This window comes from Carcharodon carcharias, chromosome 4, assembly GCF_017639515.1.
Source record: "Carcharodon carcharias isolate sCarCar2 chromosome 4, sCarCar2.pri, whole genome shotgun sequence".
Lineage (NCBI taxonomy): Eukaryota > Metazoa > Chordata > Chondrichthyes > Lamniformes > Lamnidae > Carcharodon > Carcharodon carcharias.
In genome coordinates, this window is record NC_054470.1 from 140,293,360 (window position 1) to 140,431,910 (window position 138,551).

The window sequence follows — 138,551 nt, forward strand, 5'->3', positions numbered from 1 at the left end:
TGAACAAGTTCACAGGAGTTTACTGATGAACTTTTAACGTAAAGAATAAAACATTTATTAAACAAAGAAATATGAACTACATGACAACAGACAAAAAAAGTTGGAAAGATCTCAATACAGAAAATGATTCCTTTTATCACAGCAATACCATTACAGACACACAAACCCATTGAAGATGTACCTGGGCTGGCCCAGTTGCAAACGGTTTTCTCCCAGCAGATTTCTGAGCATTTACTAGATGCTTTTTCCCCAGCTGGTATCTCTCCCTTAGACGCCCAAAACTGTCCTCTAAACTCACCATTATTTCAACTGTAGAGCAAGCACATGAATTCCCTAAATTCAGTTCCCCAGCAGCCTTGCAGTATTTCTTATCAGAGAGCTGAGAACACCCAACTTCATTTTCTGACATACACACTCTGAACTTCTTTTTTGTCTTTCCCTGTGTCTCTAAGTGTTATTGGACCTCTGTCACTAGGCAACAGCACAGTTTTCTCTACTTCATAGTTTTTTTTCCTAAAATCGCGGAACTACTAACCCCTTTGTAAACCATCTTTCATTTCAAGGATTGTAAAACCTCATTAAAAACGCATGTATACAAACAAATCCAGAAAACCTGATCTTTTTGCTAGGATCCAGACTTCCAAACTCATTAAAAAAAACTAAATGAAACTGAAACCATGTTCCACCTTTCATAATACACAAATATAAATATAAAGTAAACTTAAAGTTATACATTGTTCCTAACAGCTTTACTAAAAGGAAATCCTGTTTGACAAATTTATTATAGTTTTTTGAAAGAAGGACATCTAGAGAAGGACTGGTCTGGCCTACATGTGACTCCTGACCTGCAGCAATGTGGTTGACTCTTAAAAATGGCTTCTGAACAGGTCAGGATGGTGATTGGCTTGGAGGGGAACATCTAGGTGATGGTGTTCCCACCTATCTGCTGCCCCTGTCCTTCTAGATGGTAGTGGTTATGGGTTTGGAAGGTGCTGTCTAAGGAGCCTTGGGTGAATTCCTGCAGTGTATCATGTAGATGGTACACTGCTGTTACTGTGTATTGGTGGTGGAGGGAGTGAATGTTGGCTGCTTTGTCCTGGATAGTGTCAAGCTTCTTGAGTGTTCTGGAAGCTGCACTCATCCAGGGTGTATTCCACCACACTTCTGACTTGTGCCTTGTAGATGGTGGACAGGCTTTGGGGAGTCAGGAGGTGAGTTACTCGTCACAGGATTCCTAACTTCTGACCTGCTCTTGTAGCCACAATGTTTATATGGCTAGTCCAGTTCAGTTTCTGGTCAATGGGAACCCCCAGGATGTTGATAGCGATGGTAATGCCATTGAACGTCAAGGAGCGATGGTTAGATGATGGTTGGAGACAGTCCTTGCATGGCACATGTGTGGTGCAATTGTTACTTGCCACTGGTTAGCCCAAGCCTGCATATTGTCCAGGTCTTGTTGCAGTTGGACATGGACTGCTTTGGTATTTGAGGAGCCATGAATGGTGCTGAACCTTGTGCAATCATCGGAGAACATCCCCACTTCTGACCTTATGATGGAAGGAAGGTCATTGATGAAGCAGCTGAAGATGGTTGGGCCCAGGACATCTACCCTGAGGAACTCCTGCAGTGATATCCTGGAGCTGAGGTGACTGACCTCCAACAATCACAACCATCTTCCTTTGTGCTAGGTATGACTCCAACCAGTGGAGATTTTTCCCCCCGATTCCCATTGACTCCAGTTTTGCTAGGGCTCCTTGATGCCACACTCGGTCAAATACAGCCTTGATGTCAAGGGCAGTCACTCTCACCTGTACTCTTCAGCTGTAATAATGTCTCCCGATTTAAACCATCTGACCAATCAAAAGAGACACGGAAGAGATACCCGCCAATTACCTACCTGTTTTTCTGTGACATCACACTTTGGCTCTGACAGGTAGAATCAGGTTGAAAGGGCTCTCTGCTGCCGTTTTTTTTTATCTCACACTGTCACTGCCCTTGTCATGCAGGTCCACTCTCCTTGCATTCTTTTATCCTGTGTCTCCACTCTCCTATCCTGTGTGTCTGCTCTCCTCAAGTTCTTTTATCCTGTGTTTCCACTGCTCTCCTTAGCCTGTGTCCATTCTCCTTGCAATCTTTTACTGTATCTCCGCCACTCTGCTCGCGCTCTTTTACCCTGTCTCTTTACCACTCTTTTATGCTGTCTCTCCACATGTTCTTTTATCCTGCCTCTCCACACTCCCATGCTCTTTTACCCTGTGGCTCCACCACTCTCTTATTCCATCTCTCCACTCTCCTCACACTCTTTTATCCTATGTCTCTGCTGCTCTCCTTGTGTTCATTTATCCTGCATCCAAGCCAGGTAAGGAAGGCAGATTTTTTTCTCTAAAGGTGATTAGTGAACCAGGTAGGTTTTTTACAACAATCAACAATGGTTCAGGATCATCATTAGACTTTTAATTCCAGATTTTTATTGAATTCAAATTCCCCCATCTGCCATGGCAGGATTCAAACCCAGGTTCCCAGAGCATTACCCTGGGTCTCTGCATTACTAGTCCAGCAACAATACCACTACACCATCATCTCCATAAACACAGCTCTGCGTCGCTCCACTCTAATGCAGCGCCCCCGCGGCACCCTGATCCGTCCCTGCAGCCGCTCCACTATCTCTGGCCTCAATTAAATCTGCCTAGAGAAATCTAACAGCTTCAATGTTGTGGATTTAGCCTTTCTAGACATTAATTTCCTTCTGGCGCCAGCTATAGGGAATCTCTGACATCCAGCAACAATGATGTCATTAGTCTGGCTAAGCAGTCATTCACATTGAAGAATTCTCAGAGCTAGTAAACCAAGAAATAACAAACATGTTTTACTTATCTTTTGTACAATTTTATGGAAAATGAAATAAAGATTAAGGTATATATATATGGAATTAAGGTACAAATTAGAATATCATAAACTTTAAAAGAAATAGTTTTAATAATTTTTAAATGCATGTAATTTTGGTCATGAAATGGAAACTATTTGCTTCTTTCTGGACCAGAGAGAAGTAATTATAACTTAGCATACTGTTAAAAGCCTAGTTATACCTTAATTAACACTACCTAACTTATTCAAAGGTTTTTAAAGTGTGAAAAAATTGTAAAAAGTGGAAGCTTATGTCAATTTAGTGATTTCTAATTAATTTCCATGTGCAAGGACTTCAACAGTGCATCCTGCAGAATAGCTGGGGTTATTGACTGCAGCTTTTAGTTTTTCATGTTTTACTGTGCTTGTGCAGGTGTTTGAAATTAATATCAGTTTCACAGGGTAATAACAGTGAATGCTAACAGTTTCAACATCATTACCATCATTACAGAACTACAGTATGCTGATGATGCTCAAGTTAGTGCTCGCTCCAAAGAAGAAGAAAAAACAGAAAGTTAACGCATTTACCAAAACTTATGAGATCATGGGGCCTGCCCTGAACACTAGGAAGAAAACCCACACCAAATGTATCAGATCCAACACTTACGACTGAGATTCACAATGAAATGTTGGAAGATGCCCCTCACTTACCATATCTTGGAAGCTATCTATCCCAAAAAGGTGACATTGATGAAAAGGCACTCCACAGAATCCAATATGCTGGCTCAGCCTATGGTACATTACAGACCTGAGTTTTCAATGCAGTGATTCTCCCCATGCTTCACCATGGTGCGGGACCTTCAATAATTCATAGGCTCCATATTAAGGCCCTAGGATAACATCATCAATGCTGTCTTAGAAAGATATTGTGAATCATGTGGGAGGGCAGTAGAACAAATATCCTCAAAAACACCCTCCAAGAGACAGACATGAGGCCATGATAATCTGATATCAGCTGAGATGGATGGGACATGTCAGAATGCCTCACTCAGGATTGCCCAAGCAGCTGTTCTGCTCGTTAAGTTCTTGGGAAGGAACAATAAGATTTAGTAAAAAGCATTTAGGAGCAGGTCTGCTTAATGTGCTGTTAAAACAATGGATTCCTTTATTTTCTTTCTAGGTTCCCTCTACTGGTACATGTGCATGGTAGCCTTAAGTGGACAAAGTGCACAATGCAATTCTCAATAAACTAAATTCCTCCCCTTCTTTGTAAAGTAGTGTTCTGATAACTCAATTGGCTAGATGATTAGAGTGTAGCAGAACTCCCATACCAGCTGTGGTAGTTCATAGAGGCCTGTCCCCTTGGCTTGCCCCATTCTTGATGTGAAGTGGTGCTACTCAAGCTATATAACCACTCTCAGAGAGAGATGTCTATGGTCCCTTGTAGACTATGACTAATTACCTTACCTTAGTAAATGAGAGGAATGTACTTTAATAATTGTTTCCAAAAGTGTAAACAATAAACTTAAACATAACTTGAATATTCAAATGCACCGGTAACATTATTACATATTTCAACTTTTGTATTAATTTAACAATACACTCAGTCATGTACAATGAGATGAAAGATTTGTTCGCCAACTGAAAATAATTTGTTTTGTAACATAATGGTTGATATTTTGTATCAAAAGCAGGATATAGTCTGAGATCAGATGTAGTCTCATTTAACTCATATTCTTCATTGGAGATGTTGGTGTTGTGAAGAAAGCAATATTCTCTTGCTTCCACAACTTGCTCTGTTGTTGCTGTCCATATCCCATTTTCCAAGGTACACTTAAATCTTGAGTGCTTCATTAGATCTTGGCTAATGGTGTGTGATTGTTCAATGAGTGAAGCACAGGTAATCTGTCAACTTACTGACCTCATAGCTTGGCCTAAATAGCCAAGTGGTTATGGTACTGGGTTTGTAACCCCATGATCAAGAGTTCAAATCTCACAATGGCAAACTATGAAACAATGTAACTTCATCTGAAACAGATGGAAACGGGTTTGTACTCGAAAGAGTTACTGACCTCATCGCTGTTACATGGGGGTCCATTGTCACTTCCTTTTGAGGGATTCTAAACAAAGCAAAAATCTGGTCAAGCTTTGGGATGACTTCTTTTGCTGGGGTTGACATAACTATTTCCATGATTAGGAATCTGCTGTAGTCCTCGATGACAACAAGCAGGTGTTCGCCAGTTTGCAAATCAACAAAATCAACACTAACTTCAAGCCATTGTCCTGGAGGTAGCTCAGACATCGAGAGGATCATGAAGATTTGACTTTGTGCATTCTTGACATGGCAAGCACTGATTAATTTTTTGCTCCACCATGCGGTCAATTCCTGAGAATCGTACCTTTCCCTGAAGGAGTTGTTTGGTTTTGACAATTCCCTGGTGACCTTCATGTGCTTGATCTACAACATATTCCCTCAATGATTGCAAAATGACATGCAATGCCATGAAACATAATATCTGATGTGGTTGTAATGGTGAGCTCATTTTGAAGACCTCGTAGTGTGTGACCTATTTTGTTTGTAGGTGATCTTTCAAACCTGTATTTCCAGTTTCAGGATTCCACAGCCATCATATGAGAATAAGTACATTCCTACTATAAAGAAAAATTCTGATGGGAGGACCCACCATCTGTGATTAACTAGAGATGTTAAGGAAAACATCAAACTTAAGGAAAAAGCATACAACTCCACAAAGATGAGTGGCAGGACAGATGATTGGACAGAATATTAAGAATGGCAGAGAATGACTAAAAGGTTAATCAGGAGAAAGAAAGAGTATGAGAGGAAGCTAGCTAGAAATGTAAAAACGGATAGCAAGAGTTTCAACAGGTACTTAAAAAGGCAAAGATTTGGTTCTTTAGAGAGTGAAAATGGGGAGTTAATAGTAGATAATAAGAAAATGACAGAAGAAATGAACAAATATTTTGCTTCTGTGTTCACTATAGAGGATACAAAAAAATTCCAGTAATAGGTACAAATCAAGAGGTGAACGGGAGAAAGGAACTTGGTGAAATTGAAATCACTAGGGAAATGGTACTGAGCAAATTGATGGAGCTGCAGGCAGGCGAGTTTCTGGGTCCCGATGGACCACATCCTAGGGTCTTAAAAGAGGTGGCTAATGAGGTAGTCGATGCACTGATGTTAATTTTCTAAAATTCGCTAGATTCTGGAAAGGTTCCATCAAATTGGAAAGTAGCAAATATAACCCCTCTATTCAAGAAGGGAGGGAGGCAGAAAAGAGGAAACTATAGGCCAGTTAGCTTAATGTCTGTCATGGGGAAATTATTAGAATCAATCATCAAGGAGGTTATAGCTGGACATTTAGAACAGCTCAAGGCAATTGGGAAGGATCAGCATGGTTTTGTGAAAGGAAACTCATGTTTAACTAATTTATTGGAGTTTTTTTGAAGGAGTAACATGCGCAGTAGATAAAGGGGAGCCGGTAGACATACTATACTTGGATTTCCAGAAGGCATTTGATTAGGTGCCACATCAAAGCTTATTACAGAAAATAACAGTGCATGGTATAATGGGTAACTATTAGTATGGATAGAAAATTGGCTGGCTGGCAGAAAGCAGAGAGTATGCATAAATGGGTCCTTTTTGATTGGCAGGATGTGACGAGTGGTGTCCCACAGGGGTCTGTACTGGGGCCTCAACTTTTTATGATTTATATTGATAACTTATATTAAGGGAGTGTAGGCATGGTAGCTAAATTTGCAGATGACACAAAGATAGGTAGGAAAGTATGTTGTGAAGAGAACATAAGGGGGTTGCAGATGGATATAGATAGGTTGAGTGAGTGGGCAAAGATCTGGCAAATGGAGTTTAATGTGGGAAAATGTGAAGTTGTTCACTTTGGCAGGAAGAACAAAAAATGCAGAGAATCACTTAAATGGAGAACGACTGCATAATTCTGAAATGCAAAGGGATCTAGGTATTCTCGTACATGAGCCACAAGAAGTTAGTATGCAGGTACAGCAAGTAATTAAGAAGACTAATGGAATGCTATCCTTTATTATGAGAGGGATTGAACATAAAAGTAAGGATGTCATGCTTCAGTTATACAGGGCATTGGTGAGACCACATCCCGAATACTGTGTGCAGTTTTGGCCTCCTTACTTAAGGAAGGAGGTAAATGCATCGGAGACGGTTCAAAGGAGATTTACTAGATTGATATCTGGAATGAGTGGATTGTCTTATGAGGAAAGGTTGGACAGACTGGGCTTGTTTCCACTGGAGTTTAGAAGAGTGAGAAGTGATTTGATTCAAATGTACAAGATCCTGAATGGCCTTGACGAGGTGGAAGTCATAAGGATGTTTCCTCTTGTGGGTGAGTCCAGAACTAGGGGGCACTGTTTTAAAATTAGGAGTCACCCTTCTAGGACAGAGATAAGGAAAAAGAAGGTTATGACTTTGGAATTCTCTGCCTCAGACAGAGGTGGAGATGGGGTCATTGAATATTTTTAAGGCAGAGGTAGATATATTCTTGTTAGGCAAGGGAATCAAAGGTTATTGGGATTAGATGGAAATGTGGAAATCGAAACACAACAAGATCAACTATGATCTTATTGAATGGTGGAGTAGGCTCAAGGGGCCGAATGGTCTACTCCTTTTTCTTATGTTCTTACATAGTTGCTTTGTTTCATCTTGTTTTGTTGCCGTTTTGATATCAGTGAATTTGGTGACTTTGGCAATGCCTTTAGACTTACGTAGTTGAGATGTTGTGCAGCAAGCTTTACTTCACCAATAGTAAGACTGACTGTCAACAAAGGATATCATAAAAGGTAGTCCGCTGGATTCAGCTTGCCTGACTGATACTCAACAACGGAACTTGTACTTTTTTTGTACTTTTGTATGAGTTTTTCGAGAAAGTGACAAAGATGATCAATGATGGAAGGGCAGTGGATGTTATATACATGGATTTCAGTAAGGCCTTTGACAAGGTCCCTCATGGCAGACTGGTACAGAAGGTAAAGTCGCACAGGATCAGAGGTGAGCTGGCAGGATGGATACAGAATTGGCTTGGTCATAGAAGACAGAGGGTAGCAGTGGAAGGGTGCTTTTCTGAATGGAGAGCTGTGACTAGTGGAGTTCCGCAGGGATCAGTGTTGGGACCTTTGCTGTTTGTGGTATACATAAATGATTTGGAGGAAAATGTAACTGGACTAATTAGTAAGTCTGCAGACGACACTAAGGTTGGAGGAGTTGCAGATAGTGAAGAGGATTGTCAAAGGATACAACAGGATATAGATCGGTTGGAGACTTGGGCAGAGAAATGGCAGATGGAGTTTAATCCGGACAAATGCGAGGTAATGCATTTTGGAAGGTCTAATACAGGCAGGCATTATACAGTAAATGGCAGAAGTGCATCGATGGGCAGAGGGATCTGGGTGTACAAGTCCACAGGTCACTGAAAGTGGCAACGCAGGTGGATAAGGTAGTCAGGAAGGCATATGGCATGCTTGCCTTCATTGGCAGAGGTATTGAGTATAAAAGCTGGGAAGTCATGCTGCAGCTGTATAGAACATTGGTTAGGCCACACTTGGAATATTGCATGCAATTCTGGTCACCACATTACCAGAAGGATATGGAGACATTGGAGAGGGTGCAGAGGAGGTTTACCAGGATGCTGCCTGGTCTGGAGGTTATTAGCTATGAGGAGAGGCTGGAGAAACTCGGATTGTTCTCACTACAGCGACGGAGATTGAGGGTGACTTGATAGAAGTTTACAAAATTATGAGTGGCATGGACAGATAGAAACTTTTTCCCAGGGTGGAAGAGTCAATGACTAGGGGACAGATTTAAGATGAAAGGAGAAAATTATAAAGGTGATGTGCGGGGCAAGTTTTTTACGCAGAGGGTAGTGAGTGTCTGGAATTTGCTGCCAGAGGAGGTGGTGGAAGCAGGTACAATAGTGGTGTTTAAGAGGCAGCTTGACAAATACATGAATAGGATGGGAATAGACGGATATGGACCCCGGAAGTGCAAAATGTTTTAGTTGACGGGCAATATGATTGGCACAGGCTTGGAGGACCGAAGGGCCTGTTCCTGTGCTGTACTTTTCTTTGTTCTTTGTACTGTTGTAGTTTGAGTATCCAAGCTCTATTCGAGTAGCTGGTTTGGTATGTGGTTTGTTGAACAATCTTACTAGTTGTCTTTGGTTGGTTATTACTTCAAACTCACTTCTATACAAGTAGAGATGAAAGTGTAAGATATGCCATGTAATTAAGGATGTTTCTCTCTGTTTGTGAATAACGTTGCTCTGCAATTGTTAATGATCTGCTTGCCATTGCAAAGATTGATGAGTTACCTGCCTTATCTTTCTGCACAAGAACTTCACCTAAGCCAACCGAGCTTACATCCGTGACTTGCTAACAATTGTTTGATCTGGTGTATGTAGTCCACTCCCACTCAGGATGCATAGTAGGGAGATAACATAGTGAGGTCAGGAATTAAGCGATTACATTCCGTGATGATCCCTTGCAGATTCTGGATTTCCTGCACGTTTGTGGGATCTGCAGAATTTACAACGGCTTCAACTTTCAATGGATCAGGTGATACTCCTTCACCACTGAACACATGACCAAAGAATGCAATTCTGCTTTCAATGAAGAGGCACTTGTCTTTGTTCAAGGTGGGGTTCCATCCTCTAAGGCATTGGTAGCATGCACGTTGACATATCTCGAGTTCACTTTCAGTGCGACGGTAGATGAGAAGGTCATCACTAATGTTCAGTGTGCCTTGCAGACTGAATCATGTGCTGAAATTCCTCAGCTGCTGAATTGACTCCAAAGGTGAGCCTCTTGGATCGAAAAAGTTCAATGTGAGTGGTGAATTCTGTAAGCAGCCTTGATTCTTTTGCAAGCTTGATTTGACAGTAGCCTGCATAGAGGTCAAGATCAACACTTTATGATATCAGTGATTGTTTGTACCAAGTGTCCATGCAGATTCTAATCTGGCTCTCACTCTTGGGTTTCTTGACAACTTATACAGGTGAGACCCAAAGGATAGGCTCACCTCCAACTTTCTCAGTAATGTCAAGATCACGTAAATGCTGAAGTTCCTTCTCCATTTTCTGACATGAAACAGTATTCACCCACATTGAGGGATGACTGGTGACTCGTTAGAGTCTACATGGAGACTGCAGGTAATAGTTTGTCATTACAAGTGAAGCGATCAGCATACAATTTGTGAATATTGTTGACAAGTGCAGCAACTGCTTATAAAACTTCAACCATGTGCAGATCTGTTGCTCTGTGGAAACTGATAGGTGTGTCACATTCTCCAGATATAACTAAGAATACAGCATTCATTCTACTGTCTTTACATGAGACTACCGAGAAGGACTTTCAGTGGTTTGTCACTGTTGTAAGGGAATATTTTCATCTTCCCTTGTTTGCAGAGAATGGGGCAACTCTGAAGTCCGTTGAACATTTTGTCTCTCACAATGTTGATAGGTGCTCCTGAGCAACCAATGGTCACTTGTCACATGTGGCTCGGTTTCTGTGTCCAAAAGAGAGCATATAGGTATATGCAGGGTCATCCGCCTCTACATTGGCTACATTCTCTTGTCCTATTGTGGTATGTGTATGTGGCACCCTTCTGGTGGTATTGATCTTTGTAGTTGAGTTTGCTGATGAGCGACAAACACTAGCAAAGTGGTTGAGTTTTTACCACAAGCTTTACCAGTAGCAAAACATTCTGTCTAGTGTGGGTAAGCACAGCCACAGTGGAAACATTGAACAAGTCACAACTCTGTGAAACCGCTGTTGTTTCTTTGCAGGTGATTTCCTGGATTTCAACAATGATGAACAGAGTTCACAGGAGTTGAACTTGGAGTGCAGTAGTTATTATTGGCGGCCTCAACTTCTGTAGCTCTGGACTATGAAAGTGATAGCAATCTAGCTAACTCCAGCAGCTCTGACAGCTTTCTGTCTTTCTCCAGTAGTACTTGGCAGAGATGACTAGAGAAACAACTTTTGATTATTTGTGTTTTAATTTCCTGTTTGATGTGTTCAATATCACTGAAGTAACATTTGGTTGCTAGTTGCCTCAATCACCTGCAATATTGATCAATTGACTTGTTCGCTTCTTGTTCAGCACATCAGAAGATAATTGTTTCATATATGGTATTTTTCTTGAGCATGAAACAGGTTGTTGGCGTATTTTATTTTGCTGACTGGTAGTCATTTTCACCTTGCACAGCTGGAAGTCTTTCAAATATATCTTCCAAATTCTTCAGCTACATAGTGGAGAAGTAAGGCGCCTTTTTCTTTTGTCATGTGTGATTGAAAAACCTACCATTGCACCCTCAAAATGCTGCAGCCACTTTTTCCAATTATGGGAATATAGATGATGGCTCCAAGTGCACGTCAAAATATGATAGATTGGGCACAAACAACACCATCTTGATCAATAGTGCAGTGTTGGTGTAATCAAGGATCCAGGATCATGTTCCTTGCAAAGAGAAACTTCTCTGTAATGATCAAAGATTTTGTTTTTCTCCATTGGATGTTATTGTGCCAAGATCAATGTTTGTGCATGCTGTGCAGGTCTCCCTGTTGCTAATCTCAAGCTGGAGTGCCTCATGTGCACGTGTCTATCAATAGGCTACAGCTGCAACATGTTTCCTCGATCCCCAACTTAAAATGCTATTTCCAGAAAGAAGGTGAACACCTTCCAAAAGCTGAATACAATTCACCATCTTTGTCGCCATTATGATGTTCTTGGGAAAGAATAGTAAGATTCAGTAAGAAGCATTCAAGAGCAATCAACTGCACGTGTTAAAACAATGGAATCCATTTTTCTCTTTCTAGGCTCCCTCTACTGGAAGAGGTGCATGGTAGTCTTAATTGGACAAAGTGCACAATGCAATTCTCAATACACTACTCGGAGCTACACCAATAAGCCAGTTCATATGGGGACCAAAGGAAATGTTTCAAAGACAATCTCAAAGCTTCCATGAAGGTCTACTCCATCAACACCAACAAATGGAAAGTAGATGCCCAATCGTGACCAAAATGATGATCCATCAGCGAAAATGGTGCCAAACAGCAAGTGAGAGAGCTATGCAATCCCACAGTCAATGGATCAGATCTAAGCTCTATAGTCCTGCTGCATCCAGTCATGAATGCTAGTGGACAGTTAAACAACTCACTGGAGGAGGCGGCTTCACAAATATCCCCATCCTCAATGATGGGGAAGCCCAGCACATCAGTGCAAAAGGTAAAGCTGAAGCATTTGCAACAATCTTCAAACAGAAGTACTGAATGGATGATCCATCTAGGCCTCCTCCGAAAGTCACCAGCATCACAGATGCCAGTCTTCATCCAATTCGATTCATTCCACCACGTGATATCAAGAAATGGCTGAAGGCACTGAATAGTGCAAAGGCTATAGGCTCTAACAATATTCCAGCAAGACTTGTGAAGACTTGTGCTCCAGAACTTGCTGCACCCCTAGCCAAGCTATTCCAGTGCAGCTAGAACACTGGCATCTACCCCACTTTGTGGAAAATTGACCAGGTATGTCCTGTATATCCAAAAAGCAGGACAAATCCAACCCAGCTAATTACTGCCCCATCAGTCTACTCTTGATCCTCAGTAAAGTAATGGAAGGGGTCATCAACAGTGCTATCAAACAGCATTTGCTTAGCAATAACTTGTTCACTGACACCCAGTTTGGATTCAGCCACTCAGCTCCTGGCCTCATTACAGCCATGGTTCAAACATGGACAAAAGAGCTGAACTCCCGAGGTGAGGAGAGAGTGACTGCCCTTGACATCAAGGCCGCATTTGACTGAGTGTGGCATCAAGGAGTCCTAGCAAAACTGGTGTCAATGGGAATCAAGGGGAAAACTCTCCACTACCTGGAGTCATAACTAGCATAAAAGGAAGATGGTTGTGGTTGCTGGAGGTCAGTCATCTCAATTCCAGGACATCACTGCAGGAGTTCCTCAGGGTAGTGTCCTCGGCCCAACCATCTTCAGCTGCTTCATCAATGACCTTCCCTCCATCATAAGGTCAGAAGTGGGGATGTTCCCTGATTGCACAATGTTCAACACCATTCGTGACTCCATAGATACCAAAACAGTCCATGTCCAAATGCAGCAAGACCTGGACAATATCCAGGCTTGGGTTGACAAGTGGCAAGTAATATTTGCGGCACACAAGTGCCAGGCAATGACCATCTCCAACAAGGCAGAATCCCCCACTATCAACATCCTGGGGCTTACCATTGACCAGAAACTGAACTGAGCTAGCCATATAAATACTGTGGCTGCAAGAGCAGGTCAGATGCTAGGAATCGTGCAACAAGTAACTCACCTCCTGAGTCCCCAAAGCCTGCCCATCATCTACAAGGCACAAGTCAGGAGTGTGATGGAACCCTCCCCACTTGCCTGGATGAGTACAGCTCCTACAACACTCAAGAAGCTTGACACCATCCAGGACAAAGCAATCCACTTGGTTGGCACCACACACGCTACCTCTTGTATACTGTGGCTTGCCATAGTCATTTGACCACTGGGGTCATCTTGGGTAAAACAAAGGCTTTGTGCAGAAACGATTTTAACCACCACATGAAGCAAGAGGGTAGCAGTGGACCGACCACCTTCTTGAACCATTGCAATCCATGTTAAGGTCCTGTCACAATACTGTAAATTTTGTACTGCTGAGTATCTTGTTAGACCAATTCAGACAGTAAGTAATCTTCAACAGAAGCAAAAATTCTGCTAGTTTCTCTTCTGCCACTGACATTAAGCTAACTACTCCCTAGTTAACCACATTGCTGTGGGCCATGTTGGCAGATTTCCTGTTCTAAAAAACATTAGTGAACCAGATGGGTTTTCACAATAGTCCAGTAATTAATTGAATTTAAATTCTCCCAGCTGCAGTAGTGGGATTTGAACTCATGACTCTGGTGCATTGCTACAGGCCTCTGGATTAGATCTATCTTGTTTTTTTGAAGACACAAACTGAATTTGTTGTTTGCTGGTTCTCTGGCAGTATTCCTTTTGCTTTTGAATTTTAATATACTGGTACTAGTGCCTCTGCAACCTACTACCTAGTTTCTTTTAATACAGAATACCTAGTTCTGAATTGAATGGGTGAGGTCAATTTGCATTCCAAATTATGTGAACATAGAACACAGCAATAACCAGTTCAGCCAGTTTTCCAGTAACAATTTCCAGCAATAACCTTTGTAGGCAAGTAAACACTTGCCCTGTTTTTAACATCAGTCTGAAAGAATACTATAAGCATGCAGGCATATGAAAAGATAGATTGGAAAAGACCAGTTTATTCATTGAGCCTGTTCCAAACAGTCATTATACATTTGACCCTGAATATTCCCTCCACACCTGCTGGGAGAGGAGAAAGAAAATAAACAAACACTTGTGCAATTCAGAGAAAGCAAATCTAGGAAAATGAGTTCAGGAGATTGCTGTGAGCATGTGGAAGCGGTAGTATTGTTACCAGACTAGTAATGGACAGTATGGTATCAGACCACAGGCATTCCCACCAATGTTTACCCTTCAATCAACATCACAAAGCAGATTATCTGACCATTGTCACATTGTTGTTTGTGAAAGCTAACAGTGCAAAATTGGCTGCCATCTTTCCTACAATATAACGTTGACTGCAATTCAAAAGTAGATCATTGGCTATAAAGTGCTTTAGGACATTCGGCCATGAAAGGGGCTTATCTTTCTACTTATCTTTAACCAAAAGCTACACTATTCTGTGACATTGACTTTTCTCTTTAGATTTCTAAATTTCTCCTCCCTTAAACCCTCTTCTCTCTTTTTTAGTTTAAATCCCTACCTACAACCCCAGTTATATGATTCAAGACACTGGAACCAGCCTGGTTTAAGTGGAAAAACAAAACAAAAATAGAATTACCTGGAAAAACTCAGCAGGTCTGGCAGCATCGGTGGAGAGGAAAAGAGTTGATGTTTTGAGTCCTCATGACCCTTCAACAGAACTGACTTTTCTTTACAAGAAGAGGCTTCCCTCTCCTTGTAAAGAAAAATCAGTTCTGTTGAAGGGTCATGAGGACTCGAAATGTCAACTCTTTTCTTCTCTGCCGATGCTGCCAGACCTGCTGAGTTTTTTCAGGTAATTCTGTTTTTGTTTTGGATTTCCAGCATCCGCAGTTTTTTGTTTTTATCTCTGGTTTAAGTGGAGCCTATTCCAACAGAACAGCTCCTTCTTTCTCAGAACTGATGCAAATGCCACATGAATCAAAACCTTGTCTCCCAGATCACTCTTTCAAGCATGTAACTCTCTGATCTGTTTAATCCTATACCAATATGCTCATCTCGCTCATTGTTGCCCTTTGTAGTTCTGCTTTTTAACTTGAATTTTAGCTCCTTAAATCCCTCAGTGGAACTTCATTCCATATCTATTGATGTTGTTGTTCCTACATCAACCACAACAACTGGATCCTTCCCCTCTTATTCCACGTTCATCTCCAGTCCCAATGATTTATAATTATTATTAGTAATAATAATAATTCCTGAGATGTGAACATCACTGGCAAGACCAGCATTTGTTGCCCATACCTAATTATTCTTCAGAAGGTGGTAGTGAGCTGCCCTCTTGACTACTGCAGTCCTGCGTCCATTTTATTGTAGGAGTTTGATACAACTGAACGGCTTGCTGGGCTATTTCATAGGACATTTAAGTGTCAACCATAGTGCTATGGGTCTGGAGTCACATGTAGGCCTGATCCAGTAAAGATAGCAAATTTCCTTCCCTGAAGGGAATTAGTGAACCAGATGGGTTTTATGACAGTCCGGTAGTTTCATGGTCACTGTCACTGAGAATAGCTTTTAATTCCCAATTTTATTAATTAATTGATTTTAACTTCCACCAGCTGCCATGGTGCAATTTGAACTTGTGCCTCTGGAGCAATAGTTCAGGCCTCTGGATTATTAGTCCGGTAACATTGCTACTATGCTGCCATTCCTCTAAGATGATTTTAACCCTAGCATCAACCAGGCAACACAATCTTCGGAACTCCCAATCATGGTTACAGAGAACAGCATCTATTTTCCTGACTATACTGTCCGTATCTCTACCACGTTTCTTTTCACTCCCCCCACTTCAGTACATTAAGAGCAAGAGAAAGGGTAGGACCTATCAAAGATATACATGGTACATGTCCGTTGATGCTGAAGATGTGGGCAGGGTTCTCAATGACCACTTTGTCTCTGCCTTCACTAAGGAGAGGGATGATGCAGACATTTTAGTTAAAGAGGAGTGTGAAATATTAGATACAATAAGCATAATGAGAGAAGTACCCGGGGGGCTGGCATCCTTGAAGGTGGATAACTCACCAGGGTTGGATGGATTATATCCCAGACTGTAAACGAAAGCCAGGGGGGAAATAGCAGATGCTCTGGTGATCATTTTCTAATCCTCACCAGATACAAGTGAGGTACCAGAGGATTGGAGGTCTGCAAACTTATGTTGTACCATTATTTAAAAAGGGGGCAAGGGATAGGCCAGAAAATTATAGGCCAATCAGTCTACTTCGGTGGTGGGAAAATTATTGGAAACAATTCTGAGAGACAGGGTAAACTGTCACTTAGGCACGGATTATTAGGGATAGTCAGCATGGCTTTGTTAGGGGAAGATCATGTCTTACTAACTTAATTGAATTTTTTGAAGAAGGAACAAGGAGGATTGATGAGGGTAGTGCAGTGGATGTTGTCTACATGGATTTTAGTAAGGCCTTTGACAAGGTCCCACACGGCAGACTGGTCAGAAAAGTGAGATCCCATGGGATACATGGGAGGGTGAAAAGAGTTGGATCCAAAATTGGCTCAGCAACAGGAAACAAAGAGTAATGATCGATAGATGTTTTTGCAAATGAAAAGTGGTTTCCAGTGGCATTCCACAAGGCTGAGTTTTGGGGCCCTTGCTGTTTGTCGTACACATTAGTGATTTGGACTTAAATGTGGGAGGCATGATTGGGAAGTTTGCAGATGACACAAAAATTGGCCGTGCACTTGAAAGTGAAGGGGATAGCTGTTATCTCCAGAACCATATCAATGGTTTGGTTGAATGGGTGGAAAAGTGGCAAATTGAATTCAATCTGGAAATGTGTGAGGTAATGCATTTGGGGAGGGCAAACAAAGCAAGGGAATACTTAATAAACAGGAGGATATTGAGAGGCTGAGGAACTGAGAGACATTGGAGTGTGTGTTCACAGGTCCCTGAAGGTGGCAGGACAGATGTATAAGGTGGTAAAGAAAGCAAAACAAAAACAGAATTACCTGGAAAAACTCAGCAGGTCTGGCAGCATCGGCAGAGAAGAAAAGAGTTGACGTTTCGAGTCCTCATGACCTTTCAACAGAACAGGACAGCATATGGAATGCTTTCCTTTATTGGACAAGGTATTGAATTACAAAGCACGGATGTAATGATGGAACTGTATAAAATGCTGGTTAGACCACATCTGGAATTTGTGTACAGTGCTGGTCACCACATTACAGGAAGGACATAATTGCTCTGGAGAGAGTACAAAGGAGATTTACAAACATGTTGCCAGGGCTTGAAAATTGTAGCTATGGAGAAAGATTGGATAGGCTAGGGTTGTTTTTCTTAGAACAGAGGAGGCTGAGGGATGACCTAACTAAGGTGTACAAGATTATGAGGGGCGTGGATAGGGTAGACAGGAAAGAACTGTTTCCACTAGCTAAGAGGTCAATTACCAGGGGGCATTGATTTAAGGTGATTGGTAGAAATATTAGAGGGGACATGAGGAAAAACTTTTCACCCAGACGGTGGTGGTTGTCTGGAATTCACTGCCTAAGTTGGTGGTTGAAATGCTCAACATTTTTAAAAGGTAGCTGGATCTGCACCTGAAGTGCTGTAACCTGCAAGGCTATGGACAAGGTGCTGGAAAGTGAGATTAAAATGAGTGGCTAGTTTGTGTTTCTCTCTTTCTTTTGGCCAATGCAGGCATGATGGGTTGAATGACCTTTCTATGCCAGACTTTTCTATAGTTGTTTGGCCCCTGAACCATAATGTCACGATCAATTTGCTCATCCACCTCCAGCTCTGCCCTCATCCACATGGGCAAGCAGAACCTTGTACCAGTTGTATAAGGGCAAAAGCGAAAACTCCTTTAACACAGCATCTCGGTTCTCTTTCTTGCCTGACTCACAATCATACCCTCCTGTCCATTATCACTAACCAGATCTGTACCACCTCCTAAAATAAAAGGTGCAACTGCCTCCTGGATCAGTGTCCAGGTAAATCACCCTGATGCCCTGCAATGTATGCAATGTTGAACTTAGCTCAACAAATCAGAGCTATGCTCCTTGAGATGTAATGTGCTTGTCTAGGATGGTAATACTCTCCACAAACCCCCACATGCTGCAGCTGTGGCACGCCACCTGTACTGCTATCTCTATTTAACTTTGCTTCATTTATTTAATTAGTGTATGTATTTAGTCAAATTAGCCTATAATCTTCAATCTTAAACTAAGTGCTTGATCTTATTTACGTTATAGGTGGATTAAATTCATCTCTCAGCAAAGTTCCAAAAATAATAGTGAAATGAATGGAATATAAGCAATTGGAGTAGGCCATTCAGCCCTTCAAGCCTGTTTCGCCACTTAAGATCATGGCTGATCTTCTGCCTGAATTCCATTCTCCTGTACTATCCTTGATTCCCTTAGTAGCCAAAAATCTATTGATTTCTGGCTTAAATATACTCAACGACTGAGCATCCACAGCCCTCTGGGTGAAAGAATTCCAAAGATTCACAAGCATTTGCTTGAATTTGAGTCCTAAATTACTGAGTCCTTATTTGGACACTGTGACCCCCCAATTCCTGGTTTCTCAGCCAGGGGAAAGATGCTTCCAGCATCAACCCTAGCAGATACTTTAAGAATTTTACATGTTCTGATGGGGGAGTGCTTCTCATTCTTCTAAATACTAGGGAATATATGCCTAGTCTACTCAAGTTTACCTCATTGGATGATCCCCTCAACCCAGAAATTACCCTGGTAAACCTTCTTTGGATTCTATCTAAGGCAACTACCTCCTTCCCTCTGTAAGGAGACCAAAATTGTACACAATATTCCATATGTAGTCTCACCAAGGCTCTACATAATTGTAGAAAGACTCTACTCTTGGCCTTTATTGCAAAGGGATTAGCGTCTACATGCCACTTGCTTTCCTAATTGCTTGCTGTACCTGCATGTTAACTCTGTGACTCATGTACAAGAACACTCAGGTCACTTGGAATACCTTAAATTTCCAATCTCTCACCATTAAGAATTATGTTTTTCTAGTTTTATTACCAAAGTGGATAACTTCACACTTGTAATCTGTACAAATACATTACCTCCAATCCTATGAACCCTAATTTTTTGTAATAACCTCTTACATGGCACTTATTAAATATGTTTTGAAAATCCACTGCTTTCCCTTGGTTACCTGCTTACCCTGCTGGTTACAAGATTAAAAAGCTCTTAACAGGTTTGTCAAACACAACTTCCCTTACATAAATCCACATTGACTCTAGCTAATCTGTTACCATGTCCCTCATCATATATTCTGGCATTGTCCTTATGACTAACTTCAAACTAACTGGTTCTGTTTTCTCACTTTCTCTTTCCTTGAATAGTGGGATTACATTTGCTATGTTCGTAAAGTTTCCCAAACTCCAGAGCACTTCTTCAATCTGGATTCACAAGCCTGGCTGCCTTCTGCAAGCATGAGCTCACTGCATTTACACTCAGGATACATAGACATTTTAAAACAGCTACTGCCAAAAGAAATTTGTATGAAGTGGTCCACTGGAGGAACCCATGAATACAATGTGTTTGAGAAGAGAGATTCCAGTTCTTGGGTACAAAAATGCCAAGGATTAGGTTGTGGTGAAGTGCCTGCTACAGCAGTTATAGCTTGAGTGAGAAGAGATTATGGGATGAGGGAGAATTGGGAAAGAGAGGGAGGATACAGATTCCCTCATCTTCGACACCTCCAGCATTCCAATAACCCTGCAGCATTGCCCCTTCACATATGGCCAACATTACTTCCTCCAGGGTGTTAAAACATGCAGGGGGATTTGTCCACCCCCAATCCTTCCCTCCTGTTATGCAACACATTTCTCCTGCAAGAAAAAGGTAAGTGTGTCAGTGAGTGCCCTGCAATCATGTTTGCGTGATAAATGGCTTTCTTATTGAATGACACGTTCAGCCATTCCTCAATGGAACACAGCAATAACAAAGAAAACACTTTACAAAGAGCCCGCAGCACTTTTAAGAAGTGCAAGACACAGCCTTTTAGTAGTACCGGTTATACGCACATGCAAGCGTGAGCAGCACTGGCTGCACACAGCACTAATTTAAAACGGAAAGCAGCACCAATTTAATATGCTAATTATAATACAATGAATGGACAATTTAACCTTCCCCCTTGAAACAGAAGGGGTGTCATAAAATTAAACAGCATGCAAATATATCGCTGTTTTGATTTCCTTTCAGTGAGTTTGAATCACTATGAATCAAAGTGCGTGTGTTTTGTGAAACCACACAATAAATCTGTCTTGCCAGTTTCTCAGAACTGAAGCAGTGAGCTCACGCCCCACGAACCCGTGGGTTGTTCATTATATACAATTCCAAACAGGATGATGGGTGTGTCTTCCGCTCGATCAAAACAAAAATGGATCTCTGATTATCCCAAGCCCGCCTGATATTTTACCGAGGGCAGAGAAAATGGTCTCAATTTAAATCTCAGCACATCGGCCGCAGCGATGGGGAAAGTGGAGAGTTTTACAATACTCTATGACCGCGCTGTTGACAACACAGTCCCTACCTACACCGGCGGGGAATGGGTCTCTGGCCGAATTGTTGTGCAGGTTAATGCTCAGATCGAGGTGAAAGCTCTTAAAATTCACGCCAAAGGACAAGCTTATGTTCACTGGACGGAGAGACACACATCGGGTTCCAATTCCAATACTCGACGCTACTCTCAGCAGATCAGATACTTCGAGCACAAGTACCTACTAATCGGAGTCGGTAAGTGTGGCTCCTTTCCAAACAATTTTTTGTGACATTGCATGTAGTCCCGCCTGCCATTACTGCGATGAACCTGGGAAACACGAAGTCTGGAAGTACTCTCGGCAACAACGCATTTTTACTATAAAAAAATAAGCAGTGCTGGAAATACCCAGCGTTTCAGCAATGCTGACGTATTTCCAACGCTTTTTTGCTTCGACTGCGTTTTTTAAAGTTTTTGCAAATGCGAAACAGATTGAGATAATACTTAAGTATTTAGATTGGCACTTGAAACGCTATAGCATTCAGGGCTACGGGCTAAATGCTGGAAAATCGGATTAGAATAGATAGATGCTTGATGGCTGGCATGGGCACGATGGGCCGAAGGGCCTGTTTCCACCCGAAAGGGTGTATAACTCCTATGGCTCCATGTTGACAACATTTAACCAGCTCCAACTTTACACATGTTCCGGATATTCCTTCTGCATATTCCCATTATAACAACTAAAGTTGCAAAATCTGGTTGAAGCTTAATCATGTTAGGTGAGTGGGTGAGTGTCGGGGGGGATGACTGGGAGATCAGTCGGGTCGGGAGAGGGGGGTCCGAGATTATGTCGGGGTGGTGTGTCCTGGGTGGGGGGGCATTCTGAGGTTGGGTCAGTTTGGGCAGGGGTGTTCAGAGGTTGGCTTGGGTCGGGGAGGGGGGGGAGACTGGAGGTTGGTGGGGGGAAGTGAGGGCGTTCTGAGGTCGGGGTGCGGGGCGTTCCAAAATTGGGTTCAGTCAGGGTGGGGGGTTTGGTTTGGGGGGTGGGGGGGGGGGTGAGTCCAGAGTTGAGGGCGATCAGAGGTCGGGGTGTCCAAGGCTGGAGGGCGTCTGGGTCCGAGGTTGGAGGGGATGGGGATCCGAGGTCAGGGGCGGGGCCATAGTCCAGTGTCGGAGCGGGTGGCGTCTGAAGTCGGAGGGGAGGAGGGTAGGGAGGTGGGATTGTCGGAGGTCGGGTGGGGGGGGTAGGGAGGTGGGGAGGTCAGGTTGGAGGGTAGGGAAGTGGGGTTGTCGGAGGTCGGGTGGGTGGGGGGGGGGGGGTGGCGAGCGTGTGGGAGAGACCTGTGGGGTCGGTCTGGGTCTTTACAATAGTTACCGAGAAGTTAGAAGAGGTTTTAATTCTTCTAACTTTTTCTGGGTAACCATTGAGATAACCCCGGCAGAACCTTCAAAGTTTCCGTTTAAATCGCATTTTTGGATGGTTCCTAGTGCAGGACAGTCGTCCGGAGGAAGTTAGCACTGGCAGCTTGCCAAAGGGATTCCGCAGCGCGTTTTTGGGGTACCCCCCCAAATCTGATGCTGGGGAGTGCAGAAGTTATGGGCCCACACATCTGCAGTTAAATAGGAAAATTCACTGGCTGCTGCCAGTGAATCTCTGCTCTGTTACAGGGTCAAATGTCAAATGTTCTCCCAGATGAAAACTGAGACATCGGATGATGTCAACTTGCAATTTTACATTGATTTTGAAGGGCTTTTGCATGAAGATTACAGAGTAGTGCCTGGAAAAACTCAGGTCTGGCAGCATCGGCAGAGTAGAGCACAGTTGATGTTTTGAGTCCTCAACTGTGCTCTCCTCCGCCGATGCTGCCAGACCTGCTGAGTTTTTCCGGGTATTTCTGTTACTGTTTTTGTTTTGGATTTCCAGCATCTGCAGTTTTTTGCTTTTATAACAGAGTAGTGCCTTATTGAATGAGATATAACTGGGTTTAAAACAGTGCATTAAATCACAGTTGCTGCTGGGAAACTTCTTTGGCCATGAAAAACGTATTTTATATTTGTAGAATTTCAGATCTCTCCATTATGATCAAAAAAAAATTCCACAAATTTGTTTGATATCTCAACTTTGATCTTAGCCTCATATGTATGTCCCAATTTTGATTTCGATTTTTGTACAAGTATAAAAAATGGACGATAATCAGTACTTTGCTGTCTGTCACAATTCTGCAATGTGATTAGCTGTTTATCCTGCTTGATGACATCCCTGTTGTGGAACGCTGAAAATTCCCTATAGCTGGCAAATATGAAATCCAAACTACAGTTACTGCTAGATCTTTGTGTGCAGCTTTCTATAAGGTCAGCATTGAGTGCCATCACTTTGCACTCCTTGTATGCGCCACGTCCTGTTTAAGGGTTAAGTTTTCCCTTTGACACTGCTTTTGAGACTGGTCCTTTGTAGCTCGTGTGTTGCCCTTCACATCTGCAGTGTCATCGTACTCTGTTGTAAAACAGCAAATGATTGTGCTGAACCATTCATTCTCTTTTTTTCTTACTATACTCATCATTTCGCACAATAAAAAGCCACATACTTTATCAGTTTAATCACCTTGTCTGCTTTTTTTTTGGTCAACTCATCCTGGATAAAATTAGTTACCTTCTCAGAGTACTTTACTATGCCTTTGTTTTGTTTCTACTTATTCATGGGATGTGGGCATCACTGGCAAGGCTAGCATTTATTGCCCATTCTTAATTGCCGTTGAGAAGGTGGTGTGGTGCTAACCTCTTGAACTGGTGCAGTCCATGTGGTTTCGTACATCCACAGTGCTGTTAGGGAGGGAATCCAAGGGTTTTGACCCAGTGACAGTGAAAGAACGACAATATATTTCCAAGTCAGGATGTTGTGTGGCTTGGAGGGAAGCTTGCAGGTGTTATTGTTCCTATGCATCTGCTGCCCTTGTCCTACTTTGGTGATGGGGATCACAGGTTTAGAATGTGTTATTGCAGGAGCTGTGATGAGTTGCTGCAGTTCACCTTGTAGATGGTACGTACTGCTGTCACTATGTGTTAGTCGTGGAGGGCATGAATGTTGAAAATGGCGGATGGGATGGCAATCAAGCAGGCTGCTTTGTTCTGGATGACTTTAGCTTGGTAGATGGTAGCTTTAGGGGGTCAGGAAGTGGGGCGCTCTCTGCAGAATTCCCAGCCTGTGACCTGCTCTTGTAGCCACAGTATTTATATGGATGGCCCAGTTCTGTTTCTGGTCAGTGGTGACCCCCTCACCCCTGATGTTAATAGTGGGGGATTCAGCAATGGTAATGCCATTGAACATTAAGGGGAGATTGCTGGATTCTCTTGTTGCAGATGGTCATTGTCTGACACTTAAGTGTCAAGTAAGATTTATGCCACACATCAGCTCAAGCCTGAATGTTGTCCAGGTCTTGCTGCATTTGGGCGTGGACTTCTTCAGTATCTGAGAAGTCATGAATGGTGCTGAACATTTGGCAATCATCTGCGAACATCCCCACTTCTGATCTTATGGAGGGGAGGTCATTGATAAAACAGCTGAAGATGGTTGAGCCTATGACACTATCCTGAGGAACTCCTGTAGTAATACCCCAGAACTGAAATAATTGACCTCCAGCAACCACAGCCACCTCCTTTGTGCTCGGTATGACTCCAACCAGTGGAGAGTGTTCTCCTTGATTCCCATTAGCTACAGATTTTGCTAGGGGTCCTTAATGCTACTCTCGGTCAAATGCTGCCTTAATCTCAAGCTGACCTCGCTCTCATCTCACTTCTTGAGCTTAGCTCTTTTGTACATGTTTAGACCAAGAGTGTAATGAGGTCAGGAGCTGAGTGGGCCTTGCAGAACCCAAACTGAGGATCCGTGAGCAGTTTATTGCTGAGTAAAGCCGCTTGATAACACTGTTGATGACACTTCCATTTCTTTGCTGATCGAGAGTAGATTGATCCGGCGGTAATTGACTGGGTTGGATTTGTCTTGCTTTTTGTGAACAGGACATACCTGGGCAATTTTCCACATTGCTGGTTAGATGCCAGTTTTGCAGCTTGGCTAGGGGCGTGGCAAGTTCTGGGGCACAGGCCTTCAGTACTATTGCTGGAACGTTGTCATGGCCAATAGCCTTTGCAATATCCATCCAGTGTCTTCAGCTGTTTTTTGAAATGTAGAGATGTTTGAATTGGCTGAAGACCGACACCTGTGATGCTGGTGACTTTGGGAGGAGAGCGAGATGGATCGTCCACTCCACACTTCTGGCTGAATAGGGTTGCAACTGCTTCAGACTTGTCTTTTGCACTGGGCTCCCCCATCATTGAGGATGGGGATATTTGTGGAGCCTCTTCCTCCAGTAGGTTGGTTCATTGTCAACAGCCATTCATGACTGGGGGTGGCAGGACTGCAGAGCTTAAATCTGATCCATTGATTGTGGAATTACTAAACTCTGGCTATTACATGTTGCTTCTGCTGTTTGGCGTGCAATCATCTTGTGTTATAGCTTCACCAGGCTGACTCATTTTTTTGGTATGCCCTCCTGCACTCTTCATTGAAATAGGATTGATTCCCCCAGCTTGATTGTAATGGTGGTTTGGGGGATATGCTGGGCCATGAGGTTACAGATTGTGGTTGAATACAATTCTGCTGCTGCTGATGGCCCTCAGCACCTCATGAATGCCTAATTTTGAGTTGTTAAATCTATTCGAAATCTATAAGACCATAAGATGTAGGAGCAGAAGTAGGCTATTTGGCCCTTCGAGTCTGCTCTGCCCTTCAATGAGATCATGGCTGATTTGATAATTCTCAACTCCACTTTCCTGCCTTTTCCCCATAACCTTTGGTTCCTTTACTGATTAAAAATATGTCCATCTCAGCCTTGAATATACTTAACGACCCAGCCTCTACAGCCCTCTGTGGTAAGGAATTCCAAGGATTCACTACCCTCTGAAAGAAGAAATTCCTCCTCATCTGCCTTAAATGGGTGACCCCTTACTCTGAGATTATGCCCTCTGGCCCTAGACTCATCCACAATGGGAAACGACCTCTCAGCATCTACCCTGTCAAGTCCCGTAAGAATCTTATATGATTCAATAAGGTCGCTCTCATTTTTCTAAACTCCAGTGAATACAGGCCCAACTTACACAACCTCTCCTCATAAGAAACTTCAGTTCTGTTGAAGGGACATGAGGACTCGAAACGTCAACTCTTTTCTTCTCCGTCGATGCTGCAGACCCGCTGAGTTTTTCCAGGTAATCCTGTTTTTGTTTTGCATTTTCCTTCTTATAACCTGCTGAATTGTATACTAGCTTTTTGTGATTCACGCACAAAGACCCCCAAATCCCTCTGTGCTGTAGGTTCCTGCAGTCTTTCTCCATTTAAATAATATTCAGCTTCTCTATCCTTATTGCCAAAGTGCATAGCCTCACATTATTCCATACTATATTCCATCTGCCAAGTTTTTGCCCATTCACTTAAGCTATCTATATCCCTCTCCGTGTCACCCTCACCACTTGTGCTCCCAACTATTTTTGTATCATCTGCAAACTTGGTGATATTACATTCCCTTTCCTTACCCAAGTCATTAATATATATTGTAATTAATTATGGCTCCAGGCATGATTTCCCCTTCATGAAGCCATGCTGACACTGCTTGATTATATTATGTATTTCTAAATGTTCTACTATTACATCCTTTTATAATAGACTCTAACGTTTTCCCAATGACAGATGTTAAGCTAACTGGCCTATAGTTACCTGTTTTTTGTTACCCTCCCTTTTTGAATAAGGGTGTTACATTGGCAGTTTTCCAATCCTCTGGGTCTTTTCCAGAATCTAAGGATTCTTGGAAGATTACTACCAGTGCATCCACTGTCTCTGTAGCTACTTCCTTTAATATCCCAAGATGCAACTCATCAGGTCCAGGGGACTTATCGGCTTTTCGCCCCATTAGTTTCCCTGGTACTTTTTCTCTAATGATAGTTATTGTATTTATTTCCTCCGCACCCCCCCCTCCCCCCCTTGCCCCCCTTTGCCCCTTGATTATTTAGTATTTTTGGAATACTATTAGTGTCTTCGACCATGATGATGATGCAAAGTATTTATTCAACTCCTCTGCTATTTCCTGATTCCCCATTATTATTTCCCCAACCTCGTTTTCTAAGGGGCCTATGTTCCGTTTGGCCTCTCTCTTCCTTTTTATATATTTAAAGAAGCTCTTCCTGTCCATTTTTATATTACTTGCTAGTTTACCCTCAAAGTTTATTTTCTCCCTTTTTATTTTTGTAATCTTTTGTTGGTTTTTAAAACTTTCCCAATCCTCTGGTTTACCACTAATCTTTGCCATATTGTATGCTTTTTCTTTCAATTTTACTATCCTAACTTCATTGGTTAACCATGATTGGTTTATCCCCTTCCTAGAATCCTTCTTCGTCACTGGAATATATCTTTGTGCGTCATGAACTATTTTCTTAAACATCTGCCATTGTTCATCAACTGTCTTTTCTGCTAAACTCCTTTCCCAGTCCACACCAGCCAACTCTACGCTCATTGCTTTCTAATAACCCGTTTTTATGTTTAGCACAGTTGTTTCTAACCCAAGTTTCTCACTCTCAAAATGAATGCTAAATTCTACCACATTATGGTCACTGTTTCCTAGGGGATCTTTTACTATGAGATCATTTATTAAACTCGTGTCATTACACATTACCAGATCCAAAATAGCCTGATCCCTGGTAGGATCCACAACATATTGTTCTCAGAACCTGTTCTGTATACACACTACAAGTTTTTCCTGATGTCTATTTCTGCCACTTCGATTTTCCCAATGTACATGAAGATTAAAGTCACCCATGATAATGTACTGCCTTTTTTACATGCCCTTATTATCTCCTGATATATTCTCTATCCTACAGTATACTTACTATTAGGGGGCCTATAGACTACTCCCACCAGTGTCATCTTCCCCTTGTTATTTCTTACCTCCACTCATATGGATTTTACATCATCTGATCCAAGATCAGTTCTTGCTATCGTACTTATTCCATCTTGTATTAACAAAGCTACCCCACCACCCTTTCCTACCTGCCTGTCCTTTCAAAAAGTCACATACCCCTGAATATTTAGTTTCCAGCTTTGATCTCCTTGTAAGCATGTATCTGTAATGACTATAAGATCATACCAAGAGCTTCTATTTGTGCTGTTTAATTAATTTATTTTGTTCTAAACGTTACATGCATTTAAGTAAACAGCCATTCATTTTTGCCTTTTTACCATTTTTCCCCCTTGACCTTATTTGCTGCTTTTTTTTATGTTTGTGTACACTGTCCCTTCCTGTCCCACTCTGGGTAACATTACCTAATTAGCTGCCCAACAATGCTGCCATATGCTTTTTGCCTTGTATCCCCTCTCCAGAACCACCCCTCTGCCCACCCCCCACCACCACCACCACCACCTCCCATCTATTAAGTTTAAAGCTGCCCCTATAGCCCTAGATATTCGATTTGCTAGGACACTGGTCCCAGCATGGTTCAAGTGAAGCCTACCCCACCAGAACAGCTCCCCTCTATCCCAGTACTGGTGCCAGTGCTCCATGAACTGAAACCCATTCCTCCCACACCAATTATTGAGCCATGCATTTAACTCCTTGACTTTAACTCCTTGACCCTGATGCGGCACAATATCTGATGCTCAGACTCCAGCTCCACAACTTCGGTCCAAAGTTCCTCGAGCTGCAAACACTTACTACAGATGTGTTTGCTCTGGATTACCTTGGTGTCCAGCAGACCCCACATGCTGCAGTAGCAACAACACATCACCCGTCCAGCCATCACTATCGTATTTTATTTAATTTATTAATTAATTACTCTAATATCCCTGCTCTTTACAATTTATTGTAATTAATTTTTTACACCGGTATCAATCTTATACTTAACAAGCTATTTTTAAGAAAAAGACAGAAAAAAAGACTAGAATCCTAAACACAAACCAAAGACCTTACATCTACTTTTACTTTTAAAGACAAGAAATACTCTCAAATCTTACTCCCCAATCAGCTGTTTTCCCTGCACTCGTGTCACATTGTGGTTCGTGACATCTATCCCAGTTAGCATGGTGGTAATGCCACACAACACAATGGAGGGTACCCTCAATGTGAAGACGGGAATTCACCTCCACACGGACAGTGTGGTGGTCACTGTCATGGACAGAGGCATCTGTGACAGGTGGATTGGTGAGGATGAGGTAATGCCACACAACACAATGGAGGGTACCCTCAATGTGAAGACGGGAGTTCACCTCCACACGGACAGTGTGGTGGTCACTGTCATGGACAGATGCATCTGTGACAGGTGGATTGGTGAGGATGAGGTAATGTAGGTTTTTTCCCTCTTCGTTCCCTCACCAGCTGTCACAGACCCAGTTTAGCAGCTATGTCCTTTAGGGCTAGGTCTGTAATGGTGCTTCCGAACCATTCTTGGTGATGGACATTAAAGTCCCCCACCCAGATAATCTTCTGTGTCCTTGCCACCCTCAGTGCTTCCTCCAAGCGGTGTTCAATGTGAAGTATGGATTCATTAGCTGAGGGGGGACGGTGGGTGGTAACAATAGACCATAGAAAAGTTACGGTGCAGAAAGAGGCCATTCAGCCCATCATGCCTGTGCTAGCCAGAAAAAGAAACTAGCCGCTCATTTTAATCCCACTTTCCAGCACCTGGTCCGTAGCCTTGCAGATTACAGCGCTTCAGATGCAGATACAAGTACCTTTTTAAATGGGTTGAGCGTTTCAGCCTCAACCACCAATTTAGGCAGTGAATTCCAGACGCCCACCACCCACTGTGAGAAAAAGCTTTTCTTCATGTCCCCTCTAATCCTTCTATCAATCACCTTAAATCTATACCCCCTGGTAATTGACCCCTCAGCCAAGGGAAACAAGTCTTTACTGTCTACCCTATCTAGGCCCCTCATAATTTTGTACACCTCAATTATGTCATCCCTTAGCCTCTTCTGTTCTAAGGAAAACAACCCTAGCCTATCCAAACTTTCCTCATAGCAGTAGTTTTCAAGCCCTGGAAACATTCTTGTAAATTTTCTCTGCACTCTCTCCAGAGCAATTATGTCCTTCCTGTAATGTGGTGACCAGAACTGTACACAAAATTCCAGCTGTGGCCTAATCAGTTCCATCATTACATCCTTGCTTTTGTATTCGATACCATGTCGAATAAAAGAAAGTATTCCATATGCTTTCTTTACCACCTTGTCCACCTGTCCACAGTGCTTCCTCCAAGTGGTGTTCAACATGGAGGAGCACAAATTCAGCAGCTGAGGGAGGATGGTACGTGGTAATCAGAAGGAGGTTCCCTTGCCTGTGTTTTACCTCATGCCATTAGACTTTATGGTGTCCAGAGTGGATGTTGAAGACTCCCATGGCAACTCCTCCCTCCCAACTGTTACTACTGTGCCACCACTTCTGGTGAGTCTGTGCTGTCAGTGGAACAGAACATACCCAGTGATGGTGGTGCCTGGGACGTTGTCTGTAAGGTATGATTCCATGAGTATTATTATATCAGACTGTTGCTTGACTGATCTGTAGGACAGCTCTCCCAATTTTGGCACATCCCCAGATGTTAGTAGGGAGGACTTTGTGGTGGTTACAGGGCTGGGTCTGCTATTGTGATTTCAAGGGCCTAGGTCAAAGCCAAGTGGCTCTGTCCAATTTCATTCTTTTTTGCTTTGTAGTGATTTGGGTTTGATGCAACTGAATGGCTTGCTTGGCCATTTCAGAGGGCAGTTAACAGTCAATCACATTGCTGTGAGTCTGGAGTCACATGTAGGCCAGACCGGATAAAGATAGCAGATTTCCTTCCGTAAAGTACATTAGTGAACCCGATGGGTTTTTATGACAATGGTTTCATGGTCATCATTAGCAGAACCTAAACTTCCTCCATACAAGCGTAAAGGGGTGTCGGGAGAGCGCAGGAGTTTGGTGTTGAGATAAAGGATCAGCCATGATCATATTGAACGGAGGAGCAGGCTTGGAGGGCCGAATGACCTAGCCTTCAATTTGCTATGTATTTATGCCTCACCAATCTTACCTTTATATATCACACCTGTACTCTTAGCAGACAGGTTATTACTTTCTAGAGAACCTAAACATCAAGTATGTGTGCAAAATTATTTTGCTCTCCTCGTCTCCAGGTTTTCCCGCTGAGTGTGGATATTGATCAGACAGCCATCTCGAGGTCTAATAATTTGCCACAAGCCAAAGTTGATTTTAGCCTTGTGCCATCTAGGCCACCAAGTCCCCTGACTTTAATTGAGTTCTTGGGACATGACAAAAGGCAATAGACAATGATTTCCGTGCAGCAAGTTAACAGCATTTATTAAGTAAATGACTGGGCAGAAATACTTAACAATAGACGATAGTAGAGCAGCTGCTTTTGATCTTTACTGCTTGAAGCAGCCTGGACACAGGCGTTGTTGTTTTTGGTGTCTCCAGGGTCTTCACTTCTGTAACTCCACCGATATGCCGGAATCCTCAAGATCCCTACTTTTATATTCGCCCCAGGTCTGCCTGTGTAGAATTTTGTACATAAGACCCCAGCCCCCTTCCCCAAACAGCTATGTGGGACTTGACTACCTGATCCCTTGCGTATGTGACCTCGCCATTTTACGCCAGGCTCATCCCTACCTGTTTTTGTGCTGTTTGCTGTCCACGTGACACCAAGGTCCATTTTTGGTACCAGAACAGCAAGCAGCAGCTTTCTGTGGCAAGCGCTTAACCCTTTAGCTACAGTACAATCAAACATTCACATCATTCAGAACTTGCTCACAAAACAGAATCAACATATTAAAAGGAACGTCTTCCTAAATGAACTAAGCAACATTTTTACAACTTCCCAGAGCCCACCACAAAGATGTTCACGAATCTCCAGCTAATTTTCCACAATAATTTCTATTTAAGCAGTTTCTCAAGTGTCCCTTTGCAGCTCAAGATAGTCCATGGCAGGAGCTACCATAGTGTACCATGGCCAGGATTGTCTAGGTCAGTGTACGAAGGTGAATTTTCAAAAAAAAATTTTAAATGCGGTTGTCTTGAAACTGATCACCCTGGTCCAGAACTTTGGACCTCCAGATGGTCAAACCTCTCTTCCCGTCCCTCCCGCCCCCAAATGCGCTAGGGGACCCTTCTGAAGTCTGCACAAACTAACTATGTGGGAATTGCCTGGGAAGTTTGGACTTCCAAAGTGCAATTCTCCTGTATCCGGAACCCTCCGACACTCAGAATCAGAGACTTCGGATGGGTCCAAATTACTTACCAAAATTGTTACCCAGGAAATGTTAGGATTAAAACCAGTTCCAACTCCTGGGTAAGTATACTACTGACTCCATCCCCATCTCCACCCTTGACTACACCCCCTTTTACCTGACTACCCACCCCCACCAGCCCCTCACTCACCTGACACCCCAATCGCTCACCTATTCATTTGCCACCTTACCCACCTCTCCCACCCGTTCACCTGCCACTGTACCCCCTCACCTACTTACCTTCTCTCCATAGCTTCTCAAAGTGGCTTTGGGACCCCTTAAACTTACCAGAATACAGCACCTAGTGCCATAAAAAGAGGTTGGCGTCCCCCAGTGAACCTGCACTACGAGGAAGGACTTCCAGAACAGGTACGCTCTGCATTTCCAAAGTGGCCAGATCGGAGGTCCAGGCAAGAAATGCGGTGCTCTGATGCAAGCTAAGTAAATAGGAGCGGAGTGGCAATCCAATGGTGACTGCCTCTCCTCGGAAGATTCAGCCTCCAGTGATCAATTGCTTAGGCTCTCCAGCCATTCAACTTTAACCTCCTCCTGCAATTGCCTATAGCAACATTGATTGCAAATGACTTAAAACCATCCATTGTTCCCAGAGTCACAAAGGTGCAATATCTGAAAGGGACAGATTCTAATCATTTGCTTGTGATTATAATACTGTCTATATTTGGATACATTATATGCCACACCTCACTTATGGAAATGGTCAGAGAAACTGTTCCCTTTACACTGCGTTGATGTACCTTGGAGTGCTGGTGTAATTGAGCTGAAAATACTGGTCTAGTTTTTAGAATTGCAAGCCTTTCTAGTAACCTTTTAAGTTACATACTTTTGTTTGATTATTGCAATTTACCTCTAATATATATCACTTCTGTCATTAAAGTGAGGAAAAATTACTCATGCTCTGACATTAGTTTCGTGATCGAGAAAATGTGTTTTTGCTGGCAATAAACTGCTGTTTATGCAGAGTATAACCACAACTTAAAAGCAATGCCAACAGCTGAGCCCTTCCTATCCTATACTGCTTTCATTTCCTGAACTATTTAATTGAATTGTCTTGAACTTCTTTGCAGAAAAGAAGTTTTTGCATAATGTCTATTGTGATTGAAGAAAAAGTACTGAGGAACATCTATGTCCTGTTATAAAGTAATCATGTTATTTGGAACTGATGACTTGTTAGGAGCAATTTTCAACAGGCATCAGAATGTATGGATGTTAGGACCCTGACTATGGATCACGGTCTTTCCCAAATATGCCTGTTACCATTTAGATTGACGTTAATTATTAGGCATTCAGGATGCTTATTTAATATATGTAAATGAGGGTCTTTGGGCCAGCTGGAAGACACAAATGCTTTTTCTACCAGTGTGGATCTTTCTGTCAAATCACATTGCCTGGGCAACAAATAACCATTAAGCAAATTCCGTACACCAAAAAGTAAGTAATTTTTTAATATGTTAATACTCACACCCAAATCTGGAACGTAAGGAAGGAATTTAATTCCTTCCCCCATGGCAAGTTTGGTGGTGGAAGAGGCATTTAATCAGGCAAGAGGGTGGCCAGTGGGGCCTCCACTGCCTTCTGGTCTCCACCTGATTAAGTTGGTGGTAAGGCCTGTGGATGGTCCTCCCACCTTGCTGCAACTAATGGCCACTCAAGGGCCTCATCCTGCTGCCACTAGTATTAAACCAGTGGTGGGCGGGGAGGCTCATCATTTGGGGAATAAGCCAACCTATGTGGGTTGCTAGCAGGCTCGGGGGGGGGGAAGGAAGGAAGGAAGAAGGAGGTGGAGGGAGTCCCTTGTTTGAAGACATTCACTGCCTGATTGAGGGACTAGGCATTGGGAGGGGCGGAGCTGCTGAGAACTTCTACCTGCTACATTGTAATGACGGGGAGGAGAAAGGGGATGTATTACTGGCAGCAGCCATTGTCTTCCTGATGGTCCTGCCATCCAGTATAGCTGCTGGGCTCTGCTTATTCGGCAGCTCTTGGCAAGCGGGACTTACCCCGTGTCCTTAATCCTGGGGAAGGCCTGCCGCTGTCCAGTTATTGCCTGATTGGCACTTAATTCAGCAGGCCTTCCATAAAATATGCAACATGGACTCTTGCTGGCTAGCCAACTAACAGGCAAGACCCCCATTGCCTCTGTTAAATACCACCCCAAGCGTTACCCTTTTTCAGATTCCTAATGTTCTTCCTCATTCTGGTATTTCTGCACTGTGAAACCCCATTGGCTTCAACATGGGAGGTAAAAGGATGCTGTGTCTCCAATGAGATCACTTAAGATGCCCATGGTTGGTGACCCCGCAAAAGTTGGAAGTAGACAACTCCAAGTTGTCTGACCTGTTGTGGAAATTTCCTGGCTGGCCACCCATTGCACTGAACAATTGTTGGTGTGCACTGATCAATCTTTTAAAGCTTGAGTCCTGAAAGTTCTCACCTGTGCCTTCTATAGCAAAGCTAGGCCACTGTAAGCGGCAGAGATTTATCATATAGCAACAGCTGACCATTCACCAAAGAAGCCACCTCATCGAGCGGTGCAGGATGTCTTGCAATGGTGAGGGACCCCATGGGTTTCCCCCTTCCAGACCCCCACCATGGTCAAGCTGCCAATTACAAATGTGTGTAGCATTTACAACCCAGGATTACTATGACAACATGATAACATTACAAAATGGTATGCACTTAACATCATCGGGTTCAAGTGGGCATGAGGTATCAAGACTTGCAAACATCTGTCAGGCGAGAAGCAGGAGCATGAGGAGGGAGAAGTGAGGGACCAGGAAGAGGAAGCCCCTTTCTGTCTGTGCTCTAAATGATCAGATTATTAGTCAGTGATATCAGTAACCTCAACCACACTTCCCTTTCACCAACAGCCCCAGGGCTGTCTTGGTGGAAGTGACCACCTCTTCATTGTTGGCGCTAGACTCCACCATGATCCTAGTCATTGTGAGCAGTCTTTCTGGCAGGCTCTCCAGTGCATCAAGCATTTGGTTGTGTATGCCAATCAGCTTTCTTTAATTCAACAGCAAAATACTGTGCATGCTGAAAATCTGAAATAGAAACAGAAAATGCTACAAATACTCAGCAGGTCTTGCAACATCTGTAGGGAGGAAAGCAGAGTTAATGCTCAAGTCAATGATCTTTCATCTGTGATCTGGTCCAGTGAAGTTGTCATCTGACTCCTCTGCAGCAGAATTGGTGACTGATCTGGCCCTCCAGTAAGCTGGCACATGCATTATTCTTGCCATCCCATGCCTGCCCCCAGCCTAGTCCCTGTGCACTTGTGCCTGTCGTTTAACCATGTGCAGACCCTTGCCCTGTTCTAGGTTCTAAAGTGCATGTGGTGACCGGTGCTGAGCTGGTGACTGAGTGTAATATTAATTGATGACTGAGGGTATCTTCATCTACATTGTCTCTCCCTGCTGTAACTGGGAAGATTCCAGTTCTTCCGTACAAAAAGGCACAAGGATTGAGTTGTGCTGAGGGGAAGAGGAAGAACTGATCATTTACAGGCGGTTGAGGCAGAAGAGATTGGGGGGAGAAGGGCTTGGTATGCAGGCATCTTCATCATCAATCCCTCCAGTAACCACAGCTTCAGCACTGCCCCTGCACATGTGACCAGCATTGTCTCCTCCAGGGTGTCAACACTTGCTGACGGCCTTGTCCTCCATCCTTTCCTGCTGTTTCCTGTTATGTACCACCTTCTCCTGAAAAAAAGGGTGAAGTGTGTCAGTGAGTGCCCTGCAATCATGTTTGAGTGATGTGTGGCTCTCTTTTCAGCTATTCCTCAAAGGAACTCAGCACAGGTTCACTTTACGAAGGACTCCCACCACTGCGCAGCTACTGCCTTTAAAACATGAAGGTAGTCCATTGGTTACACCTAATATCGGATCTCCTGCTGTGTGCGGGCAATGCACAGATTGCACACAGCACCCATTTAACATGCTGACTGCACGCAATGAATGGCCAGAGGTTAATCGTCTACTGGGATGCGGTGATCTCCAAGCACCTTTTTTAGGAGCTCTTATTTCACCAGCACCTCACAGCCCAACCGTCGGGGGCAAGAAGGAGTAAGATGTCATAACACCAAAGAGTGTGAGAATAAAGCGGTGCTCCCTTTCTTTCGGTAAATTTGAATTGCAGTGGAGTGGTGTGTGTGTTTGGTGAAATGACTGAATAGTTATGTCATCCTAATTTCTCAAAACGGAAGCAGAGTGAGCTCACAGCCCAGATAGTGTTAACTCCAAATAGGATTGTCTTTCTCTCTGTTCCAAAAAATGGATCTCTGATTATCCCAAGCCTGCCTGATATTTTACCGAGTGCAGAGAAAATGGTCTCAGTTTAAGTCTCAGCACATCGGCCGTAGCGATGGGGAAAGTGGAGAGTTTTACAATACTCTATGACCGCGCTATTGACAACACCGTCCCTATCTACACCAGCGGGGAATGGGTCTCTGGCCGAATTGTTGTGCAGGTTAATGCTCAGATCGAGGTGAAAGCTCTTAAAATTCACGCCAAAGGACAAGCTTATGTTCACTGGACGGAGGGTAATTCAATGGACTCGGACAGTCGAAGCTACTATGAGCAGAACAGGTACTTGAAGTACAAGAACCTGCTAATCGGTGAGTGTTTCCCCGCATTGCAAAGAGACTTGAGCATCTGAAATCGAAAAAAACACATTTGCAATTAAACACAACTTATCCGTGCGATTCCATGCCAGGACTGCGATGAACTCTGGTGGAGTTAACGACTGGAAGTGTTCTCCAGCACGACATATTCACTTTTACAATGAAAGCAGCATTTCTAGCACTGTGTGTTTTTATTTCAGATTTCCAGCATGGGCAGTATTCGCTTTTACTATATTTTTAAGTTTTTGCAAATTTGCGGTTAGAGATGATATTGTTGACAACGTTAAATCAAGCTCTACCTTTACACATTTAAAAATTCAGGAGCACAGGCTGCATTTTCCATTATATCAATTAAAGTTGTGAATTCTTTGTGACTTGATAAAGTTATAGTTGCTCCATAATTTGCAAATGGCAAAAGTGTCAGTGTTGGCGCTCTGCCACTATAGGTTATCGCTGTCTGGTGACTGGGAACCTGTGTTCCCTCATTGGCATGGTCATCTTGTCTCCTTACTTTGTACTGTTGTTTTGATGGCTGCATTAAAGTTCGACATTTTCACTTCAATCACTGCACTGCCTATGTATGCGCCAGTCTGAAAGTTAACAATCTACAGGCAGCGTCAAGAGTATTTCAGCCCCCTCACCAAAGGAAATTGGTGAGTTTATTTGGTGCACATGCTCAGATATTGACTTCTATTTAGTTCACAATATCACAGTACTGTAACAATGGAAACTGTGGTGAAAGGTCCAAGGAATATTCTGGTACAAAATTTCAACACTCGGAGTCCAGATGCAATATTCCTTTATTATGCATGCAGGGAGCAAACGCTGGGCAATCCAGGCACTTCTCCACCGAGGTTCAAATGAGCACAGTTTATATATCCTTTACTATCGGTTACAACTTAATGGTATTAGTTAGACAAATGCCACAGCACAATGACCCTCTGGTGGGCTGATAGCTGTGTTTTTGTACAGTAATTGCAATGCAAAGACTAAGCATTGTCCTTTTGGAGATAGCAAAGAATGTATTTTTGTTCAATACAAAAAGATTACAGGGGCTGACTGGATGTGGTTTGAGGTTACCAGATGGTGCAAAATGGCCTTCCCCATTTCTTAATCAAGTTATCCCGTGTCCCCGCCCGTGTGTATGTGTTTCTCATTTCCTAATTGCAAATTTACAGCTGAGCCTTTTGTACAAGCTTTTAGCTTTCATGTAAGTCTATGATTGTCTGTGTATGCCTTGGCACCCTAGCTGCTGGTCCTGGCTGGCACTTTAAAATAAATCCAAATTTTCTGCATCTTCAGTCCCCGCTTTTGGGTGCGTAACCATTTGACTAGCTTAATCTATTAATCTGCGTCCGATGGTTCTGTCATGGCTCCTCCGGTGGTACCGATCCGAGCAAGTCCTACGGGCCATGGCATCACCCAGACCTCTTCCTAAGTTTTTAAGCTTCCTAATGTCTGAGACTCCTGTCTTTCCGGTGGTGCACGGCCATCAAGTTGGGAGGCTGAGACCCTACTACATTAATATTGTGTCCTGTCCCAGCAGCCGTTGTTACTCCTTTAATATTATTTTTGTCCTATGTCTAAGGGCTTTCTTCTTACAGTTACGACGTGCTGCATTTCCCCATGCCAATGCTAACACTAGCTGCACTGCGATGAGTATATGAGAGATTATTCTTATCCAGGGGTGTATATCTACATTCAGCCCCCAGTCCGACACTTCATTGCTCTTCTGTATCTTTGATTAGTGATTTAAATACCGCCTGTAACACATAACGTTCTTTTATCACCTTTCGTAAGTCATCTTTAATCTTTTTCAGACTTTAGGGAAAATGGGAAATTGGGGCCTGCTTAACTTCCTTATACTGTTCGAGGGTATCGCGGAGTGTGTTGGAGGTGTTGACTGAGACCTGACCCCTTTGTTGGATGTACACCATTCGTGTCTGTCCGATAGTAACTAAGAGCCGGGTTTTAAAGCAGAAATTGGGGGTGGTGATGTTGCAATGTAGGCTGTTGTACGTGTATAACTGTTCAGTGGTTGTCACACAGTATTTCCCCCTTTCCCTTGTATCCTGAGCGGGTGTGATGGTTTTCTCTGTGAGTAATTTCTAACGTACAACCCTCCATTCGGTTGTACCCACATTCGTCCAGCAACCCTCCCCCCCCCCACCATTCTGACTGGATGGGCGCAAGTCGTGAGGCTACCTTCCCTCCTGCACCCACTTGTATGCCCTCATTCTTGTGTATGGCATGCATGTCCATGGGGTAGTACCGGAAAGAGTCATTGTTTCGGATAACCCAATGTTGGTACTGAGGGTGCGGGCCCATGCCTGCTGTAACTGAGGGGATTGCCCATACCATGCCTATCATGTTCCTTTGGTTTTGTGGTGCACTTCTGAATCACCGGATACACCCTGGTCATTCCTTTCAATGTACAGGCATCAATGATGCCTGGGTTCTTGGCCATCCACTACAACCAGGTACTGTTGATCCAGCCCGGTACCTCCCACCTTTGGATCTGGGCCAGATTGTGTCTTAATTGCCTGATCATCCACTGGCCGTAAGCATGGCACAGCTGGCTTTTTTTGGGTGCTGTCCTCTTGTTGTTCCTCCCTTTCTATTAATTGGTTGGTGGTTTTAGCATGGGTCTCTATAACGTGTATGCTTTCCAATAGAGATGCCACACTCTTGCCCTCTGTGGAAGCTGCCATTTCACTGCCCCTCGCTGCTCTTATGAGCAGCTGCCTTGTGATCCCTTTAAGATTTGTGACCTCAGAGTTGTTTCCTTGAATGTCGAGAGAGTTTACCAGGGAAATCCCTGTGTTCATCCCTGTCGGTACGTTGTTAACTAATCCTCTCTTCTGGCGGTGGAAAGCAGCATGTTCCTTGAATCTAGTGGTGTTGGCTGCCTGATTAATCACAGCCTTACTCAGTAATTTGCATGATTTTCGTAGGGGCGCTTGATTACTGCAATACTCAGGCAGTTGTATACCTGCCAGGTTCACAATTACCGGTACAATTTCATGTTTAACGTTACCATTCAATAGTTCACCGTCCGTATACAGTACCAATCCATTCTGTGGCCCAGGGGTCATGTCTGGGCAAGATAGTCTCTGTGGTGTCGTTGTGGCCTGTGATAGCGGGGTGTTGTCAGTCCGGGGGTCCGCCGTTCTAGTCAACTCTGCGTGTTTGGACCTCAAGATCCAATGCCAGGTATCTGTCATTCCCAAGCCCTCCTCCCCAGGGCAGTGACCCCAGTTGTTATTGTCCCGGGGTGTGAAGTTAAATTGCGAAAAATCTCTCTCGCGTTGTATCTGGACCTGTGCCCCCTTCATACATGTCCAGGGTCCTTCCAAACCATCGCTGATCTAGGAGCATGCTGGGCCCTTGTTTTTCCATCGGAGTTCCATTCCCATATCTCCATCGCTTATTCTAGCGGATAGTTACATAAGCTCGGTGCCACATTTGAAGAGCATTGACTTTTCCGTTGTGACATTCACACCTCCTTTCACGCAATATCTGACGTTCTTGTACTATAAGCCTAGACCAGCCGCTGCTTCACGGTTTACATTCTGTATGGTGCTGGCTGTGATAGCCAGGGTCCTGGTAATGATTATCAACACCCAGCTTTTTTCCATCTTGGCATGGAGGTTACCTGGTTATTGTTATTTCTGTAATGAAGCATACTGCTGGTGATCACCAGGGGTTAGGTCATATATAAGAGGCAGCTTTCTCCATTTCACCCCTCCTTGTGCACAACCCATGGTGACCTTCCCTGTAGTTGAGGATTCCCCCTTTGTCTTTCGGATGGCCAGTCCTCCAGATCGGGAATGAATCCTACACCGCTTGCCTAACACAGTATGGACTGCTCGTTGCCTGTTTTTCCCCTCACTGACTGGTAATTCAGTCTTTCTTACTTACATCATGCCTTTTCAGTTGCGACCATTGTTTCCACCTACTTTTTCCCTTCATATCGATGCAGGCAGATGAATTGCTGGTCAAAATGATTTTGTACGGTCCAGTCCATTTTGGGGCAAAACCTGGTTGGCTAGGGGTGATTTGAACAAACACCATGTCTCCGACCTCAGCCAGTGGTGACGGGGGCCCCCCTTTTGTCCTCTCTTCTAAATCCCTGATAACCTGTTGGTCCTTCACTTCCTGTTGTAATTCCTTTAGCTGTCCATCCAGTTGCTTAATATAGTTTTTAATTTTATCTCTGATGCGTCCTATATCCTCGTTTCCGGTGTCTATGCCCTCTGGCAAGCGCATAGCCCTCCCGGTCATTAACTCAGAAAGGGGTTTATCTTAAATCCAGCATTTTTCAGTGTCCTTAAGACTATCAGGAGAGCTCTGATGTGGGCCCTTTCTGATTCTGACGCTATTAGGATATCATCTACATATTATAAGATTGTGCTGTTGTAAGACTCTACGTCGCACTGACTCAGCTTCTCACTTGTGACCTGATGGAAGATGTTCAGGCTGTTGTGGAATCCCTGTGGGAGCCTCGCCCAGGTATACTGTCTCCCACTGTGAAAGCGAATTTATCTTGGGATTCTTGGTCCAGTGGTATCGACCAAAATCTATTGGCTACATCTAAAACTGTAAATATTTTATGTTCAGGTTTTTACAATTAAAGCACACCTTGGGTTTAAGGACAGCTGTTGCGATGGCCACCGTTTCAGTAGGGTCTGTAACCTCCACTGCCAACACCTTTATCTTAGTTTTCCCTATGTGGTTATCTACCTCGGTGGCCCATATGTGTTCTTGTCTACTAGCCCGATGTTTAGGATTGCCTGGTGGGCCAGGCTAAGGCCATCCTTGTACAATTGCATAAACTGTATATAGGCTCGGTTCGGCGCAGCACCTACACCCCCGTAGTTACAATATACCTCAAACTTCTGATTGCCAAATTCATGAGCACCCTTGCCCTTTCCTTGTTTTACTCCAGTCACTATATTCCAATTAACTAGGGCTTGCCCTAAGACTTGTGCTAATTCTGCTCTAAAGGCTCGGAAATCGGCTTGCTGCTGGCCTGGTCTGCTGGTTGTCTGGGCATTGTCAGACAGTGCAAAATGGTCTTCCTCATTTCTTGATCGAGTCATCCTGTGTCCCTGCCCATGTGTCTGTGTGTCTCATTTCCTAATTGCAAATTTACAGCTGAGCCCCTTGTACATGTTTTTGGCTTTCATGTAAGGCTGTGATTGTCTGTGTATGCTTTGGCATCCTAGCTGCTGGTCCTGGCTGGCACTTTAAAATAAATCCAAATTTTCTGCATCTTCAGTGGCATCCATGCATTGGGCACTGAAGCAATGGTGCTTGGGAATGATCAAGACAGACGATTCTTTGGAGCATTGGCATCAGAACATAATTTACACTTTGGTTCTTGATTCCAAGTTTGCCCCCTTCCTCAGTGATGGTTTCACAGGGGAGAAGAGAAACAAAGATAACCCACTCCATGGATTCAGAGACACAGAAGGCGAAGGGAGATCACCAGAATTCACTGTTCCACAAAAAGTGGGCTTAGTGGATCTGGTGTTGGGCAGATACTGAATTGCTGCCCCATTTAGATCACGCAACTCCATCGTTAAAAAGCGACTACATCATTCACTTCGATATGGCAGACCAGCAGATGAGTTACTTGCCACAGAATTCCCAGCCTCTGACCTGCTCCTGTAGCCACAGTATTTACATGGCTAGTCCATTTCAGTTTCTGGTCAACAGTAACCCCCAGGATGTTGCTAGTGGGGGAATCAGCAATGGTAATGCCATTGAATGTCAAGGGGCGATGGTTGGATTCTCTCTTGTTGGAGATAGTCGTTGCCTGACACTTATGATGCACGAATGTTACTTGTGACTTGTCAGCCCTGGCCTGGATATTGTCCAGGTCTTGCTGTGTTTGGAAATGGACTGCTTCAGTATCCCAGGTGCTGAACATTGTGTAATCATCAGCAAACATTCCCACTTCTGACCTTATGATGGAAGGGAGGTCATTGATGAAGCAGCTGAAGATGGTTGGGCTGAGGACTCTACCCTGAGGAACTCCTGCAGTGATGTCCTGGAACTGAGATGATTAACCTTCAACAACCCCAATCATCTTCCTTTGGGCTAGGTATGATTTCAATCAGTGGAGGGTTTTCCTCCTGATTCCCATTGATACCAGTTTTGCTAGGGCTCACTGATGCCACACTCAGTCAAATGCTGCCTTGATGTCAAGGGCAGTTACTCTCGCCTCACCTCGGGAGTTCAGCTCTTTTTTGTTTGGACCAAGGCTTTTATGAGGTCAAGAGCTGAGTGATCCTGGCAGAACCCAAACTGAGTGTCAGTAAACAGATTATTGCTAAGCAAGTGCCACTTGATAGCACTGTTGATGACCCCTTCCATCACTTTACTGATGATCGAGAGTAGACTGATGGGGCAGTAATTGACTGGGTTGGATTTGTCCTTTTTGTGTACAGGATGTACTTGGGCAATTTTTCACATAGCTGGTTAGATGCTACTGTTAAGGCTGGAACAGCTTGGCCAGGGGCGCAGTAAGTTCTAGAGCACAAGACCAGGTCAGGGGCTAGGAATTGAGTGGTGAATAACTCCTTTTCTGACTCCCCCAAAGTCTGTCCACCATCCAGAAGGCACAAGTCAGGAGCGTGGTGGAATACTCTCCACTTGCCTGGATGAATGCAACTCCAACAACACTTGACAAAGCAGTCAGCTTAATTGGCACCCTTTCCACAAACAGTTGCTCCCTCAACCACCAATGAACAACGGCAGCAGTGTATATCATTTACAAGATACACTGCAGGAACTTACCAAGCCTCATTAGGCAGCACCTTCCAAACCCATGACCGTGACCATCTAGAAGGACAAGGGCAGTAGACACATGGGAACACTACCCCTCCAAGTCACTCACCATCCCGACTTGGACATATGTTCCTTCGCTGTCGTTGGGTCCAAATCTAGAACCCCCTGCCCCTATCAGTGCTGGGTGTAACTATACCACATGGATTGCAGCGGTTCAAGAAGACAGCTCACCACTTCCTTTTTCAAGGGCAACAAGGGGTGGGCAGTAAATGCTGGACTAGCCAGCGCAGCCCACATCCTGTGACTGAATAATAAAAAAAAACAAGCTCAGGTTATGCACCCTGGCATCTGTCAAGCCAGAGATCTCTCGAGCATTGGGATTCGCTGTTAGATGAGATTCACGCATCTGCAGATGCCAAGGCTCTTTCACCTTCTAACAAAACCAGATCCTGTAGCTCCCCTCCCTCATGGCCACGGTGGGTGTCTAGCCCATTATGATATCAAGCGGCCCTTGTGGATATGCATTTTCTCAGCAAATGTAACTTTTTGTCTGATCAAGACTGCCAAAGCTTGGAAAAAAGCTGCTTTCTTGGGCAATGATGATCATGACAGCATCACAGATTCGCACTTAAACAAAGGGGGGGTGAGGAACCTGCTGACATCTCATTGGAATCAGCTGTGTTCCATGTACAGATTCATCAGGGTTACTCTAAATAGACATATTCTTTGAGCATCATGATATTTGAGTGATCATCAACAGTGGAGCCACTGGCACATAATCCATGCTTCCATAGCTATGAAAGTTAATATCGCAGTCAAGAGTTCATCCCAATCTGCTCACCAATCTGATAGCTCATTGGCCATTTCACCAACCATGTGCAGAGGCAGCAGCATCACAACCTTGCCTTTGAAGGCCGGGCTGTGGCGAATCTTGATGTTGAGATACTTGCAGGCACTATGTTCATGGAAACCAAAGATGTTAATTTGACTGGCCAAATGCCAAGTACTAGTAGGTAACCCTGCCACCCATGTTCATGGATCTCCCCTTCCTCTGGTCTGTGCGGAGTGAGGTGAGCCCATGTACTTTGTACTCCCTCAAGATCAACAACAATCTGGTCAGGGGATTTTATCGATGTCTCTACCCGATGATTTTGCGAAGCTCACGACAGCATTTGTTGTTGAATTGTCCTCCCTTCTTTCAGGACCAAAGTGTACTAAGCCACCCAACACTAGTACCGCTGACAAGGTTTGCATCGTGAACCTCTCCCTTGAACTGCAAGTCCTGTATCATATGAACATCTTTGCTCACAGATGACCCAAAATCAAGATTCTCAGCTTTCTCTGGACAACATGACACATCCACTTACTAAGCAATGCAAACATTAAGTATCATCAGCTGTTTTTCAGAATCTCTCCTTGATGATCCTGATCACACCTTGCCTCCACACACGTTCTCAGTTCCCCATACTCCTTTAGGAGTATGATGATGTCTTTGATCCAATAGTCCCAGTGTTACACTCGCTCCTCCCCATCCTGGTTGGATGACCTGGTCCCATTACTCTGCAGGCCATACCATTAATTTAAATGTTTAATTTGCTCACGAAAACAGCCAATCGTCTATTTCCTCTACTGGTGCCCAGAATAAAAGTGTCTTCAACCAGGCTTCTTTCAATAAACTCAGAACGATTGTTTATTATAAAGCAAAACTTTTAACAAGTTGCAAGTACTGTTTAACACACAATTGTAATTGGGACATGTAGAAAATTGAGGACTTTCTAAAGAAATCCCTAGTGCACACGGACAGAGTCTCTCTGCAGCGATAGGCTTTCGATGATGGGTGTTATAAAAGGGTAGTTAATCTGTGGAATTCTTTAAATCAGAGGGTTGTAGAGGCTGGGTTGTTAAGTATATTCAAGGCTGAGATAGACAGATTTTTAATCAATAAGGGAATTCAGGATTATGGGGAAAAGGCAGGAAAGTGAAGTTGAAGATTATCAGATCAGCCATGATCTCATTGAATGACGGAGCAGACTTGATGGGCAGAATAGCCTACTTCTCCTGCTACTTCTTATGGACCCACTCCCTTTCCATGCCCTCCCTACAGAATGTCCTGCATCATCTCTGGTGGCCTTTACCCTGGCACGAGAGAGGCAACAGCGTACGAGATTGATCATGATGCCTGTGTGTCCCCTGATCATGGAGTCTCCTATAACAACTGCAGTTCTACACTTTGCTGTTCCCTCCTGTGCAGTCCCTTCCTCATTGGTGCCATGGTCTGGGCTGCACTCCTTCAGTTCATCATCACTCAGCAGTCTCTAATGCTGAGTACCTGTTCCTGCCTCTTCCTGATGGCCACCCATCTACTATCCTTAATTCTCACTTTCTGTGGGATGGCCCCCTGGAACGTACAATCCTCTCTGCCCCTCAAACGACTCCCGCTGTTCCTCAAACTGGGAAACGCAGAGCTCGAGCTGGAGCCACTTCCTCCACAAGTGGTTACCCAAGACATGGTGCAGGAATTGTAAGCAACAGGCCTCAGCTGCCCAGCCATTAAAAATACTCTCCATTCTCTTTTAACAGTATATTTAGTACCTTGTTTAAGATGTTAATTAATGCTTCTAGACTTGGTCTGTACTTATACCTTATTAATTGACATACTTACCCCAATTGAATTTTTTAATTTGCCAACTCCTAGTTTGAATGAATGCCCTAGCTCAGAGAGAAAAAAGTGAAAAATGCTCATCAATCAATAATTTACCTGCTTCGATGTGACATTACACTTTGGTTTTCTTTTGAATACAGTTGGTAGGCTCTGAACTGCCCCCAAGCTCTTTTATCCTCCCTGCTAGTCTCCCTGTGCTCTCGCTTTCGGTGTTGCTGACACCACTCTTTCAACCTCCCACTGGTCTTGATGTGTTGAGGCTAGAAAATCCCCAACTCTTTGCTGGTCTAAAACCTGTTCTCGTTTGCGATTACCAAAGTACCAAATGTGTGAACTTTTGACATACAGTAATGCAGGCAGTGAATAGTGGAGTGCCACAAGGATCAGCATGGGCTCTTAAGATTATCCCTTTATATGCAATTTTCATTGGGATCCCTAGCATCCTCAGTTTTGCAGGCAATCCCTATAATTGCTCTTTTAGATGGTAATAATGAGAAGCAATAAGCTCACATTGGTTTTTGATAACTGATTTGTTAGCACTTTTATATATTAAAACAACAAGACCCTCGAATTGTTTACTTGTTCCTGTGGATTCCCATTGAAAATCTGCAGCTTGGGGGAAGTCTGGTTGCATGACTATAACCTGTGCCAAGAACAGGATATGATGGACCTCAGACATATGCTGTAGATTCCTCATCCCTAAACAGTCACTGATGCAGGGAGTGCGGGCTGAGCATGGGACTCCCTATGCTGGGTTTCTGCGTTCTCAGGTTCTTGGTGGTTTACCACATTGGCTAGTACAATGAGAAGGAAAAGGTGTTCCAGCCTTTATATCGGTAGAGTGCCCATTGTGAGGCTGTCGGCCTGGGCATGTTGAAAGATTTTTTTTAAATTTCATTCTTGCTGGCCACTTGCATGCGTCTATTCTTCTATTTCTTTTTGGGAGGATATGTGAGTGTAGCACCCTCCCCTCTCCTACACCAAAGGTTGCAGAAGGCTGTGTGAGGTTATGGGCACCCAAAGTGCACCCCATGTGGTCCGGGTGCCTTGGGAAGGGATGGCACAGGAGGTCCCTGGCAGATGTGGTCCCAGCACCGATATTGAGCCAGAATTCTTAAAATAATGAATTTGGAAAGAAGCACTGAACAAGTTTTAACGTTCCATTTGTGTTTACTCCCATTTTTAAAGCATTAAAAGCAGTTGAGAAGTGTAACTGCTGAGGTTTGGCCCCGCTGTGTACCTACTACGCTCTGCCCTGGGATGAATGTTTTATTTCTGCCTCTGCAGCTTCTAACAGTTGAGTACATAATGCTTTGCAGCAGAATGTTAAATCCCGATCAAGCTTTGAATCCCCAGCATGTGACAGCTGGAGGAGCAGAATCTGTGTAACAGGACCTGTGTGTATGAGTTTACACAGATTCACAACTGATATCTGCAAATCCTGAGAAATATACACAGGCTCGTGTCAAATCCCTAATTTATGAGCCTGAAACCAAATAAACAGGAAACCTGTCCCAGCATCCTAATTCTCACCAAGGCTCCTTAGAATACCACCTTCCAGACTCACGACTGCTACCTAGAAGGACAAGGGCAGCAGAAAGATGGGAACACCACCACCTGGAAGTTCTCCTCCAAGACACTCACCATCCTGACTTGGAAATATATCGCTGTTCCTTCACTGCTGTGGGGTCAAAATCCTGGGACACCCTCCCTAACAGCACTGTGAGTGTACCTATACCACAGGGACTGCAGCGGTTCAAGAAAGCACCCCACCACCATCTTCTCAAGGGTAATTAGGGATGGCAATAAAATGCTGGCCCAGCCAGTGACTCCCACATGCTGTAAAAGAATTTTTAAAAAAAATTTGGGCCAGCCTTCTGAAATCTGTACAGACTTGTACCAAATTCCTGAAGTCAGATAAGTTTGTACAGAGGCACAGTTAATTTTTGCAATCCTTGACAAAGTTGTACAGGTTTGCATCAAATTAATTATAATTATAAGACTGAAATCATGTATACAAAGAGTCAGCTAAAAGTACCGAACTGGGGCAAGAGCAGGATCAATAGATGAGTTTTTTATAATTAATTGATGGGATGTGGACTTCACTGGCTAGGTCAGCATTTATTACCCGTCCCTAATTGTCCTTGAGAAGGTGGTGGTGGTGAGCTGCCTTTTTGAACTGCTGCAAGTCCATGTGGTGTAGGTACACCCACAATGCTGTTAGGGAGGGAGTTCCAGCATTGTGACCCAGTGACAGTGAAGGAACGGCAATATCATTCCAAGTCAGGATGGTGAGTGGCCTGGAAGGGAGCTTCCAGGTGGTGGTGTTCTCATGTGTCTGCTGCCCATGTCTGTCTAGATGGTAGAGTCGTAGGTTTGGAAGGTGCAATTTAAGGAGGCTTGGTGAGTTTCTGCAGTGCATCTTGTTAATGGGACACACTACTACCGATGCGCAGCGGCAGTAGAGGGAGTGAATGTTTGTGGATGTGGTGCCAATGAAGTGGGCTGCCTTGTCCTGGATGCTGTCAAGCTTCTTGAGTGTCTTTGGAGCAGCACTCATCCAGGCAAATGGAAAGTATTCCATCACACACTCCTGACTTGTGCTTTCTAGATGGTGGACAGGCTTTGGGGAGTCAGGAGGTGAGTTACTTGCTGCAGGATTCCTAGCCTCTGACCTGCACTTGTATTGCACAGTATTTATATGGCTAGTCCAGTTCAGTTTCTGGTCAATGGTAACCCCTAAGATGTCATTAGTGGAGGATTCAGTGATGGTAATGTCATTGAATGTCAAGAGGCAATGGTTAGATTCTCTTTTGTTGGAGATTGTCATTGCCTGCCACTTGTGTAGCACGAATGTTACTTGTCACTTGTCAACCCAAGCCTGGAAATTGTCCAAGTCTTGCTGCATTTGGACATGGACTGCTTCAATATCTGAGGAGTTACAAATGGTGCTGAACATTGTGTAATTACCAGTAAACATCCCCACTTCTGATCTTATGATGGAAGGAAGGTCATTGATGAAGCAGCTCAAGATGGTTGGACCTAGGACACTACCCTGAGGAACTCCTGCAGTGATGTCCTGGAACTGAGATGATTGATCTCCAACAACCACAACCATCTTCCTTTGTGCTAGGTATGACTCCAGACAGCAGAGAGTTTTCCTCCTGATTCCCATTGAGTCCAGTTTTGCTGGGGCATCCTGATGCCATCCTCCTTCAAATGCTGCCTTGGCGTCAAGGGCAGTCATTCTCACCTCCCCTTGGAGTTCAGCTCTTTTGACCATGCTTGATCCAAGGCTGTAATAAGGTCAGGAACTGAGCAGCCCTGGCAGAACCGAAAGCGTCAGTGAACAGTTTATTGGTAAGTAAGTGCCGCTTGATAGCACTGTTGATGACCCCTTCCATCACTGTTCTGAGGATCGAGAGTAGATCAATGGGGCACTAATCAGCCAGGCTGGATTTCTTCTGCTTTTTATGTACAGGACACCCTTGGGCATTTTTCCACATAGCTGGGTAGATGCCAGTGTAGTAGCTTGGAATAGCTTAGCTAGGGGCGCGGCGAGTTCTGGAGCACAGGTCTTGGGTACTATTGCTGGAATGTTGTCAGGGCCCATAGCCTTTGCAGTATCCAGTGCCTTCAGCCGTTTTCTTGATATCCCGTGGAGTGAATTGAATTGGCTGAAGACTGGCATCTGTGATGCTGGGGACCTACGGAGGAGGCCAAGATAGATCATCTACTCGGCACTTCTGGCTGAAAATTGTAGCAAATTCTTCAGCCTTATCTTTTGCACTGATGTGCAGGGCTCCCCCATCATTGAGGATGGGGATCTTTATGGAGCCTTATCCTCTCGTGAGTTGTTTAATTGTCCACCACCATTCACGACTGGATGTAGCAGGACTGCAGAGCTTAGACTGTGAATTACGTAGCGCTGTCTATCACTTGCTGCTTATGCTGTTTGGCATACAATTAATCCTGTGTTGTAGTTTCACCAGGTTGACACCTCATTTTTAGTTATGCCTGGTGCTGCTCCTGGCATGTGTTCCTGCACTCTTCATTGAACCAGAGTTAATCCCCTGGCTTAGTGGCAATGGTAGAGTGAGGGATATGCCGGGCAATGAGGTTACAGACTGTGGCTGTGTATAATTCTGCTGCTGATGGTCCATAGCACCTCATGGATGCCTGGCCTTGATTTGCCAGATCTGTTTGAAATCTATGCCATTTGGCATGGTGGTAGTGTCACAGCACAATGCACACTGCCGCACAAGAGCATGTATTCTAAGTCAATTCCTGTCACTGCTCATAGGGAACAGGTCTCGCCAAATCTCGGCAGCACAGCCTCAGATCGTTCATCAGCAGTGGGTAGAAAAGGCCAATATTTCCTATCATAACTTTTTGTCTTCATTGTAATCATGTTGTAGAATAGTGTGGCCTTAATTGAACACAGGCAGCATAGGAAAGCAGGACAGCAAAAGTAAATTGAAAGCCAATGCAAGAACTTGGTGTTTTTTTTTTCTCCACAGTTATTTCATCTACCCATGAAGATCCTTATAATCTTGTGATTCCTAATAAGACCACTTCAGTTAGCTAGTATCTGCAAACAATCAGCCCTGCCATACTTTTCAACATTTCCTACTGGTTCCTTGGTGCTAGAAACCAAGAGAAAATTATTAACAGCTTAATTATGGAACCAAAAGCATTGCAAGGATTTTTTAGCCAGTCACCTGCTTGAATGTGCACTCCGGTAAATCCTTGTAAAGATCCAGTGCAACTATGGTGAGACTGGTGTTTTGCCCACCACAATTATGTATAATATCCATGTCTTGTACTGCTAACAGAATATTCAGAGTCTGCTGAGGTAAGGAAATCTTAGCTAACTTTATTAAGAAACAACATACTTTGGCTTCCTCTTGCCATGAGGCCGACATGAGACATTGCATCATTTCTTCCTGTGATGATTTATACTGTGCCTCATTAGCATATCACAGTTAGAATTGACCCCCTCTATTACATCTCCCCTCAAGTCTCTGATTCTCTCTATTTTTCTACATTACTTCCCCCCCCCACCCTCTCTCAAGGTCTCAGGGGCTTCACTAGTCTACCCAAATGGGTACTGGAGGAGATTGGGAATTTGAATCTTGCAGGGCAGAAGGACAATTGGCAGGTGATTCCAGTTTGGCAATCAGACCATCATCTGGATCTTTCGATGAATGCAGCATTTTTGGTGTGTGATTTACTATATGACTTCTCCGACAGTTTAGGTCGCTTCTGTGCGGAAACTAGTGAACATCTGTTCTGTCTCAATGTGGCATTATCTGTTTGGATGAGGTAGGATCATGGATGCGGTGTCTGTTCAGCCACTTGTCCGTAGCAAACTTGATCTCAGGTCCAAACTGACTCTCCTGGTTGGGGGTCTGGCACGTTGCTTGCTTTGTGGCGTTTGTCATAGTTCCACCACTGCCTGGAACGACACTCGTCCTCTTTTTCTCTTTTCTCCCTCACTTTGTTCAAGTCATCAGTTTGTGTTTGTGTGTGTATTTACATGGTGCTAATCCATTTTGGCATGCAGTTGAACGATAGTTCAGAAGTGGAAGTTGGATGTCACCGTTCTTCAGCAATACTTTCACCATGCGTACTTCTCTTTCCACTTTACCATTGGTTTGAGAGTATCTTGGTGAGCTGGTATTATGGACAAATCCATACTGTGTTGTGAACTCTTTAAAGTATTCATTGGCAAACTGTGGTCCATTGTCATCTGACAATGTCTGGAATTCCATGTGTTGCAAAAATCTCCTTCAATGATGTAATCATTGCATCAGAAGTGTGACCCTGCAGTTGCTTGACATCTGCCCATCTTGAGTAGAGTCTGCTATGATCCAGAACATTATCTGTGTTTGAAGAGGTCATCCCAGGATGGTCTGGGATATCATTCCCTTGGTCTTGATGGAAAGGAAGATGACATCAACAGTTCTCTAATCTCCTGACAATGAATAGCACAAGTAATACAGTTTGATATCATCTCCTCCAACAACTTGACCTCGAAGGTGGTGGCGTAGTGGTATTGTCACTGGACTAGTATTCTAGAGAGCCAGAGTAACACCATGCAGATGGTGAAATTTGAATTCAATAAAAATTTGGAATTAAAAGTCTGATGATGACCACAAAACCATTGCCAATTGTCAGAAAACCCCAACAGGTTCACTAATGCTCTTTAGCGAAGGAAATCTGCTGTCCTTATCTGGTCTGGCCTACGTGTGACTCCAGACCCACAACAATGTAGTTGACTCTTAAATACCTTCTGAACAAGGGCAATTAGGGCTGGGTAATAAATGCTGGTCTAGTCAGTGGCCCCCATATCCTATAAACAAATTTTAAAAAAGCTACCAAACAGAACATCTTGCTCTGGCTTGACATTTTACGATACCCGAATGCCCTTGGTGCAACTGTTGCAGTATATCGAGTCTCGGAATGACCACTCTTCTCATCATAGAAGGCTAAATCATAACTAAACTCAGGTTTCCTCTCTGTTCATGATACTGTCTGAGAATGGGTTTGTGTGTCATGTATGTTGGCCATCCTTTGATGCAGTACTCTATGACCTGAGCACATTCTTCATCAGATTTCAGTGCTTCTTTGATTTCTTTCAGTTGCTGAGTTGTTGTTCATGATGTTGTCAATGCAAAGGTTTCTACCTTTTCAACAAGGGCTACATCACCTTGTTCATGCCTTACCATTCGGATACGGGTCAAAGCATTTGCTGTTTTCCAAAACATACACTGTGTTTGCACCAAACCTCACCATCCTTAACCTGAATTATTATACTGGTGGAGGCATTTTTGCTAACTCCTTGAAATTTGAGCGTCACCCAAAGGTTGTGTCTGTCTCTACCACAAACATAATCTGCAAACTTTTCACAAGCCCATGTAGCAGCTAATGCTTCTTTCTATATCACTACATATCTCTGTTCGGTCCCTGTCAGTGAATGGGATGCATAGTAAACTAGTCTATGCTTTCTGTCCATCTGTATCTGAAAAAGTACAACTCCCAATCAGTTTTCCATGTGGTGAATTTCCAGCCTCAGCTACGGTAAACATAAAGGTGTGATACTTTCCCAGATAGAACAAGGACGATCTCATGTTCTCAAACAACTGTCCAGTAATGATTACAAGTGACAAATTCACTGACCTATAAATGTACCAGCAATTGTTTTTGCTTCCTATGGTTTTGTGAATCAAGTGAAGTTGAATACTCAGTTGATTGGTTAAGGGAATTGCAAGCATCATAATAACAGCAGCAATAACGTAAATGTTTATAATGTTTTCACATAACAAAGCTTTCAGGGCACTTTACTGTGGATCACAGCGGGGTTTAAAGAACCTGAGCAAGAGTAGCCAAGAAGATAATTCAAAGACAAAGATTTTAAGGAGGCACCCAAAGATGAAAGAAAGGTAGCGAAGCAGAGGAGTTTAAGAAGGCAAATCCAGGGTACAGGTTACAGTGGTGGCTGAAAGTTCTGCTGATTAGAGTAAACTGCAGACTATAGATCGCATGATGTTTGCTCAGAGACAGGGCTCACGAAAAGAAAACCCTGTGGTTTGTAAGATCGAGGTGTAACAAGCCTTCTAAAGCTCTATCATTTCTATAGGAAAATATCCATGAGAAGGGAGCTGTATAACCAGGAAGAGGTGCTTTCAATAGCTAATGTATCCATTAGAATTTAGAGGTGAACTTATTGAAACAAATAAGATCCAGAAGGGAACTTGACAGGATGGATGACGAAAGAATGTTTCCCCTTCTGGGAGAGACTAGAACTAGAGGACACAGTTTAAAAATGAAACATCTCCCATTCAAGATGGAGATGAGGAGAGTAATTAAACTGTGGAATTCTCTTGCCCAGAGAGCAGTGGAGGCAGGTCATTGAATATTTTTAAGGCTGAGTTAGATAGAGTCTTGGCTGACAAGGGCGCTAAGGGGTATAAGGGATAGACAGGAATGTAGGGACCACAATCAGACCAGCCATGATTTTATCAAATCACAGAACAGGCTCAAAAGGCTGAATGGCCAACTCATCCTAATTCGTATGTTCATATGTTGTCAGAAAGATATAATAATTCTCATGATGTTATTGGAACTTATTGTAAAATAGTGGTGTGTGCGTGCGTGACAGTATGTATAAAGGAGCGAAGCCTGTGTGTAAGGGTAGGAATTGTTAAGCTCTAACAAATGCAAAAATCCTTCAGCATTTATGCCTCAAGCTGCTGTCTTCACAGAACAGAAGTTAAGAAAACTCACCTTGAATTTGACTGGTTCAGGGTATTGTGTGTCACCTTGCCTGGGTCTTTTAAAATCTGTGTGTCTTGTGTTGCCTTAACGAAAGATTGATTAGGGGATTTAGAGGTTATCATAGTGGTAATTTATGGATCTGTGTATGCATTTAAAATCACTACTCTTATGTTTAATCAAGTTTCGTAAAATCCTGTAAGTCTTGGTGGTTTTACTAAGATTGAATTCAAGGCACGTGTTTCGAAATTTACACAAATTGCAAAACAAATTGTGGCAGTTGTCTCGAGTTTCCCTTTGAGATTTGAACAACTCAGCATTTGCCATCAGCTGTGCCATAACATATGTATCCTGGAGAAGATGCATCTGCAGCAACAATACTGGGTAGCTCTGGGTCATCGTGAGCTAAAATATCAGATGATATCAGCATCTCTTTGATTTTTCTCAAAAGACCTCTGTGCCGGAAGGAAGCACAACAATGTATTGTCTTGTCATAACAGCTGTCGTTTTTTTACAACACACCACCAGGTGACGTTCCCCAAAGTTGTTGATCCAGATGAGACTCCTCAATTTGTCACTGTCTGGCTGGGACACTCGCAAATTGTTATGCCCCGGGTGAGGAGGGATGAACTGGCTCTGTGTCTTTATTCAGCTCCCCGACCCTCCCCCTCTCTGTTGGTCACAACAAGATCTAATCTAAAAAGGATCCCTTTCGCAGATACCTTTTCCCAGACCCAGTAAAAAAACGTATACGGAACTGTTCTTGACTCGTGGCAAGTAGGCAATTGAGCGTTGTGATACGAGGTTCCAGTGGAGTTGAGTTGGGTAGATGAATAGTTGGTTTCGAGGTTCCAGTAGAGTTGAATTCAGTAGAGGGGGAAAGAGATCGGGATACCTGCAAAATGGCAATTTGCAGGGGTATTGTGTGTGGCTGTTACTTCTGAGTCAAACTTCCAGCACTTGTGCGCTCTTTCTCTCAGAACATCCACCAACAGACAGACACCGGGGCAGCTTTGCAGCTCACTTTTAACCCCTTCTTTGTATATTCCAAGTGGGAAGCGAATTCACAAATCTGTCTTGGCATCGCTCACAGGATTTCTTAATGAGATGACACTCATCTTCCATTATGTCCCATTGCCTCTACCGGGAGGAGCAATTCGTTTCTGGATGTCTCTAGCAGTACCTTGTCTGGCAACAGGGTGGCATCCCATTATCTCTTGAAACATCAACCTGCTGCATTCCAGCCAGTGGCTTGTGTGCATTTTCAAAACTCAGGTCTTATTGTTAAAGCCCAATATTCCTGGGTACAATTCAGTGTTTTTCCTTCATTATCATGACAGGATTCACTCATTAATGATGGCTAGACAGGAAATGGGCAGGAACACTTGGTTTACCATACCCTCGGATCTCTGGAGCTCAGTCACATTTTGAGGAGCTGGAAACTCCTTGATTGTTGTTGTCTTCTGCCCAAGGAATGTGACAGTTGGCTGCGAGAGTTCACATTTGTTGTTGAGTGTAAGCCCTGGTTCTTGTAGTCCTGGCATTGCGGCATAGCCTGCACTCTAGCGCTATGTTCTGTGTGAGTGGATCCATGGATCAGGACATCATCCATGTGACAAACAACTCCATCCAGTGCTTCTGGGATACTTGACATTGTCCTCTGGAAAATTTCTGGTATTGATGTGATGCTGAAGAGTGGCCTGTTGAAACAAAACCACCTAAACGGTGTAATAAAGATTGTGAGCAATGTAAACTCTTCATTTTTGGCAACTACCAAAAACTATTTGCTTCTAGCTTTGTAAGGATTGAGCTCTTTCCCAATTTTGCTAAGCCCTTGTCCACAGACAGCATAGGATGAACTTCACGTTCACCTGTTTAGTTTAACTGTGTAAGATCTGTGCAAATTCTGATGGTTCCTTTGGGCTTTGGCATTGGGACCATCTGGAACACCAACTTGTTGGTTCTGTCACTGGTGAAATTATCCCTTGCTTCAGCATGGAGTCAATTTCCTACTTTGGCAAGAGTGGATAAGGGACTCTTCTGCATATAAAATGACACACTGGCCAGAATTTTTAGCTCATCGGGCGGGTATCCTGACATCATTGCTCACACGCATGATATTTCAGTCAGTGGGCGCACATGGGAGTCGGCAGCACACCCGCCGATAATTTAGAGGCCTATTAAGGCCATTAGCAATGTAATTGAATTAAATATTTGGTTGTCCATCTAACCTTACAGTTGACGGGCAGGTGAAAAGGCCAAGTGGCCTTTGCGTTTTTTGTGAAATTTCATCCACAGGCAGGATGAGGTTTCAATCTGTCATTTACAAAAAAATTAAAATTTTTCACACTAATTTCTAACATGTCACATGAGCAGGGACAGAGTCACATGAGGGGGCATGTTTTTTTTAACATCTTTAAAATCCTTTTTTTATTTTCATTATATCTTCATCTCCATGGGGCAAGTCCTTGCCTCAGGGAGCTTTTCCTGCACGCCTGCACCAACTTGCATTCTCTCTCTCTCTCTCTCTCTCTCTCTCTCTCTCTCTCTCTCTCTCTCTCTCTATCTCTCTCACTCTTTCCCCCGCCTCCCCCCACTCCCCACCACCACAAAGGCAGGCAGCTCTCAGTGCTGCAGCGCACGTTTCACACTGGGAGGGCCTCAGTTGGCCCACCAGCATAAAATCGTGGTCTGGCCCCAATCGCAGGTGGCGTTCGGCTTCCCGACTGCTCCCGCCAAGCCCGCCCGACAGATTCTGGTCGCTGGCTTTGTTTCAGGGCATAAGAGTAATGTCCTAATCCTGTGAACAGCTGTGGAAATTCAGCTCTGAAGTTTTTAGACTGATCGCCTTAGCTTTCCAGTTCCCACACTCTGCAAATCAGATGTAAGTCAGTACAGGCTTTCCTGCTTCAGAGTGAACAGCTCTGGTTCAGGATTGTATAAGGTTTCAGATTTTTCTGTTCTGTTGAAGGGTCATGAGGACTCGAAACGTCAACTCTTTTCTTCTCCGCCGATGCTGCCAGACCTGCTGAGTTTTTCCAGGTAATTCTGTTTTTGTTTTTGTTTCAGATTTTTCTCTCTCTCTATATTGAAGAGTTGCATTCAGTTGTCTTATGACCATGAGTTCTATACCTCTTGGCCCATGTAGTTTTTTGCATGATGGCTGAAGAGAACTTTTCTCCAACCCCAGTTTGGCATCAAAAAGAACTGAAACTGCTGGGCCTGTGTCTAACCTTTGTTTCCCTCGACTAAGATATCAGCATTTCAGGAGCTTTTGCCTAGTTCCTCAATCTCTCCAAGGAAAGGCATCTCAACATCATTGATCTCTTCTATTTCATGGATCATGGTCCTTTTGAAAACTTCTCTTTTTGCTTATTCTGTACAAGCTTTTTGCTACAACACACAGCCTGAAAGTGACCTTTCTTTCTTCAAAAAATGGCATTCGGCCTCTTCTGGGAAGGACAATTTTCACACTTTTTTCTCGCCACACCAATTACAATCAGCTTCGGTAGGTGATGGATATTTTTCCTGCCTCCCCTTTTTTTGTAGTCTCTGCTTTCAAATTTAACATACTCTATTGAGTCAGTCATTTTTGGCAAATGGCTCTCCCTGTCACCCCAAATCATAATCGATTTTGCTTCCAGACCTCAGCATGTCTGTCCAGTTGAATTGCCTTTGTTAAGGTTAAATCATCCACCAATTGCAAGTGGTCAGGGAATATCTCATCCAAGAATCTGACAACATTCCTGTCCCTGATTAGTTCACTGTTTAAGCTGCCATATTCACAGCTTTCTGCAAGCCTATGTAAATTATTGATAAATGTATCAGTACTTTCCCCTTGTCGTTGGGCATGTTTGTTAAATTTAGCCTGCTCAACAATGGTATTCTTTGAGTGAAGTAGGCAATTTTATTATTTCATCATATGTAGCTTTTTCTTTGTAGATCCCTTCCCTGACCAGGATATTGCCTGCCAGAGCCACCCATTACGTACAATAGTGTACTGACCTGCTCGCCATATGGGCCCGATGCGGTGTGATATTTGGCAAATCTTTGGCACTGAAGCCTTCGAGCCATGCTTCTGCCTGGTTGAGACCTACAACCTGCTCAAAGCTTTCCACTAACAGTAAAACTTTCCCATACTATTCCTTTCACTTGCTGCCACCATATAATATTCTTGGTCTCCTAGTGCTAACACAGAGTCTGCTGAGGTAAGGAAATCACTAACTTTATTAAGAAACAGCCTACTGTGGTTTCATCTTGCCATGAAGTCCACAAGAGAGAGCAAGATCATGAGACTTTGCATCACTTCCTGTGATAATGTATACTGTCTCATTAGTGTGTCATATAGTCATAGTTAAGGGGTAGTGGTATGTCACTGGGCTAGTAGTCCAGGAACCCAGGATAATGCTCTGGAAACTCTGGTACAAATCCCACATGGCATATGGTGAAATTTGAATTCAATAAAAATCTGGAATTAAAAGTCTAATGATGACCATGAAACCATTATTGATTGTCATAAAACCCATCTGGTTCACTAATGTCTTTCGAGAAGGAAATCTGCCATCCTTACCTGGTCTGGCCTATATGTGACTCCAGACCCACAGCAATGCAGTTGACTCTTAAATGTCCTCAGAAATGGCCTAGCAGGCCACTCAGTTCTCAAGGGCAATTAGGGATGGACAATAAATGCTGGTTGAGGCAGCAACGCCCCCCATCCCTGTGCCCCTATTCCTACCTAATGTTCTAGTGATTTTTTTAATCAGTTTCTCCAGTGTCCCTTTGGAGCTGAAGATAGTCTGTAGCAAGCTTTGAAGACCAACCACAGTGTAGCAGGGCCAGGAGCATCTAGGTTAGCCTCTGAGGGTGAATATTTTTTTTTTTTAAATGCTCTTGTCAGTGAAACCCTGTGATCAATTGCATATTCAGCTTTAACCTCCTTCTGCCATTGACAGCCAGTGATTCACAGCCATCCATTGTTCCCAGAGTCGCTAAGGTGCAATGTGTGAACAATACATTCTTTGACAGATTTGCTTGTGATTATGATATGACTGTCCATATTTGGATATAATATATGCCCAACCTCACTTACAGAAGTGGTCAGAGAAACTATTCCTTTTACATCACATTGGCGTACCATGGGAAGCTGGTGTAACTGAGCTGAAAATACTGGCTTAGTTTTTAAAACTGCAATCCCCCCTAGTAACTTAAAGGTTACATGATTTTATTTGATTATTGCAGCCTACCTGTAAGTTTCAACATTTAAAACAAGGAAAAATTACTCTTGCTGTGATTATTTTATGACAGATGACATGTATTGTGCTGGCAAAATACCATTGTTTCAGCAGAGTATTGCCACATATTAAAGCAGAACCTGCCTGTGTGCCCGACACGTTTCACATGTTCCCTTCCTCTCCTGTTTAGAGCTACAGAGCTGCTTTCATTTCTTGAACTATTGAAATGAATTGTTTAGAAATTCCTTCTGTGCAGAAAAGTTGTTTTTTGAGATTGACAAAAAATACTGAGGAACATCTATGTTACGTGGTCATTGTTTTAATTTGAAACTGATGACTCCTTAGGAGCAATTTTCAACAGGTATCTGAATGTATGGATGTTGGGACCCTGAAACATGAGTTATGGTCTCTCCCAAAGTTTGTCCGTTACGATTCAAATTGGGGTGAATTGTTAGGTGTGCAGCATACCTACCTATTTAATATGTGTATATGAGGGTCTTGGGCCTGCTGCAGGACCCAAATGCCTTTTTCACCAGCATGCATCTTTCTTTCAATTACATTACGTGGGCAACAAATAATCATCAAACAAATTCAGTACACTAAGAGGTCAGTAAAAAAAAAAAATGTTATTGATAATGCGCACACTCTAATCAGGATCATCCTCATACAAGCTTCTAACGCTCCCTAACCCATTCTGATATTTCTACATGTCAATACCTCATTGGCTTCAACATGGAAACTGAAAGGATGCTATGCCTCCAGTGTGGGCATTTAAGATCACTGTGGTTGGTGACCTCGTGCCTGGAAGGTTCTGGCAGCTGCCTACAGGATCTTAGCTGCTATTGAAGTACTTTGACCTAGCTGGCTTTCTGGCAGCATATTGGGCATTGGTTGAGGAGTTGGCATGGGGCCACAGAGGAAGGATATCACTGCCACTCGCACATGTCCCAAACCAAGCACTAAGCTGGAGGAGAGTGGCCTATAGGAGGGTCGTGATGAAACTAAAGTACTTATCCACACTTTCATATAAAATCTGGAACCATGTGGACTTGATGGGCCACAGAGTTTGAATGGCAACAGTTTGAGATTCCAACAGGGTGGTGTGCTGGTTTCATTACAGAGGATCCCACTGTAGCATTCGTAGAATGGACCATGGGTAACTCCATTGCCTCAATATCATGCGCTATGACCCTGCAAAAAGTAGATTACTTCTCACAGTCTGACATGTAGAAATTTCCTGGCTGGCCATCCACTGCACTGAAAAATTGCTGGTGTGCACTGATCAATCTTCTTTTAAAGCTGGAGTTCTGAAAGTTGTCACTGCACCTTTTATAGCCGAGTTAGACCACAACTAGCAGCAGAGATTTATCACGCAGGTGCAGCAAGCAATTCGGAAGGCAAGTGGTATGTTGGCCTTTATTGCAAGAGGATTTAAGTACAGGAGTAAAGATGCCTTGCTGCAATTGTATAGAGCCTTGGTGAGACTGCACCTGAAGTATTGCGTACAGTTTTGGTCTCCTTACCCAAGGAAGGATATACTTGCATAAAAGGAGTGCAACTAAGGTTCACCAGACTAAATCCTGGGATGGTGGGGTTGTTTTATGAGGAGAGATTGAGGTGACTGGGCCTGCATTCTCAAGAGTTTAAATAATGAGATCTCATCGAAGCATACAAAATTCTTACAGAGCTGAACAGGGTATTTGGAGGACGGATGTTCCCTCTGGCTGTGGGGGGTCTAGAACCAGGGAAAACAGGACAGAGATGAGGAGGAATTTCTTCACTCGGTTGGTGAGAGGAGGTTGGAAGGTGAACTTTTGGAATACTCATTAAGTACATTCAAGATTGATAGATTTCTAGATATTACAGATATCAAGGGATATGAGGATAGTACAGGAAAATGGCATTGCGGTAGAAGATTGAGTAGAATGGTGGAGCAGACTTGAGGGGCCAAATGGCCTACTCCTATATCTTATGTTCCTATGCAGCAACAGTTTGCCGTTCATAAAGATACCAGCTCATCAAGAGGTGCAGGATGCCTTTCAATGGTGAGGGACTCATATGATTTCCCATGACTTACCCCCCCAACCCACCGCACTGTTGTTCTGCCTATTACAAGTGTGTGTTGCATTTGCTATCCACTCTTACTATAACAAAAATATATGTGCTTCAAAACAGTGCATGCCTCACATCATCAGGTTTGAGGTGACATAGTGGATACACTCCCTACTTTGTACCTGCTTTGCACACTTCATTAAATCTTCAGCATTTAGTCAAATTACAACAAAGCCCAATAATGTTGTGAGTGTATCTGAGAAGCACTTTAGTCGCTCTGTGGCCATTTGCAATCAATGTTTTGAGTAAGACTCGCAATAAGTATTTTCCCTTTTTTCTCTTGGGTGGTCCACTACTTCAAAAAGATGATCATTCGTTGACGAACCAACCTCCTTTTGTTTGTCCTCCAAGGAACAATAATTCTTGTAAAAGGTTGTGTATCAGCCATTTTTCTGTGATATCAAGACTCAATTTAAATGTAAGCAGCAGTCCTTCAATATCTGCTCACACTCAATAAATACTCCCCCACCCCCTCAAATCTCTGGGAGCAACACCAAATCTTTAAATGAGATGACCTTGCATTATGAGCATAGTAGCGTATGTTGTGTATAGGACCACCTAAAAGGCAGAGATCCCAGCAGTTGTGCATCAGAATTGCGTTATTGGTTCTTGTAGCTCATAAGTTGACTTTTTTGCTGTTTCAAAATAACTGATCCATTGACATTTACTTTTTTTCAGATGGTTCTGAACAAGTTACCATTATACCTCCAGGCAGACATGAATATCCATTCAGCCTTGTGCTTCCACAAACGTGAGTTAGTGAAAGAGTTAGTGAAAGCGTAATTTAACGTAGTACTTCATTTTCCATTGGTCTATCTAACCTGTCCATCCAATTAGAATCATAGAATGGTTATAACACAGAAGGAAGCAATTCAGCCCGTCATGTGCACACCACAAGAACAATTCAGCGAATCCCCTTTCCCATTGCCCTGCAATTTTCTTTCTCTTCTTCCAGTGCTTATCCCATTCCCTTTTTGAAGGCCACAATTGAAGCTGCCTCCACCAAAGGGAGTCTTTTGTTCTTCCTGCCAAAATGGACAACTTCACATTTTCCCACGTAATACTCCATTTGCCAAATCTTTGCCTATTCACTTAACCTATTTATATTTTTTGTAGCCTCCTTATGTCTTCTTCACAACTTACTTTCCTATCTTTGTGTTATCAGCAAATTTGGCAACCATCCCATCCATCCCTTCATCCAAGCCATTTATATAAATTGTAAACAGTTGAGGTACCAGCACTGATCCCTGTGGCGTACCACTCGTCACATCCTGCAACCAGAAAAAGACCTATTTATGCCTACTCTCTGCTTCCTGTTAGCTAGTCAATCTTCTATCCATGCCAATATGTTACCCCCTACACCATGAGATTTTGTTTTCTGCATTAACTTTTGATGTGGAAATTTAAGTACAGTACATCCACCGGTTCCACTTTATGCAAGGCACATGTTACTTCCTCAAAAAGCTCCAATAAGTCGATTAAACATGATATCCCTTTCACAAAACCATGTTGACACTGCCTGATTACCTTGAACTTATCCAAGTACCCTGCTATAGCTTCTTTAATAATAGCTTCTAACATTTTCCCGATGACAGATGTTAAGCTAAATGGCCTGTAGCTTCCTGCTTTCTGTCTCACCCCTTTTTTGAATAATGGAATTACATTTGCCATCTTCCAATCTAATGGGACATTTCCTGAATCTAGGGAGTTTTGGAAAGTTAAAACCAATGCGTCAACTATCTCACTAACCACTTCTTTTAAGACCCCAGCATGAAGTCCATTAGGATCCGGGCACTTGCCAGCCCACAGCTCCAACTCAGTACCACTTCTCTGGTGATTGTAATTTTCCTGAGTTCCTCCCTCACTTTCATTTCCTGATTTATAGCTGTTTCTGGGATGTTACTTGTATCCTCTATAGTGAAGACCTGTTTAATTCAGCTGCCATTTCCTTGTTTTCCATTATCACTTCTCCAGACTGGCTTTCTATAAAGCCAACACTTGCTTTGTTAACTTGTTTCTTTTTTGAATATTTATAGAAACTCTCACTACCTGTTTTTTATATTTCTGGCTAGCATTCTCTCATACCTTCCTTTTTCCTTCCTTATTAATCTTTTAGTCATCCTTTGCTGTTTCATGTATTCTATCCAATTTTCTGGCCCTGCACCTATCTTTGCACAATTATATGCTTTTACTTTAAGTTTGATACTATCGTTAACCTTTCTAGTTAACTACAGTCCTTCCCTTGGACTTTTTCTTACTCATTGGAATGTATCTATTCTGTGTATTCTAAAATATCCCCTTATGTGGGAGAAGACAGAGAGTGGTAGTGGATGATTGCTTCTCAGACTGGAGGCCTGTGACTAGTGGTGTGCCTCAGGGATCTGTGCTAGGACCATTGTTGTTTGTTGTCTATATCAATGATTTGTATGATAATGTGGTGAATTGGATCAGCAAGTTTGCTGATGACACTAAGATTGGAGGCGTTGTGGACAGCAAGGAAGGCTTTCAAAGCTTGCAGAGAGATCTGGACCAGCTGGAAAAATGGGCCAGAAAATGGCAGATGGAATTTAATGTGGAAAAGTGTGAGGTGTTGCATTTTGGAAGGTCAAACCAAGGTAGGACATACACAATAAATGGTAGGGCACTGAGGAGTGCGGAGGAACAAAGGGATCTGGGAGTTCACTTAGATAGTTCCCTGAAAGTGGCGTCACAGGTAGACAAGGTTGTAAAGAATGATTTATGAAGGCCAGTACGCCAAAAGCTAAGTATTGAGTATGGGAGTTGGGATGTTATGATGAAGTTGTATAAGACATTGGTGAGGCCAACTTTGGAGTATTGTGTGCAGTTCTGGTCGCCTAACTACAGGAAGGATATCAGTAATATTGAGAGAGTGCAGAGAAGATTTACTAGGATGTTGCCGGGTCTTCAGGAGTTGAGTTACAGGGAAAGATTAAACAGGTTAGAACTTTATTTCTTGGAGCGTAGAAGAATGAGGGGAGATATGATAGAAGTTTACAAAATTATGAGGGGTATAGACAGAGTAAATGCGAGTAAGCTCTTTCCACTTAGATTAGGAGAAATAAACACGAGAGGACATGGCTTTATGGTGAAAGGGGAAAGGTTTAGGGGGAACATTAGGGGGAACTTCTTCACTCAGAGTGGTGAGAGTGTGGAACAAGCTACTATCTGACGTCGTAAATGTGGGCTCACTCTTAAGTTTTTAGAATAAATTAGATAGATACATGGATGGGAGAGGTCTGGAGGATTATGGACTAGGTGCAGGTCAATGGGACTAGAAGAATAATATTTTGGCACAGACTAGAAGGGCTGAATGGCCTGTTTTCTGTGCTGTAGTGTTCTATGGTTCTATGTTTGCTGCTGCATCTATATTGACCTATCCCTTAACCTAATTTGCCAATTCACCTTAGCCAGCTCTGTTTTCATGCCCTCATAATTATTTAAGTTTAAAAGCATAGTCACGGACCCACTTCCCTATCCCTCAAACTAAATGTAAGATTCAATTATATGATGCTACTTAGGGGTGCCTTCACTATGAGATCATTAATTAATCCCATCTCATTGCACAATACCAGGTCTAGTGTAGCCTGCTCTCTGGTTGGCTCCAGAACATACTGATCAAGGGATCAAAGGGCGGGGGCCTGTACACAACTCCCGCAAGTGACTTCTTGCCTTTACAATTTCTCATCTCTACCCAAATCGTTTCCATATCATGGTTTCCTGAACTTAGGTCACCCCTCTCTATTGTGCCAATACCATCATTAACTAACAGAACCACCCCACCACCTTTTCCTCACTTCCTGTCCTTCCTAAATGTCCTTTACCCTTTAAAATTCAGGTCCAAATCCATGTCCTCCTGCAGCTATGTCTCTATAATGGCTATCAAATTGTACTTATTTATTTCTATGTTTGCTCTGAGTTCAACTGTTTTGGTTCGAATGCTTCATGCATTCAGGTACAGAGCCTTTAGTTTTATTCTTTTTATAACTTCCAGTCTCATCCGTTGATTTACTGTTAAATTTGTACTCTCTTTCCCTTCCCGTCATGGTCTGTTTTTCATTTCTCGTAATAATGCCTTTCTCTTTTGCCTTGTCTCTGTTCTTTGATTTACCACATCTTCCAAAATTTGATCCCTTGACCCCAGTACTTAGTTTAAAATCCTCTCTCTACTTTCCTATTTATGTGGCTTGCAAGAACACCAGAGCCAGTACAGTTCAGGTGTCAACCATCCTAATGTTACAGATCCTCCTTTCCCCAGTCCTGATGCCAGTGCCCCACAAACCGGAATCCACTTCTCTTAAACCAGTCTTTGAGCCACTTATTCGTCCCCATAATCTGATTTGTCCTATGCAATTTTGCACGTGGCTCAGGTAATAATCTAACATTATGACCTTTGAAGTTCTGCTTCTCAATTTGGTGCCAAGTTCCTCATATTGACCATGCAGAACCTCTTCCTCTTTGTTCTGCCTATGTCATGGACCATGACAACTGGGTCCTCCCCCTCCCACTGCAAGTTCCTCTCCAGCCCTGAGCAAATGCCCGAACCCTGAGCAAATGCCCGAACCCTGGCACTGGGCAGGCAACACAGCTGCCTGGACTCATGCTCTTTGCTGCAGAGAATGGTGTCAATCCCTTTGACTATACTGTCATCTACTACTGCTACATTGCTTGTAACTCCTCCCACTTGAATGGCTTCCTGTACCATGGCCAGTTAGCTCATCCACCTTGCAGCCTCCATTCTCATCGAGGCAAGCTTAAAAGCCTCAATTGCAAGGACCAAGGCTCCTGCACTCCTGCCCCCTGGGTCCCCTTACCTGCCTCACTTGCAGTCACACCCTCCTGTCCCTGACCACTAACCAAATCAGAAGACTATATTCTAAGGGGTGCAACCGCCTCATACGAACGTACGTACGTACATAAAAACCATATGAATTAGGAGCAGGAGTAGGCCCCTCAATCCTGCTGTGCCATTCAATAAGATTATGGCTGATCTGAATGTTACCTCAACACCACATTCCTGCCTGCCCCCGGTAACCTTTCACCCCTTTGTTAATCAAGAATCCATCCAGCGCTGCCATAAAAATATTCAAAGACTCTGCTTCCACCACCTTTTGTGGAAGAGAGTTCCAAAGTGTCTCAATGCTCTGAGAGAGAGAGAGAGAGAGTTTCTCCTCGTCTCTGCCTTAAATGAGAAAGCCCTTATTTTTAAACAACGACCCCTAGCTCTAGATCCTCCCACAAGAGGAAACCTCCTCTCCACATCCACCCTGTCAAGACCTCTCAGGATCTTAATGGTTTCAATTAAGTTGCCTCTTACTCTTCTAAATTCCCATGAATATAAGCCTAACCTATCCAACCTTTCCTCTTAAGACAACCTGGTATTAGTCTGAACTGCTTCTAATGCATTTGCAACTTTCTTTAAGCAAGGTGACCAGAGCTGTACACAATACTCCAGTTGTGGTCTCACCATTGCTCTGTATAACTGAAGAATAACCTCCCTACTTTTGTAATCAATTCCTCTCTCAATAAATGATAACATTCTATTAGCTTTCCTAATTACCTGCTGTACTTGCATACTAACCTTTTGTGATTCGAGCACAAGGACACCCAAATCTTCTGAATCTCAGAGCACTGCAATCTCTCACCATTTAGATAAGTTTCTTTTTTTTATTCTTCCTGCCAAAATGAACGATTTCACAATTGTCCACATTATACTCCATTTGCCAGATCTTTGCCCACTCATTTAGCCTAGCTATGTCAATTTGTAGCCTCCTTTATGTCCTCTTCACAATTTACCTTCCTACCTATCTTTTTGTCGTCAGCAAATTTAGCAACAATTCCTCCGGTCCCTTCGTCCAAGTCAGTTATATAAATTGTAAAAGGTTGAGGCCCCAGCGCTGATCCCTGTGGCACACCACTCATCACACCCTGCCAACCAGAAAAAGACCCATTTTTGCCAACTCTGCTCCCTGTTAGCTAGCCAATCTTCTACCCATGCCAATATGTTACCCCCTACACCATGAGCTTTTATTTTCTGCAATAACCTTTGATGTGGCACTTTATCAAATGCCTTCTGGTTATCTAAGTACAGTACATCCATTGGTTCCCCTTTATCCACAGCACATGACTCCTTCAAAGAACTCCAATAAATTGGTTAAACATGATTTACAAAACCATGTTGACTGCCTGATTGCCTTGAGTTTTTCTTAGGGCCCTGCTATAATGTGCAGATAACTTTCCCGCTTCCTTATTTGCCGCAGTGTCTGCAGCTCAACCTCCAGCTGAATAGCTGAGGCGAAGTTCCTGTAGCCCCAAACACTTACTGCATGTGTTTGCCCTGGATCACACTGGTATCCAGGAGCTCCCACATCCTGTAATTGCAGCAGAGCACCTGCCCTGCCAGTTCCAATATGTGTTAATTGATAATTGCTAATTAATAAAGCCTGCACCTCCCAATAGATTTTAGCAATGCTAGTAAATTTTACAATAGTGATTAAAACTAATATTACTAGCTACTGGTTTACCTTTTCCTTCTGCTGCACCAAAGTGGAAATCAAATACTGAAGGCTGAAAAAGAATAGAAGAAAAAAACACCGCCTCCCCACTCAGCACACTTGACTTCTTGCAGTAAACCTTACCGAAAGCATATCTTTCCCCCTGTGCACCAAATTCCCACTTTGAACCAATTTTTCAAATATACTCACTCAGCCTCTGTCTCACTCAGGCCAAGTTCTCCCCTCACAATTGATTTGGCAGCCTTGATTACACCTCCGATTTTCTTCTCTATGGAATAGATCCTCTTTTTCAACTGATGAAAATATCAAATATTATCCCCCCCTGTGCAGAGCAAAACAATCTCTGCTGTATTTTAAATCATAAATGGTACCTTGGAGAAAGGCCCTCCACTCTGACGATTATTCAAACACTTTCAGAAACACAAATCAATTCACAATTAATTAATTTGAAGTGCAGCTATTATTAACATGCGAGTAATGATAGTAACCTGTAACTACACAGCAAAGTCCCATGAACAGGATGAATAATCAGTTAGTTTGTTAGTTTTGACTGAGTAAAGAATTTTTGTCAAAGCACTGAGAAAATCCCCTTTTCTTCTTTGGGTAGTGCCATGACCTGGCAGGTAGATAAGGGGCCTTAGTTTGGAATATCACATTTCAAACACTCTGCTGGACTGCCAGTCTAGGTTCCATGCTGAGTTGCTACAACAGGAATTGAATCCACAAACATCTGACTCAGAAGGAAATTGGCTAATAGATGACTTAACAGATAGAGAAGTAAGTTCTAAACTGGAATGCTATCCTGCTGTACCATTCGTTTTGAATTTCAACTAAACAACTTATTCTAGGAAGTAGTTCTAAAATATTGCTGATCTTGTGCTTTTGGCAGCAGTTGTGTTTCTGAAAGTGTTTGGATAATCGTCAACGTGGAGGGCCTCCTTTCTCCAAGCTACTATTTATGATTTGAAACATAGCAGAGATTGTTTTGCTCTGCACGGGGGTATAATATTTGGTATTTTCATTAGGTGAAAAAGAGTGATAGAGAACCTATTCGATAGAAAAGAAAATCTGAGGTGTAATCAAGGCTGCCAATTTGCCATTATCTCACCTAGAAATAAAAGTTAAAATTACCCCTAGTGACTTTTGATCCTGAAGAAATAGTAACTCAGGGTATATAGTCGTTGCAATATTTGGAGCAGGCACAGAATACTGAAGTGACTCATGATGAACCTTGTGTCATTATCAATCTTTCACGATTACATTGCCTCCAAAGTCATCAGTTACAATACCCTATCCTCGCTTCTATCTGTTTGAGCACCAATTGCAGAGTCTCCTGTTTGTATAGACTCTAATTTTAAGTTTTGGTGTTCTCCCTCAGACGCTGTTGCCCTCCTTATTGGTGATTGTGTGCCATATTCTCCTTTTGCAGGAAGTAAACAAAAGGTTAAAGGAAATAAGTGCGATGGAAACTAATTCTTCTGTTTTGAGTACTTGCATCTTATGATGAGGCTCAGTGCATTGTCTGTTTTAAATGAACTGTCCTTGAGGACTGGCAGAAGCCCTTGTGCAGTTAACAGAGTGGTTATATATTCAAATTGTGTTTTATTGTTTGTGGAGGATGATCTTTGCACAAGTAAGTTTCCCTGAGACCCAAGTGATGAGAGAGAAAGAGCATGAGGGGGCAAGATGAAAAAGGCTTTTGTTAATGGTACAGGATGTAGATTGGCAACAGGACTTACATTAGTCACTTGTGTGAAGTCATTAAGCTTCATCTTGCACAATATGGCTGTTTTGGCATGAGAGAGGTTATACTGACTACTTTAGCAAATTCTCTCTCTATATTGCCTCAATGACTCTCTCTTTTGGGGCTTCTGGCCACCAATACTTAGTAGTCAATTCCTTTTGCCCTGACAACAAGCAAAAGATGGTAACAGGAATGCGATCTTAAAGCTAACAGGAAAGGATGATCAGGCTTGCTCTCTTTTCTCTTGAAAGGGAAGGCTGGGGATAACCTAATCGAGGTCTTTAAAAATTATAAAAGATTTCATTAGAGTATACATAGAATGTCTCCACTTGAGGAAAGAGCAAGGCTAGAGGCCATCAATATAACATAGTCACCAACAAATAAAATTGGGAATTCAGAAGAAACTTCTTCATCTAGAAATGGTGAAAATAGAATTTGTTCCCACAGGGAGTGGCTGAGGCGAATAATTTAGATGCATTTAAGGGAACGCTTGATAAAGGATATCAAGTAGAAGGGAATAGTGGGTTATGCTGATATAGCTGAATAAGGAAATATGGGAGGAGGCTCAGGTGGAGCATAAATGCCAGCATGGGCTGTTTCAGTGCTTCATATTCCATGTAATGAAGTGGAGACTGCAAAATCAAGTGGGGATAGCACACTAATGTCTAAAGGTAGAAAGAATAACTTATAGTATCATTTCAAGACTGATTCTTATAAATTAGTATTCTGTTATGTGTCACTGATGCCTGTTCTTCCTGACAGATCACCACTTCCTGCCTCCTTCAACGGTGCTTATGGCAATGTGAGCTATTGGATGACAGCCAAATTGCACAGGCCATGGAAACTGAGAATAAAAGTGAAAGAAATATTTACAGTATGTGACCAAATTGACATTAATGCTCCTTTACTGTTGGTAAGTTCTTTGGAATTATGTGGTACACTTGGTAAACCAGGGAGTCAGTTTTCAAACTGTTGCACCAGTGCTCTGGGTCTCCACTTACAAAACACTGTCTGACAGCTTCTGGGTAGGGCATTTTTTTATTCTTTCAGGGGATGTGGGCATCACTGGCAAGGCCAGCATTTGTTGCCCATCCCTAATTGCCCTTGAACTGAGTGGCTTGCGAGACCATTTCAGAGGGCAGCTAAGAGTCAACTACATTGCTGTGGGTCTGGAGTCACATGTAGGTCAGCAGATTTCCTTCCCTAAAGGACATTAGTGAACCAGATGGGTTTTTATGACAATCAGCAATGGTTTCATGGCCATCATTAGACTTTTAATTCCAATTTTTTATTGAATTTATTGAATTCAAATTCCACTATCTGTAGTGGTGGGATTTGAACCCAGGCCCCCAGAGCATTACCCTGGGCCTCTGGAATCCCAGGTCAGCAACAACACCATTATGCCACCACCAGCTCATGGGGGAGGAAGTTTTCACCAAAAGAATTATTTAACTATTAGAGTTGTATTTATAAACAGGCAAATAAACAAACATGCAGCTTCAAGCAATTCAGATGAGTACTTCAGATAATCATTTAAAATACGGATTGCAAAGAGGAGTATTTGGTGCTGATAGTCGCATTTAGAGCGGGTCCCAGACATTATTCACTGAAAATTCAGCACCAGCATGTCATTATGGACATTATGGAAGGGGTGATTTTCTGCAGGGGTTCTCCAGTTCACCTGCTGTTACTTCATCAAAAAAGTTGCAGAAACCTCATTAGTATAGCCTAAATGCCAGTTACACCATTTTTTCTGTATTTTCATGGCTCTTCCACTAAGTTCCAACAGATGAGAGGGAGCACCCTTGCAAAAATTCTCCAGTGTGGGGTAGGTGTTTCTCATTTGGAATTAGATGTTAAGCAGTCACCTGGGTGGAAAAGATTGAGGAAAATTGAAGGAACTGTAAATCTGTGCATTTCGACAAATTTGGTTTATTAGGCAAGCTGAAATTTTAATTTTAAAATATTTTAGTTTTTACATTTTATATCTCTGGTGTTTCCTTCATCACGTTGTTGCCTGGAAGTCAAAGGAACTGAGTCATACCTTGAATGTATAAAAAATAAAGACAGTGGCATGGATCTTCACTCTTGAGTTGGGCAGCATGAGTCGGGAAATCTCCTGGCTTGCTGCGCCCAACTCAGGAGAAACTCCCCCGAATGGCAGATTCCAGGTGTGGATGGGGCTGCAGGAAGAAGTCAGTCCTGTCAACCCCGTATGCAGATTGGAAGTGGCCACAGGGGCTGCCAAGTGCCAAGGCAGGCTGTTTAAAATGCCCGCCTTTGTTCTCTTGGACTTAGTCCCAGTTGCTTTGTTGGATATTAGACCCTCTAGCCCTCACCTCTCTCACCCCATCACCTCACCACCCAGTCCCCAACCCCATCCGTGCCAACCCATGCCCTAACTCACCCCTGCCCATAGCCTCTTATAGCCCCAGTCACCTTAATGCCAACCCACTCAACACCCTTCGCCCTTATACCTTCCATGCCAATACACGCAGTGTCTACTATGGGTGGACCTTAGGAACCATGTTGAGATGAAAAAAAGTTCTAAATATCTATTACAGCCTATTTATAAAAAAAACTCCCATTCATGAAAGCCCATTCAAAACATTTAAGTCCCCTGAAGTACTTACCCTTCTAAAAATAAACAGTTGTGTTCATAACTCCACATCAAAGGCAGCTAATCCTTTCATAACCTCTTTGAGCTATCAATCAAACTGTGAACTTAACAACCCTCAGTTGTGGTAATGATACTTGTGGTAAGCAGCTAACCATTCATAATGATGTAATGAAAGCCCTTAGGGTTATGTCAACAAGCAGCTATTGGGCTGGATTTTCTTGGCTCGGTGCTAGCGGGGGCGGTCAGGAAGCTGACCACCGCCTGCGATCGGCTCTGCACTGCAATTTCATGCTGGTGGGCCTGTTAAAGTCCACCCAGCGTGGAATGCGAATGGCAGTGCTCAGCGCTGCCTGTGCAGGCGGGGGAAGGAGGGCGAGCGGGCCTAGCACAATCTTTGCTCATGTGCACGAAAGAGCGCTTCAATCTCCCTGATGCATGGAGCTGCCTCGGGGAGATGAAATGTTGTTTATAAAAAAAAAGGAAATAAAATTGTCATAAAACATGTCCCTTCATATGACTCTGTCGCATGAGCTGGGACATGTTTTTAATTCAAAAATAAAGTTTTTATTTGATGTTTATTTGCTTTAGGAAACCTCATCCCACCCATGGATGAGGTTTCCTAAAGTTGTAAAGGCCACTTGGCCTTTTCGCCTGCCCCCCAACCATAAACTGTTAGGTTGGATGGGCAGCGTAAATTTGAATTTAATTAGATTGTTGATGGCCTTAATGGGCCGAATGAAATATCGCGAGACTGCATGATAATAGCGGGATGCTTGCCCAAGGTCATCGCGCGCCATTTTACGCTCGGGTACGCGCCCCCATGCCGAGCATAATATTCTGCCCATTGTAACTGCTAGAACATTTTTTTCAACTCTCACAGCCTATTTTGTTTAATTTTTTAAAGGATGGGGATTTAAATAACAGCAGTTTGACTTTTTTAACCACTCACTGACACAGGCAGGCTCTTTTACATAATTTTTAAAGGCCTGGTCACTTAAGTAACTCTGCAGCTTGACACATCTACAAACCTTAATCGCTCTTCAAGAGCATTTATCCCTACTCTAGAGATTCAAAGTTTCCACACTGCGGGATAAGACCCTTGCTATGGGCTATGTTTGAACTCAGCACTGAGTTCAAACGGCCCTGCTGCGTTTTGGTTGCCCTGGTGTAAGTCACGTCCTTTTCCACTACCAGCGAAAATGTGACCTGTCAGAAGTTCCAGATCTGGGGTCCACCCGCCATTTTGGTAGGCTTGTGGAGTCTCCATGACTCTGCAAAATCCAGGCCAATGATTTGCAGCGGGCTCTTAATCCAGCACATTTAAACTTACCAATTAATTGAAGGAACTGGAGGTTTAATTCACAAGGATTCTGTTAACAATTAATGAAATGAAAGAAACAAATACAACATACTTGATTAATATATTAATTTGAACAATAAGCAGTAAGCATCATTAAATTCAGCACGTGGGAGTGGGCCAGAGATATTAAAATATATATTCTCTATCTGCAAGTAAGACTGACACTGGGTAGTAATGTTTTTCATATTGCTGCAAGAAGCAGGATCCGAGGAGTGAAGCTGGGCCTGGTAATGGGATCAGTTTGGCAGTTTCACAGACAGATAAGAAAGGGCTTTCCAGCACCATAGGCTTGAGGTGTTTTTGATTACCTTGACAAGCTTACTAATTTGCTTATTGTTAGCCTACCAGCCTTGCTTTCTCTAAGATCGCTCCCTGTCCAAGCAATGAACTTGCAACCTCCACTAGTGTTTCTCCCATCTCCCCTCATCACTGAATTCTTCATGACCATGAGACTCACCTTCTGCTCTCCATTCCCAGTAAACTGCTGACCACCCAACTTCCCTTTCTATCCCCCAGCTTAGCTATTGTTGTTAATGATTCTCTCTTCACAGGTACCGTATCCGTCATTCAAATCTGCCATCATCACTCTCTACCACCCCATCTACATCCTTCATTTCCTCTCCAAAGTCCTTGAAAATGTTGCTGCCCACCACACCACTGCCCCCTCCCACCACCTCCCCAAATCATCTGTACTCACCTTTCCAGGAATTCCACGTTTAAATCCCTTCAATCACATTTTCACCTCTGTCACTGTACTCAAACAACTGTTACCAATGTCCTATGTGACCTAACAAAAAGAAAACTACCACTCCTTGTTCTTCTCGCCCTTCAACAAGCTTGACCACACCATACTATTCCAGCAACTCTCCACCATTGTCCACTTGGATGATGCTGGGCTTGGCGGGTTCCATATCCTTACTTATCTAATTGTAGTCAAAGAGTCACATTCAATGGCTTCTCTTCTCACTCCTGTATTGTTTCCCCTGGGTGTCTCCCAATGATCTAAATTTGGCCCATTCCTTTTTTCATGTATATGCTGCACCTCAGCAATATCATCAGAAAACACAGTATCAGTTTCTACATGTACTCTGACAATATATTGAACCACCACCTCTTTTGACCTCTCCTCCATTAGTTCTAAATTGTCACATGGTTTGTCCGACATCGAATACCGGATGAACAAAAATTAGGTCCAACTAAATATTGGGAAGACCAAAGCCATTTTCTTTGGTCCCTGCCCCAAACTACATTCTTCAGCCACTGAAGGCTGAGGCTGAATCAGACTGTTCCCAACCTTGATGTCATATTTGACCCCAAGCTGAGCTTCCAACCACATGTTTGTATCATTACTAAGACTGTCTAGTTCTCTCTCTATAAAATCACCTGACCGTTCCTGCCTCCATTCATCTACTGCTCAAACCTTCATTCAGGCCTTTGTTCCCTCTAGACTTGACCATTTCAAGGGGGAAAAAATCATTGGGTGGATAAGCAGATGGGGAAGTTAGTAGTTGAGTATCATGAAATGTAGCTGAGGCAGTTGTTGAAAAGGGTGATAATAGGAACATGAAGGTGATTGACATGTTTGAGGATATTTTGGCCATTTTCAAAGTAAGGATTCTAAAAAAACTCATCAGAATTTGAACTCAAATAAAGCAAAACATACTCTCATACATTCTTGAAACAAAAAAAAGACGAGAAAAGCTGGTTTATATCCTACATGGAAGTTGTTTACCTTGAGACTAAATGACTAAATTTGTATAGCGACTTTAATGTAGGAAAAGGTCCCAAAGTGCTTCACAAGAATACTATCAAACAAAATTTGATGTCGAGCTACATAAAGAGATGTTAGGGCCAGCCTCCCATCTTTCACCACCTATAAACTTGAGGTCATCCAAATCTCTGCTACCCTTGTCCTGTGTTTGATCACCTGTATTGGCTCTCAGTTAAACTAAACTTCTTATGCTTGTTTTCAAATCCCTCCATGCCTTCACTCCACCCTATCTCTGTAAACTCCTTCAGCCCTACCACCCTCAGATTAATTTATCTAACCCTGGCCTCTTGAGCATTCTTGATTCTAACTGCTCCACCATTGCTGGCTCTGCCTTCAGCTACCTAGGCCCTGAGTGCTGAAATTCCCTCCTTGAACTTCTCTACCTCTCTTTCCTCCTCATAACCAGCCTCTTTGGCAAAGCTATTGCTCGTCTGCCCTAACGTCTCCTAACGTGACTCGACATCAAATTTTGTTTGGTAACACTTGTGCATGAAAGGCGTTATATAAATTTAGTCATTTAGTCTCTTGAGGTAAACAGCTTCCATGTAGGATATAAACCAGCTTTTTTTGTTTCAAGAATGTATGAGGGTATGCTTTGCTTTAAAAAGATTTGAGTTTTTTAGAATCCTGACTGAAAAATGGCCAAAATATCCTCAAACATGTCAATCGCCTTCATGTTCCTATTATCACTCTTTCAACAACTGCCTGAGCTGCATTTCATGCTCCTCACCCATTAGCACCCCCATCTGCTTATCCGCCTGATGACTTTTTCTGCCCAACATAACTAACTTGTCTACAGCTCGCTCTGCCCATTGCTGGTCCTCGACTTTTGTATTCCGAACACATATATTCCTATCATTAATTTCCCACCCACCCTGTTTACCTTCCTAATATCCCTTTCATCTCTAATTGATAACTTTCCTTTACCCTCCCTCCCTGCTCTCATAGTACCTAACATGCCTCTCCCCTTACCTCCTGTTATACAGCCCTGATTTGTAAACTAAAAGCAGTGCAAGACTTTTTTTTTTAATGTGTTAATGCCGAGGAGCAGGCCTGAAAGGTCATTAAACTGTGTAAAACAGAATGTTGGAGCAACTGAGAATCATATGAGGAGCCAATGTGTAGGATATAGGCCTAGTGCCAGGTACAAGAAACCCATCCAGGCCACACAAATCAGGCCAGCAATGGGTTCTCTTTTGCAGGTTTTTCAGGACGATCCTCTTCATCCTGCTGGTTCAAATGTACCCAAGAACCTTCCTGCTCCAAGGCCTCCATGATGATGTCTCCTTGTAAGATAACGACACATAGCAAGCAGCAGAATGTATGAACTTGCATCTATCTTTGACCTGGAAGGAACTCAGGAAGAGCAGCTGTGAACATTTGCTTTAAAGAGTCCTTCATGGACAGCAGCCCATCCCACTCTATGATTATGACCCCACACCTGCAATCTGGGATAGGGCCTGTGTCTTCCATCTCACGCTCATTGGCCAAACACATCAACCAGAATTTCTGCTGTAAAGGCTTTTTATGATTTGAAATATAACTAATTTCCCTACCAGCACAGTTATTTCAATAGCACAATTGGGAGCCTTATTTAAACTTTACAGATGATTTCCCAGGGCTCAGGATACTCTGCAGGGAAAGGTGGGGATGGTGGGAGTGTGTACTGCTGGCTCCCAAAACTAAGTGTCTTTTCCAGCACTTCTTATGGGCCAGGAATGGTCCTGCCATTCAGTCCTTTTAAGGAAGCCATCAGCTTCTCCTCTGCTAATTGTAGCATCTCTCATGCAATCGTCATCAACAGCTTCCGCACTCCAAACCCGAACACCAATACTGCTCTATGTTCAGTGCTCTATGCTGCAATCACTGTCGACTTTTCCTCATTCCCCCAAACCCAACACACTGACCTCTCTGTGCCACAATCTGCATCGGCTTCTGCCACCCCCTCAGGTCACCTATGATCGTTGGGAAATGTTCCCAGTGGCCTTCTGCCACTGGTTTGTCTGTTTAGCAGTCAGCCAGGTTGTCTGTTTAGCTGGCTGCCAAGAACAGAAGACAACAAAGATAATGAGGCCCTGCCATTAAATTCATCAGTGCCTCTTCCTGCCTTTGCTGGGTTCTCCAGCTATTTTCAGCCATCCCGTCACCCTCCCTGCCTCCCAATAAATATCAAGGCCAGCATGCCTGTAATAAAGTTCTCAGGACAAATCAATAATATCTTGACTTAAAAATTATAAAGCCAGAGATTTTCAAGTAATTGCTGTTAATGAGGGGAGATTACCTAGGTGTGTTATTTGTTATCAAAACCTTTAACCTGTTATAAGACATAGGTCAATGATTTTGCCTCACCCTGCAAACAGAGGAAATCTTTGACCATCTTGAAAGAGTTGAGCTTGATGTAAGCAAAAGTATTTACTGTGCTTTCTAATGATTTTTACAGTCACCACAGGTAGCTACAAAAGAGAAAACTATTTGTTGCTGCTGCTGTGCCTCAGGCCCGATATCCCTAAGTGCCAAAATTGAACGGAAGGGCTACACATCAGGTAACAATCTAAAAGCTGTGATGGTCTTATCATACTGCGAGTATCTATAGTAACCTAATATTGAAAGTCTTATATGTGCACGGACTTACTGTTTAATCACTGCTAATTACTTTCACCAGTCCACATGATTTCTGTTATGCTTTCCTGTAGTAACTAAACCATCTATACTTACCATGTACTTACCTGTGATTGAGACTCCTTTCTCCTAATTTGCTTCTCTACAATAACTGAAAATAGTCGCTTAGAGTAGAGAACTTGATTTATGCTGAAAAAAGAGACATGTTGTCAAAGTTTTGCATCTTGCGCTCATCAGGACAGATGTAAAAATGCCAAATTTCAAAGGGAGCATCAATTTATACTGCATGAGAGAAGGGTGCTGATTAGTTGGCATGTCCACTCTGGTTGAGGCGTTGCCATGGAGAATGCATCAGGGGCCCTACATGCTTTTAAGAACACAAAAAATTACTCAATTAGGTCCATGCTTGCAAAACTCAGAACATAATGAGCCTGAACTTCCTCAAAGTGGCAATCAGCATCAGATTGCCACTCCATTTCCAGTTTCTTACCTTAATTTTTTCCCCAGCCTGTCTCATCCTACCTTCTGACTTTAGGCCGGATGAGATCCAGGAAGTGAAGCCCGTCCCTGGGGCCAGTATCAAAGTAGAGCTGAGTCAAATTGAAGGGGGCCACGCCTCTTTTATACATCTCTAGCTGCCATAAATCAGGTAAGTTAAAGTTTCATTGATGTTTAAAGGTCCTTGACAAGCCAGGGAGAAGGTAAATGTCCAAGGATAGGAATTGAAGGGTAGAAGGGAGCGGAGGAGGTGAGGGGGTGGGTCGGAGGTCAGGTGGGGTTGCCGGGCCTCAGGGTGCTTTGGAGTCAGGATGGAGGGGCACGTGGTGGAGGTGAGAGTCGGGCCTGACGGGTGGGGAAGAGTCCCCATGGGGATTCGAGAATCCCATGGATTGGGGAGATCCTGTCAGAGGTTTTAGTCCTTTGGGGGTGGGGGGAGTTCCTGTGGGAGGTTGTAGTCTATTGTGGGTCGGGAGAGTCCTGTGGGGGTTGGGGGAGGAGTCAGGGGGAGTTGTTGGGGGAGTCACTGGTTCTGTACAATAGTTATCCAAAGGTTAGAAGTGGTTTTAATCCTTCTAAGATTTTCTGGGTAACTATTGATGTAACACAGTCAGAACCATCTGAAGTTTATGATTTGAATCACATTTTCAAATGGTGTCCATTGCGGACAATTGCCCAGGGGAGGTTTGCACTTCCGGGCAATTGCCATGCAAACCTTACCCGGGAACTTCCAAAGGGGATTCCCCAGTGCATTTTTGGAGTACCCCCGCCCCCTCCCATTACGACGTCCTGGAGCTCAGAAGTTACAGCCCAATGTCTAATGTTTGATATGATTCTGCAATTGAACAGCACTAGCTGAACAATCCCAAGTGTGCTAATATTTAAAATGATGTCAAACTTGCAATGTGGCTCACTTATGCTTGCTAGAAGCTACATATATTCATCTTGGGGTCCTGTCCTTTGGAGAGAAAAGGAACATGTCCAGACATTGCACTGTTTTAAATTAAACAAAAGCTTGGGAGATGATAGTTCCTGGTGTATTTGCCATGGCAACACATCAACCAATCAGAATTGACTTGCCAACCAATCGGCACCCTTTTCTCATGCAGTATAAATAGTTGCATCCTTTGAAATTTGGCATTCTTGCATCTATCCCAATGAGTGCAAGATGAAAAGCTTCAACATAATGTCTCCTTTCTCAGCAATAGTTGAAAATCTGACTGAGATCGGACCTGTGGCCGCTCACTTCAGAGTCTTCAACATTTTGCGTACATGTTAAAATGTTTATATATTTTGATGATGGTTTTTAACTATTTTTACACATCATTGTAATGTTTGGAGGATCAGTAATTTGGTGTTGTAGCTCTATATCTGTGTTGAGAGCCAACAATTAGTTCCCAAGGTACAACCCTCAAGGAAAAGGAGTTTCTTCCTTAAACATTACCACATGATTTCTGAAACCTTTCTTTTCGTATGTGTGTGTGCTCGGTGGTGGGTGGCGGTGAGTTTGGCGAGGGGTGGTGAATTGGCCTTTGTCTCCAGAAGGCCATTTAAAAGTGTTGAGGTGAGTGTTCCTGGCCCTTTGCCTCACTGACCACATGGAAGCGTTTCTGGGCATTCCAACACAGAGGTGGCTAGAAAAGATGGCACCGTGGTCTTACTACACTGACTGATGTTGATGGTCCTCAGGGAGTTGGGAACAAGTTGAAGATTTAAAAGTGGGCCTCTTCTAATTTTGTGACAAGTGGGATCTTCGGGGATGTTGATGCAGATTAAACAGCAAGAATATTCCAATGTGTGAGACCCAACATGTGGCCTGAGGGGCCTGCGTCTTCCAGCCCCAGCATTAGGTCCCTACTTTTTTTTTGCCCCACTTACATTGATCAATTTACACTTTAGCTCCAAGTCCAAGCCATATGATGGGGGCATTACTGATTTGAGCAACTTTGGGTTTTTGTTAAATTGAACTCAGAAGTGATTAAATCCAAAGCACACAGATTCTAGCTCCCTGCATGCCACAATTGTGGAACAATGGGGTTTGTAGTGTACACCACAGAGGAAATTTGGTGTAATTGCTAAAATGGTTTAATTAATATCAGCACAGCAGTGTAGATGGTAGTTTCCAGTGAATCCCACACCAGTGAGGGTATTGGTCAATTTAATTGCCAGCCCCTCAGATGCAGGAAGCCAGACAGGATCAGAGCTAAAAGATTAGCAGATAGAGCAAGCCTTACCTCAAAGCAATTTAACTTCAGCCTCTCCTCGTTTTCAAAGAAAATAAAATTATGTCATGCAGAACCATTTATTAGGTTAACTTTTTCCTCATCAGTCTTTTATTTCTTGAAACCTGGCTGGCTACCTAATCCTAGGCCAGCTTTCTCCTTAAAGAAGATGTACCTCCTCACTGCTTCATGCAGCAGCCCTTGTTTAAAATTAACCTTGAACATGCGTTTTCCTTTTCTTTTGTGTTCTCAGTCCACAGGAAACTGAGGGGATTGGCTTAACCTTTGACACTACCCCATTCAAACATGGGCAAGGAAACCTCTTGCTGATTACCACATACTGCCCTCCCTCAGCTGATGAATCAGAGCTCCTCCATGTTGAACATCACTTGGAGGGAAGCATTGAGGGTGGCAAGGGTGCAGAATGGGGGACTTCAATGTCCATCACTGAGGGTGGCACTGTAGCACCACTGCTGGCTGAGTCCTAAATGACATAGCTGCTAGACTGGGTCTGCAGCAGGTGGTGAGGGAGCCAACACAAGGGAAAAACACACCTGATCTCACCTTCACCAACCTGCTTGCCACAAATGCATCTGTCCATGACGACATATTGGTAGGAGTGACCACTGCACAGTCATTGTGGAGATGAAGTCCCGCCTTCACATTGAGGATAACCTCCATCATGTAGTGTGGCATTACTACGATGCTAAATAGGATAGATTTCAAGCAGATCTAACAACTCAAGACTGGGCATCCATGAGGTGCTGTTGACCATCAGCAGCAGAATTGTACTTGAACACGAACACGATCTGTAATCTCATGTCCCGACATATCCCCCACTCTACCACTACCCGTCAAGCCAGGGGATCAACCCTGTTCAATGAAGAGTGCAGGAGGGCATGCCAGGAGCAGCACCAGGCATACCTAAAAGTGAGGTGTCAACCTGGTGAAACTATAAAACAGGACTACTTGCATGCCAAACAGCATAAGCAGCAAGTGATAGACAGAGCTAAGCGATCCCACAACCAACGGATCAGATCAAAGCTCTGCAGCCCTGCCACATCCAGAAGTGAATGGTGGTGGACAATTAAACAACTCACTGGAGGAGGAGGCTCCACAAATATCCCCATCTTCAATGATGGAGGAGTCCAGCACATCAGTGCAAAAGATAAGGCTGAAGCATTCGCAACAATCTTCAGCTAGAAGTGCCGTGTGGATGATCCATCTCAGCCTCCTCCGGAGGCCCCCAGCATCAGATGCCAGTCTTCAGCCAGTTCGACTCACTCCACGTGATATCAAGAAACGGCTGAAGGCACTGGATATTGCAAAGGCAATGGGTCCTGACGATATTCTGGCAATAGTACTGAAGACTTGTGCTCCAGAACTTGCCACGGCCCTAGCCAAGCTGTTCTAGTACAGTTACAACACTGGCATCTACCTGGCTATGTGGAAAATTGGCCCAGGTATGTGCTGTACACAAACAGCAGGACAAATCCCACCTGGCCAATTACTGCCCCATCAGTTAACTCTCGATCCTCAGTAAAGTAATGGAAGGGGTCATCAACAGTGCTATCAAGCAGCACTTGCTCACTGATGCCCAGTTTGGGTTCTGCCAGGGCCACTCAGCTCCTGACCTCATTACAGCTTTGGTTCAAACATGGATAGAAGAGCTGAATTCCTGAGGTGAGGGTGTGACTATCCTTGACATCAAGGCAGCATTTGACTGAGTGAGGCATCAAGGAGCCCTAGCAAAACTGGACTCAATGGGAATCAGGGGGAAAACTCTCCGCTGTTTGGAGCCATACCTAGCACAAAGGAAGATGGTTGTTGGAGGTTAGTCATGTCAGCTGCAGGAGTTCCTCAGAGTAGTGTCCTAGGCCCAACCATCTTTAGCTGCTTCATCAATGACCTTCCTTCCATCATAAGATCAGAAGTGGGGATATTCGCTGATGATTTACCGATGATTGCACAATGTTCAACACCATTCGCGACTCCTCAGATACTGAAGCAGTCCATGTCCAAATGCAGCAAGACCTGGACAATATCCAGGCTTGGGCTGACAAATGGCAAGTAAAAATCATGCCACACAAGTGTCAGGCAATGACTATCTCCAGCAAGAGAGAATCTAACCATTACCCCTTGACGTTCGAAGGCATTACCATCACTGAATTCCCCACTATCAACATCTTGGGGGTTACCATTGACCAGAACCTGAATTGGACTAGCCATATAAATACTGTAGCTACAAGAGCAGGTCAGAGGCTAGGAATCCTGCAATGAGCAACTCACCTCCTGACTCCCCAAAGCCTGTCTACCATCTATAAGGCACAAGTCAGGAATGTAATGGAATAATCCCCACATGCAGCTCCTAAAACACTGAAAAAGCTTGACACCATCCAGGACAAAGCAGCCTGCTTGATTGGCACCACATCTGCAAACATTCACTCCCTCCACCACTGATGCACAGTAGCAGCACTGTGTACCATCTACAAAATGCACTGTGGGAATTCACCCAAGGCTCCTTAGACAGCACCTTCCAAACCCACAACCACTACCACCTAGAAGGACAAGGGCAGCAGATAGATGGGAACACCACCACCTGGAAGTTCCCCTCCAAGTCACTCACAATACTGACTTGGAAATATATCATCGTTCCTTCACTGTCGCTGGGTCAAAATCCTGGAACTCCCTTCCTAATAGCACTGTGGGTGTACCTACACCACCTGACTGCAGCAGTTCAAGAAGGCAGCTCACCACCACTTTCTCAAGCACAAATAGGGATGGGTAATAAATGCTGGCCCAGCCAGCGAAGCCCACATCCCATGAATGAATTTTTTTTAAAAATCACAAATTGGCCAGTAGAACTGCCAAATAAACTGGTCAGCTGCAGAACTGTGCATCTGTTGTAAAGGCACCATAGGAAGCATCCAGTTGGGATTTTCTTTCCCTTTGTTTTATCTGTCATTTCGTGATCCCTGTCCATCAGCCATGGCAAAACTACTAATCAACTGAGATACCTTTAGTCCTTTCTTAAAGGCTTGCAGAATTTGTTCCCTCCATTATGAAAGTCCCCTTTAATTCCCCTAACTTAACCTCATTTCTTTTTCAACTAGACTGCTGCAGAGTCCAGATGTAATGTACAATATAACATACATTGTGAGTTTTGTTCCTTCTACAGGTGAATCGATTCGAATATTTGCTGAAATTGAGAATCATTCTTCCCGCAATGTGGTGCCAAAGGCAGCCATTTATAAAACATGCACCTTCCATGCCGAAGGAAAACGAAAAAAGACTTCAGAACTTGTAACCAAATTGGAGGGAGAGCCGGTGTTGGGTGGCAAAACAGAAAGTTGGAATGGAATGGAACTGAAAATTCCACCTGTGCCTCCCACACTGATGAACTGCAGCATTATCCAGATGGAATACTCACTGATGGTAGGTGGTTTTTGAATTACTGTTTGGTGTTAACAGTACATATGGTAATGCCAAGCCTTTAAAATAGAAGCCTTACCCCACTGTTTCTCTAATCTTAGTTGATCTCACTTTGTAGTTCATTTGCCTTCACCATCCACATCCTCCCCCTGAGCCCCAAACCAGCTCAATGCTTTGGTTTGCTTCCCAGAGGGAACTAGAACATCTGACCCAGTGGCTCCAAAGTGACCAAAATGTTGGCTGCTTCCTCAGGCTGCATCAGTCATAAATATGTGATTGTTTCAGCAGTACTACACTAAAGGAAAGGGTGACCACCATAGTTGCAGTGATGACACCCATAAAGGTACCACCAAATATTCCTCAAAGCCTGGCATACATGCCTTACGTTGATGGGCTACTGTTGGCTCGGGACCTTGTCAGTACCAATTGCAATTGTATGGCCAAGGGCAATCATTTTAATGATGTCATCCACAGAAACAGATGTCTGGCCATCTGTTTCTGTTGATACAGTTCACAGATGGCCTCATTATTAATGCTTAGCTGAGTTCCAAGACACTGAAATGGATTAGCTCAGCAGGAATCTGTTTTCACAGGCTGAAGTGAAATGTTTGCTTTGATTGATTTACTACTTTGTGAGGTTATAATAAATCACTCTTTCTTTGAACTGTTTCATTTCATTGTCCGTATGTTCATTTGGACAAGATTCATCTCAGCTCCAGGACACCACTGCAGGAGTTCCTCAGGGTAGTGTCCTCAGCCCAACAATCTTCAGCTGTTTCAACAATGACCTTCCATCATAAGGTCAGAAGTAGGGATGTTCACTGATGATTGCACAATGTTCGGCGCCATTCATGACTCCTCAGATACTGAAGCAGTTCGTGTCCAAATGCAGCAAGACCTGGATAATATCCAGGCTTGAGTTGACAAGCGGCAAATAACATTCGTGCCACACAAGTGCCAGGCAATGACTATCTCCAACAAGAGAGAATCTAACCATTACCCCTTGACGTTGGAAGGCATTACCATCACTGAATTCCCCACTATCAACATCCTAGGGGTTACCATTGACCAGAACCTGAATTGGACTAGCCATATAAATAATGTGGCTACAAGAGCAGGTTAGAAGCTAGGAAACGTGTGATGAGTAACCCATCTCCTGACTCCCCAAAGCCTGTTCACTGTCTACAAGGCACAAGTCAGGAGTACAATGGAATACTCCCCACTTGCCTGGATCAGTGTAGCTCCCACAGCACTCAAGAAGCTTGACATCGTCCAGGACAAAGCAGCCCGCTTGATTGGCACCACATCCACAAACATTCAGTCCCTCCACCACTGACACACAGTAGCAGCAGTGTGTACCAGCTACAAGATGCACTGCAGGAATTCACCAAGGCTCCTTAGACAGCACCTTCAAAACCCTTGACCACTACCATCTGGAAGGACAAAGGCAGCAGATACATGGGCCAAGAATTTTCCAATGGTGGGCAGATGCGGGAGTGGAGCTGATCGGTGCCTGCGATTGGTTCCACACCACCATTTTATGCGGGCAGGCCAATTAAGGCCCAACCAGTGTAAGATGCGGCTGGTAGCGCTGCGCTACCTGTGCGGGTGGGGGGAGGAGGGAGAGTCAGGGCACGGAGCTGCCTCGGAGATTGAATGGATATGAAAATTATTAAAGAATTGGTTTGAAAATTTATTTAAACATGCCACCTCATGTGACTTATATTTATGAAAAATTATTTATTTATTTATTTAATAAAAGCTTCAGGAAACCTCATCCCGCTCGTGGCCGCTTGGGCTTTTCACCTGTCCACCAACCTTAAGTTTGGACAGGCAGCATTGTTAAGTGCTTTAATTAATTTCTTAATGGCCTTAATAGGCCCTTTACGTTTTTGGTGGGTGCGCAGCCAACTCCCGCACGCGCCCGCCGAATGAAATATCGTGATGACGTGGGACGCACGCCCGACGTTATCGTGCACTGTTTTACACGACGGCGTGTCGAGCCTGCCCCTGCACGCTGACCGGAAAATTCTGCCCATGAGAACACCACCACTTGGAAGCTCCCCTCTAAGCCATTCACTATCCTGACTTGGAACTATTACGCCATTCCTTCATTGTCGCTGGGTCAAGATCCTGGAACTTCCTACCTAACAACACTGTGCGGGTTCTAGCATTACAAGAAGGCAGCTCACCGCCTCCAAGGGCAACTAAGAATGGACAATAAATGTTGGCCTAGCCAGCGAAGCCCACATCTCGTGAATGACGTGTGAAGGGAGGCAGAGCTTCTGTTATTGATACTATTATGGTTTTGTCTGATACTTTTATAATGTTGCAAGAGCTGCAGTTGTTTGTTCAGAGCAGCTTTCTTAATGGGTAATTTTTTAAGTGCATTTCAAGACTTGTCATTGTGGCGAAAATTGCCGGCACTGGGAATTGGGTTAGGAATCCTGGATTCAGGTCCTGTCCGCCATTTTTAAAGGGTTCCAGAGTCAGCCCAACTGTGCAAAAATCCAGGTCTTACTTCATCTTTGCAGCATTATTTCCCCCTCCTCTATCTCAATCCTTTCGCCACTGAAATCCTTTTATGTGATCTAACCACTCAAACCTTATCTTTGTTGGTTTCTTGTTGCCCATTCTCTATTTAAAAAAAACCCCTCAAGTGCCATCACTTCATCTAAACTATCCCTTCAAATTTCTGTTACATTCTCTCTGTTCCCATATTCTGTTAGTGTGAATGAAATTTGGTGTATTCTAACTTTTTATTCCTTCATGGAATTGCTAGCCGTTTATTGCCCATTCCTAATTGTCCTTGAGATGGGGTGATAAGCCTGTTTCTTAAACTGCTGTAGTCCTTGGGGCAAAGTTACACGGTGCTGTTAGAAAGGGAGTTCCAGAATTTTGACCCAGTGATGATAAAGGAACAATTTTATATTTCCAAGTCAGGATGATGTGAGACTTGAAAGGGAACTTGAGGTGATGGTGTTCCCATGTGCCTGCTGGCTTTGTTCTTCTGGACATTAGAGGTTGTGGATTTGGAAGGTGCTGTTGAAGGAGGCTTGGCAAGTTTCTGCAGTGCACTTTCTAGATGGTACACACTGCTGCCACTGTGTGCTGGTGGTAGACAGCCTGAATGTCTAAGGTAGTGATTGATGTGCCAGTCCAGCGGGCTATTTTGTCATGGATGGTGTCTCCTTTAGGAATTGTTTCATGAAGTTTTTCTTGGATGGAACCTAATGTAATTACTTTGGGCTGTACAGATGGTGGCTGCATAAGGCCAGGTCCTACTTCGTTGTCCCTGATACAAAGTCCTCTTTTTCTTTTCAGTTGTTGTCATGATGTGGATGATGTTGACAAGAGTAATGAGTATTGTCATTCCTTAGTTGCTCTGAGCATGCCTTCTCTCTTATTTTTCTCCTCTTTTTCTTCTTAACCTTCAAATAGGACAGAGTTTTTTGGCAGAGTTTCCCACCTCACCATGTAAAGAGTCAGCAGGGAAAGCATCTCCACCAATCACAGTACCCCTGCAGCAATTTAACGTTCCAAGGAACATTAATTGGCTGGAGGCAGGACTTCCACCCCTCACTCAGGAGGAAATTGTACCTCGGAGAGCTGCCAGCCAACCTGATTGAATGGCAGCTTGATTGGGCCACTGCTGGCGCTACAAGCAGTCCCACCAGTATAAATGCTGGAGCCAAAGGACATGGTAGGTGCAGAGTCTCTCAGTGTGGACAGGAGGGGAGACCCAGGGGTAGTGAGGGACATGATGGCAAGGCCAGGAGGGAGGGAGCACTCAGAGGTAGTGGGGAAGATGTGGGGGACTGGGGAGGTGCCCAATCTGGAAAGAGGCCAGTAATGGAGGGCCCCCAACACCCTTTCCCACCCAAGCAAGGTGATCTGCCAGGCTTCCCTCCCCCCGCACCACCCTCACCATCACTATCCCTGAACCCTCTCACCAGCTACAAAATTTTGACCATGGAGGACCCTTAACCAGCCTCAACTGGTTATGAAGAACAGAACAGAGCTGATATCATTTAAGTAGAGATACAGGCACTATCAGAAAGGACCCAATTGTGCTTTTCCTAACCACTCATTTTATATGGGCACTAATGGGCTTGCATCTCATTTTAGACTTTTTGAGCCCAATGCTGAGAATGTAAGCTTGAAATGTCTCTGGTATTTTCAGAGCATATCATTAAGGATGCATAATGAGTGATCAAACTTGCCTTGCTAGTTAATAACATGGCACACTGATGATTGGGTAAAGATTTGTAGGCCCGATTCAAGCAGCCCAATTTAGTGTTCTGGTAATGAGATAAACAGTTGTATAGTCCAACACGTTATGTGAAAGTGATCTCTTGGATAGGTTGCCGTATAATATGGGAAACACTTTCTGGCACAGTTGCTGCTGTCTGCGGAGCAGGAGTAAAGAAGCAAGTGAACTTGAAAAATTCTACTTCTCTGTAGCTCCGAAGAAGGGTTATATGGACTCAAAACGTCAACCACAAATGCTGTCAGACCTGCTGAGTTTTTCCAGCATTTTTTTTGTTTCTGTTTGAAAAATTAATTTTTGGCAATAACCCTTTTTATAAAATTCTTAAAAGGTCTGTTTGTGTTTCTTAGGTATACCTAGAGATCGCAGGCTCAATGAATTTAACTGTTAATTTACCAATTATTATTGGTACAATTCCCTTGCATTCCTTCAACAGCCAGGCTACCAACTTTAACAGCCAGTATGGCATGAACTACAACAGCTTAAGTGACACACTACCTGAAGGTAAGGACAAGGTCTGACAAGAAGTATAAGGGAATGTGGAGTTGAGGTACAAGATCAGACATGATATTGAATGGCTCAAGGAGCTAAATTGCCTACTCCTGCTGCTGTTTCTTTTATTCTCATGTGTATGTGCATGTCCAGCAGAGAGGTCAGTAAATGCTGGGAGCAGAGCCTTGAATCCTCACTGCAGCCTGTTTTTTGGCTTTGGGAGACAGGCTGTATTGGAAAATCTGTATGCTGCCATTGATGGTTCAGGGGAGCATCATTAATTTTTGATTATTACTGATAATTTAAATTCAACTGGCCCATGGATTCCTAATGTTTGCCTGAGAAATGTACAGATAGCATTCCATGACTTAAAAAAAAAATGATTGCAGTGGAAGACCCATCTTGAATTTTGATTTTCTTTCTTAAAGCTATGGTAAGCTGGCTCAGGATGGCTTCATTTCCACATTCAGATTCGCTCTTTGGCATTTTCTTTGGTGAAATTTTTAAAAATGTTATTCTTTTTGCATTATCTTTTTTTTGGTTTAGTTATTTCCAAATCATTGCATTTCAGGGAACTCATAAGTAATTTTAGCAAATGGGCATTCCATGTGGAATTACTGCTACCCTTACTAGTGAAAGGTTCAACTGTATTAAGGTGGCTTGCACAGGCCTCCTTTACTAAACTATGTAAGCCCATAGACTGACCCTATGATTACTTGGACATGTCAGAGGAGATGTATATTTGTTGCCCATGCTAAACTAGGGAGATTTTTCTCCAGGATGGATTGTGTCCTCACTGTGTCATCTTGTAAAAGTAGGAAAAGTCTTATGCTCGAAGTTACGAGCACGATCACAGGGACAGACATTCCTCAGCTTCGAACAAGCCTGGGTGCGCCATGTAACCAGGTTGTATTACAGTAATTTCATGTATCATACCCTTGGTAGGGCTTTTACTTGTACATTGCAACCCAGGGAGGATAAAATAATTGTCTGAGAATTTGCTAATTGCAATCCAGTGCCTTCTAGACACCTCCAAAACTGATAGCCTGCCAACATTCACTGCTTAGATTTGCTTACAAAGGATATCTATTTGCTTTAAGGCATAAGCTATTGAATTCTAGAATCCGAAGTTTGGGAAAAAAAGCCAAAATTGTACATCAGTGAACCATCAGGTGTTGAAAGCCATTAACAAAACAATTTAGCCTTTATCCTTTAGCAGTGAAAATGACACTTAATCAGATTTACAGGATATTCTTGGCTTCAGTTCCAGCCGAGGAAGGGTGGTGCTTGATTGAAGAACATCAGGGATTTAAGGATGTTATTGTCAACAAGGATTGGTATTCATTAAATTGATGCAACTGGGCAGATCTCCTGGTAAACCGAGTTACAAGCAAGCATCACCTGACTGGTCTCACATGAATGATAATCTTTACTTCATAGGTTATTTAGCAATCAGGTATTCTGTTTTAATCTAGCTCAAATAAGGAAAATCTGGGCACATACTCACACTGTAATTCTTTCCTTTCCAGGGAAATCTGACTTTTTATTCACCAACCAGAACCTGGGCTTCCAGACATAGGGGATGAAAAGCCGTAAGAGGACCAATGGATTGAGGTTTACATTTGTCCTCTGGTTGGGTGGGTGGGGGATTGTGATGTCTACTTTGGCTTGCTCCTGAGGCATCTGACATAATTCAAGTCCATTCCAAAAACCTACTTAATTTAGAACAGGACACAGCAACCATTGTATTATGTTTCTTCTGTACGATCAAGTAATGACAATTGTTAATTTAATTACTGTAATTGAAACAACCTACAAGATATTTGCGTGAATACCAACTCAGCTATCGCATGAACAATTTTGTCTTGTTTTGTAATGTGCTGATTCCGTTCTCTAGAGAATATTTTCAGAGCCTTTCCCCAAAGAAGTTTTCATTTCAGCAGTTAATTATGCCTCATATGCATACATCTGCATTGTCATATCATTAGTTGACATCTTTACATGTATGTACATATGTATTGGCACTATATTTGTGGGGATTTCTTTCAAACTTAATTTTTGCTAAAAAGGTTGATTTTTATGCTAAATTTAAAGAAAAGACTAAAATTTTTCCTGTTTTTATCTTCCTGAATGAAAAAAGCATTATGTTAATGATGCCAGCACATGGATTCCATGCTTTTTCTGCTGCGCTAATTGATGTTGAAATGTGAAGAATTAAGCACCTCCACTTTTCAGCAGAAACAAGACAGCAAATTGGCGTTTTTTCCACGGGAACCAGGATTTAAATTTCATAGAATAATGTGTGCTATTTAAGTGCTTCTGCTAAATAACTGAATTATTTTCTTTGCAAACCTTTATTCATGAAGTCGCAACTCTGTGACATGGGATTGCTCGAAATAATTTCCACTCAGCTAGCATTATTTCACCAGAAGTGCAACACAAAGCCCCATTAAAGCACAGAAGTGGGGTTTCTGTCATACTTTTAGGGCAGGGTTTTCCCTTCAGCAAGTGGGGAGGGGGGGGCGCGGGGCCCGCTCACCGACGCGTGAAATGATGCGCGGTGACGTTGGGCAGAACTCCCGACGTCGCCATGCCCCATTTCAATTTTCAGGTGGGCGGGGACGCAGCAAAATCAGCTGCGTGCCCGCCGACTTGTCAATGGCCAATTGAGACCAGTGACAGAGTCATTAAAGTAATTAATGGACCTGCCCGCCCAACTTTAAGGTTGGCGGGCAGGCCAGGAGCCCTGGCGGGCTTCAGAGAAAGCATGAAACCTCATCCATGGGTGGGGTGAGGTTTCATGTAGGTTTTTAAAAAAAAAATATAATTAAAGTTTTTAAAGTTATGGACATGTCCCAACTCATGTGACAGTGTCACATGAGGAGACATGTCAAAGATTTTTTTTCTATTTTTAATAATTTTTATCGTGGAACCGAACTCCCTGAGGCAGCGCTTAGCCTCAGGGAGATGAGTGTGCTTTTTCATGCTCATGCGCGAAAGAGCGCACTCTTGGGTTTCGGGATTCCTCCCCTGCCTGCCTGGGGAGCACATAGTGCTTCCGTGCAGATGTTACGCTGGACGGGCCTTAATTGGTCTGCCCACGTAAAATGGCAGCACGCCAATCGGATGTGCACCTCTTGCGTGCCCGCACTTCAACTTCCCCCCCCCCCCCCCCCCCCCCCCCCAACCAACGAAGGGGGGAATTCCTGCCCTTAGTAAAACAAAGCTGCCAGGTTTTTGTCTATTTTATAGTCTGTGTCGCTGCTCAGCATTCTAGTCACCTGATTCTACTTTCCATGATATCTTCGTATATTTCTCCCTGGCAACAGGCTGAGATTAAGCCAGTCTGTCCACAACCTTGGTGTCACTTTTGATGCTGAAATTAGCTTGCAACCACATATCTACATAATCACTATGACCACCTATTTCTACCTCCATAACATTGCCCAAATTTGCCCCTTGTCTCGGGTCATCTGCTGCTGAAACTCTCATTCATGCTTTTGTTACCACCGACGACTATTCTACTGCACTCCTGGCTGGTGTCCCACATTCTACCCTCATATAAGCTTGAAGTCATCAAAAACTCTGCCTTCAGTGTCTTAACTAGCAGCAAGTGCCATTCACCTATCAGCACTGTGCTCATTGACTTACATTGCTTGAGCTGGAGCCAGTGTATTGATTTCATGTTTTCAAATCCATCCATGACCTCAACCTTCCTTATCTCCATAACTCCTCCAGCCCCACAACAATTTGGAATATCAGCACTCCTCTAATTCTGGCATCTTAAGCATCCCTGATTTTAATTGCTCCATCATTGATGACCACTCCTGAAATTCAGCTGCCTAAGCCTTAAGCTCTGGATTACCCTCCCTATACCTCTCTACTTCACTTTTCTCCTTTAAGACACTTCTTAAAATCTGCCACTTTTATCAAGTTTTTGGTCATCTGACCTAATAGGCCAGGTTTTCAGAGTCATGGAGACTCCAAGGACTTTTTAAAATGGCGGACATGACAAGCACCTGGAAGTCCTGCCCTCATTTCCAACAGATCCTATTATTGCTATAGGATGGTGGGGTGGGTGGAATGGGGGAGGGTTGTGACTCGCACATGTGGGAAAGCCAAACACAGCAGGGTCATTTGAACTCAGTGCAGAGTCCAATTGACCCAATTTCATTGACCCATAAGGCTAGGGCCTTATCCTCCAGTATGAGAGTTACAAATCTTTAGAGAGAGACCATAAATCTGTGGAATTCACTACCTCAGAGTGCAGTGGATGCTGGGACGCTGAATAAATTTGAGGAGGAGATAGACAGGTTTTTAATTAGTAATGGGTTGAAAGGTGATGGGGTGAGGGATGGAAATTGGAGTTGAGGCCGAAATGAGATCAGCTATGATCATAATGAATGCCAGGGCACGCTCGAGGGGCTGAATTGCCTACTCCTGCTCCTCGTTCTTATGTAATTACCTTATGTAAATACTCTTGAAGGGTCGATGAAGTCTTTAGAGCTGTCAAGTTATTTGAATGGCCAGCCCTTTAGAATATTTTTTAAAAAATGACTGCCTGCCTGTGCCTGTGAAACTTGGGGGAAAAAAATCTATTCTAGCAGATATTAGTTGCTATTTGTTAACATAACCCTAAATGTGTGTCAGGAGCATGGGGAAGGATTCCTGCAATCGGTGGAGCATGTTTTATTGCACAGTACTAAGTTTACAGCTGAAAGGGGAGAACTATGCAGTTTACATCAGAAGGGTATATGGTGGCTTGTATTTTAGCAATTAGATTTTGGTATTGGGATATTTATAAAGGTGTGTTGTCTTTTTTATATTTCACAGGATTAGTGCATAGAATTTAGCTTTTTTATTGCATTGCACTTCTTCCTCTGATACAGTAGGTGACAGTAATATACCAAAGAGGTGTGAATTTGCCAGAAACCAAAAAAAAAACCTTGTGATATCACTAAAACATTATTAATGGTTGGTTGCTTTCCTCAACCTATCATTATCACAGTGGGGTTGAATGGTTGTAAGTTCAGAGTTTGATTCACAGTTCAGAGTTTATTAAAGAAAAAGCTGTCTTTGATGTGGGGTTATGAATATTAATGTTTGTTTTTAATTAGGGATTAAGTGCATGAGGAGATTTAAATGTATTGAATGGGCTTTCATGAATTTTTTTAATATAGTGTAATAGACACTTCGAATTTTATTTTATTTCTTTTCAGTATGGCTCCTGAGGTCTACCTATGGGTGAGTTGGCATTGAGGGTGTAAGGACAAAGAGTGGTGGGATGGGTTGGCACGAGTTGGCGTTAAGCTGACATAGAGGCTATAATGGGCCATGGCGATAAATGGGTGGCCATGAGTTGGCACTAAGCTGGTGTAGAGACTAAGAGGCCATGAGCATGGGTGGGGGGAGTATGAGTTGGCATGTATGGGCATGGGGAGTGGCTGAGTTGGTGGGGGGGGTGTTCCTGAGAGTTGGAGGGCCTAATGTTTAACAAAACAACTGGTACAAAGTTGTAGAGGACTGAGACGGACCTTTTAAACAGCCCACATCAGCACTCGGCAGCCCCTGTGTGTGACAAACCCAACACCATCTCACATCCATCTCTTTCCCCACCCCAGAACAAAAATTGCACCATTTGGGGCACTTTTCCAAGCCAGGAAATTTCCCATCTCAAGTTACTTGCCTCAGGAGCAGAAATCCAGCTCAATATCTTGAGATTGAATGTCATGTTTTGTTTTATAATGCACCTTGGGACATTTTATTATGCTCAAATTATTGTATACATGTAGATATCTATGTTGTCCTATATGTAACAGATTACTATAGTTCCACAGCTTTTCTGATCTACTATATTCCAGATCTTTTTTTATTTTTTTTTTAGTACTGAAGGTCCTGACATGAAAAATCTGCTATACTTAAGAATTCTAATTCCTCTGTACCTTAGTGTTTCCGAGAACGCACATTCCATTTTATGAGATCGTTGAGCAGTGTTATGAGAAGGCTTGTCAGTTTTAGAAAACTTTGCATGTACCTGTGTGATATTTTTCTGACTAGCTCAAATTTGCCCTGGCACGTATTTAGCAGCTAACTACATTAATACAAATGCTTATGAAGAGATGTGTAAGACTGGAAATATTCCCGATCCTATTGCAAGTATTCAAATATTTGCATTTGATTGGTTTTTTTGAAGTTGAGAGAGAGCTAAGTGGATACCCTGCGAAGTATAAAACATTTGATGAACAGATTAAAGACTTTATGCCCATCAAGCCTCTCCCTTTTCCAAATATCAACTCCATTTACTGTGTCCTTTGATACATTCCCTCCCCAGGAAACCATGGTTTTAAGATAAATTTTTGTTTCCACTACATGTGCATTAGTATGGTGGAGGCAACTGTTTGCCCATTATAAACTCTCCTGACTTGCATTCCACTAATGTCAATAGAACAAAAATTAGATGGATGTTCTATCAGACAATCGGCTTCACCACGTTTTCAGCTGTGCAGTGCAGATGTAAGGTTTCCCTATTGTCTTCTGAACCTATTTATATTAACTATTTCAATATCCACAGCTAGGTATCTTATTTCACATCTGTATTACTCATTGGGAGAAGAGGTACTACCTGAATTCCTTGTTACCTAATTTTTAATTTTGAGTGTTCTTTACGATAGCAAACATTTTTCCCAGATCATTTTGTCAATTCCCTTTGTATAATCTTAAAAACTTCAATTAGTCCATCCAGAACTCTCTTTCCCAAAAAAGAGCAATCCAAATGCCCTTAACTTTTCTCATAAATTAAAACCCCAATACTGGACAAGCGGGAATTTCCTCCAGTTAAATATTGGGAAGCCTGTGACTCCTGCCACAAACTCCATTTCCTAGCCATCAAATCCATCCCTGGCCCTGGCAACTGTTTGAGGCTAAACCAGATTATTTGCAACCTTGGTGTCACACTATATATTTATTGGCTCCCATTTAAGCAGCACCTTGATTTTAAAATTCTCATCTTCATTTTCAAATCCCTCCCTACCTCTAATCTCCTCCAGTTGTACAACCCTCCAAGATATCTATGCTCCTCTAATTTTGGCCTGTTAAACATCCCTTATTTTAATTATTCCACTATGTAAGAATGCAGATTACCACTGTACAGTTTGCTGTAGCTTAACCAGATTTAAGAATTCTATGCACCAGCATGCTTCACAAGACCAAAAGATTTTTCAAGGTAAAATAAAAACTGCTGATTACTTAAAAGCTGTTTTTTTCACAGCTAAGGAAGGCTTAGTGCAGGAACAAAATGTTAATACCTCCAACCCTGATACGTCAAGCCTTGAGGCATACAGACCAATAAAAGAAACTAACAAACCAATAGCCTGATAAGAAATGAGAGCCTTTGGACTGGATAGCCATTGTGAGCAGCACTAAACATAAACAACCGATAACAGGCAAATTCAAACAATGAAGTGAAGCCCCTAAAAGTGAGTTTGATGACTGGAGATGGCTCAAGGGAGTTGTGCAGCTGATCATGTGGAACAACATAGAACGAGATAAGGGAATATGATGTTAAGGCTGGTTGATTAAAGACGAAGCACCTATGAAGGAATTAGAAGCTCATATAAGATGGATAATATTAATGCGGGCTTTCACTGCATGGTTTAGATAAGGAACTTAATATTTTGTATTAAGGGGAACCTTTCTAGATGATAAGCTCCAATCAATGTAAAAAGGTATAATGGATATTGTAAAAAGGCACGTGGGTCTACAGTTGGGAGGGCAAATTGGTGAGCTGCCAGTTAAAAAACTACATAGAGACATTGCAAACTTTTGGCCATTTTCTGTTGTTTGTACGTGAGTTTTTTGTTTACAATCACTTGAGCTTAGAGCTAGGTATGTTCATGGTTCTGTGAGATCTGGGATTACTTTGTGGCAGTACTATCGGATACTTGTAATTTTCTGCTAATTTTTTAAGTAAAAGGCATGTTTCCAAAAATCCTTGTCTTGACTTGTTTGTTCCACATTTCCAAAGTTAGTAAATCGTCCCTAAACTCTGGAATTCTCTGTGCAAATCTCTCTGCATCCCTATCCCTCTTTCCTTCTTTTAAGACCCTCCTTAAACCAAACTTTTGACCATTTGTCCTAAAACACTCTTATGTGGCTCAGTATCGAATTTTGCTTTATAACGTTACTGCGAAGCATATTGTGAGGCTTTATTATGTTCAAGATGCTATATAAAGACAAGTTACATAGGATTACAAAGTATATAAACACAGAAACAGGCCATTCAACCCAACCAGTCTCTGCTGGTGTTTATGCTCTACTTGTGCCTGCTCCCATCTTTTCTAAATCTAACGTTGTAACCATCTATTCTATTCTCCCTCAAATGCTTATCTAGCTTCCTCTTAAATGAATCTATATTATTTGCTTCAAACAATCCAGGTGGTAGTGAGTTCCACATTCTTAATACTCTTTGGGTAAAGAAGCTTCTTGTGAATTCCCTACTGTATTTCTTGGTGACTATCTTTATAATGATGGCCTCTAGCTATGGTCTTCCCCACATGAGGAAATGTTCTGTATCCATTCAAACAAAATCTTTCAAGACCTCCATTAGGTCAGCTTTCAGCCACCTTTTTTCAAGAGATAAGAGACCCAACCTGTTAATCCTTTCCTGAAATGTATACCCACACATTTCTGGTATCATCCTTGTAAATTTTCTCTGCACCCTCTCCAGTGTATCTGTATCCTTTTTATAATATGGCAACCAGAAGTGCACGCAGTGCCCTATGTGTGATCTAACCAAGGTTTGATACAGGCTTAGCATAATATCTCTACTTTTTAAAGTGCTTGGTTTGCTTTTTTTAACAGCCTTACTAACTTTGTGATATATTTGTACCATATTTAAAGATTAAAGCAGGCAACAAGTTCCTAAGACAACACAATCATTGTTAAAAGTGGAAATTGGGTAGTTGCTGTTTGACTTGCCCTATTCATCTGGATGCTAGGATATAACAGTATCTCTCTAAGAGACTCGGCATTGAAAGAGATGGAATCACGAAGTTTCTGTGGTCGTGCACACTTTCAGCACCCTTTTGGTCCTTGGTATCATCTCTTGGGTTCCCACATGTGGATGATTATACACAGCCTCTGCTGTATTGAGGGTGATGCAAAAATGTGCTACTAGCCACAGCTTCATGGGGCAGGCCTGGTTCTCTAGGGTCATTCACTGGAATGTTGTTGTCTATTTCCGGGATTTTCTGCTTCATTTTCAGCCTTTATTATACTTGAGCTCTGCGAGTGCTTGGTGCTGCCACCTGGTGACAAACAGCTTCCACACAGGCCGTTCAGTTGCCAGATCCTTTAAAGGTCAAACTGAGCAAAGGGGACAGATTAGCCGCAAACCTTTCAAGAATGTAATGTGAAATTGATAGCTTTTTTGCACTACAAAAATTGAAAAAGTCTAATTTAGCCAGCTACATAATTTTCTCATTCAGTTAAAACCAACTTAACCTGTGATACAGAAATGCCGAAAAAGAATTCTACTGTTAAACTGAAACCAGCTATTGCAGCTTTTTATAATTCCAAACCCAATTTTTTCTTTGGCTAAACGCCAAACAATCTTAAAGCAGTCACCTGCTCCCATGCTCTGCCCAGCAGATTCTTGTTATCAGCTGAATCAATATTTGGATACAGAAGTCTGCAGTACATTTTTCCTTTAGCTCCTCTAATGGCTGAAAGGAAGGATATTATAAAGAAGAATATTACGACTTTGTTCGCTGACCTAATTTGATTCATGGTTCAACAATGCCTCTATTTTAAAATTCTCAAATTTGTTTTCAAATTTCTCCATGGTTTCTCCCCTCCCTATCTCTGTAATCACGTCCAACCCCACAACCCTCCAAGATGTCTTTGCTTCTTCAATCATGGCCTCTTGAGCATCTCCAGTTTTAATTCCTCCACCATTGGTGGCTATCAGTTACCTAGGCCCCAAGCTCGGGAATTCCCTCCCTAAACTTCCCCATCTGTTTACTTCGCTTTCCTTTTTTAAGATGCTCCATAACCAAGCTTTTAGGTATGGTCTTATATCTCCTTATGTAGCTCAATGTTAACAGGAGGGTTATCAAACAAAATGTGAGTGCCTTGGGGCATTCTGCTATGTAAAAGGCACTATAAAAATGTGAGGGCTAGATTTTACTCGGCGCCATGGTCTCTGTTACCTTGCCCTCGGTTAAAAAGTCACCCACTACCCCACAACAATTTAACAATGGAAGCAGCATTATCTGCCCCACCTCAAGAGGAAGTTCCACCTGGCAGGAACAGTGGCGACTGCTGAAACTACAAGCAATCCTGAAGAAGAGGAACCCGAACTGCCAGCCTGGTCCCGGTGAAGTGAGTGAGTGGTGTAGGGAGCCAGGTTTGAGGGGCTTTGGTGGGGGTGGGGGTGGGGGGCTGGTGGGGTTGTGTGGAGGAGGGTAAAGGAGACAGGAGGGGGGTATCGTATGATCTTGGTGGGGGGAGTGTCTCCAATGGGCACAGGAGACTCACAAAGGAGGTCCCTGCCTCCTTTGCCTGACACCAGCCCATGCAGCTTCCTACCTGGTGTGGGCCTCCCCACTAACACAGGTAAAAGAGCGGCAAGGGCAGGATGAGGCCATTAATTGATCACTGAAGGGCAGGCAGACTGCTTGACATCTCCCCAAACCCGGTAAAATTTCAGACAAATTGGGGGTAGGTGGCAGGAAGGCCACACACTGGACTTTACAAGGCAACCCCCCCCCCCGCCCCCCAACTTGTAAAATCCAGGCCCAAGTTGCTGTTGTTAACAAATTGTTTTAATTTAAATTGAACAATAGTTTTTGTAACAAAAACAAAAATTGCTGAAAAAACTCAGCAGGCCTGACAGCATCTGTGGAGAGAAAGACAGAGTTAACGTTTCGAGTCCGCATGACTCTTCTTCAGAACTATTTTTATATCTTGAATATCCAACCTTTGGGATTTAAAAAGAAGCTGTCACATCTGATGTAAACAACAATGGGCTTGGATGCTGTAACTGAATGGAGAAGTGAAAGGAGGTGTGACATTAGGAGGCAGGGGTTTATGAGGGGTAAAGAGAGAAAAAGTTAATAAGAAAGAGCAAAACTGGAAATTGTGATTGGCTGTCGCTCCAGACCAGAGCCCAAATCCACATGCGAATGAACTCCTAAAGCTAAAGTCATACAAAGCAAAATACTCCAGATACTGGAAATCAGAAATAAAACCTGAAAATTCAGAAACACTCAGATCAGGTAGCCTCAATGGAGGGAGAAACAGTTAATGTTTCAGGTCCATCAGCAAGGTACACAGGTCTGGCTGTAAAAGAAAGAGTAAACTGGAAATACAAAACTAATAGGAGATAATAGGAAGGAGACTATGGTTAAATTCAGAGGTCCTGTATGGGATAATAATTTGAGTAGGGTAGAGTTAGCATAGGGCATCAACAAATTATTGGGCAGAATTTTACCCTATCCCACCAGAAGTGGGAATCGTGGTGGGAGGCCAAAAGTTAGTTTCTTGACATTAGGAAATCAGGTCAGAATCTTCCTCACCCGACTTTCATCGTAAGTTAATGGCAGGTCTCCTTCCCTGCTGGTGAAAGTCAGGAACACATTTTGCATCTCACGAATGCTCATTAACGGGACATTGGAACCTTGCACCTCCCTCTACTTCCCTGGCAGCAGGAATTCACACCATTCTGTTTCCCAATCTGCAAACGAGGGTGACCTCTCTGACTTATCTGACACTGACACTGCTTTCCCCATTCTGGAGGACCATTCTTCTCTCTCAGATGGCATGCACAGGAAGTTGGGGTTTTGGAAGGTGCAAAGGAACGGGGTTGGTTGGGGGGAGGTCATTGGAAGGCACGAATGGGGTAGAAGGTGAAGTGTGCAAAGTAGGGTGAGTGTGGAAGGTGAAGTCTGTAAGGGGTGGGTGGGTGTGGAAGGCAAAGTTGGTGAGGAGGTGGGTGTGGAAGGAGAAATATGCAGGGGGATTGAGGGAAGTGAGGGGGGTAGAATGTTTGATAGAGCAGTCTGTTGGAGTCAATGGTGAGGCCCTGGGGGGAGAACTCAGAGTACCGGTGGTAGGAGTAGATGGTTACCATTATAGGGAAAGTGGGATGCGGTAGGGCGGAAGGATCAAGGTGTGTAGTGTTCATCAGGAGGGTCATGGAAAGGGACAAAAAAGGTGACATGAGTAATGGGAGTGGGCAGGGTCAGGGTGTGCATGGGCATTATAATGGGTGTGGGCTCCCAAGTAAGGAAAGAATTCGAGGTGTATGGTGACAGGATCCATAGTGATGGGGGTGGGGGAAGGTTCAAGGGTGACAGGGGAGATGAAAGGTCACAGTTGGGGCAGGGGGAGTTGGTGAATGAGGGGGAGGGTAAAAGGGGATCATGGGCTTCAACGGAGATGTGCACCATCTCTACAGTAGCAAGGCAATGCTCCTGATGTCCAACTGTGAAACATCAAGTGGGAGGAGGGTATTCTTGGGTGAGTGGAGCTCAAGGTCAGCACAACTGGACAACTAAAGGGACACCTTAAAAATCATGGGGATAATGTATGGAGCTATGGTCGTTTGAAATCCTCACTGGTGAAGCTCTCATAGCAGCAGGTCTAACCTACAGGGTTCTCATTTCAAAGAGATTCCAGCAAGGTGTTGAAGTGCCGTTCAATCTGAGCCTTTTGCCATCAGCTGCAGTCAGTTAGGGATGGGGAGAAAGAGGGAGAGATGGAGGTGGATGTCAACAAAGGGCATGCTGGTGAATGGCAGCCAAATACATCTCCCTGGGTGAATGGTCATTCCTGACAAGAGCTTATGTCAGTTAGTCTTTCTAACTGGCAAAAGTCATTCTATAGACCCTTGAGGCCAGTGGAGGGTAAGCGGTACAGTGTGAGGGGAAAGTTTCTCGCACATAGCTCACGTCACCCTTCTAAATGAGCGATGTGCATGGAGACAGTCATGTATTGGGGGAGGAACTCCCATCCTTGGTCTTCCATGATTTCCTTCATCTGGAAGAGGTGGATACGTGCAGCCATTACTACAACAAGCTACAAGAAGGAATCCTGGAGACTTCTGAACAGTGCAAGTGAACATATATATACAAGTACAAGAACTATATGTAATGACCCATGGCACCAGTGTACATTCAAAACTTCTTAATGTTCCTTACTCCACCACTACACCTGAGTGCAGCCCAGCATCTGCAGCAGAGATGGGGGCAACCTGCTGACTGCAATGCCCTGTTATCTGAGATGAATTTCGTGGGTGTCCTCTGGAGGTTGGAGGCGGGACAGCCTTGGAGTGTCCTGGGTGGATAGCGCCAGAGTGCCTGGCTGATGCTCCTCTCTCCTTTGGGTCCCTCCCTGACTCCTTGAGGAGAAGGGGCACCTGGAGGAAGGTCAAGGTGCAGTCCCACTCGCACTTAGCTACCACTGCAAAGCAGCCATGACTAGAGCAATGGTGTGCCAAGCGCATATCCAGCAAAAACTGCTAGACCTGGGTTTCCATGGCATCTGCCATCATGCCCATCAAGACTTCCATGCACTCATATGCAGGAGCCACAACATCAGAGAGCACATGGACAGCCTCCTAAATTTCTTGTGCCACTCTGTTGAGGGCCTCTGACATCTCTGACTGATGTTCCCATGTGCCTCATTGAATCTCCAACTAATTTTCTATGGCCGATTCCAGAGGCTAATCATCAGATTTTGACTTAGTAGGTGTCTGTTCTCCAGCTGGTGGAGGGTGCAGGTGAAAGCTGTGACAGCTCTACATGTGTGAAGTCATCATCGTTGTCTTCCTCTGATGTGACAGGGGGGCTGGGGCTTTCTTCAGAGGAGGTTGTTGGCCTCCCCCTCTTCCTGCTGACATCTGGAATGGAGAAAAAGAGAATGAATGACTGCCTGCGTAGGCTGGTTCAATCATTGCATGCATCAATCACCTTGTTTTTCCAAAGTTCTCGGAATGCTTCCTCACTGGAACCTTGGGAGAGGCCAACCTCTCCATTGGCACAAGCACAATCTCAATCCTCACATTCCAGCTTGGTAGTCTGCTGCTCAAATGCAAGTGAGGGGTCACAGCCCTGGCATCCCATCTCCAGCCTTCTCTCTCCCTCCTGTTGCGGGCTGACTTCCTCTGCATTAAGACAGATGGATCGTAGCACGTTTGATGAAAGAGCAGGTCGTAGGCTGCTAATTCTGTGGCTGATAACTGACCTCCTGACTCCCCAAAGCCGGACCCACCATCTACAAGGCACAAATCAGGAGTGTGGTGGAATACTCTCCAGTGCCTGCATGAGTGCAGCTTCAGAAAGATTTTACAAGCTAGACAGTATCTAGATCAAAGCAGCCCACTTGATTGGCACCCCATCCACCACCTTCAACATTCAGTCCCTCTGCCACTGATGCACAGTGGTAGCAGTGTGTACCATGTACAAGATGCATTGCAGCAACTCACTAAGGCTACTTTGAAATCACCTTCCAAACCCACGAGCTCTACCAACTAAATGTTCAGGAGCAGCAGGTGCATGGAAACAGCAGCACCTGAAAGTTGCCCTCTACTCCACAACCCATGGTTGTCCCTTCACTGTGGCTGGCTCAAAACCCTGCAGCTGCCTCCCTAAAAGCACATCACATGGACTTAAGTGGTTCAAGAAGGCAGTACCCCACCACCTTCTCAAGGCATTTAGATTTGTATAACAAATATGCTGGGCTAAACAGTGATGCCCACATCCCATGACAGAATCATAGAATGAGTGATGATGTGAGTTTGGAGTGAATAGAAGGTTCACTTACCCTCACGGAGTGGATTAGGTCATTGACTCATTTCCTGTACTGCAGGACAGTCCTCCTATGGACCCCATGGGCACTGACCACTCTGGTGATCTCCCAGGCTGCTGTGGTCAGTCAAGAGAGCCTCCTTCTGCCATCCCTTGAAAGGCGAACATCCTGCCTTTCTTCGACAGCCTGGAGGATTTCAAAATCGTGGGGCCAGAGGTTTATGCTTTCTGCTGCACACCTTCCTGCAAGTGTACTGGCGCCATTAATGAAGGGCTGTCTGGGTGCTTTTTAAGTATGGTGTCTGGACATGACAATAGAACTGCCGACTTCCTGCCCACCATGAGACTTGATGTGAATTGTACACATGCATAAATGATGATGCAGGGAATGCATACTTGCACGTAATTAACGGCGGAAGTTACTCTGACTTCCCACGCCTGCCACAGGACTTAGTGCCAGAGCAGAAAATTCCACCTGTTGTCTAAATCGGGGACAGGTGTAGGGAGTGAAGTCCAGAAACTATTTGAGGGTAGAATATTGGAGGACACATGGATGGAGGAATTTTCATAGGAATGAAGATTTTGGAGGTGTAAATCAATCAAACAGTCTGTATTTATTTAAAAATCATTGCACTTACCTCCTCAAACCTGTTGCAGTGGAGACTATAACAATATAACAATGAACTTCACAATATTATATCATTATAAGTCTCAGGGTACTGTCCAAGGCCCAACCATCTCCAACTACTTCATCAGTGACCTTCCCTTCCTCCTAAGGGCATGTGGGGATGTTCACTGATTGCACAGTGTTCAGAACCATTTGTAACTCCTCTAGATGCTGAAACAATTTGTGTCCATATGCAGCAAGAGCTGGACAACATTCAGGCTTGGGCTGATATCTAACAAATCTAACTATTTCCCCTTAACATCAAACAGCATTCATCAACATCTTCGGAGTTACCATTGACAAGAAGCTGAACTGGAGCAGACATATAAATACTGTGGCTGCATAAGCAGGTCAGGGACTGGGAATTCTGCAGCAAGTAACTCACCTCGTGGCTCCCCAAAGTCTGTCCACCATCTTCGAGGCACAAGTCAAGAGTGTCATGGAATACTCTCCACTTGCCTGGATGCAACTCCAACAACAATCCAGAAGTTGGACACCATCCAGGACAAAACAGCCTGTTTAATTGTCACCCCATCCACCAACTTAGACATTCACACCCTCCACCAACGGCACAGAGTGGCAGCATCATGTACCATCTACAAGATGCATTGCAGCAACTCACCAAGGCTCCTTCACCTTCCAAACCCATAACCTCTATCACATAAAAAGACAAGGGTAACAAACACATGGGAACACCACCACCTGCAAGTTCCCTCCAAGCTACAGAGTATACTGATTGGAACTCTATCACCGTTCCTTCATTATCGCTGGGTCAAACTCCTAAGAATTCCTTTCTTAACAGCACTGTGGGTGTACCTACACCACATGGATTGCAGCGGTTCAAGACAGTAGCTCACCATCACCTTCTCAAGGGCAATTAGGGACAGGCAATAAGTGCTGAGCTTGCAAGCAAAGCCCAAAACCCAAGAAGAAATGAAAACAAAGCTTTTAAGTAAGTTAGGCATTCTTAAGTTCCTAAGTGCAATGATTGAGTTTTAATACCATTGCTGCTAGAGCTTTCCATTACCTCAGACCTACTCTTTACAACCACCTTCCTAAAGCTTGCCATCCCTGCCACATTCTCCCACCTTCAAATTCTTCAAAACCTATCTCGTCTTTGCTTCTCTGCCAGAAACTCTGACCATTGATCCTCAGAAAAATTTGAAAGTTAGTTACTTTTGATTTTTTAAAGCAGTGGATTGCCACGAGAGTTTTAAAAAGCATATGGACTAAATATGGTTAATATGTCGTGTGGAAGCTTCTGTCCCCAGAGGCTAAACAATAACGACATCATTAGATTGGATAATCAAAAGAAATCCACACCAGTGTGTTGTGAAGTCCTTTGATCTCCATCTGTCTGTGAATGGAGTATGTGAATTTGTTCATATTTGTTGTTGCTCTGTATTTTCATATTGCTGTGAAATAAAGCAGGTTTATCATTCATATCAAGTCTTGCCTCACCCTGTGCTTACATAGCCTATCATTGGAGAGATTGAAGAAACATCTGTGTGAAAAATGTAAGTATCCAGACCACAAGGGGATACAAAATCAAAACACTATGGATGCTGGAAATCAAATAAAAATAGAAAATACTAGAAATACTCAGCAGGCCAGGCAGCATCTTAAGCAAGAGCAACATAGTTAAGATGGGAATTTTATCAACCCCTTGGCGACAAGCTGATAGGTAGGAAGGCATCAGGGGGCATACCAATGGCCTTCCTGCCTCCATGCTGTGAGAAAGCTGGCAGACATGCTGCCCACTGGGAACCCAATCAAAGCACCTAAATGGCCAAATAAAGGCCTCTTGCCATCTACAGCAACATTTTTTAGGTGGAAGAGAGGTCCACCACCTGATGGGGGAACTATCCCATAAAATCTGGCAGCCGCTCAGAGGTCTTTGGAGGAGCTAATTTTTGTGCACCCCATTGCCCACAGAGCCCACGCAGCAATGGCTGCCTCCAGGGCAATAATGTTGTCTGCCCTCATCGACCTCCGTCTGACCCCACCATCCCAAGAGCTGCCACTTAACTGGCCAACTTCAGGAATACACATCCCTGGGTCCTGCCGACAGCCGAAGTGGGGTCGTCTCCCCTTTTGGCCACAGTGGTGGGACCTTAGTCTTAGCCATAAAATCAAACCAATGTTACAGGTCAATGACCTTTAGTCGGAGCAACAGAATATCATCAACCTAAAGGATCAACTTAGTTTCTCTCTCTACAAAAGCTGCCTGACCTGCTGAATATTTCCAGCATTTTTTGTTTGTATTTTGCAAGGGCACACTATTGTCATGTCCCTAAGTTGCACTAACATGGCAGTCATTTTTTTTTAGCAAATTGTGAGATAACTCAAATAAAAGTAAAACTAAGATCACTTAGGAACACTAGAATTAGGAGCAGGAGTAGGCCATTCAGCCCTTCAAGCCCGTTCCGCCATTCAATAAGATCATGGCTGACCTTCTACTTCAGCACCATTTTCCTGCATTATCCCGGTATCCCTTGATATTTTTAACATGTAGAAATCTATCAATCTCAGTCTCAAACATATTCAATAACTGAGCTTCCACAGGCCTCTGGGGTAGAGAATTACAAACATTCACCACCCTCTGAGTGAAGAAATTCCTCCACATCTCACTCCTAAATGGCCTGCCCCTTATTCTAAACTGTGGGTGGAATTTTCCATGCCAGCTGGCATCAGGCTTATCGTGGGCATGAGCGGACAATATGGTGGGAAGGCCAAAAGGCAGTTTCCCGACGTCATGATTTGCAATCATCCACTCTGCCTGTCAATGGCGGGCCGCATTTCCTGCTGCTGCCTGTCAGGAACTTCATTGTTATACATCTATATGTATTATAAGCCCAGCTCATCGGAATCATTCCTCCACGGTACATCATCCGAGCACTTTGTGGTGATTGCATGCCAACGTGTTTCACAACAGCATTCAAAAGGCATGCACCTGGCAAGCTGCACTTCAAGGGGAACTCGGAGGTGAGGGCACAGGAACATTGCGCAGCACTTACGAGGGTCACCTGTTGGACCTCAAGTTTGAGGCTCCATGCATTCAGGTGAGGGGACATGCAAGTCGCTTTTCCCAGCTGGTTGTCAGTGCGGTGCTGGGGCAGCGGCTGTACTATGGCTGAGTTGAGTTACGGGGGTTGCATGGGCTGCACTGAGGTTGAAGAAAGTTAGGGGGGGCAAGGGCTTCACTGCAGTTGATGGTAGTGCCCAAGCACATGAAGGGCGGGGGCACAGGAAGCTGCCACACATTAGGGAAAGCTTGTATTAAGTGACCATTCCTCCACAGCTGAGACAGTTCAGGTGCAGCCACATTGACGTGCTTGGAGTTGGGCCTCTAGCTGATCTGTCCGCTCAAGCAGCACAGAGGCCTGAAAATGCCACAAAATGCTCCAAAGCTTTTCACCCATCGGGCACAGACTGCAAACTAATGAGCATTTTAGTGGACTGCAGGACAGTTGGCCGACTGGGCACGTTGTACAATCTCCTTGCTAAAGCTGGCCGTGGAGCAGTCACTGGTGGAGACACTCACAGCCCCTTGCAATGTCTTCATTCAGGTTTGGACCCATCTCCCCCATGGTTCAAGCTAACAGTGCAGCCTTGGGAGGTTAGGTTAGGAGAATTCCTGCACCTGAGCTGAGAGCACAGCATGCAGTCAAATGGGCAAAGCTGCCGCCAATCGGTTGGGTGGAATGGGGCAGAGGAGAGTGGGGTTTTGGGCAGCCATGGAGCACACTAAACTCTGGCCATCCAAGTCATGGCCAGCACTCCCTGGGATATATTAAGGGGCCTTCAGACTTAACCAAGAGAGGCTCTTAGTGCACCAAAGCTAACCCACTTGTCCCTCTCTTTCATCCTACAGGAGGAATACATCAGCAGCTTGGAGCCTGGTAACCTAGCTGTATGCCTCATAGCTTACAGAGAGCAGAAATGAAGGAGAAGAGAGCGACAAAGGTGCCTGGCTAGTCAGAGGGAGGAGCAGCAACCTCAGGAAGTGGGGCAGCTGGGGCTCGCGCACACACCACTGAAGAGCCACAGTGAGGCACCGCTGGTTGGCGCCTAGCTGGTTCCAAGGTCTATAGACGGCGCTTGTCATTCCAGCAGATGACTGAGTGTCGCTGCAAACTGCTCATTCCAGAGAACTGGTCGGCGACTTCTACCACCTGCTACAGGATTTGGCACCATAGGGACATGTTTAACCAATTTAATGGAGTTCTTTGAAGGAGTCACATATGCTGTGGATAAAGGGAAACCGATGGATTTACTATATTTAGATTTCCAGAAGGCATTTGATAAAGTGCTACATCAAGGGTTATTGCAGAAAATAAAAGCACATGGTGTAGGGGGTAACATATTGGCATGGATAGAAGATTGGTTAGCTAACAGAAAGCAGAGGGTTGACATAAATGTGTCTTTTTCTGGTTGGCAGGATGTGACAAGTGGTGTGTCACAGGGATCAGTGCTGGGGCCTCAAATTTTTACAATTTATATAAATGACTTGGATAAAGGGACCGAAGGAATGGTGGATAAATTTGCGGATGACACATATATATGTAGGAAAGTAAGTTAAGAAGAGGATGTAAGGAGGCTACAAATTGAAATAGATAGGTTAAGCGAGTGGACAAAGATCTGTCAAATGGAGTATAATGTGGACATATGTGAAATCATTCATTTTGGCTGGAAGAATAAAAAGGAAGCTTATTATCTAACTGGTGAGAGATTGCAGAGCTCTGAGATTCAGAGGGACCTGGGTGTCCTAGTGCGTGAATCACAAAAGGCTAGTATGCAGGTACAACTGGCAATTAGGAAAGATATTAGAATGTTATCATTTATTGTGAGGGGAATTGATTACAAAAGTAGGGAGGTTATTCTTCGTTTGTACAGGGCATTGGTGAGACTACATCTGGAGTATTGTGTACAGTACTGGTCTCGTTATTTAAAGAAAAATGTACATGCATTAGAAGCAGTTCAGAGAATACCTGGAATAGGCGGATTGTCTTCTGAGCAAGGCTGGACAGGTTAGGCTTGAATTTAGAAGAGTAAGAGGCAACTTAATTGAAACCTTTAAAATCCTGAGGAGTCTTGACAGAGTGGATGTGGAGAGAATGTTTGCTCTTGTGGGAGAATCTAGAACTAGGGTCACTGTTTAAAAATAACGGGTCATTCATTTAAGGCAGAGATGAGGAGATTTTTTTTCTCAGAGGATTGTGAGTCTTTGGAACTGTCTTCCTCAAAAGACAGTGAAAGCAGAGTCTTTGAATATTTTTAAGGCAGAGCTAGATAGATTCTTGATTATCAAGGGGGGAAAGGTTAGCCAGGGTAGGCAGGAATGTGGGGTTGAGGTTACATTCAGATCAGCCATGATTTTATTTAATGCCGGAGCAGGGTTGAGGGGCCAATTGGCCTACTCCTGCTCCTAATTTGTATGTTCGTATGCATGTTCGTATGGAGGACATCCACTGCCAGTGGCCGTGAAAGTGATCACGGCGCTCAATTTTTAAGCCAGTGTCTCCTTCCAGGGTTCCACAGGTGATCTCTGTGGAATCTTGCAGGCCTCCATCCACAAATGCATCAGGGAGGTCACAGATGCCATCTTTACGAAGGCACACAACTTTGTGCATTTCACCCGAGATCAGGATAGCCAGGTTGCAAGAGCGCTGGGATTTGCCCAGATCTCAAGATTTCCACAGATGCAAGGTGCAATCAACTGCACTCACATGGTGCTCAGATCTCCATCAAACAAGTGGTCCACTATGTCAACCGCAAGGGCTTCCATTTGTTGAATGTTCAGCTGGTGTACAACCACCACAAACACATCCTGCAGGTCTGCATACAGTTCCCAGGGAGTGTCCACGACTCCTACATTCTCAGTAGGTCTCAGATCCCTTTTGCCTTCCAGGGACCACAGAGGCTGTAGGGTTGGCTCCTCAGGGACAAGGGCTACCTGCAGAGGACCTGGCTGATGACACCCATGCGGTGGCCTCAGACTGCAGCAGAGAGAGGTTATAATGAGGCTCATGCTGCAACTCGCACCTTGGTGGAGCAAGGTTCCAGTGAAAATGAGTTTCTGGTGCCTGGATCGATCTGGTGGAGCCTTGCAATATAGTCCACAGACAAGGCAGGCACACTTGGGAGGCCCTCATAGTTGCTAGATTCATGGAGGTTTGATGATGACATGCAGTGTGACATTGTGAACATTTGACTCCAGTCTGGCTGTTGACAGCACACACATATTTTCTATGATAAGGCTCTTGTCATGGAGACGCAGTGGATGCCCATTGTCCCTACAGTCCAGGAGGATGATGACGACATGCAGTGGGGACATGCCATAGGTCCTCGCACAGCTTATGTGAATGTCTGACTCCTGTCTGGCTGATGGCACCTCACTTGCGCTCTGAGAACAGGGTCATATCATGGCAATGCAGTCGGGAAATTTTGACATCTCCTGATCTTATGGCATCCTTTGTGAACTGAACGCTTCAGGACCACACTGTCACCGGACACAGGTGTAGCTGAGAGAAGGTGCTGGAAGCACACAGAGAGAATGGTGGAACTCTGTGCCACCAGCCCAGGATATTCTGGCAGCAATGATAATCTCCATCAAGTTGCAGGAATGACTTATGTGACCAGTGACAATGAAGGAACACCATCAGTGTGCTGGGAAGGTTGCACAAAGCGCAGGGAAGAGACCCTGGACTGAGACACCTGCCTTTACCTTGTGCAGGAACCAAGGTTTCACATCTGAGTGACATGAACACTGCTCATTAGAACAAGGAGCCATAGACAAGGAGACATTCTTGGGAGTTTATTAACAAAGTAAACATTATGTACAAGTGATTAACACTTGTGCCCAGGCTGTGCAACTACATTTTCTTAACCCTCCTAACCTTGCTGCCACGTCTTGATGCTCCCCCGACATCCACAGCGATGGTGGAGGCAGCCTGCTGACTGCTACGCCCTGTCAGTAATGAGTTCAGCTAATGCAGCAATGCAGGACCAATGTCCTGGCCTCTCTGGTGGCTGCCATCCTACTAATGTTGACCTCAGTGCATTGGCATGCCAGCGCTGTCACCTCAGATTGAAGACTCCTCTGTGCCTTGCAATTTGAGGAGTGCAGCAGACACCCCTTCCTGATATTCCCGAGCTTGCCTTTTCAGCTCCAGCGACAGTGACATGACCGAGTCCAGAGGCTCCTCGTCTGACTCAGACTCAGCAGATTTCTAGTCTCCAGCAGTTCCGAGTACCAGAAACCTGGGAAGCCCCTGCCTCTGCCTGCTGTGGATCAGACAATGCGATGTGCTTTCCAGATTGTGACCCTGAGGCTACTCTAAAGCTTGGTCCCACCGAAGTATGTGTCTCTGAGCTAGTGGAGGGTATGAGTGAGCACTGTGATGGGTCCTTGATGAGGGTTTCAGCAGATTCCTCTTCTGAGGTGTCTTCAGGGCTTGAGTCGAGGACTTGGGTCATGGACTCCCTTGGGTCTTTCCCTGATGTATCTGCAAAAGCAAGGAGGTAATTAGTGCATGTCAGTGGCCTGTGAAACAGGACACATCACTCACAGCATGGTTGTCTGATGGATGTTGCACTGCCGGATCCTCACTTGGTTGAGCACTGCCGACCTCACTGTCAGCCCAGGAATGGCCCAGATCCTCACCAGCCAGCTGGGTGACTCTATTTTCAAAATCTGTGAGGACCTTGATTTCAATCATTTCTCCACCAGTCTGCTACTTCTCCTTTTTGTTGTATGCTAGCTTGTCTTGGACAAATACAGATGGAAAGAGTGTAAGCAGGATGTTTGCCTGGCCAGATGATAAGTATGCCTGGCATGTGTGAGCAGTGAGTGATGCTATGGATGGGATAAGAACAATGTGAGACAGCGAATAGTATTGTCCTTGCGCTGGCAGTGAGTGAGATCACTGTGGATGTATGATGAATTTGTGAGTGTGTGAATTGAGAGTGATGAGAAGAATGACTTACTGGAATGGAGGAGATCATTCATCCTCTTTTGGCATTGGCTGGTTGTCCTTTTTTGCAGGGCATTGGCACTGACCACTGCTGCCACCATCTCCCAAGCCAGATTGGTGATGTTGCTGCCCCTCCTGTGGCCAGAGTAGGGGTGGAGGTTATCACGGTGGGCCTCCACTGTGTCACTGAATCTGAGGGCTGCAGTCTTCTTGCCTACTGGGGCCATGTCTTCTGTGCAGCAATTCTGGGCTGGAAGAACTGTGAGGTGTGCGCGCAGCTGCACTTTAAATATGGTGCCTGGCGTGAGGAAGCATTGAGGTGACAACATAGCGGGTGAATCAGAAGCTGCCCGCCAGTGAAACAGAGCATTTCTTGGAATGCATGATTAATGAGGCAGGACTGCAATAACACAATGTGAAAAGCCGCCTTTGCGGCCGGCAAGTAAAATGCTCTTTTTCCTGTCCGCTACTGCACTTGGTACGAATCTGGGATGATTCCACCCTGTGACTTACGGGAAGGACTGAACTGAATGAGGTATCTGCAGCAGAGCTGAATTCTAACAAGCTTTTTTAGTTTTTCTCTGCTCAACAGCCTCTTGAACTTTATTACTGAGAAAGTATTAGCTCGAAATAAAGATAGATAGAAAAGGACATTCAATAAACCAAGGTGTAAATGTGCTTGAAAATTTCAAATTGCAAGTGTTGGGTTTACAGTTTTAATTAATCTACAACTGGAACTGGAGGACATTCTCAATGATTAGTGAGGTAAAGCCTGAACCCTTAAAGTCCAAGCATTCTGGTAGAGTCACACTTCTGTTGGTGTAAAAGACACATTAAATTTATTTAACATGTGCTGGTGTATGTGCCTGTACCATGAGTTCCAAGATGAGACTGGCTGGATATCATTTCTTCAGGTTTGATGAGGTTTAACTGCACCAATTAACACTAAAGGTTGATTTACGAAGGACAGTCTTTCTCAACTGGAAATTAAAACTTTGACAAGTGATGTAGGAAGCAAGGTTTAACATCCAAGAATCCACAGGAAACCCCACCTTTAGACTGAATACCATCATGTGGATGAAAACACATTGGGATCGCAGATGGAATCCAGCTGCAACAGTTAAGATTTGTCTATCCCCAGGGAATTGCTTTTGTGCAGTTTCAAGCCTAGTCTGTGCCAACCCTTCAAAGCAAAAAAAAAACAGCAGCAATAAGTTGTAACAACAGTTGGAAATGGAAACTATGCATTAAATTTACATAAGATGTGCTCTTCCTCAGTTGTGTTAAGGACATTGTTGGGTGAGTATAAACAGAGTTTTATCTCACAGTTTGCACTGTACTTAATGCTTCCCGGGTACAAAATATGTTTTTCCTGTAATATTACTAGCCATATGTTACCAAGATGGGTTAATAACTAAAAATGAATCTCTTGCCAACGAATATTAAATGCCCTGGAGTTGGACATTTGACATCATCTTCAGAATCAGCCACAGCTAATTTCCATAGTAGTTCCAGAATTTGATCAATGTCACTGAGTGGAAGTGGGAATGAACAAATGTTAGGATGATCACTGACATAAGAGGATCTGTCTGACACTATAAAAATTTTATTCATGGTTTTGGCTGAGCTACCTGACTTTTAAGCCCTATATCAGTCCCTGCTCAAGTAATCTAAAAGAAGTTGAATCCCAGAGCAATTTCCAGGAGACCCTAGCCCCCACTTTCCATCTCACATAGTATTTAATGGAAGGAAGGGGGGCCTTACCCGCTAGATGACGAGACAATGAGAGCCTGGTGTCGCCTCTTTTCAGGAAGGCCTGCTGAATTAAGTGCCAATAAAGCACTTAACTGGGCAGCAGCAGGCCTTTCCCGGGATTAAGGACTGTGGGGCAGAAGTCCTGCCCACTGAGAGCTGCTGGACATTTGGAGGCCAGCAGCTCTTCATCGCTCAGCGGCTCCACTGGGGCGGCAGTGGCTGCTGCCATTAGTAAACCCACTGGAGGCCTAGGATCATCGACAGACCCAAACACAAGTGAATGAAGTTGGGAGGACAGCAGATTTTCTTCCTTGAAGGACAGTAGTGAACCAGATGGGGCTTTTTCAACAATCCAATGTGCTATGATCAACATTACTGATACAAACTTGTTAATTACAAATTTATTTAATTAACTGAATTCAAATTCCCAGCTGCCATATTTGGGATTTGAAATCAGGTCTCCAGATCTTTAGTCCAAGGTTCTGGATTACTAGTTCAATAATATAAATACTATGCTACCATACTGTATAGACTGTACAATAGGCTGCCAACCTGATATTGCCCATTTCATATAATTGCCGAAAATTAAAATGACCCCATGTGACTTAAGATGTGGAGTTAAGATCCCCGCTGATGTTAATACTGGAAAAGTCAGATCCCAGAGTGAAACCTAGCTTGATAGATCCTAACTTTATTTTTAGAAAGCATGGAGGAAAGTTACTGAACAAATTCACAGGACCTGCTGATAAACTTTTAACACGAAGAATAAAATATTTATTAAAACAAGAAAAATGAACTATATTACACCAGACAAAACACGTTGGAAAGATCTCAGTAGAAACACAAAAAGATGATTCAGTTTCCCAATATTTCTTTAGCAGTAATATCTTTACGGATATAAACCAGAGTTACCACTTGCTTGACACAAAGGCTTCCTACTTGGGATGGCACTTGTGCAAATGGTTTTCTTCCACCGAATTCTCGAACTTTCACTTGATGCTTCTCAACCAACTCGTTTGTCTCCCTGAGACACGCACTTTAATCTCACTGTTTCAGAAGCAACACTGCTAAACTGACCACGTTATTGAGTCCTACAACTACTCAGTTAACTACTATCCCACTAGCTTTGTAAGTTTTCTTCTCAGAGAGCTGAGAAACTCTGTCTTCCCTCTCTGACACACAATGACTAAACTGCCTCTCAGCTCCCATCTTTCTCTGTCTCTGTGTCACTTGAGCGCTGTCACTAGACAACAGTAAGGCTTTTCTACTTTGCTTTTGAATCCCTGACCTCACAACCCTATTAATCTCTATTTTAATTATACAAACCTTACTGTAACAGTAACAGGGTATCTACATCAAAATTTACAAGGATACTTGACTTTTCAATAATAATTATATTTCACACAAATCCATTCTGATACACGTTCCTCCACATTCAAACTCTTGATAAAGCATCGGCTATGGCATTGTCTCTTCCTGCTACATGAATAATTTTCAAATTATATGATTGTAGCAATAAACTCCAAAGAACCAGTCTCAGATTCTTGGTATGAAATTATGCTAGAAAGGTTAGCTGATTATGGTCCGTATAAATAATAGTCTCGGCAGATTTCAAAATGTTGCAGAGCCAACACCAAATTCAAAGTCTCTTTTTCCACCATTAAATACTTTTGCTGGCAACAATTCAACTTCCAAGAAAAGTAACTAACTGGTTGTTGGATTCCCATTTCATCCTCCTATAATAAAACTATACCAACATCTACATCACCGGAGTCTACAGCCAGTTTAAACAGCTTAGTATAAGCCCATGTTGCTAAAACCGGCATGGCAGTCAGTAGAGTTTCCAAGCTGGACTCCGTTTATCCGCTCAAATTTCTTGCCTTTCTTTAACAACCTTGTTAGGAGGGCAACTACAGTGCTGAAATTGGGAACAAACTTCTGAAAGAATTCATTCATGCTATATATCACAAAATCTCTCTTTTGGTCTTAGGCACTGGAAAATCCAAAATATTTTTGTTTCTCTGTGCACTACTTGGCCTTGTCCCACAGTGTGGCCCAAATATATTACTTTCGCTTTGGCAAATTCAATTTTTGCCAAGTTTATGCCAAAATTGGCTCTTTGTAACCGATCAAACAACTTGTTCAATTGTTGCAAATGTTCCCCTCAGGTTTGGCAGAATACAACTGAACCATCAATATATACCACACAATGGCAGAATCCTTAAATGAGCATTTTGGTTAATCTTTGAAAAGTTGCTGGTACATTTTTCATTTTGAAAGACATGACTTCGCATTGATAAAGTCCATCCGGGGTTACAAAAGCCGATATTTCTTTGGCTATAGCCATTAATGGAACTTGCCAATATCCCTTCAATAAATCAATTTTTGTAATGAACATTGCTTGTCCAATCTTTTCAATACAGTCTTCTATAGGGTTTTTTAATTTATTGATTATTTTAACTTATCTTAATCCTTGATTATGCAATTATCTGACTTCAAATTAACCCAATAAAATTAATCAAATGTTTAGGTTTGAACAAGACATAACCATAAGGCAAGATGGACTCTTGAGTAGTAAGTTAAAAGAGAAAGTATATTTAAAAAAAAGAAAACATATACTTAACAACACGAAATAGAGCTACACCTTCAAATGAGTGATCAGGTCGCTGAAGAGTAAGGTTGTCCTCTTGTTCCTTAGTTGACTGCAATTCTTTCAAATTCTGCCTCAGGAGCATCCAGAGCATGACTAGCTAGCAAAAATGTTGTTCAAAGCCTTTACTTTTATCCCCTAAATTATCAAAACCTCATCTCAGACCATTTCTGTGTAATTTCATAATTTGTTTGTTTTAATTGGAGTTTAACTACCTATGTACATCATCTCTTGAAAGGACAATGTTTCTTTCTTGGTAACTTTTGTTATCTGATTTCGCACAATTGTCCATTGTCCATTTTGGTCACAGTTTTTTTGCTGAGTTTAGCACAACATATCTGATTGACACTCATCCAAAGCAGAAAAAAGGTTTTAAATCCAGCTTTAAAATAACATGATTAATTACTATTTATTCAATTACAACTCAATTGAGGTACACTATTTGGCCAATCATCTGTTTCTGGGTGGTTCCTAATTATGTAATAACCCTTAATTAATACATATGAGTGATTATAAAGTACAGAACACAAAATGGCTTCTTATCTCAGTGTTAACACAAAATGGCAATTTTACCTTGTTAGCTTATTACAATGAATATAACATGAAAAAATCTAAAACTGGTTGAGTTACATTAAAATCTAGTACTCAGGCTTACTTACACTTCTAACTGTGGAATTGGATATGAATCTGCTTTTGTTACCGCATTAACTGTGCAATTATCTATACATAATCGCTGCAACCCATCCGGTTTCAGTACCACTAAAATATGTGAGTCCAGTTACTTTCAGTTCAATAATGTAATTTTCCATCATGAACTTGATCTCCCCCCTCACTTGGACTAACTTCCCTGAATTTATTTTGTAAGGATGTTGTTTTATGGTGATGCATCCTCTACATTAACATCATGTATGGCCTATTCATACAAATCAAATAATGAATTTTTAGCAGCTTTTGTAAGTCACTTCAGTTTTCTGGAAGACAGTTCAATATTACATCTAAATTTTCAAGCACCCGCGTTTTATCCAATATGATTAATGGAGGATTAACTTTAGAATTTTTGGCTTCTGATTCACTATCGAATTGCTCTGATATTTTTATTTCACTCCCTACTTCTTTTACCACTGTAAACACACTTCTACCCTGACTGTCTTCCCTGTCATAATATTGCTTTAACACATTAATGTGAAACACTCGCTGACTTATCCTCCTGCCTGGAGTATTATGTAACTTACATCACTGAGTATCTTTTTGATTTGATAAGGTCCAGGGAATCTTGCTTTTAATGCTTTACCAGAGACAGGTAATAATAGTAACACCTTAGCCCCAGCAACAAAATTTCAAGCTTTGGCATTTTTTTCTGCTCTAATTTTCATTGTTTGTTAAGCAATTTTCAAATGCCCTTTGGCCAACTCACACACTTTGGGTAATCTCTCCCAGCAATGTGACACATAAGTCAGAAGTATAATCTCTGAGCTTTGGTTTATACATGTCTCCTTAATTAATTTAAGAGATCCTTTCACCTCATGCCCATATATCAGTTCAAAAGATAAAAACAAAAAAACTGCGGATGCTGGAAATCCAAAACAAAAACAGAATTACCTGTCAAAGGGTCATGAGGACTCGAAACGTCAACTCTTTTCTTCTCCGCCAATGCTGCCAGACCTGCTGAGTTTTTCCAGGTAATTCTGTTTTTGTATCAGTGCAAAAGGACTGAATCCTGTTGATTCATTAGGTGCATCTCTGATGGCAAACAGCAAGAATGGAATTCCTTTATCCCAATCATAAGAACATTACTGACAATAGGCTTTAAGCCTGGTCTTTAAAGCTTGATGCCATCTAACGCTCCTTGTGACTGCAGATACTGAAGACTTACATTGTTTGATTCCCAAACAATCCATTATTTCTTTGAATAATTGTGACATACAATAAGATCAAGGCTCAAATTTTATTTCTTTAGGTAATCCATATCTTGTTTTCATTTGAAACAAAAACGAAAATTGCTGGAAAAACTCACCAGGTCTGACAGCATCTGTGGAGAGGAAGACAGAATTAATGTTTTGAGTCCGTATGACTCTTCATCCACTTTGCTTTTATCTTGTTTTTATTTATTCACACACAGGAAGTGGGCTTCACAGGCTGGGCCAGCATTCATTGCCCATCCCTAGTTGCTCTTGAGAAGGTAGCGGTGAGCTGACTTCTTGAACTACTGCAGTCCATGTGGTGTAGGTACACTCACAGTGCTGCTAGGAAGGGAGTTCCAGAATTTTGACCCAGCAACAGTGAAGGAACGATGATATATTTCCAGGTCAGGATGGTGAGTGACTTGGAGGGGAACTTCCAGGTGGTGGTGTTCCCATCTATCTGCTGTCCTTGTCCTTGTAGATGGTAGTGGTCGTGGGTTTGGAAGGTGTTGACTAAGGAACCTTGGTGAATTCCTGCAGTGCACCTTGTAGGTAGTGCACACTGCTGCTATTGTGCATCAGTGGCGGAGGGAGTAAATGTTTGTGGATGAGGTGCCAATCAAGTAGGCTGCTTTGTCCTGGATGGTGTCAAGCTTCTTGAGTATTGTGGGAGCTGCACTCATCTAGGCAAGTGGGAAGTATTCCATCACAGTCCTGACTTGTGCCTTGTAGATGGTAAAAAGGCTTTGGGGAGTCATGAGGTGAGTTACTCACTGCAGGATTCCTAGCCTCTGACCTGCTCTTGTAGCTACAATATTCATATGGCTAGTCCAGCTCACTTTCTGGTCAATGTTAACCCCCAGGATGTTGATATTGGGGGATTCAGCAATGGTAGTGCCATTGAGTGTCAAGGGGTGATGGTTAGATTCTTTCTTGTTGGGATGGTCATTGCCTGGCACTTGTGTGCCGCGAATATTACTTGCCACTTGTAAGCCCAAGCCTCGATATTGTCCAGGTCTTGCTGCATTTGGATATGGACTGCTTCAGTAAAAAAATTGAACTATATATTGTAAAAACTTGAAATAACTTTTCCACTATCACTTTTACGGCAATTTTTCCCAAAGGCACTGCCTCAGGAACATCCATAATTGTTAAGAGATATTGGTTCCCACTTTTGGGTTTTAGGTAGGGGTCCTACGCAGTCTATTATGACCCTGCTAAACAGTTCATTGAAAGCTGGTATCGGAATCAAAGGTGTAGGTTTAATTGATGATTGGGGTTTCACCACTACTTGACGTGTATGATATGTCTGGCAGAGCTTAGCTACGTCTTCATTCAATCCTGGCTAATAACAGTGTTATTATTTAAGCCTGCGTTTTCCTAAAACCTAAGTGACCTGCCATTGGAATTTCATGAGCCACTTGTAACATTCTGTTTCGATGATCAGATGGAACTACCATATGATGAACTACTGCCCACTCCTCATCTGCTGGTATTTGAGGTGGTCTCCATTTCCTCATTAGTCTTTTAAATAATAATACTCAGGTATTAGTTCTGATTCAGTCTCTGAGTAGGCTGTTTGATACTGTTCTCTCAACTCAGGATCAGCCTGTTGCATGTCTACTAAAAAAGGGCTAAACATTACAGCCTTATTTTCTTTACCTTCCTCCTTTTTGATCAAATTTTTGAAAATGCTAGCAGATAACTAAATTTCTACTTCATTTCATTTTCTCATAAATCCTTCCTCTTCCTGTCTAATTTTATGGGCCTGAGATCTAGTCACTACAATGTCAAGAAACAATCCAGGATGTTCCTCCTGTAACATCTCAGTTTCTTTCACTTCCACTGGTTGTTCCAACATTCTCGGTGAAGCTAATATTTTTCAGCCAGCCAGGTGATTCCCCAAGATAAAATCAATTCCTGTTATAAGCATTTTATACATGATTCCAATTGTAAGCTCTCCATTTACTAAATCACTCTTTAATCCAACTCTATATAATGGAATTGGTTTAAAACATCTGTGGATACCTCCAATTAACATTTTTTCCTCTAATTAACCCTCTGGAAAAAAAATTGTATCATCAGCCAGCATCAGTGACTGACTTGTTCCAGTGTCTCTCGATAACTTTATTGGTTTACCCCCTTGGTGAGAAGAATAAGGGATTACGTCTCTGCTTTAAAGAAAATCTTTAAACGTTTCAGCATTTTTTTCTGAATTTACGTCATTAGTCTGAGGAATTATATCTAAATCTTTGGTAGATATTGAGCCTTTGCTGTGCATTTGCACTATGGCTACTGTTCTGTCACTTTTCTCCTTCCCTAAGTTAGTTTTTCTTAAAGATTCTTTAGGCATCCCTATTACTACAATAGATCTCCCAATTAATTTCCAGCAATTATCTTTAGTAAGTCCAGTTTTATTGCAATGGAAGCATTTTGTTTTATTTACATCACTTTTAGGTTCTAGCGTATCTCCTTTATTATTTTGCCATCCTTCTGTTCCCTAGAGCTAGTACCTTTTCCATCACCAGATTTTCTGTTCTTCGAATTTCCCTGTTGATTCCTATATGACCATTTCCCCACAGGTAATTGTCTGTGTGAGATATCATAGACATCAGCCAAAACTACTGCTTCACAGGTCTTTGATGTTTGACGCTCATCTAAATAAGCCTTAATGGTTACTGGAATGCTATTACAGAATTCTTCCATAATCAATTTCCCTCATGTATTCAAAATTTTTTCTCTAACTTCAGCGGTCAAAACCACTGAACCCACGGCATTTTTTTCTCTTGAAAATTCACAAAGGTCTGATTAGGTTTTTTCCTCATGGTCCTAAACTTGAATGGATAAGCTTCAGAAACAAGCATCACAAGCATCAAGTATTGCCCTTTTAACCACTTCATAGTCTGCAGGTTGCTCTTCTAACAAACTAGTGTACACATTCATAGCTGTACCCATCAGGACACTTTGTTTCATTAAGATCCAAGCATCTTTGGCCATTTCAACTTCACAGCTATCTTTTCAAATGAGCTGCAATATCTTTCAACTCCATCCTCTGTAAACTTGGGCACTAAACCAAGATTTTTACTTAAATCAAAATCTGCAGTGGAATCAGAATCAACCGCTGAACCATGGGGTGGAATCGTCCAGTTCCATTGGCTGTGGACATCTCGGGGAGTGGGGCAGAAATTGGTTTCACGCTGGTGTGAGATCACAGCAGGATCATCCGATGGTGTCCGCCATGGTGGAATGCAAATCTCGCTGAAGACCGGCGTGAACCCAATTTGCATCCCAGTAATGGGATGTAAAGTGAGGCCTGATCAGAATCATCCCCGACTCCCGATTTACCATTATGTCAGTCGGAAAACACGCCAGCCTAGAACATGTCCAGACAAGCGTGACGTGAAGTCAGGACTTACCGTTAGGGCCTTGATCAGATCGAGGACAACCGAGGAGATGATGATGCTGGAGTCCTTCAACAACTGGAAGCTGGAGGAACACGTGCATCACATACTGGATGGATTCTCATGGATATGGTCCTGCTGCAAAGCAGCTCACGGAAGGTGGGAGGGTCTCCATTAATGCTTCAGGTCTGCAATTGGACTTGGCCATGGGCTGCTACGACGATTGGCAAGGTGCGTGGGGAAAGGAAGGTCCAGTTTTGACTGGGAGACAAAAGTGTTGGGATGGGGTAGGGGGTTGATGTTGGCAGCTGGGTGTAATGGGGGAGAAAGCAGCAAGTGAGGAAGGTGTAAAGGAGGGGGCCCCGAGGTGGGTTAGAGGCAGAAGGTGTCCAGGGAAGAGGGGGGTGCTGGAGGAGGGAGCAAAGGAGAGGATAGAGTGAGGGTGGAGGAGGTCCAAGTGAACATGAAAGGGAGGGCTCTGTGCAGTCAATGGCTGCCTCCTGCGGAGCGAACTGAGGGTGGGCATGGTAGGAGGGAATGGTGAGTATGAGAGGAGGCAGAGGGAGCTGGAAGGCTGGGAGGTTGAGGGTACATCAGTAGGGGTAGAAGGGATGGCAAGGGTGGGTGGTTGGGACTCAGAGGCAGACATGGACCCTGTGGATGGGAAAGAGGAGGTCAGGGAGATTAATGTGGATGGGGGTGGGATTCTCAGGAAAGAAGGGAACGTGCAAGTTCTCCTGAACATCCCGAAAGAAAGGAATTCGGCTTGGTAGTTGGCAGTGGAGAGGTGGAAAGGGATGCTGGGAGGTCGACAGTGATGGGGGGAAAAGGACATGGGTGACTGGGGTAGTAGAAAGAATGGGGGAGCTAACAATAAACTTGACAACTACCATTTCACAGAAATTCAAAGTGAGCAGAGAATTGTACTGGATGAGCAAGGGTGCTGCATGGGAGTGCACTCAGTGGGTGGGCTGAATTGCAGATCCGCTCAGATGGACAGCTGAAAGAGAACCCCAGCAGACAGCACTGAAAATGCTTAGGACAGTGAGATGAGTGTGATGGAGAAAGAATCTGTGTGCAAAGGAAGAGTGCTTGCACGAGGCTCCAATAGGCCCTGCCACATACACACACACTTCTCCCTCCAGAGCCAATAATGGCCTGGCTGCGTGCAGCTAAACTGCTAGTGATGGGTGGTGGAGAGATGCAGTGGGAGGACTCGCGAAGCCTGTCAATGATGCTGAAAGACACCATTACACATTATTCAGTGAAAGTGAATATATTTTCAGATTATAAAGCGACAAAATGTATTCACCCATGCAAGCACTTGTGATCAGAATTTCTTAACTCTGAGGCCTACCACTTCTTTCAGGTGTTGCCCTGACATCTGCAGCAGGGATGAAGAAAGCCTGTGCAATGGTTGGTCCCTGTTACCTCTGATGACTTTGGCATGCATCCTCTGGAAAGCCAAGGCCATGAGGACCCCGGCTTGCTTTGGCTGTCCTGTGGGCCAACTGCTCCCCTTGCAGTGACAAAAGATGAGGCTGAGGGGGCCACATGCAAAGGGGACTCTGAAGGAGAGGAACAACCTCTAAGATTCCCAAGTTGATGACCCAGGGGTGTTTAGCTGCCGATTCTCTACCCTTAAGTTGCCCGAGGGCCCCAACTTAACCACTTGGGTAGAAGGAGCACCTAGAGGGACATCAAGGTACTCAAGTTCCCTTTCACATTGCCACTGCAGGAACTCACCCATGGCTACCACGACGCAATGCAGGTCGGCGTGCATCTCCATGTTCTGCTGGACCAGGGTCTCCATGGCATCTGCATGGGGAGGCAATGGTGTAGTGGCATTGTCACTGGACTTGTAATGCAGAGACCCAGGGTAATTCTCTGGGGCCCCGGGTTTGAATCCCACAATGGCAGATGGCGGAATTTGAATTCAATAAAAAAATACGGAATTAAAAGTTTAATGATGACCTTGAAACTATTGCTGATTGTTCTAAAAACCCATCTTTAGGGAAAGAAATTTGCTGTCCTTACCTGGTCTGGTGTACATGTGAGTCCAGACCCACAGCAATGTGGTTGACTCTTAAATACCCTCTGAACAAGGGCAGGAATGGGCAATAAATGCTGGCCTAGCTAGCAACGCCTGCATCCCGTAAATTAATTTTTAAAATCCTGTGGAGACTTCCATGCATGCACATGTGGGCACCACTTCAGAGAGCAGGCAGAGGCACCCCTCTGACTAGTGTGCCACTCTGTTGAGGGCTTCCAACAGCTCTGAGTGATGTTCCCCGCCTTCTGCTGACTCTCCACAATGAGTTGGAAGGCCAGGGTTTCATCATCTGACTTGGACCTCACAGATGCCTCTTCCCCGGCAGTCCTCCAAGTGCCAGGGAGCTCTGTTGAACTTGCCTCCTTCTACTGCAGACACATCTCCATGTGGTGACCACCAGATTGTGAACCCAAACCTGCTCTAGACCTAAATCCCACCAAGGCGTGTGTCTCTGTGCTAGTGGAGGGTGTGAGTAAGCGCTGTGATGGTCTTCCAGGCTGCATATTTTGAGCTCTTCAATGAAGGTGTCCTCTTGGTTGGAGGTGAGGTCCTTGACAGAGCTGAGGCACTGGCTGACTGAGGGCGTCAGTCACTTGGCAGAGATCCCTGTGAACCAAAGTAGAGATAATTAGTGAATGGCAGCAGAGTCAAAAGCAGGAGACAGAGCACTCTGTCGTGTTGAGAGAGGGATAATGTAGTGCAGGATCCTCGCGGTGTTCGCCGCTGACCTCATGATCACTGCAGGCACAACCCATGTCCACACCAATTGGTGCATTGGCACAGTCCTCAAAGTGAGTGAGAGGCCTAATGTGGGCCTCTCCACCCCCCGCCACCACCCCCCCCCCCACCCCCCTGCCTGATCTGGGGCTTCTTCCTGCTGATGTGAGCAGGTTTTTCCTGTATGAAGGCAGATGGAGAGAGTGTGAGCAGAACACATGGCACTGTGTGGAATGTTTGTGTGGTGAGCGGAGCCATGGATGGGATAAAGACGTGAGCTCCAGAGGAGACGAGCCTGATGGCGGTGTGAGGGTGTGTGTGAGAGTTAGTGATGTTGTTCCTTGAGGTGTGAGCTCCCTGTGGATGTGTGATGGGTTTGAGGATGTGTGAGTTGAGAGTGATGGGGAGGTTACTCTGGTGGAACGGATGACAGCATTCATCCTCTCCCTGCTCTGGATAGCTGACCTCTTCCGTGCTCAGATGGTGCTGACCACCACTGCCACCACCTCCCAGGCCAGATTGATGACTCTGGTGGGCTACCTGTGGCCCGACTGGGGGTATGGGACATTGTGGCAGTCTCCCACTGTGTCCAGCAGGCACACCAGAGAGGTATCAATAAATTTGGGGGCTGCCGTTTTCTTTGTTTTCAGGGCCATCTGTCACCTGGAGCAGTCCTGGTCTGAAGACATGAAGTTGGCTGCGTTCTGGTGTGTTTTAAATATGGCATCCGGAGCGAGGAAGCACTGAGGTCACGGCGTGACGGGAAAATCCGAGCCCGCCCATCAGAGATCCAGAGTGTTTACCTTGAATGCATTATTAATGAGGTGTCAGGAATGGGACGATATAGCGCAAAAACCTACCATTGCAGCTGGCGGGTAAAACGGCTTTTCTCATGCCCACTATTACCCTTAGTGGATGGAATTGTCCCAGATTTGCACTCTCTCTCCTTTCTTCCTTTATTTTAAGCTTTCCTCTAGCCATGTCATGCTGTCTGATTTCTTTCTCTCTTTCAAGCTCAAGCTCAAGCTTTCACATTTCCATTTCTTTCAATCTTTCTTTTTCTTCTTGTTTTCCCATTCTAATCTTTTCATTCTTTCTTTCCCTTCCTTTGCTAATTTTTCTCTCTCTGGAGTTCAAGTTCAAGCTTTCACTTTTCTCTATCTCCTTCTACGTCAAGCTGCTTCAGTTATAACTGATTTTTAGCTAACTCTAGCTGTGAGACACCATTTTCAGGTTTCTCTTCTTTTAATTCTAAATGCTGGGTAATTTCTTTAATCATATCATCCTTACAAAATCCTGCTTTAATTTCTGCCTCCAATTCATCTGCTACCTCCCTTCGTGTAGCCTTAGTCAAGGATTTCAAATGAACTACTGTTACATTTTCTATTTCCAGAAAGGTCTTAGCAACAGTCAAAGCCATTTTTGAGTCCCAACCAGTGTAATATACTTCACAGCAATTTTGTTTTCATTCATTCATGGGATGTGGGCTTTGTTGGCTAGGTGAGAAGGTGGTGGTGAACTGCTTTCTTGAAACACTGCAGTCCATGTGGCGTAGGTGCACCCACAGTGCTGTTAGGAAAGGAGTTCTTAGGATTTTGATCCAGCTACAGTGAAGGAACGGCAAAAGTTCTGTGGCTTGGAGGGAACTTGCAGATAGTGAGTTAGCCAGGAGGCGAGTTACTCATGCAGGATTCCTAGCTTCTGACCTGCTCTTGTAGCCACAGTATTTATATGGCTAATCCAGTTCAGTTTCTGGTCAATGGTAATCGCCAGGATGTTGATAATGGGGGATCCATGATGGCAATGCCATTAAATATCAAGGGGTGACGGTTAGATTTTCTTTTGTTGGAGATGGTCATTGCTTGGCACTTGTGTGGCACGAATATTACTTGCCACTTATCAGCCCAAGCCTGGATGTTGTCCAAGACTTGCTGCATTTAGACTGGACTGTTCCTATGCCCAGGTCTCTCCACATAGTCATTTCTTTAAGGGTTCACAGATACTACTTACATTGAATGATTTTTGATCTCATAAGAGCCCCCACTTTGTTACGATCCCAGCTGATGTTAATACTGGAAAAGTCAGATCCCAGAGCGAAACCTGGCTTGATAGATCGTAACTTTAATTTTAGAAAGCATGGAGGAAAGTTACTGAACAAATTCTAGGAGTCTGCTGATGAACTATTAACACAAAGAATAAAATACTTATTAAACAAGAAAAATGAACTATATTACATCAAACAAAAAAGGTTGAAAAGATCTCAATACACACTCAAAAAGATGATTCAATTTCCCAATATTTCTTTACCAACAATGTCTTTGCAGACATAAACCAGTGAAGAGTTACCACTAGCTTGACACAAAGGCTTCCTACTTGGGACTGGCACATGTGCAAACTGTTTTCTTCCAGTGAAATCTTGAGCATTCACTTGATGCTTCTCAGCCAATTTGTATCTCTCCCGAGACTCCCAAAAATAACCCCACTTTAATCTCCCTGTTTCAGTAGCAATACTGTTAAACTGATCACGTTATTGAGTCCTATAATTATTCAGTTAATTACTGATCCACTAACCTTGTAATTCTTCTTCTTACACAGCTGAGAAACCTGTTTTCCCTCTTTGACACACACTGACTCAACTGCTCTCAGCCCCTGTGTTTCTGTATCTCTGGTGTCACTTAACCACTGTCGCAAGGCAACAATAAAGGTCTTCTACTTTGCTGTTGAATCCCTGAACTCTCAACCCATCTCTTGAACCTCAGAGGTTGTAAAACCGCATTACAACTTAAAAGACTGACCTTTCAGCCTCAGGTCCATCCAGACATTTAGGCACCAAGACTCAAAAGTCAAACCTACATGAAACTGAAACCACTCTACCTTCGCACACACACGTGTGCACACATGCACCTTAAGAATTATACATTGATTAACACAGTGGGAATACAGTGGGGAATGCGGCAAGGGGATAAGAACTTGACTAAAGGATGGAAAGTATTGGATAATAATTAGAGAAGCTGTATTAGTGTGAAGGAAGGTTTCTAAATGTGGTGTCCCAGGGATTCACCAACCGCTGCTTTTTCAAAATTTACATCAATAATTTGGATTCAAAAGCTCAATGCAAATTTGTCAAAATTCCAGACAATCTGAGGAAGTAGCTCTAGAAGAAAATGAGTTGAACAACATTTAGAAATAGGCAGAACAAATTTCATACGTAAAGTGTGAATTATGTAACTTTAGAAGGAAAGTTATAGGTTACATGAGTACAGACAGAGACTATTCAGCCCATGTGCTCATGAACTTGTGCTTCTAGGTAGGAGAGATCATGGTTTGGAAGGTGCTGTCGAAGGATCCTTGGTGAGTTGCTGCAGTGCATCTTGTTTGTGGTAGACATTGCTGACACTGCACCGGTGGGTGGAGGGAGTAAATGCTTAAGCTGGTGGATGGGATACTGATCAAGCAGGCTGCTTTGTCAATGGAGGTGCTGAGCTTCCTGAGTGTGAGCTGCACTCGTCCGTGCAAGTGGACAGTATTCCATTATACTCTTGACTTGTGTCTTGTAGATGTTGGGCAGCTTGAGGGGACTCATGAGGTGAGTTACTCACTGCAGAATTCTCAGTCTCTGAATTATGGAATTAGAATAAAGATTCAATCTTATAAAAGGCAAATATCAAGAAATTTTTCATGCACCAAATGGTCACATGGGGAATGCATATCTGATTTGAGCAATGGAGCAAAAACCCTGGATTAATTCAAGCAACTGGATGCTCACATGGAAGAGCTTGGGGGACTAGATAGATAAACTACAATGGGCCGGACGGCCTGTCTAGTTTTATCTTATGATCGTTAGTGAGAGGCTCAACAACATTGTTGGAGTTTCATTCCAATTGTTACATCAGCATGTATACCTTTCAGCGTCATCATCAAGAACAAGAACAAATATTTATGTAGTGCCTTTAAAGTAATAAAACATCACATGGCATCACACTGGAGAGCCAGCGATAGCCAAGTTGCATCCTTTGGGGCATCCCCGCTGAGTTACAAGCCAATCAGGTAATTAACAGACCACTGATACCAGGTCCCTTGATCAGGAAATGAATGCCTTTGAATGAGGGACCTGCCCCTCCCCCCAGGAAACCACAAGCAACCCATACAGGGTTACTGGTAATACACTCTGCATGAAGACAAGCAAGCCCACCTGTGGCTTAACAAATAGTCATTTGGTAGTACAGAACTTGAGCATTGCTCAAAAAGGGATATTTCTAAGCTTTTCGTCTTATACTCACCAGGACACCTCGCAAGAATACCAATATAAAGGGAAAACAACAATTTATACTGTATGTGAAAAGAGTGCTGATTGGTTAGCAACTGGCATTGCCATGGAGAATGCACCATTGATGGTGACTGACAGTTTACTGCCAAACGTTGTTTGAAGTTTAAACCAGGCAGTTTGACCCTGATTGGTCAAGGCATTACCCTGAGGAATGAGTCAGCGAATGGACGTCACTTATTTTGTTTAGCTGAAACAGGCACAATGTGTGTACATGTTCCTTCAGTCTGCGAACAACAGGGTCCTGTGTGTTAATACGCAAATGCACCACACTGTGAGCCTGACTGACAACCTTAAATTGATAACAAGAACAGAATTACCTGGAAAAACAGGTCTGGCAGCATCGGCGGAGAAGAGTTGACGTTTCGAGTCCTCATGACCCTTCAACAGAACTGAGTGAATATTAGGAGAGGGGTGAAATATAAGCTGCTTTAAGGTTGGGGCGGGGGAGGGGGGGGGGTGTTGGTGGGGGGAGAGAAGTTGGGGGGGGGTTGTGGTTGTAGGGACAAGCAAGCAGTGATAGGAGCAGATAATCAAAAGATGTCACAGACAGAAGAACAAAGAGGTGTTGAAGGTGGTGATATTATCTAAACGAATGTGCTAATTAAGAATGAATGGCAAGACACTCAAGGTACAGCTCTAGTGGGGGTGGGGTGGAAAGGCTAACAGGGCATAAGAGATATAGATTTAAAAATAATGGAAATAGGTGGGAAAAGAAAAATCTATATAAATTATTGGAAAAAACAAAAGGAAGGGGGAAGAAACAGAAAGGGGGTGGGGATGGAAGAGGGAGTTCAAGATCTAAAGTTGTTGAATTCAATATTCAGTCCGGAAGGCTGTAAAGTGCCTAGCCAGAAGATGAGGTGCTGTTCCTCCAGTTTGCGTTCGGCTTCACTGGAACAATGCAGCAAGCCAAGGACAGACATGTGGGCAAGAGAGCAGGGTGGAGTGTTAAAATGGCAAGCGACAGGGAGGTTTGGGTCTTTCTTCCGGACAGACTGCAGGTGTTCTGCAAAGCGATCGCCCAATTTACGCTTGGTCTCTCCAATGTAGAGGAGACTGCATTGGGAGCAACGAATGCAGTAGACTAAGTTAGGGGAAATGCAAATGAAATGCTGCTTCACTTGAAAGGAGTGTTTGGGCCCTTGGACGGTGAGGAGAGAGGAAGTTAAGGGGCAGGTGTTGCATCTTTTGCGTGAGCATGGGGAGGTGCCATAGGTGGGGGTTGAGGAGTAGGGGGTGATGGAGGAGTGGACCAGGGTGTCCCGGAGGGAACGATCCCTACGGAATGCCTCCAGGGGGCATGAAAGGAAGATGTGTTTGGTGGTAGCATCATGCTGGAGTTGGCGGAAATGGCAGAGGATGATCCTTTGAATGCGAAGGCTGGTGGAGTGATAAGTGAGGACAAGGGGGACCCTATCATGTTTCTGGGAGGGAGGAGAAGGCGTGAGGGTGGATGCGCGGGAGATGGGCCGAACACAGTTGAGGGCCCTGTCAACAACCGTGGGTGGAAAACCTCGGTTAACGAAGAAGGAGGACATGTCAGAGGAACTGTTTTCGAAGTAGCATCGTCAGAACAGATGTTACAGAAGCGAAGGAATTGAGAGCATGGGATGTAGTCTTTATAGGAAGCGGGGTGTGAGGAGCTGTAGTTGAGGTAGCTTTGGGATCAGTAGGCTTGTAATGGATATTGGTGGACAGTCTATCACCAGAAATTGAGACAGACAGGTCAAGGAAGGGAAGGGAAGTGTCAGAGATTTAATTAAATTGATTGTCAGCGTAATTTTTGGCACACTGAGGATTATTTAGCAAATGTTGTCCAATCACAGAACCACTTCTAATGTTGGACACTTTTTTAGTTTTGCAAGCACAGGCTAGTTGGGTACATTCTGTACCCTGTCTGTTGCAAACAGCGAAAGGGACACGCTGTTTGATACAATCCGCCAGTCTTTGGCAAGTATGGCCTAAATACCTAGCATCACAGTAGCACTGAAATTCATAAACCACATTAATCATTTGTCTGACAGGCAGAACGTCTTTTTGACTTGACGGCAGCATTCTGTTAATGGTGGGTACCAATCATGTTGCTACTTCATAGTAGCAGCATGAAGCAGCTAGCTTCACCTGTTGCTCAAATTTTTGAGCTACCTTGCCCTTCCAGGGTAATCTGAGGTAGACTGGGCACTTTTCAGGGTTGTAAGTGATAGACTTAGGCCCATTCATGAGTTTGCGTGATATACAGCATGGAATGATCTGATCAGAGTAGCCATTATCCTGCAGGATGCCTTTGTTGAGCCCTATTTCAGCTTAATATCAGCAGCAGTGGAAAGAGGCCCTTAATTGGGCATTAATTGCCCATATAAGGGCCCCGATTAGCAATAGGGCAGGAAGGCTGTCCATGGGCCTTCCTGCACAGGCTCAATCAGGGTGGAGGCAGGATCTCCACCAACACCATCTCACTCCATTAAATGATTTTCCTGCCACAAAATGCACCGGGGGAGATCATAAAACATCACCCAGAGTCTCCATTGAGGAGTTCTTCAAAATGTTCTCTCCAGTGAGCATTGATTGCCTCCCTGTCTTTGATGACTTCCCCTCCATGCTTGGGAATCAGCTTTGTCAACTGCAAAGACTTACAGAGTATCCTCAACAAATTTGGCTGCTCTCAGTAATTTGTTACCAACCTCTGCTACTCCATGATGACATGCAAACTGTGATCCTCATCAGGGAACCAGCACAGACCCTATCTCAGTGAAGACTGGGGTCAAACAAGTTTATGTCATCATACTAATCCCCTCCTCCACTTTCCTCACTGCAATACGCCACCTAACCTCCAGAAAATTACCCTTAAGTATGGAGATAATCTACAGAACAGATGGGAAACTATTCGACCTACACCACCTTCAATCCAAAACCAAAATCACCCCAACCTCAATCATTGAGCTTCAGTGTGCAGATAATAATTGTGTGTGCATTCACTCAGAGTCAGAGCTCCAGGTCATTGTTGACTCCTTCTCCAAAGCATATGAGAAAGGGGGAATTTCACTAAGCAAATGCTGCTCCAACCAGCTCCCACAGCTCCTCCCACTGATTAAGATCAATGACTAGATCATGGAAAATATGGACCATTTTCCATATTTGGGAGCCTCCTCTCGACGAAGGCAGATAAAGACAATGAAGTTCACCATCACCTCCAATGTGCCAGCTCCACCATCGGCCGACTGACTAAAAGAGTAGTGGAACATGTCGCTCATATGCCTGACACAGGCTCCTGAAGCAACTGCTCTACTCGGAACTCAGTCAAAGCAGGTAACTCCCAGGAGAGCAGCAGGAACGCATGAGGGATGTCCTCAAAGCATCCCAAAAGAGATCAAATATCCTCATTGAATCATGGGAGACCCTGCCTTTAGATCTACCATGACCTCGACCTGGTGCTTGGCCGTGAATCGATGCTTAACCGCAACCTGGAGCATTACTTTTTCCTCTACTCCTGCATGCTGTCTGGATATAATTGACTTCGACTGCAAGTGAGGACACTTAGATGATTGGTGGCTACATGGCAATGGTAACATCTGGACTTCTGACTCTGACACTGTGAAGTTAGCTGCGGTGGCCTGGATCCCACTGAAATCTGGTGGACTTCAGAATGCCAGCTTGGGAAAAGACCTTCCTTGCAATTGGCAACAATCTTAGCTGCCATTTTGATGGCTATGGCCTCATCATAGGCCTTCTTCAAAAGTGTCTGTATGTTTGATTTCTAAGTTTACACCATACCCAGCGGGAGAGTTCTTCAACTCAAGATTGTTTTCCACTTGTCAACTGTTTCCATTAACAGAATGCAGAAAAAACAGAAAGGCTGAATATTTCTTAAATGGTGAGAGGTTGGGAAGTGTATCCAAAGAGACTTGGGTATCCTTGTTCATGTGTCACTAAAAGCTAGCATGTAGGTACAGCAAGCAATTAGGAAGGCAAATAGTATATTGGCCTTCATGGCAAAGGGATTTGAGTACAGGACAAAGGATGTCTTGCTGCAGTTATATAGAGCCTTGGTGAGACCTCACCTGGAGTATTATGCATAGTTTTGGCCCCCTTATCTAGGTAAGGATTTACTTGCCATAGAGAGAGTGCAATTTAGGTTCACTAGATTAATCCCTGGGATGACAGGTTTATTTTATGAGGAGAAATTGAGGAGGCTGGGTCTGTATTCCCAAGAGCTTTGAAGAATGAGGGATGGCCTCATTGAAACTTACAAAATTCTTACAGGGCGTGACAGGCTGGATGTAGATAAAATGGCTGGTGAGTCTAAAACCAGGGGACATAGTCTCAGGATAAGGGGTTGGCTATTTAAGATTGGGATGAGGAGGAATTTCTTCACTCAGAGGGTGGTGAATCTTTGGAATTCGCTACCCCAGAGGGCTGTGGAAGCTCAATCATTGAGCATGGTCAAGACAGAAATCGATATATTTCTGGAGACAAGCGACATCAAGTGATATGGGGATAGTGCAGGAAAGTGACTTTGAAGTAGATGATCAGCCATGATCTATTTGAATGGCAATGCAGGCTTTTTGGCCCGAATGGCCTATTTCTGTTCCTATGTTCCTAATGCAACTCTCAGCACAATTTCATTCTTAGTCGTGCCATAATGGGAATCCAGAATCTTAATTATTTCAGTGTCTTTCATTGCACTGGAGTCTGGTTAGGAAACACATCAAAGGTATCTGGCCCCATCATGGTGAGGAAGACACTGGGTGGAATCATCCCAGATTTGCACTAAGTGCGGTAGCGGGTGGGAAAAAGAATGTCTTCGCGTTGCATCATCCCAATCCTGTCTTATTAATCATGCATTCCCGGGAAAAACACCGTTTCAATGGCAGGCGGGCTCTCATTCGCCCGCTACACCATCACCTCACTGCTTCATCATGTTAGACACCATACTTAAAGTCCAGCTGCATGCACACCTCTCGGTGCTTCCAGCCCAGGATTGCTGCACAGAAGACATGGCCCTGAAACGTAAGAAGACTGCAGCTCCCAGTTTAATGACACATCCCTTGAGCATCTTTTGGAGTTGAGGCCCACCGTGATGTCCTCTACCCACGCTCTGGCTGCAGGAGAGGCAGCAACATCACTGATCCGGCTTGGGAAGAAGTGGCAGCCGTGGTCAGTGCCAATGCCCTGCAAAAGAGGATGGCCACCCATTCCCACTACAAGATGAATGGTCTCATCCGTTCTGGTAGGTTAAGTCACTCTTCTCATCACTCTCAACTCACACACTCACAACCCATCAAACATCCACAGGGATCTCACACCTCAAGGGACAACACCACTAAGTCTCACACACACCCTCACATCTCCATCAGGCTCATATACTCTGGAGGTCGCGGCCTCATCCCATCCATGTCTCCGCTCACCACACAAACATTCCATGCAGTGGCATGTGTCCTGCTCACACTCTCTCCATCTGTTTTCATGCAGGAGAAGCTGGCTCACAACAGTAGAGCGAGGTTCCAGACCCTGGTTAGGCCCCTCAATCATTTTGAGGAGTGTGCCATCACACTGACTGGTGAGGACATGGACTGTGCCTGCGGCAATGGTGAGGTTGACGGCGAACACCCACGTGAGGATCTTGCACCACATCTCCCCACTCTCAACTCAAAGGTGAGTGCTCTCCCTCCTGCTTTTGACTCTGCTGCCATGCGCTAATCATATCTACATTGGTTCATAGGGAGCTCTGCCAAGCGACCAACACCATCAGCCAGCCAGTCCCTTAGCTCCATCCACGTGCTCACCTCCAGCTAAGAGGACACCTTCTCCATTGAAGAGCAGGGAATAAGCAGCCTGGAAGACCCGTCACAGTGCTTGCCCACACTGTGCACCAGCGCAGAGACACAAGCCTCGATGGGACATAAATCTAGAGCAGCCGCGGGTTCACAATCTGGTGGTCACCGCACGGACATGTGTCCGCAGCAGGAGCAGGCAGGTTCAGCCAGGGAGGAGGCATCTGTGAGGTCGGAGTCAGATGACGAACCTCTGAATTTGGCCTTCCAACTCATCTTGGTGAGTCAGCAGAATTCGAGGGAACATTACATAGAGCTTTTGGAAGCTGTCAACAGAAGCACCTGAGTCAGAGGAGTCCTTCCACCTGTTCTCCAATGGAGTGGTGCCCTCGGGTGCATGTATAGAGGTCTCCATGGGGAGGATAATGGATGCAATAGAGACCCTGGTCCAACAGAACGCAGAGATGTGTGCAGACCGGTATTCCATCATGGTAGCCATGCATGAGTTCCTGTAGTGGCAATGCAAGAGGGGAACGGGGCACCTCGACATCCCCACAGGGGCTCTTTCCCCTCAATGAGTCAGACCGGGGCCCTTGGGCACCTGAATGGAGGAGGAGCAACAGCTGGACAACCCTGGGTCAGCCTCTGAGGCCTCACCAACTATCCTCACCATCCCTTCTACCAATACTATCACACCTTCACCCTCCCACCCTACTGCCTCACTCTGTCCTCAGCCATTCTCACCATTCCCTCATACCACACCCGCCCATAGTTTGCTCCCCAGGCAGCAGGCACGGACTCCTCAGAGCCCTCCCGTGCACGTTCACCTGGACATCCTCCACATCCGGACTCCTTTCCCCCCTTGAAACTCCTTCCCCCCAATCTTCCCAGGACTCTCTCCCTGACCCCGCACCCCCCCACCACTTACTCCTTCCCACTTCATTGCTCCTTCAGACACCCATACTTCTCCCGCCACCCTTAATCCTTCCTGTCTTCGGACTCCTTGCTCTACTGTTACTTCTTCCTCCAGCCTTACTCATTCCCCTTTCCTGACTCCTTCCTCCACTCTTACTCCTGCCTCCCCCTGGACTCCTCACATTTTCTAGACTCCTTCCCCGACTTACACTTTCCACCTACTTCCCCCATTGCTGTTTTCTCCCCCCGTTACCCACTTAGTCCCTCACCACCCCCCCAACCTCCCTGCAGACACCTTTATTTCCACCCTCCCAACCTCACCCACCCCCAACATCTTCGTTCCCACCACTCCCTAGCTCAAGCCCCACTTGACACCTTTCCCTCTCCCAGTCAATGCTAGTCCTTCCTCCCCCAACCCCCGGTACATCTTCCTCTCCCAGGCACAACTTGACCTTCCTCTCCACCCCCTCGACCATCATCCGTTGTGAGCAGACCCTCAAAGGTGACTTTCCAAATTCCGTGAGCTGCTTCGCAATGGAGCCATGTCCTTGAGAATCCACCCAGCATGCCATGGATATTCCTCCAGTGTGCTGCTGCTATCGGGCTCCAGCATCTTCTGCTCCTTGGATGTCCCTGATGTGAGCAAGGCCTGGCGGTAAGTCCAAGTTTCTGCATATCACACTTGTCAAGTCGTGTTCTGCGCCAGCATGTTTTCCCACCGACATGGAGCAGATGATCCAGTGTGTGGGTGATGATACTGGTGGCCTGGCCTTATAATGATATGCAGATGTATTACAATGAGGTTCCTGGAAACACAGCCCACCATTGACTGGTAGAGCAGATATTTGCAAACTGGTTTCACCAATTTTTGGCCTTCTCGCCATATTTTCCACACACACTCCCGAACACGCCCAATGCCAGTGGGCACAAAAAATTTTGCCCATTAACTTTATTCTCATTGCCTATTTTATTTGTTTTCATCCAAATGTTAAGACTTCATTCCTGACTACATCGTCCTCTTTGTTAGGTTTGAATTCCCTCATTGATCGCAAATATTTTGCCATTTTTCTATTCAATTACATGCTCTACTCAGAATTCATACACCTGTGGAGCATAAATGAAGTAGTATCCATAATATGTACCATATGCTGACTCACCGAACTGTTCATGAATGTAACTTATGCACATGGAGCAATCTTTTGAAACATTCAAAACATCCTCAAATTTAATTTTGGGAGTTCCAAAGAGTGTGTCACAATGTTCTCTGGTCCTTGATTATTCATATGAAATGTACAAAGTTCCATCCCTTCCTGGTCACCATATTTATGTGGTATCTTAGGACAGAAATCACTCACACAGAAACTACTTTAATCGGCCATGTTATGGCACATTTTATTCACTTCTCACAGCAGAGAGGGCAGTATCACAATATGATCAACTCTTATAGGGTACTACATGCATGCTCACTGATACAAGCATTTTATTTATAATTTTTTAAAAACTGATTTTAAATTCTCAAAAAAAAGAGCACAAGAAGTAGTTGCAGGAGTAGACCACATGGCCTATCAAGCCTGCTCCACCATTCAATACGATCATGGTTGATCTTGGGCTTCAACTCCACTTCATTTCCCATTCCCCATATCTCTTGATTCCCTGAGAAACCAAAAATCTGTCTATCCCAGCTTAAAATATATTCAACAATGGAGCATCCACAACCCTCAGGGGCAGAGAATCGCATAGATGTACAACCCGTTGAGTGAAGTAATTTCCCCTCATCTCAGTCGTAAGTGATCAGCCCGTTATCCGGAGACTGTTCCCACATGTTTAGCTTCTCCAACCAGCGGAAACAATCTCTCAGTGTCTACCCTATCAAACCCCTTCAGAATGTTGTATGTCTCAATGTCATCTCCTCTCATTCTTCTAACCTCCAGAGAATATAGGCCCAATTTACTCAGCCTCTCATCATAGGTCACTCCCTTGATCCAGGGACCAATTTAGTGAATTTTTGCTTTACTACCTCTAATGCAACTATATGCCTTCTTAAATGTGAGACCAAAACTGGACACAGATATTCAGCTATGGTCTCACCAAAACCTGTACAATTTTAGCAAGACTTCTTTATTCCTGTACTCCAGTCCCCTTAAGCCAACATGCCATTTGCCTTCTTAATTGCTTGCTGACCACTGTGATGAGAGTTGAATTCATAATGTCCAGATTAGTAATCCAGGCCTTTCCTCTGGATTACAAGTGCAATAATGTAACCATTACACTATTATACCCTAATCATGCTGTCAAAATAGTGTATGCCTTAAAGAGTTGCTTCAGGATATTT

General features: G+C 43.7%; 2 protein-coding genes across 4 annotated transcripts; both read left to right on the forward strand.

Annotated features, from left to right (window-relative positions):
* Positions 1-20,569: 20,569 nt before the first annotated feature.
* LOC121276928 (arrestin domain-containing protein 3-like) lies at positions 20,570-91,877 on the forward strand. 3 transcript variants are annotated; one of them, XR_005942757.1, is made up of 7 exons: positions 20,570-20,945; positions 62,397-62,469; positions 70,758-70,908; positions 78,187-78,289; positions 84,264-84,520; positions 89,224-89,291; positions 90,809-91,877. XR_005942757.1 is itself a non-coding variant. In XM_041185613.1 (7 exons), exons 1-7 carry the CDS (start codon positions 20,681-20,683, stop codon positions 90,856-90,858), a joined length of 1,053 nt encoding a protein of 350 aa, XP_041041547.1. In that variant the 5' UTR covers positions 20,570-20,680; the 3' UTR covers positions 90,859-91,875. The 3 variants fall into 3 exon arrangements, 2 of the variants coding, with proteins under 2 accessions (XP_041041547.1, XP_041041548.1); XM_041185613.1 differs by having other exon boundaries at positions 89,138-89,291; positions 90,809-91,875; XM_041185614.1 differs by lacking the exon at positions 89,224-89,291 and having other exon boundaries at positions 90,809-91,876.
* On the forward strand, positions 36,292-36,947 carry LOC121276929 (arrestin domain-containing protein 3-like). Its single transcript, XM_041185615.1, has one exon. The coding sequence runs from the start codon at positions 36,383-36,385 to the stop codon at positions 36,674-36,676; it is 294 nt and encodes a 97-aa protein (XP_041041549.1). The 5' UTR covers positions 36,292-36,382; the 3' UTR covers positions 36,677-36,947.
* Positions 91,878-138,551: the final 46,674 nt, after the last annotated feature.

Excerpts from the sequence above, each read along its gene's own strand:
- LOC121276929 (XM_041185615.1), top strand. The coding sequence starts at position 36,383 with ATGGGGAAAGTGGAGAGTTTTACAATACTCTATGACCGCGCTATTGAC.
- LOC121276928 (XM_041185613.1), top strand. The coding sequence starts at position 20,681 with ATGGGGAAAGTGGAGAGTTTTACAATACTCTATGACCGCGCTGTTGAC. Across the intron at positions 70,909-78,186 it reads TTAATGCTCCTTTACTGTTG|TCACCACAGGTAGCTACAAA; the intron begins GTAAGTTCTTTG and ends TGATTTTTACAG. Across the intron at positions 78,290-84,263 it reads ACGGAAGGGCTACACATCAG|GTGAATCGATTCGAATATTT; the intron begins GTAACAATCTAA and ends TTCCTTCTACAG.